Raw genomic sequence first — 144,179 nt, 5'->3', positions numbered from 1 at the left:
TGTTTCTTCCTTCTGGTCATCAGTTTGGCCACTAGATTCTCAGAGGAAGAGAGAAATGCCATGAAGTGGATTCTGGAGAACTTTGGAGAATATACTTCAATCTACTCCATCGTTCTGTTCACCCATGCTGATCAACTGAAGGGTAAAAGAGTGGAGGATTACATTGCAGAAAGTATAGAGCTTCGTAGAGTTATAAACAGCTGTGGTGGGAGATTTCATGTATTAAATAATGAGGACAGGGAAAATAGCTCTCAGGTCACAGAGCTACTGGAGAAGATTGATCTGCTGGTAGAGAGGAACGGGGAACATTTCTACAGCAAAGATCTCTATCAGCAGGCCCAGAAGGATCTCAGAGAGATGGAGGAGAGAAGGAGGAAAGAAGAAGAGGAAAAGTCTGGTATCACTGGGTGGATTAAAAGACTGATGGAGAATCCAATGCAGTTTCTTGAAGATAGAGTATGTTCAGGTCTTGCTGGAGTCGGTTTAGGAACTGTAGCAGCAGGGTTAGGAGGTTTACTGTTAACAGGAACAGCAGGGTACATCATTTTTTTAGGGGCATTAGTAACATACGCTGTAAAATCTTATCAACGTATGAGAAGACAGTGAAACTGGTAATGCTAATGTTATGCATCAGCATATTTCACACAAGATGTGATGTATAATTTATTCTAATGACATTTGAGTGACATGCGGTATTTCTTATATAACACATTTACAAAATTCCAAAAAGTCTTTTGAACTCACATGGGGATATAGAGCTCCCATCATCATCATCTTGGGAGTATTAGCTGTACACACTTAGAAAAAAGGTACTAAACTGTCCCTGTGGTGGAATCCCTCTTGACACTGGGGTGGTGCACTCAATGGTAAATCGGGAACATAATTGCACCGTAATCTATTGCAATTACATTGTTTAAGTTGAACTTACTCCATACATCCTGTGCATCACTAGCCTTTTTATTTTAAATGATTACATTTTATAACATCATAATCTAAACACATCAGTGAATGAAAAAGTACAAATATGAATGTTTTCCTAGAAAAAAAAAAAACACAGTTAAAGCCATAAAACCATCATTGTGCCTTTAAGGTGCATACATTGTTTGTACCTTGATGAATAGGTACATATAGTATCTTTTTTATCCCACAGTTTGTTAAAGTAATCCGACCTTGAGGAAGCTGTACTTCAGGCTGGCTAGCTCTGACTGTAAGCTGTTTAACTGGTAAAATATGGGGCTTAAACACACAATTCAGTAGTCAAAAAACACTCATTATGAAAAAAGTTACTTTTATGGTACAAAAACAGTCTTCAGTTCAAATCTCAAGAAATATCTGTGTAATTGCTGTGAAAAGTACAGATGGAGTTGCTATATATTTATTTTAACTAAATGAAATATCCACTTTACATTTTATCTTCTATGTTAGGTTGTGCCCTGCCCTTCTCTATGTTTTATAGGAGAAAGAGTCTGAATTAAGGGTGTTCACTCTTAGTCCTGGAACTCTTCGAGTACTACTGGGCAGAAATAAGTCTAATTAGGCCTTTATTAAGTCATCTTATGTCTTTGTAAAGATACTGATCATGTATATGGTTTAAATGTAAAATTGCATTGCATTTAATTTGAAAAATGTAAGTAAAAATACAGCAATGGACAGTTCATCCTGTAAAACAAGAATGATAAAATTTACATGTAAAAACAATTATTAGTTGTTTATTATTTGTTGTTTATTTACAATATTCTAGTGTAATGTTGTTTGCTTTTCTATGTTACTTATGAAATATAAGACAAAAGCTAAGACATTCATATATAGCCCAACAAAGTAGATTTATTTCCCCAATACAGCACAGTGGTAAAACATAAATTACCTATTTAATTCTAAGATTATTTCAGATGACAGCTAATCCATGAAACACAATTATGTTTATGGCAAAGGTATTTGGAAAAGTGGTGCGATATTTCTTTTCTGACCTCCCCCTGACTGTGATTGGTCTAGTCACTGCATTATTTCTTCTGGGCTATTACTGGTCCAAATTACCACATTATTGTTTGGAGACAGGTAACTTAAACCTGGAGTCTATTTCAACATAGAGCATATAATAAGTGACAGCTCCGATTTGTCATAACTGCTTCTTATAATGTTTTAGTCCTCTTTATCTATAGGAAAACAAGGTGAATGCTTCATTGTAGGACACCCAGACGTCCATCACTCCAGCTGCATTTCTTGAACAGATTGCGTCTGGTTGACTGGGCCTCTGAAAAAAAACAGCATCTTTACATTGCCTTGGTTTTCCTTAAACACACCAAACAGCAGCAGCAGTATCTAATGGCGATCGTAAAGATGAATTAAATAATGCTGGGCTTCACACTATACATTGCATGTGGGACTACTATCTTTCCCTGCTTAAACCACGGGGTCCTAAAGACTAACGAGAAATAGCTATTTGCACCTGGCGGGTAAACTTTGTCCTGGGTTTGGCCACTGCCTGCGTAAATGCCGACAGTTCTGCCCAGTGTTCTTCAGTTTGTCACCCACATAGTTCCCTAATTTCCCTAAGTGGTGGAGATACCACTTTGTACTGTGGAACATGTCAAAATTTCCCTTTGACATAATACTGCTTCATCAGGAGCAGCTGTGTGATTTTTCATGACTCATTGTCCTGACATGACTGCATGATTGTGATGTGCATGTGAGGTGGTGTGTCATTAGATTGTGTGATGTAGTGTGACACTGCTGAGTCATTAGTGACAAAATCAAATCTGGATTTTCTATAGGACCAGTGCGACTACTTCACATAACCATAATTACCAGAAATCACTCCTATAATGTAAATAATTCACCACCATCACAGAATTAGTGAACCAAAGAGAAGATGCCTTTGCATCCTGGTTTAAACAGTTTCTCTCTATGTGCACCCTTCAGTGGTGATCACTGACAGGTTTGGGTGCCATATTAAATTATTATTCTTAAATATCTGACCCTTGCAGGACTATGCCCGTATCTACATAAAAGAATCTTATATGTACTTCTTGATGCTTAATTATATTTCAATTTCTGCTTTTCTAAAATTAATATTTTCTCCTTATAGAGATTCCCAAAACTCTTGAGATGACATTCAATTATGCAAAAAATTTTATTAATAAAAGTATTATTACATGACAACTTCAAACTCAACCAGTTTAGAAACAGAAGCTGTGTGAGATGTTGTTAATGTGCACCTAATTATTTACTTCATTACAAAACAAATTTCCCCCCTTCTATTGTTAGACATTATTTTTCTCTTCTGTTCTCATACCAGACCACCAGTAGTCCTTAACAATTTTAATTTGTTTTATAGATCTAAACCAGACTAGCTATTGTTGTCAGATCTAAATTAAGCTAATGTTAACATTCCATTACCATGGGGCAAAGCAGACGTTCTCACTCATTAACATAAACTTGGCAGTTTGTAATGAGCTCACCCCAAACCTTCACTGTGAAGTCAGTTAGCATTTTGCTCATGCTAACCTTAAGCTATGCTCAAAAAAACCACACAACTGTATTTTATAACAAACTTGAGTTATGTCTGCACATAATAATAATATTAATAAGGAAACAGCTGATTCAACTGACCAATTTGTGACATTTAACTGACTTACATTATTGAACAACCCCATCTTGAGAATCAGACATCACATTCATCATTAGCAATAATGACTAAAGATCCAAACTCTTTTGAAGGCAAACTATAAACTTTAGAAACTGTGAGAGCAAAGCCAATAGCATGACCACCATGGTCCTGCAGAGGACATGCAGTCATAAAATGATAAAACCATTAAAGGCCTCCCCAGATTACACAGAACCCAGTGCAGCAGCCTTTAAACAGTGAAAGGCTAGACTTCTTAACCATGGCTAAAGTTATTTAAGTAACTTGTTTATGACGACTCACTGTAGTTTTTACATACAACCTATTATCCTGCTCATGTGTAATTGGCTACAAATATGCTCCCATAGTTAATTTAATTGATCCACCTCTGTGAAAATGACAAAAAACTGAGTTACTTTCCGAATAAGCTTTAAAAGTTACCTGCAACCTTGTCTCCAAGGTAGTCCCATCCACTGACTTGGACTTAGAAGTTTTTTCTAAATTCAGTTCACTCTACGCCTCAAACTGCTTGCATTTGCAAGGACCCATTTCACTGCAGAGGCTCATGCTTAGTGATTATTGTAAGTTCTCCATCTGTCTTTGATCTTTCTCCTTTGACTACTACTGGAGCTGTTTCTATATTGGTAGGATCAAGACCAGCTCGATCAGAACAGCCTTCACTCTCACTGGAAGGAGACTGCTCCTGCTCAAGGGAGGGATTCACTTGCTTTTTGTTTGTATTAATGTGATTCAGCAACTCCTTTCTACTTTAGCTTGTGGAACACTGATACAGTGTTGCATCTCTGTTCATATAAGCATGCCACTAGCCACATTTACATGCAGCCTAATAATCCATTAATAATTCGACTAATAGCTCACTCAGAATAGAATACGTCCATGTGAACACCTCAATCGGAATAGACTAGTCTGATTGAGGCCATTCGGAGTACAATTTCTATCCGATTGATCGAGGTGGGTAATCCTGTAAATAATCCGTTAAATAGAAGAATAATATCTGTGTAAATGCCTGTATCTGATTACATTCCCTATCAGAAAGTTTAAGTCCATTCTGATCATGTTCGTCGCGTCATAGTGAAAGTTTATACCGTTCAACATGGTGGAGCAGAAACTGGTCTGCAGAGGAGACGAAGTTTATGCTCTGATCTTTAAAAGACGGCGGTGGGACGGACGTCCAGCTTATGTGTCTCAGAACACGACGTCTTCCTCTCGGCCTTCTTTAATAAGGACATGTGAAGGACGTTTTCCTGAGTCTGACATCATTTTAAAGTCATTAAAAACACAAGCACTGCTCACTGCTGCTCATCTCACTCTGACTGGACTCACGTGATGTTCGCTGTCATGGTAACGTTTACTGTAAGTGGTACTCCATGCTTGTGCGCCATTTTGGATTGGATTACTTGTAGTGAGCATGTAAACGAAGATTTTCATCAGATTGTTGAGTAGAGTGAGAATAAACACCTCAGTCTTAATCTATAATTAGAATGTTTTCAGTCGGATTAGCAAAAACCTTTGCATGTAAACACAGCCACTGTCTGAACACCTGAACACATTCCTCAAGGACCTTTTTCTTTAGAAAACACAGTCCGCCCACATCCTAAACTAATAGTCTGGGGAAAACCCAAGACAAACAAGAGACAAACAAAAACAAAAAACTGACCCTCTTCAGTTTGGGAGTGAAGTTCCTTTTTCTCAGGTCTCACTCCCCATCTTGCTGTAGTGAAAGAAGGAGATTGACTTGGTCCCATCCCAAAATCAGTGTTCTCAGCGAATCAGATCTGGTTGTAAAGAATAAACTCACTGTTCTTGGGGATTTGAATCCTGTTGTAAATATGTTACTGTTGAAAAAAGAACGTTCTGTTCTGGAAAGAGCAGCATAAAAGGCATTTTGCTGTTATTGGTCAAACCACTGAGAGCATAGTTGGCTTATCAAAAGAAGCTTTCAGCATTAACATTGTATAACACTGGGGCCCATGCTTTTGTGATTTGAGATCTCCTTTTTCCAGTGGACAGGTCATTGTGATCTACCTTAAAAAAAAGGCTGGCCTCATCCTTTTTTAAAAGCTGTGAAACTTTGTTAATGCACTTCAGTGGCCTTTTTTTGATATGCAATGTTACAGGGAAAACGACTGCAAAATCACACCAACCTTGTTGTCAGCCAGGTTTGTGTAGTCTGGACCACTTTTTTCTTCCTGAGTTCACTTTTAGCTGGAAATCCATCATTGTATTTTCTGTGTATAGTTTGAAAATGCCTCCTGATGTTCCCCTTCTTTGGAAGTGTGATGGCTACTTGGCAAATCAAGTTTGACGCTGTAAAAAAAAGTCTCCTCTGAAAAGTTACAAAAGGAAAACGCAAAAATGGTGCTACACAAACTGGCTACCAATAAATGAAAACTTTCTAGATGGTTGCTGCAACCTATATATATATATATTGCTGCTGTCAGAAGAATACCCTATATCTCCATTTTCGCCATTTTTCAGTTTTTGACATAATTTGAAAATGACTGGTGGAAAAAGTATGGTACTTTCACTAAAAAAAAAGTAGGTTTTTTCCATCTCCTGTAAAGTTACCATTTTGGAGATACGAGTTTTTCTTTTGACAACAGCGATATATACACATTCATTCAAAACCTATTTCACCTATGTGAAAAAGTAATCAATCAAATCAATCAAATGTTTCCAACACCTTGCATCTTCTTGGTGCTGGACATTCTCCTTCTGGATTTTCTGATAGAGAGCAGAATTCATGGGTACATCAGTTACAAAAATTCACCCAGGTCCTGCAGATGCAAAGCAGCAACAGACCATCACACTACCACAACCATGTATCATTGTTGATAGGATGTTCCATTGGTGGAGTACAGTGTTAGTTTTATGCTAGATGTAAGGGGACCCGTGTCTTCAACAAAGTTCCATCTTTGATTCATCAGTCCACAGAATGTTACCACAAAAGACTTGAGGGTCATCTAGATGATTTTTGGCAATGGTGAGATGAGCCTTTGTGTTCTTTTTGGCCAGCAGGATTTTGCACCTTACAACTCTCCCATGAATGTCATTTTTGCCCAGTGTCTTACTTATTGTGGAATTGTAAACATTGAATTAACTAAGGCTTTCTTTTGTGGAGGAGGTTTCTTTTGTGACTACCTGGATGAGTTGTTGATGTGGCTTTGGTGAAATTCTGGGTGGGATGCCCACTCCTGGGAAGGTCCACTACCATTCCAGGTTTTCTCCATTTGTGGATAATGGCTCCGACTATGGTTTGTTGAAGTCCCAGAGCTCCCTATTGTGACCCATTCCAGGTGGATTTCAATGACTTAGTGTCACATCTGTATTTGAATCTCCTTAGAATATGGTTGTGTTTTGAGACCTGCTAGATTGCTTTACATTCTCCCAGACAGGTTTCATATATATATATATATATATATATATATATATATATTATATATATATATATATATATATATATATATATATAACTTGATAAACAAAAGCATGACTTGTCTGGTTATTTTAAATAGCTAGGAACAAGAGATCATCTATGATAATAAAATGGTACAAAGTTATATTAGCTGCATATAAAACATCGCTAAATAACCACATTGTGAGAAAATATTTTGATTGATTCTTTGTCTAGAAAATTATCTTTAGACTTTCAATTGCTTAAGCCGTGGATCGAGGAAAACAAGCAAGAGACATGTACTTCAACACTCACAGCGGAACATGAGATGAAGGAATGTTGCATGCAAAAACTTGCCTTCATGATCAAATTCCAGATTCAGTGATAAAGCTACATGAGTTAGTCTTGTTTGGATGAGACAGCACTGCCATGCTTGATAAGAGTAGAAGTTGGTTTTAACTGTGCATTTTTGTCTACAGTCATGATACATCAACACAAATGTATCAAAATCTACTTTGTGTTGGACTTTACATTTATTAGATCTGCAAATACTTTGTAGTAAAAACAAAACAAAAACAAAATATATATATATATATATATATATATATATATATATATAGAAACCTGAATCAAACAGATGTTCAAGACAGCTACAAGGGGTAGATGTTAAAATCAGTCTTGGGCAGACAGTAACACCTCAGTGCTAGAGCACATTGTCCCAATCGAAATGGTTTCATGAGAGGTGAGTACTAAAAGGCAAGCATGAGCACTGAGTCCACAAATTGTTAATTATCTTTAAGTGTGGAAAGGAAGGGTGGAAATTCTTCTGAGTTGCTTCTAAGCACTTTTTTTTTTGCTTAAAGCTTAAGAGTCCAGGCAACTGAAATCATAACTGGAGACACGATTTCACGTTCAATAATTCAGCTCAAGTCAAATAAAAGGTCTAAATGAACTAGTGAGAATGCTTGAAAACTCATGGATTTTTTTTTTTTTTCATGCTCCTACTTTAGCCAGCACGGCATCACATAATAAATCAGCATTTCAGCACTTTTCTCACACTTATCTTACATGAAAAATTGCATTATAACATTTTACATGTGTCAATGCATGTAAATTATGTTAAAAACATTTTGCACATAGTGAAACACTTATTTCAACATTTCATCATAATTCATTTATAATACAGAATAGATATCTACTCACCATATCTACCAATTCTCTTGGCCATTTTCTTGCAGATTAAGATTTCGTGCAAAATTTTAATCACTGCAGCTGGTTTTGGGGCTTATCTGGAGTTGGGACATGGGGATTTATATAACTTGTTCTGAGAGCAGAAAAAAAAAGATACATGCAGCCAGTGAAATCAGAGAGGAGGGGGTTCACACTCACCTTTGGGAAGAAAGGAGGCTGGCTCCTATTTATGTGGTAAGGTAAGTAAAACAACGAAAAGTTATGTTAGCTCAGTAAAATGAGCTGAATATATAATAATTATATCTGTGTGCTAATATAAATTGCTTTGTGTGATTTCATTAATGGAGAACCAAACAAATGCTTTTCAAACAAGTTTAAAGAAATAGCATAACTCTATATTTCAGGAACCCCCACGACCCAGAAGGCTAAGTGGTTTAGAAAATGTGTGTGTGTGTGTGTGTGTGTGTGTGTGTGTGTGTGTAGCTCAGGAACAGTACCTTAATGGGATCTACTGCTTACTTTTGGGGTCCCTCAAGCAGGGTGAAAGAGGAATCAGGCACTTCCATTCACTGCTTAAAAGTGTCTTCCTATTGAGATCAAGCATCTTCTTTACTTTCTATAAAGTCAAGGTTTAAACACATTTATTCTGTGGCATTTAAACTGTTGAAGGTTTTATGTGTTAAGTTTACTCTCTACATAAGTCTCTTAGCCTTTTATGATTGTCTGTACATTAATTTTGTTTATTGTGAGCTGTTTAAGTAAACTGCATGAATATATATTTAAGTTACTATACAATACAGTACAATCTACAATGGTATTCACCACCTTGAGATCCTGCAATATTTGAAATGTGTTTGTGTGTGTATATAAATACATATTTATAAATATACCAATAGAAGTGGTCCAAAATGACCTAAAACATCAACAAAAAAACTTGTTCCACGACACTGGCTTGAGAGCGGTCTGTCATAGAAGGTGTCACGTGAAGATGCAATCATTAATTAAGAATTTCTGACACACATTCTTGCCAAATTAAGACAGGAGTGGTTGAACAACAAAAATATTTTACAATTGCCCAGTCAAAGTCCAGATCTCAATCTAAAACAGAACCTGGCCAAAATCACTCCCAGTGTGCAAAGCTGGTAGAAAGTTACTCCATCTAACTAAAAGCTGTAATTGCAGCAAAAGGTCATTCTACCAGGCACTAGACTGAAGAGGCTGAATATTTATTATAAGCAGCATTTTTTAAAGATCTGCTGACAAATAATGAATACTTTAAGAACATACTGGTTTGTAAATAAAAATACTGGCTGTAACAACATGTGTGTCATTTGTGATGAAAACAAATCTGATTGATTTTAAGGGGATTAAATATCTCTGCACGGCACTGTACATTCCTAATGTTTAAGCTTATGTGCATATATATATATATATATATATATATATATATATATTATATAATATATATATACTATAAACTTCATCAGATTGTCACACAACTCCTAATAGTAGATAAGGAGAACTGAAACAAATGAGATAAAAATAAAAGAAATAGACTTGGTCATTTATTTATTGAGGAAAATGATCCAATTTTACAGATCTGTGAGTGGCAAAAGTATGTGAACCTTCAGGAGTAGCAGAACATTTGAAGGTGAAATTAGAATCAGGTGTTTTCAATCAATGAGGTGGCAATCAGGTGTGAGTGACCACCCTGTTTTATTTAAAGAACAGGGATCTATTACAGTCTGATCTTCACAGTCTGAGATTTCTGAAGACCTCAGAAGAAGAGCTGTTGATGCTCATCAGACTGGAAAAGGTTACAAAACCATCTCTAAAGAGTTTAGACTCCACCAAGTCACAGTCATACAGACTGTGTACAAAATCAAGACCACTGTTAGGCTCCCCAGGAGTGGTCGAACAACAAAGATCCCACCAATAGCAAGGGGTGTAATAGTAAGCGAAGTCACAAAGGAACCCAGGGTAACTTCTAAGCAACCATTAGGAGAACATTGAACAATAGTCTGCATGGCAGGGTCACAAGAAGAAAGCTGCTGCTCTCCAAAATGAATATTGCTGCCAATCTGCTGTTTGTTAAAGATCACATAGACAAGCCAGAAGGCTATTGGAGCAATGTTTTGTGGACGGATGAGACCAAAATAGATCTTTTTGGTTTAAATGAGAAGCGTTATGTTTGGAAAACACTGCATTCCAGCATAAAACCTTATCCCATCTGTGAAACGTGGTGGTGGTAGTATCATGGTCATGTTAGTCTTTTAAAATATATATATATAAAAGAGTTATTTGTAATCCAGATGAATCTGGTGACTTTGGAGGGTGTTGAATGCTTGTGTAAGGCACTTATGCAAAGGGCTTGCCCAAGGTGTTTAGTAAGAAACATTGCTAAATTGTTCAATCGCTAGTAATTGAATGCAAGAATGTCCATCAGATTTGAACAAATTCACACACACATATGCCCATGACCCAGGAGGATAAGTGGCTTAGATAGTGTGTGTGTGTTTGTGTGTGTGTGTCATTTTTCAGCTTTTGACATTTGAAAATGCCTGTTGAATGGAGCAAAAGAAGTGTCCCAAAATAACTTCCATTTATTTATATTAGAAGTAAAGTAGATTTGGATTCCTCTTTCGCCCTGCTTGAGGGACCCCAAAAGTTAGCAGTATTAGATCCCATTAAGGTACTGTTCCTGTTTCCATTTGTTTGGTTCCCCATTAATGGAATCACACAAATTATATTAGCACACAGATATAACTGTTATATATTCAGCTCATGATATTGAAACGTTAAAACGCAATTGCTAATGTAAGATAAGTGTGAGAAAAGTCCCGAAATGTTGATTTATTATGTGATGCCATGCTGGCTAAAGTAGGAGCATGACAGCACAACTCCTTTTTCTTTTAAGGCAGTGCTGTCTCACCCAAACAAGACTAGCCTATACAATTTTATCACTGAATCTGGAATTTGATCATGAAGGCAAGTTTTTGCATGCGGAATTCCTTCATCTCATGTTCCGCTGTGAGTGTTGAAGTACATGTGTGCTGCTTATTGTCCACGATCCACGGCTTAAGCAATCGAAAGTCTAGAGATCACAATGTGGTTATTTAGCAATGTTTTATATGCAGCCACTTTTTACAGTTTTGTCATCGATGATCTCTTGTTCCTAGCTATTTAAAATAACTGAACAAAGCCATGCACTATTATATAGAAATGGTCAAACTTATGGTTGTGTTTGACTGTAGCAAATAGGAGTTTTAGTTTATGAAAACTAGAGAGTATAAGACACTCCTACCTTATCAGTCCACCTTGTAGACGTAAAGTCAGAGACGACAGCTCATCTGCTGCTGCACAGTTTGTGTTGGTCATCCTCTAGTCCTTCATCAGTGGTCACAGGACGCTGCCCGCAGGACGCTATTGGCTGGATGTTTTTGGGTGGACTACAAACCTTATCGCTGGTTTGCTTTTACACACAAGAATTACATTGAACTGTGTATCTATTGTGGAATTCCATATATCATCCATATGAATGGTAGAGAACTTCATCCATTTGCTGCTTGTTTTTCATTTAGATATAAACAGTCAAGCACCTGCAAACAAGGATCCGTTCTTGTATGAGAAAGGACGCAATGAGTCAAAGCAGTCATATAACAAAATGAACCAATCACGCAGCCCCACTCGCGAATTCATTGGTAGCGAACCCCAGACCACTGATTTCAGGAGTATCAGAGATCTGCTTTGTTGTCATGGCCACTTCAGTTAAGACTGAAGTTAAGACAGAAGACATTACAGAACAACAGTCCTTAAGTCTATAGTCTTATCTTATTTCCAGAAAAGAAAATGGTTTTACAGAAACATCCCAAGTGCCAAAATATCCTAAATATTTTCTTAACTTTAAGATAAACCCCAGAGCATCTTAACTTGTTTTAATTGTCTGTTTCTATTGTTTTATGCAGTGACAGGCAGCATAGTTCACTATAACCAGCATAATAACGCTACATTTGTCTGCACTTAAAATGGTGCTTTGATTTGTGATTTTATTTTTCTAACAGCATTTTAAAACCCCAGACACTGCAGACTCGATCTCCACCACCCCCTCTTATTACCTTTGTGTTAATGTTGATGATAAAATATTACAATGATGGTGGTGAATAATGAGGAGACAGAGCTGAACGTGTGTCTGTTTATTAGGAGGAATAATGTTAGTGCGCTTGACTAAAGCGTTTGGGAAATGAAACTGAAAGTGGAGAGCGGCGGTGCTCTGATTCTTTATACCAGTAATGGCAGCTAACAATAGCTGTCTGACTAACTAACTTGATTACATGTTTACATTTCAGCTGTGCACACATGGTTGGTTGTTAGGTAACAGATACGACAGTTGATTGTCGACTTCAATTGAGTAGGTTAAGATTTCTAAACTTGAGATAAGAAAAGATGCTGTAAGATAAGATTCTTAAATTAAGGTAAGATTTGCTTCTGTAATATGAATTTGTGAAAAAATATTATCTTGATCTTAAGTAATATGATCTTAAGTTAAGACAAAAAGATAGGAAGTTTTTGTAATATGGCCCCTGGTCTCTGGACTGTTTCTGGGCTCAAAAAGAGCGTTCACACTTGACCAAACATACTAAACTCATAGAGCAAGCGGTCCTGGGTCTGGGAAAAAAGCTCTAGTGTGAAAACACCTTTAAATTGTTCCAACTGCACCGCTAATTCATTAGTAGCACTTTACAGATTGGTAATAAGCAGGTAATAATATGGTAATATCATGGTAACAAGTTGTACTAACCTCAAAATTACAAGCTAATTTTCTAGTTGCTACTAAAACAACCCGATAATAAAATGGTAAAATAATATTAACAAACTTTACCTGTTAATAAAATTTTGGTTTTCCATTTGATTCAAAAACTATGAGTAATACTAAAGAATTAGTCAGTCATTTCTTATGTTTGTATATTTTATAATGTATTATTTAGTGTTATAAAATTAGCTTAATCAACATATCACTCCAATTCTTCTAAATCCTTATGGGATTTTGTAATATAAGGGTTTTTACCCTCAAAAACAATCCAGTAGTTATGCTGAAACTATGTGGTTCTAGAGCTGTTAAATGCCAGTTCATAGTTACTTATCTGTTATGTCTTTATATTTTCAGGCACAGCATGATGTACAGGCATAGATAAGCCTGTAATTACAATCAAACTAAAAGAGACTGGAACTTCTTACTATTTTGTCTTAAAGTTACTGCAGCTTGCATCAAATAACAAAAATGAAACTAAAACTGTAAATATAATAAGATTACACAGAATCAGGGCTGGAAAATACATCACATGTTGCTTTTGTGTTACCTGTTCACAAAACACTGTTACTGTTACTACTACTAAAAGGCTTTGAAATTAGCTGAAATATCAAATCATACCACATTTATCTTTATACAACATGGGTATCTTTTTCATCCTAACTTTAAAAATAACATAATTTTAAGGTTAGTACAACTTGTTACCTGTGTTTTACCATTTCATTACTGACCTGTAACTGCTACAATCAATAACCTTAAAGTTAGTAAAAACTAGAAAATCAGCAAGTCATTTTCAGGTAAATATAACTTATTGCCATAATATTACCATATCATTACCTACTTATTACTGATCTGTAAAGTACTGAAAAGGGCATCATGAGTGTACAGGGGTGTGTCTTACCCATGGCCTAGTAAAACAAGTAATACAGGCTTTTAACAAAGAACTCATTTGTATTTGCCCTTTTTCACCATAGTAAAGAAACAAACAGATATAGGGCGTATTTATGGGTTTTGAGAAAATATGTGAAAGTACACCTGAAGAAACATCTCAGCAGTGAAACACACAGCAGAGGATCAGTGGGAGTGCTGGCTAACGCTGCAGTGATTGAACTGCTGGCCTTCATAACATCTGCAGTGTTGACACAACAATCAGAGATGGTAGTCAGGGAAACAGGCAAAGCAGGGCCAGGCTTGTACAAGGTAGCTGCTGTGGCATGCCATCTGGTGGGCAAGCTAAAGGGGTACCCTCAGGGCCATCATAGACTACCTAATGATTTCTGGGAACTAATAATCCCTGTTTGTAATATTTAGTTCATTTTTATTAAATAGAATCATGCTTGTATTTACTGTTATACTTCCCAGTATTACATTACTATTCCTGTTTCATCGTAAAGTTCTAGATGGTAGCAAAAGGGTTAAGTTCTTTAAATTAAGTTCTTTAAATGCCCAGCAGAAAATTGGCCAATCAGAAATTGTGTTTGTGGTATCTTGGTAGATAAAGCCAAGCAAGCTCTCTTAATGGCTAGGACTTCAGGAGCTGCAGAGAAATCCTAACATGTTAAATTTACTATCAGCGTAATTATGCAGTGACAGAGGAATCAATCAATCACATTTTGATTGATTTGATTTCCAATGTGTGGAACCAATTTCAGGAAAAAAAAAATGTCACTCTTGGCTTTCTGGAAGTTCTTGATATGTGCCTGACTGTTAGAAGTGGAAAGGCTATTTACTGAAAGAGTCACTGTGAACCTGCTGTAAGGTAAAACATAGGCTAATATGTCTGTTACAAACTTAAGTCAAACATGGAATGTCTTTTAGAAGCTTGAAATGTCTGCGGTTAATCTAGAACAACCAAAAAAAATATAAAAATAAAAAATTAAAGAAAACTGGCATTAGCTTAGCACTAAAAAACTACAAGAATCTCATTTTGTAGAGATGAGTTTTTCCTCCTGTGTTGACCATGTTTTGACCCTTATGGCTTGAGTTAAGGGCCTAACTCTAATAGTCAAGGTTTCCTACTGCTAAAGTCATAATGTGATAACAAACAACATGGGAGTTACAAAATACATTAAATAAAAAAAGGCTTGCACTCTAAGTGATACACAAAACAGGATATTTAGATTGAGCATTTGTGCTTCAGCACATTGACCAGCCTTGAACAGTTTCAACTATTCCCCACCCCAAAAACTCATACAAGTCATGAGGTATTAGATGATCAGTTGTTGATGTGGATCAGTTGTGTTGGAACAGGAAATAGTTGAAACTGTGCAGTATAGTGTGTTCACACTGGTTAGACTAAGCAACAGTATTATAAACTATGAGTCACACTTAGAACACAGCATGCTGGCGACCTCTGCTGGTCAAATGAGTGTGCAACATCAAAAACCCAAAACAAAAATGTATAAAATTCAATGATTTAGTAGCTTTCATATATTGTAATTTGGCTGTAACATCCTGAAATAACCAAACCTGAATTTGTCTAACATATCTAGGCCTTCATATATAATTGACTTTTATATAGTTATGTTTCAACCCATTTTTCAAATTGATCAAACCATATAGATAAATATTTTGTTATTTGTTGTTATCACTATAATTTTATCATGTTAAAATCAGTGTTTTGGTCTTATGGGACTATTTTTTTTAGCAAAACAGTAGAAATTTGATTGTAAATAAATGTATAAATATTAGTTCTGAGGTTCTTCATACTAAATCAATTGGAATATGAGAGGGTTGAGCATGTTCAGATTATATACTCCATATGGGACCAAATCAACCGATCAGCAACTATTATGAACACAGTGTTCTTGTCATAGGAAGTACTCCTATAATGCATTCATGGATGGTTTTCAAGGCACTAATTAGTGGGAGGAGATTATGACATAGAGGCACCTACTCCCATTTACCAAGACTGATGGTAAACACTGACGATGTGCTGTTTAACACCAGAGAAAAGATCAGCTTACATTTGACACTAACTTGACAGCAGTTCTATTATAGTACAGTATGACACCCAACATGCCACATTATTATTTATTATAATTTATTATTTTATAATACTATTCTATTCTATTCTGTTCTATTGTATTATATTATACAACCCTGTTACCAAGAAAATTGTGACACTGTGCAAAATGTAAATAAAAATACAGTGCAATGATGTGCAAATCATGTAAACCCTATATTTAATTGAAAATATTACGAACATAAAACGTAAAATGTTGAAACTGAGAAACTGTATTGTTTTTGAATTTGATGCCAGCAACATGTTTCAAAAAAGTTGGGACGGGGGCCTGTTTACCACTGTGTTTCATCACCTCTTCTTTTAACAACACTCTGTAAGTGTTTGGGAACTGAGGAGACACTGCTGTAGTTTTAAAATGGAAATGTTTTCTCGTTCTTATTTAATATGGGATTTCAGCTGCTCAACAGTCTTTTTTTGTCATATTTTTTATTTCATAATGCACCAAATGTTTTCAATGAGTGGCAGTTTAGCACCTGGACTCTATACGTGCAAAATGTGGTTTGACATTGTCTTGCTGAAACAAGCAAGACCTTCCCTGAAAAAGACGTTGTCTGGATGGCAGCATAAGTTGCCAAAGCCTGTAAATATCATTCAGCAGTAATGGTGCCTTCACAGATGTGCAAGTTACCCATACCATGTGCACTAATGCAGGATGGATGCTGGCTTTGAACTGTGTACTGATAACTAGCCAGATGGTCTTTAGCCCAGAGGATGCAGTGTCCATGATTTCCAACAAGACTGTTCAAAACAGTGTTTTTCAGAAGTGTTTCTGAGCCCATGCATTGATTTCCACTACAGAATCATATCTGTTTTTAATGCAGTGCTGCCTGATAGCCTGAAGATCACAGCAAGCTAATATTGGTTTTCAGCCTTGTCCCTTGCATACAGAGATTTCTCTGGATTCTCTAAATCTTTTAATGATATTACGTACTGTAGATGATGAAATCCCAAGTTATTTACTATTTTATGTTTAAAAACATTATTCTTGAATCTCTCTTTACTTCTGAAAGACTTTTTATACACAATCATGTTACTGACCTGTTGCCAATTGAACACCATATGTTTTTTTTTCAGCATTACACAACTTTAGTTGCCCCTGTCTCAACTTTTTAGAAAAATGTTGTTGGGATAAAGTTCAGAACAGGCATTTGTTTTTCAAAAAACAACAGTGTTTCTCAAGTTTAACATTTCATATGTTGTCTTTGTACTATTTGGGGTTTAATTGATTTGAACATCAATTGCATTCTGTTTTTTATTTACATTTTTGCACAGCATCCCAACTCTTGTAGAAAACGGGGTTGTATTATATTTTATTACATTATACTAATTTGATCAAGCAAACAAAAAACCTAAAACCAAATAGTTGTAGAAATTATTTCCATACTATTTTTAAAAAATCATGTACTTTCTTGATGAGTAATAATGAGTTGTAGACATTCACTAGTAGGATAAATGAATTTGGCTGGTTTTCCACAGATGTTATGTCTAGTCTCAGACTGTATGACTCATTGTCATAGAGTCTTGTAAGGTCTACAAACTTCTAGACAAACTTGAATGAATTGTACTACATTAAAATGCCCCCACTGTTCATTCTACGTCCTGTATATTGTGCTAGAGGAACATTATATTTGGCTAATATTTGGATATCTGTGACACATCAGATTACACTAATCATACCCCATTTACATTGAACCACAGACTCTTATTATAGACTCATCAGCATATTCTCTATTCCGTGGAGGAGCCATTGATGCTGGACTGATGTGAGGTCATTCTTTCTCTCACTGGACAGAGAAACCTATTTAGAGAACAATAGCAGACAGAGGAGACTGGGCTTCGATGGAAAACGTGATTAGGTTTTCTCAATAAAATAGTGATAATGGCATTATGGGAAACCTGGAGGCACGTGAGTTTTCATCAGGTGTTTACTCACCGCTGAATCACCCAAACCCATTTCACAGAAGATAAGATGATACAGCGTGGCCTTGGATGTGACCGAGGATCATATAGAGAGTAAGTAAACAGACTGTTTTCCAGAACAGAACAACTCCTATTGTAGGAGTTTTCAGCAGAAAGCACAAAGCAGTGTAGGAGTGCTGATATAGGGTTGAGTTTTGTGACCAAGATGACCATTACAGAGGAAACTGACCCTCCATTCGCACTCTTGCCTAATGAGGGACAGAACACAGAACAATCATCAGGTCATTATTTACAAATCAGTCACTGGCTCCCTCTAGTGGTTTCTCTCTATACCCCTCTTTGTCTCTATTCTCTGTGCACTCTCTGATCCCTATTCCCTCTCTCTCTCGTCTGATTAGCTGAATAGCTCTCTGATTGCAGTTGTCCTCACCTCTCTGTCTGCCTGAGCCTTGCGTGAGAAGCCTCTCTCCATCCTTTCACTCCACCTCTTCTGATAAACAAAACTTACCCAGAATGACCATTTAGCAGAAATGGGTCCAGCATGTGTCCTGATCTAATTCATTAACACATACTGTTTTTTCTTCCAATGCTACATAATAATATCTTAATAATTTGCAGTCCTGCATTTAAAGGTTTAAACTCTAAGGGTCTGTATGTAGTTGCACACTTCAGTTCCTCACTCTCATAAGTACAGAGCTTATACAGCAGTTTCATAACATATAACGAATAATTCAGAGCAGTTTGTGATTAATTAATAGTAGGATGAATGTTTTATAGTAATTACTGAATAGTTTGTAGTAGGTACTGAGTAAAATACTGTAATTACTGAAAGAAAAATATAATTGCTGAATGATTATAGAAAGTTTTACTATTGTTTATTTTATTTTTTTTTATTATTATGAATTAATTATTTAATTATTCATAGTTATTTAATCATTTATAGCAGTTATTACAGGACCCATAAAAGTTTCTGAATGAATTATAACAGTTATTGAATAATTTATAGCAGTTACTGAATAATTCATGGTAGTTATTGAATAAGTTATATTAATTATTAAATAATCCATAAAAAGTTTCTGAATTTTTTATAATAGTTACTGAATAATTTATAGTAGATATGAAATATTTTTAGTAGTTACTGAATAATTTATAGTAGTTACTGAATAATCTATAGTAGATACTTAATAATATATAGTAGATACTGAATCATTTATATTAGTTACTGAATAATTTATAGTAGATACTAAATATTTTATAGTAGTTACTGAATATTTTTTAGTAGTTACTGAATAATCTGTAGTAGTTACTGAATATTTTATACTGAATAATGTATACTTAAAAAGGTATAGTAGTTATTAAATAATCCATGGTAGTTACTGAATAATTTGTAATAGCTAGTATATAGTATAGTAATGTTTATAGTAATAGTAATAGTTATAGTATAACTATTAGCTACTGAATAATTTATGGTAGGTCCTGAATAATTTCTATATACTCAAACCTTCATAGACGATATTATTCATTAATGGTAGTTACTAATTCATTTATTTACCTAATAATTTATTAAAGGTACTGCGTAATTCATAATATTCATAATAGTTACTGTAGATTATATAGGAGTTACTGAACAATTCATAATGCTTACTAAAGAATTCATAGTAGTTATTGAATAATGTATAGAACTGCTTATAGTTACTGTTATTAGTTAGTTTAATAATTCAAAGTAGATACAGCCTAATCTATAGTCAATAATAATTAACAGTGGTTACTGAATAATTCATAGTAATTACTGAGTAATTCATATTAGTTTTTGAAAAAAGTTGTAAAATGAAGAACTGAAAAATGATCTTATAGTTGAAGAGCGTAAACACTATGCAGGGCTCTTGGGGCGGGGTAATGACGCTGAGCCAGGATGAGTGTAAAACAGCAGCTATAGCTGAGAATGAGCTGCAGTTTTTGAATGTGAGGTATCAAGATCTCAACACACACACACACACACACACACACACACACACACACACACATTCATACACTCATTCACTCACTCACAGCGGTGTGAGGAGGCAGGCAGGTGGTAGATAACCTTTACAAATGCCACCAGGCTGATAACACACAGAGATAAGACTGCAGACCACTTTACACACACAACATGCGCATTAAGGCGAGAATTAAAGAGCACCTGTTAAAGGTCATTCATGTAAGGTTCAGTAAGAAATGATATTCACTCCACAGAGTCTGGCATCACTCTCTGGAACACAGTCTTAACCTCTAACAATGAATATCCGAACCTGCATGATCAGCGCTTTTCATTTGACCAGCAAATTCACAACATCTGGACAATAAGACCAAAAACTGATCATATCATCATGTACTAAAATAAATAGTGCTGGCTTAATTCATTTTGAACATGACTGACTTTTAATTAGCATTTTTTACCCTTTTTTGACTAAATTTTTGGTGCTGTACTGATCAGCAAAGACTTATCTTTATATATATACTTTATGTTTTCAAAAAGTTCATCTACAGCACATTCTGCATCAAACTGAAGAACCCTTTCATGATACAAAGAACCCTATAATCACGCAGTCCTATAGGATCATGGTTTTTATAGAACTAAAGAACACTTGAAGAACCATCCTTTTTAAGAGCAACATAAGATCTTTGAAACTAGCGGTAGCCACGTTTACACGCAGCCCGATAATCCATTAATGATCTGACTAGACTATTCCAACTGAGGTGTATACATGGACTTATTCTATTCCGATTGAGGCCATTCAGAATACAGTTTCTATCCGATTGATCCGATTGGGTAATCTTGTAAACAATCCGTTAAACAGAAGAATAATATCCATGTAAACGCCTGTATCTGATTACATTCCCTATCGGACAGTTTAAGTCCGTTCTGATCATGTTCGTCACGTCATAGTGAAAGTTTATACCGTTCAACATGGCGAAGCAGAAACTGGTCTGCAGAGGAGACAAAGTTTATGCTCTGATCTTTAAAAGACGGCGGTGGGACGGACGTCCAGCTTGTGTCTCACAACACGACGTCTTCCTCTCGACCTTCTTTAATAAGGACACGTGAAGAACGTTTTCCAGAGTCTGACATCATTTTAAAGTGAGTAAAAACACAAGCACTGCTCACTGCTGCTCATCTCACTCTGACTGGACTCACGTGATGCTTGTTGTCATGGTAACGCCTACACTAAGTGGTTCTCTACACATGCGTGCAGTTTTGGATCAGATTACTTGTAGTGCGCATGTAAACGGAGACTTTCCGTCAGATTGTTGAGTAGAGTGAGCTTATAAACACCTCAGTCTTAATCTATAATCCTTGCTCTGTGAGTGTAAGTGATTTATTGCTTTTACAGTAATGGCACTTACGTACAGCTGACCAGGGCAGATCAAGCAAAGCAGAAGTTGCAGAAACAGCGGTATCCTGTGACAGTGCCACGTTTAAAGTCACTGAGCTCTTCAGAGTGACTCATTCGGCTGCCAGTGTGTGTCTATGGAGGCTGCATGGCTATGTGATTGATTTTATACACCTGAACTCAACAATTATGTGGGGTGTGTGTGTGTTTTGGTTTCATACTTTGCATGCACGTGTGTGTGTGTGTGTGTATTGTTGCATGTGGTGTGAAGGCCGGCGCGTGCCGCAGAGGCACATTGCACAGGTTCCGTTTCTATGGCAATGATGCATCACTGTAGTAACATGAGGACACGTGGGGATGAGACCTTGTAGTGTCCACACACGCTACACACAATACCACACACACACATACGCTAATGCAGTCTCTCAGTCTGCTAAGCCATTGTTAGCGGGACGCTGTACACTCTGAGACTTTGGGTGGCAGCCGTGGAAAAACACACAGAGAAGTCATAAATATATACATTAAAGTATTGTAGAGATTAATTAAAGGGGAATTCCAACATATTTTTTATATATTTATCTATCATAAATCAGGGTCTCAGACATCAGGCATTCATAACTATTTATATAATAACATTCATATGTGAGGGAGCTTTCAGAGATATTAAACTCTTCAGATGTCTGATCTCATGATCAGTGATATTCCTAGGCTTTCAACTCAGTTTTTAATGATTGATAAATTAACTAGCTTGTTGGCTACCAGACTTCAGCTAATTTAGCTAGCTGTTATGTTAACAGTGGATACTGGTAGCTAAGCACAACCAAAAAAGTTGGGACACTGTGCAAATTGTAAATAAAAACAAAATGCAATGATGTGCAAATAAGTTAAACGCTATATTTCATTGAAAATATGACAACCTATCAAATGTTGAAACTGAGAAATGTTATTGTTTTTTGAAAATATGTGACCATTTTGAATTTGATGCCAGGAACAAAAGTGTGTAATTCTAAAAAAAAACATCTGGTTGTTAATTGGCAACAGATCAGTAACAGGACTGGGTATAAAAATCATCTCAGAGAGTCTTTCAGAAGTTAAGATGAGGAGGTTCACCACTTGTGAAAGACTGTGAGGGCAAATAGTGGAACAATTCAAGAATAAAAAAAGGACGTTTAGGTAAAAGAAAAAACATTTTGTGAACGCTGCATGCTGGAGACAAGTTCCAGCGACAAGTCAGGAACACTGCCTCTGATTGGTCGACAAGTCCAGAACACAGCCTTTGATTAGTCAACAAGTCATGAACACAGCATCTGATTGGTCAACAAGTCAGGAACACAGCCTCTGATTGGTCCACAAGTCAGGAAGGCAGCCTCTGTTTGGTCAACAAGTCATGAACACAGCATCTGACTGGTCTATGAGTCAGAAACACAGCATCTGATTGGTCAACGAGTCCGGAACACAGCCTCTGATTAGTCAACAAATCAGGAACACAGCATCTGACTGGTCAACAAGTCAGGAGCACAGCATCTGATTGGTCGACGAATCAGGAGCGCAACCTCTGATTGGTCGACGAGTCAGGAACACAGGATCTGACTGGTCAACAAGTCAGGAACACAGCATCTCATTGGTCGACGAATCAGGAACACAGCGTCTGATTGGTCAACAAGTCAGCACCCCAGCCTCTGATTGGTTGACTAGTGAGGAACACAGCATCTGATTGGTCGATGAGTCAGGAACACATCCTCTGTTTGGTCGACGAGACAGGAACACAGCCTCTGTTTGGTTGACGAGACAGGAACACAGCCTCTGATTGGTCAACAGACTTGACCCAAGGCGTCAGTGGATGGCTAACAGCTGTGCTAACAACAATAATAACTCTTTTCAACCTGGAAAAATGGGTAAATGATCACAGAAGACATTCAGTGTTGGATTTGTCATTACGAAATTATTTCTCCAAAAAGACAGTGCAGTTCAAGGCTGGATTGCAAAGCTTCTGAAAGGGACATAATCACAACAGAGTCTTGATTGAAACAGCAAAATGTTGGCCTACCAGGAAAAAAATGGAAGTAAGTCTGTAGCATGCAGCATCGACCAATCAGATGCTGTGTTTATTCTTCTATGTATGACATCCTTTGATGATGCTTACGGCATTGTCAACCTGAGAGGGTTAAACTCTTTTTATCAGCTGTTATATATATCTCCGGCTCAGTGTGCGTTCCAGTGTTAAATCTCACTGCATAACCGTGGACGAGACTGGTTATCATGCCACATATCGACAATCTGATTGATCACAACTCAGTTCATTGGCATAAAGTTTGTCCACAATGAGAGAGCAGAGTGAGGCTGTATGTACATCACTCTATCTCACCTTATAGCATATTATTATGACGTTTTTTAAATTACACATTCAATGAAAAAAGGCAAATCATTCAGAAACACAACAGCTGCTTTACCTCACCAGACAGTATTGTACTTTTTTTTGAGAGTTCTAAAAAAAAACCCTTCACGTGCAGCTCTGTGTGTGTGTGTGTGGAGTTAAATCTTCGGTGGAGTGACTCACAGCGTGGCGTAGAAGTGCTCTCAGACACTGCAATCAAACATTACATTAACACTCACTCACACAGAGAAACTCCATCCATTACCACATGCACACGCTGCACATGCACACAGACAGACACGTACAGGGACAGAAAGAAGAGGCACTGCTCAGCTGGAGCCCAACAAACTTCACAATCCACCTTAAACTACAGAAGCTGAGCTTTCCCATAATATGCCATGTGCAGTGGTGTAGTGAGTCATCCTCGGCTTCATTCATACCGAACCACTTTTAATTCAAAACCTTAACAGTCCCAGGACCTGGACCTGGCATAGCACTTCTCCTTATAGAGTCAATGCCATATATAATGACAGAAAACATTAAATAACATATTGTAGCCATCCACTACTTGCTGGCGCTGGCCTTGTGAGGTGTGGCCACCAGGAGGATCATGAAAGGCATTTGTGCTAGCTGGAACTGTGCAGCACGAGCCAGTGGATCACTGGAGACGGACGACCTTTAAAGGGGGGACTATGTGGTGACATGTTACTGGCTGGCGCTGGCCTTTGAGGTGTGGCTGTGCTGATGGCCTCGTCAGAAGGAGGCACACACACTCTGGAGAAGGAACTGTTGTTGTTAATGTCTTGGTTCATTAGTTTACAGTATGTGTATGTGTTTATTGTGTTATTCTGGGTCAGGGGATGTGGGTTGTTGTGTGTTTTGTGTGTGAGAGGGGTCACTGGCAGCATGAAGCCTGTGATTAGTGGTGACCTCCCCTGCATGTTCAGTTCTTTATGTGTGCTTTTCTGGTGATGTTTAATAAAAAGCACTTCTTGTGGTTGTAGCTGTTCCTACAATATAAACAACGTGCATTAATTCATGTGTTTCTATTATACAGTATGCAAAAGTTTGGGTGCTACAGTCCTGTTGATTTTCTAAGTGACCTGTCCTCTACAGTGAACATGCTTCTGCATTCTGCAGTGATCAGCTATTCTTCCACTATTTGTCTGGTATTACTTTGTAGGCAATCAGTTAAATACACCGTCCAGCAGATGTAATCAAAGCCGAGGGTTGGACTCAGAGCTCTCTGGGAAGCACTTTTGTGGCAGCCAGCTGGCTTACCTTGAATGAAACAGAGGCCTAAAACTACACAGACTCTGGCCCACTCTGTGGCTAGTGGAGCTGTCCTACTGTGTTTTGGAATAAAGCTGTGGGCGAATAATCGCTGTCTTTACTCTACTGTCTGCAAACTGCTCTTACCGTCAGAGTCTGAATGCATGATTATGAAGCTGAACTACAGTGGATCATCTTTTCCTCATTTCATCTTATTGAACAACTGAATTCAGACAGATAAATATGTTATTTGCAGTCACTCACACAATGCCTTTTTTCTGATGTAACAAATATATACACTAAAATAAATCAGGATGATGAATCAGCTACTGTTCTTATTTAACACAGAAATATTCTCACATACACACATATTCAGATAGGTACACACACAGACAGACAGATAGAATGAATAATAAAGATGTAAGTAAGTAATAAGAGGATCATTGAGTCCGTATACATGTACTTAATCATCTGATAACTGCAGAAAATCAGATTTTGTCAGTAATCCGATCAATGTGTGTACATGCACTTGGGTAATCAGATAATGGGGAAACTTTGGGTCTACATGAATCAGACAGAAATCAAATCTCTGCTTTGCAACCAGCCAATAAACTCTCAGAAGAATACGTGATGTAAACGTAACGTAAAACTCAAACTTCATGCCGCAGCTTCTTTTAACACACTTGCGCCACTTAACCTGAAAATATGAACATACATCATTTAGAAGATGAAGAATATTTAAACCCTTCATTTCGTTAAGCATGTGGTCAGTTTCAACGTCGCTGAAGTGTTTTGTTGCGTCTCCTGCCAACGCTGCTCGCTTATTTCCGGTACCGCTGTCTGTTTTCGCACATGCGCAGACTGAGAAATCCGAAAGAAATCAGAGTAAGAGTTCACATGCACTGAGAAATCTGATTACTGAACTAAAATCCAGCCTCTTTATCAGATTTCTTAATTGGATTTATAGAACTTACTCTGATCTAAGAAATTAGTGTTTACATGACCATTTGAATAATCAGATAAATGCAGAAATCCGATTATGATCGAATTACTGAGTACATGTAAACGCACTCTGTGCTCAGTATGGATCGCCCCCTTAGTGATGCACTAGTCCGTAATATGTTCTCTTTGTGGAGTAAGGTGAGTGGTTAGAGCTCTTCTCTAAGCTCTTCAGTGAGCTCACTCAGATGCTCAGTAAACGCTGTATCACTCGGTGATAGACCTCACACTCCTCGGCGGAAGCGTGGGCGGCTGTCACCCAAAGGAGGGAGATTTCCAAGAATCAGCAGCAGAGACTGCTAAATTTAGTGGTTGGTAAAAAAAGCAAGTCTACTGTGTAACAAAGAGGAGTTGTGACGAATTCTCCAAGCACAAGGTGTCTTCAACTAGATAAATGTCTAATGCGTAACAGTAACCCACTGATCTGGAGGAAGTTCCTCATGTATAGAAACTACATTTAGCCTTTCCCCGTCCACAAATGTGTTCTTTCATAGACAAACAACTGCTGCAACAAGTTTTACACAACATTGGTAAAAATCCTATTCAATCTAATGAGAAACTGTAGAACCGTCTCAGTTTATATCACAATACCTACATTTAGAGTCGGTTATTCATTCAGCCTAATGAGAAACTGTAGAACAGACTCAGTTTATATCACAATACCTACATTTAGAGTCAGTTATTCATTCAGCCTAATGAGAAACTGTAGAACGGACTCGGTTTATATCACAATACCTACATTTAGAGTCAGTTATTCATTCGACCTAACGAGAAACTGTAGAACGGACTCGGTTTATATCACAATACCTACATTTAGAGTCAGTTATTCATTCGACCTAACGAGAAACTGTAGAACGGACTCGGTTTATATCACAATACCTACATTTAGAGTCAGTTATTCATTCAGCCTAATGAGAAACTGTAGAACAGACTCGGTTTATATCACAATACCTACATTTAGAGTCGGTTATTCATTCAACCTAACGAGAAACTGTGGAACAGACTCAGTTTATATCACAATACCTACATTTAGAGTCGGTTATTCATTCAGCCTAACGAGAAACTGTAGAACAGACTCAGTTTATATCACAATACCTACATTTAGAGTCAGTTATTCGTTCAACCTAATGAGAAACTGTAGAACAGACTCAGTTTATATCACAATACCTACATTTAGAGTCAGTTATTCATTCAGCCTAGTCAGAAACTGTAGAAAAGACTTTATTAAATATTAAATATTAAAGTGTACTGTACATTATAGAACCAGGATTGGGAAACACTGGGCTACTACATTACCTGAAGTTGCCATTGTGGGGTGCTATTACGTGGGTACAGTTCATGTCCATTTGATATATTTTTGATTCCCTTTCTTCAGTGCATATTTTTCATTTGTACTGTCTTGGAATGTTGTCATACTTTACCCAATAACAGAGTTACATATGAAAAATAAACATCAGTTTTTAGTTGTCCAATTTTCCGATGTCATTTTTCCAATATTTTTGTATCAAAGATAAATCACAAATATTAAGTGAACCTTCAATTGTAGAATGACCCTCTTGTCCAACAAAGCCAATGACCAGTACCGCCCAGGCCTTAATGTTGGTTCTGCTGAACTTAGAGCCTAATAAGGCCTAATAAGTCTCAACAAAAACACAGGAACTCTCTGACCCCACCAGGACTCTGCAGCTGGTGTGAAATCCTCTGAGTCTTGGGTCTTGCATCATCTCTGGGCATTGTGATACTTCACCTGACTGCAGACGTAACCATCTTTTCATAACACCCAACGGTTTTTGTGTGTCGATATGTAGTGAATTAGAACATATATTTTTCTTCAATATGGGTATGCATTAATAAAACATTACCATTGTTATTGTGTACCTTGTGTACCTGTTTATCACAATCACACACTCACATTATCTAAACCACGTTAAAGCCTATCCAGGTGCTCATTGGGTGGAAGGTAGGAAACACCCTGGACAGGACGCCAGTCCATCATAGGGGAGACAGACAGACATATACATTCAAACCGAGGGGCAATTTAGTATCTCCAGATATGAGAAAAAGAACCCTGGTCGCCTGGCCGGGGAATGGAACCCAGGCCCTTCTTGCTGTGAGGTGACAGCACTGTCTACTCTTATCTATACATCTTAAATCCCCCAAATCTGAACAACGTAAGCCTTGATTCAGGTGCTATAGCTTATTAGCAACACTGATCTTGGTATTTTACATCCTTCCTTACCTCATTTTTTCTGTCATTTATTGCAATTTGATTAATTGCGAAATGATTTCTGTTTAGGCATAGAGTGCTAGTGCTAGAGTTTGTGTTCTGGCCCTTTCCGCATAATAGCGACCCCTAGTGTACAGCAAAGTAAGTGCAGTACAAGAAATTCAGTTTAATACAGGAAACAGGAAGTAAATTCAGTGTTAGCCTACATATGGTCCATGGAACTGGCAGTGTGAATAGTTAATCCTTTACCAATCGTGTGAAGCTTTTAAAGAAGGAGATATCTGTGAGTAATCGTGTTACAGACAACAATATCTTTGTTCATTTTTTTATTTTTTTATTATTATTTTTTATTTTTTTTTTATTTTATTTTTATTTTTATTCATTGTTTTGCCGTTATTTAGACTTGGTAAACGTACCTCTTGATTGATGTTCGTTTGTAATATTTACGGATCACAAATTGTACTGCACAGCTGCCATTTGCAGCCATTAACATATTGCTTTGTCCGTACTGTTTTGGGGTTGAATTTGGTGCAGTTGTATGAAGCACATTGTAACTGTATATTTAACAGTTTCACAAGAAACATCCGACTAAAGTCCCAAGCAAAACGGCACATTGGATTTATTTGGATGACCTGTGTAGCTGACTGGATAACTGAGTATGGCTACATTCAGTAAGGCCAGGACAGTTTGTGTGAACTACATTATATCCCACTAGCAGAACTTATTATGTTACACCATTTTCCTCATACTTTATTTGTGATATGTCCTACTGTGAAGCAGGGAATATAGGGATGGCCTGCCCCTTTGGTTTTTGCCTTTGTTTATCATAGCATGGCTGTTGTTGTTTTTAAATTTCTTTTCTTTTATAGGTTAGTTCATTCTGTTTTTTACGGTCTTTGTTTGTTATTTTGAGTCTTGGGCCTCCCTGAAGCCAAATCCCCTGCTAGCCTAACGTGTCAATCCATTCATCATTGAACTTTATGCGTTAGATAAATGACTAAGTGGAGAGTAAAAGCAGTGTGAAAACGTTGTTTACATCACAGAGACTAACAGTCATTTCTATATTAATACAGTACAAAGACAGTCATGACTGAACTCTGATGTTTTTTATCCCTCTCTCTCTCTCTGTCCTTTATTTTCATTGGTGATGTGGTTGTCTTTGTTTAAGGTTAATTTTTTTATTATTTATTTATTTATTTATTTATTTTTTGGTCTGGTGGCTGAGTGGGTGGTCTCCCCTTTTGTAGCCACATTTGGTACCTCTAAAATTCTCCAGCCTCACTTCAGATTTCAGTATAGTGGGTGAATGTAATGAGCGAATACCATAAAGAGTCAACTGACAGAACACCTAATGTTACATTTGTCTGGCATTTCAAGTGTAGATAAAAGTGTCTGTTGAACATGTAAAGGTGTAATAAAGATCTCAGCCCACCTTAGTCAGGTCATTAATGTTCTAAAGCCCTTAATTACCAGATTCAGGTGCGTCGGAATCTGTGGGTCCCTGAGGGTCACATTGTTTATGTAGCATAAACCCACCTACACAATGTGTTTCTCTCTGCGTTTACTCTCCTCTGTTCTCCTCAGCAGAGTGCGACGAAGGTGTGAGATGTACAGAGCAGCGTGTTCTACAAAACCACACACATTAAGCACGTCTACTGTGTGCTTTATTCAGAGTGTGTGTGTGTGTGTGAGTGTGTGTGTGTGTGTGTGTGTGTGTGTGTGTGTGTGTGTGTGTGTGTGTGTGTGTGTGCACGCTCGTACAGAATCGTTCCTCACAGGGGACGTTTATTACATCACTCACTGAGGCTGACAGTCACTTCTACATTCATACAGTCACGACTGACCCCTCTATTTTATCTCTATTCTCTCTCTCTCTCTCTCTGTCTGTCTATGTCTCTCTCTCCCTCTCTGTTCTTTACCTCTTTCACTTTCTCTGTCTGTTTGTTTTTATCTCTCTCATTTTCTCTCTCTTTGTTCTTTATCTCTTTTTCTGTTTTTTATGTCTCTCACTTTCATTTTTTTTTCTTTTTCACTTTCTCTCCCTCTCTTTGTTCTTTATCTCTCACTTTCTCCATCTCCCTTTTATCTCTCCCTTCATTTCTGTCTCGTTCTATCTTTCTTTCTGTCTTGCTCTTCCCTCAGTTCTTTTTCTCTCTTCATTTCTGTGTCGTTCTCTCTCCTTCTGTCTCTTTCTTTCTGTCTTACCCTCCCCTCTCTCTGCTCTTCATCTCGTCAGGTCTCTCTCCTTTCTCCTCCTGTCTCGTTTTCCTTTCTCTTTCTCCCTCTGTTCATTTCTCTCTCTCTCTTCCTTTGTCTCATTTTCTTAAACCTCCTAACAATCCAAGTTTATTACATACTGAGGCTTATTATTCAGTAACTAAAGGGACTTCACTGCAAACGAATGGAGCTATTCTTAGGTTATAGAAGTGTGTAATAATGGCTTGTCAAGGGGTTCGTTTCCCTCTTTCTCACTCGTTCTTTCCATCTGTTTATCTCTCTCCTGCTCTCTCTAGTTCTCTCTTCCCTCCATTCTCCCTCCTCTCCATATTTCTCTTTCCATTTGTTTTTCTTTCCTTTTTCCCATCTTTCCCTTTCGCTCTTCTATCTCTCCCACTTTCTATTCCTTTTCTCTCTCTCTCTCTTGTTCTCCGTCTCCTCTTCTCTAATTCCTCCTCTCTCTCTGTTTCTCTCTAAAACGTTATACAACTGAACACAGTCACACAGACAGAGTCAATGACCTGCAGAGTCAGTTCTATACGCCCACTCTCTCTCTCTCTCTCTCTCTCTCTGTCTCTATTTCAGTTCACGCTCCTTGAAAGAATTTCCATTTATGGATCTCTCGTTCTCCCAGCGCAGTGAAGAGACTCAGCTCATCGCTGATCAGTCATCGAGTTCATTTATATCAAAAGCTTTTATTCCAAACTGTTTGATCGTACAGTGTTCATGTAAGGCCTTTCAGTAAAGAACACAGTGAGTGTGTTTACGTGCACTTAATAATCCGATCATGATCCGATTTCTGTCATGCAAACACCATAATCTGATCTAGAAATCCGATTAAGAAATCTGATAAAGAGAGCTGGAGTTTAGCTCAATAATTGGTTCTCAGCAGCAAAACACTGTTGGAGCGGCGCTGACACCAAACATGAAATCAAGAATTTAAACATGTTCACAGTTTCTGGTAAAGTGGTGCGATGCTTCAAAAGCCGCGTCTTCTTCTGTGAGTTTACTGGCTGGTTGTAAAGCAGAAATCCGATTACTGTGATTCATGTAGACCCGGGGTTTCCCCACTATCTGATTACTCAAGTTCAAGTAAACGCGTTGATTGGATCACTGACAAAGTCTGATTTTTTGCAGTTATCGGATTATTAAGCGCCTGTAAACACACTCTTTGATTTATCCATCGCTGGCTGGCTGCTACAGTTCAAACTCAACGGCTGCAGTGATAATAAATATATAAATAAATTAATTAATTAATTAATACATCGATAAGTAAATAAATAAAGCTGTACAGTACGAGCTGAGGTGATCAATTCACAACATTTACATTCATATTCATATTTACACTCAAACTAATGGAAGGTCATTGATGTCAGTACAGTACTCTGTGTAATAAGCCAATGTCTCTCTCTCTCTCTCTCTCTCTCTCTCTCTCTCTCTCTCTCACAGTCACTTCTTGGCTGTTTTGCTCGTCCTTTTTTTCCCGTGGGTCGCGAGCACGAGCCTGAGGTCCGCGTTCACGCTGGGTCTGCGCGCGAGCGGATGGAGCGCGCCGCAGGGGCTCGCGTGCGCCTCGGCCTTCCTCCCTCCGCCTCCCAGTCTGCGGTAGGAGCGCAGGGACACTCTGCGGTGGTGCGAGGGTCCGGTCTCCACGGGCAGCCCCGCGCGCGCCGCCAAGGCCTCGAACGCGCGCTCCAGGCTCTCGCCGCCCTCCTTGGCCGACGTCTCGAAGAGCGTGCACGCAGCGTCCTTGCCGCCGAAGGCGCGCAGCAGCTCGGCGCGCGACACCGCGCGCTCCTCCGCCGGCAGATCCGCTTTGTTCGCGCACACGACCACGGGCACGCGCGCGCCCTCAGCGGGGCAGCGCAGGAGCGCGCTTTTAGCCTGAGAGATCTCAGAGCGCAGGGAGCGCGCTTCATCAAAGGAGCCGCGGTCATCCAGACTGAGGACCAGCAGGAAGATATCACCTACAGAGAGAGAGAGAGAGAGAGAGAGAGAGAGAGAGAGAGAGAGAGAGAGAGAGAGAGAGAGAGAGAGAGATGTTTAATACATTATATGCAAATTCAACAACACAAATCATGAAATCAGTCCTAATTCATTTCTAATAATCAATCAATTAATCAATCAATCAACCTTTATTTAAACTCGGAATACATTGAGGGAGACCCTCATTAACAATGTAGCCGAGTAATGCAGGAATCAGGGATTGAGAAGTTGTACAGTAAAAAATAAATAAATAAATCAAACGTTATAATTAAATTAAAAAAAAGAAAAGGAAAAGACAGAAAGAAAGAGAAATAAAACGGAGGACAAAGGGAAGACAGTAAGGAAACAGAAAGAAAGGCAGAAAAAAGAAGGAACGAAAAAGAACGGATGAATGAACTACAGACAAAAAGTAAAACGAGCAACAAAAAGAAACAGATATAAATGAAAGTTAGCAAAAACAAAGTGAAAGAAGAAAGAAAAAACAAACAAAAGTAAACCATGAAAATGAAATCAGAAAGAAAGAAAGAAGGAAAGAAAGAATGAAAAAAATAAAGTTAGCAAGAAACAAAGTGAGAGAAAAAAAAACAATCAGTAACAAAGAAAATAAGCAAATAAGAATGAAATGAACGTCAAAAAGAAAGAAAGAAAAAAGACAGAGAAAGAAAGACAGAAAGAAACAACGACAGAAAGACAGAAAGAAAGAAACAAAGACAGACAGAAAGAAAGAGAGAAAGAAACAAAGACAGACAGACAGACAGAAAGAAAGAGAGAAAGAAACAAAGACAGACAGACAGAAAGAAAGAGAGAAAGAAAGACAGAAAAAAGAGAACTAGGGAAACATGCAAAAAGAAAAAAAAACTAATTAAGCAAGCAATAAAAGGAAAACAAAAAGAACGAAAAATGCAAGAAAGAAAGAACAAAGAAAGAAAACAAAAAGAAAGTAAGAAAGAAAAAGGAAAACAAAATAAACGAAGCAGGGAAAGTGAGAGAGCAGCTGAAGGCTCTGCAGTGTCGGCCCTGCAGAGCCGGACCTGCTGTTCGACTATGGCCGTGCGGTCGCTGTTCAGAGTGGGTCACTGTAGCAGAGACAGTCGCCCTCAGGTCTGTGTATAAACACTGACAGAGGATCTCTGAGCGTTAAAGAGGCCAGCAGAACTGACTGAAACTCCACCAGACAGTCTGATTATGATCCGATCTACACTGAGAGTCTAGAGCCTGTATTACACTGTTTATTACACTGATGTCCGTCAGCCGGTTCTGGACGCTCACCTGTGAGGATGGTCAGCCTGCGCTTGGCCGGAAACTCTCTCTCCCCGGCCGGATCCAGGATGTCTATCTGATAGGCTTCCCCGCGGATGTGGTAGAGTTTCCTGTGGAAGTCCTCGCGCGTGGGCTCGTAGCGCTCCTCGAAGTCCTCGCGCAGGAAGCGCCGCAGGATGCTCGTCTTCCCCACGCGCGGTGCGCCGAGCACCACCACGCGCCGGCAGTTCCGCGGCTTGGGCGCGGGCGCGAGCGTCAGCGCGGAAGACTCGAGAGCGAGCCGCCGCCGTCGCCGCTGCAGCACAAGCGCGGCGAGCTGCGCGAGCGGGGACGAGCGCTGCTTGTCCTTGGCGGCCGCTGCGACGCTCGCGCTGCGTTGTAGCTGGAGCGCGCGCATGCCCGCTTTGGAGAGCAGGTGCTGCGCCGCGCTCTTGTAGGCGAGCAGGAGCCGGGAGGAGCGCGCGGGAGCGGGAGACTCCATCAGTGTGAGCTGCGAGAGCGAGCGAGTGAGGAGCACGAGAGCGGCGCGAGATTTATAGCGGGAAAACCGAGGCTCCGCCCCCTGGGAGGATCAAAGAGACTGACCGACAGAGGGAGCGAAACGGTTCACGCGCACAGAGGCACATAATACATACACCGTTAACTCGATACGTAACGTGCACATTCAGTCCTGTTCTGTCTCCTGGATTCTGTCTGTAGACCGGTTTATGGAGTCTCGCGCTCTCGTGCACAAACCGCTCAGGGGGGCTGCAGGGAAATCACTAAAGAGCTGAGCTGGTAAAGTGACATAGAACAAAGCTGCAGTGAGAATAACTCGAACACAGGGAAGTTTACAAACCTAATCTTCAATAATAATAATAATAATAATAATAATGATAATAATAATAATAATAGCCTGGTAAATATCAGTGAAGGGTGAGGATGATCTCTGAGATAAACACCATTAGAGATCAGAGACCAGCAGATTCACCGAGAGGGCTGAGAAAAACACTCCTCAGTCTGTAGGACTCAGATTACATTCACTGTACTAGACGATCTGTCCTAAATGACAAGGATAGACAGGTAGACAGACAGACAGGTAGACAGACAGACAGACAGACAGATAGATAGACAGGTATACAGACAGACAGACAGGTATACAGACAGACAGACAGACAGACAGGTAGACAGACAGATAGACAGACAGACAGGTAGACAGACAGACAGACAGGTATATAGACAGACAGACAGATAGACAGACAGACAGGCAGGTAGACAGACAGACAGATAGATAGACAAACAGACAGACAGGTAGACAGACAGACAGACAGATAGACAGACAGGTATACAGATAGACAGACAAACAGACAGATAGACAGATAGACACATATATAGATAGATAGATAGATAGATAGACAGATAGATAGACGGATGGACAGACGGATAGACAGACAGACAGATAGATTGATAGATAGACAGATAGACAGACAGACAAATAGATAGACAGACAGATAGATACATAGATAGATAGGCATAAAGACAGATAGACAGATAGATAGACAGTCAGATAGACAGACACACAGAGATAGATAGACATAAAGACAGATAGACAGATAGACAGATAGATAGGCAGTCAGATAGACAGATAGACAGTCAGATAGACAGACAGACAGACAGATAGATAGATAGATAGATAGACAGACAGACAGACAGACAGATAGATAGATAGATAGATAGATAGACAGACAGATAGACAGACAGACAGATAAATAGATAGATAGATAGATAGATAGATAGATAGATAGATAGATAGATAGATAGATAAGTAGATAAGTAGGTAGATAAGTAGGTCTGTCTGTCTTTTTATCTATCTATCTATCTATCTATCTATCTATCTATCTATCTATCTATCTATCTATCTATCTATCTACCTATGCATTAACAAAACCATGAATACAAACAAATGATGATCTTTCACGTGTGATAACTGCGGCCTTCAGAGCGCTGTGTATGAACGTTAATAGGTCAATGTGTCCCAGGTCAGACAGTGTCCAGTGTAACCTGTGGGACAGTGTCCAGTGTAACCTGTGGGACAGTGTCCAGTGTTCCTCAGAGTGGAGTTATTACAGCTCCATTCTGGTTTCAGTTTAATGGCCTTCATTAGCACCACAGGCAGTCCTGCCACCACAACGCTGTCATTACCAACAGTTTCACTTATTAAAAACCTGAATAAACGGAAAGATAGACAAACCAGAATGAAAGAGAAGAGACAGCTGAACCCCAGCGTTCTGCTGTTAAAACAGTTTGAGTAATGATTTTGTTGTTACCTGACCGGAGTAAAGAGAAGGAGAAAGTCCAGCTTTGACCGTTCTCTCACTTTGTTGCCATGGCACCGTCAGCGGCGTCCGTTGCCATGGCAGCGTGAACGCGAGGACGCGCTGTTGGAGCTGCAGCTCAGAGAGCGGAGGGTAAACAGCTCCGCTCTTTACTCTTCTTTATCCTTTAAAAAAGCTCGCTTTATGTGTATATTTGTCACGGTAGTGAAGCGACCTGACTCCGTATGTCGCAACACAGCGACGACAAGTGATTTTAACCCTTTACTCCGTGTTTTGCGGCGTGAATACAGCAGTTTGAGGTGTTTGTTAGTTGGCTAAGCTAACTGTGAGTGTAGAGAAGTTAATAGCTAACAGGTCTCCTAAACATGGCGAGTCCTGGAAAGTCACCTGGCAAGGCTGCTAAAAAAGAAGCCAGACCCCGCTCTCCACCCGGTATGGCTGCTCACCACCCTTACCAGCACCTACACACTTCTTCAGGGGTTCTTCAGTCACAGCAGTTGATCTATTTAGAGCCATGGGTTCTTCTGTATAGAGCCATTTGAATGCTTATATGTTTCTATGCATGGTGAAATGGAGATTGTGTTGTATATGGTTCTATTTAGAACCCTTTTTGAAAATTATTCTATATAGCAATAATACGGTTCTTCTATTGTTATGATATGAGTTCTATAAAGTACCATTTTATTCTTAAATGGTCCTTTGCTGGGTGAAATAGTTCTTCAGATTGATGGAGAACATGTTGTTGGGTTGTACATGATTCTGTATAGCACCGAAATGAGTTCTGCTATGGTTACGATGTCAAGCTTGTAACAATAGAAGAACCTTTTTTTGGTGCTATATAGAACCCTTTTCAAAAAGGTGCTATACAGAACCATCTACAGCACATTGTCCATCAATCTGAAGAACCCTTTCATGATGCAAAGAACCTTTTAATCATGCAAAGCGTTGTTTGAGTTTTCATGGTTCTACATAGAACCATTTTCTTTACTTAAGAACCTTTGAAGAACCATCTTTTTGTTACGAATGTACATTCTCCATCAATCTGAAGAACCGTTTCACTGTAGAGGTCTCTTTAAGCATTACATCGTTCTACATAGTTATAAATAGCACCATTGCCTTTACTAAAGAACTCTTAAAGAACCATTTTTGTTGTGTATTACTGACACTTTCACTTTCAAAATAACCACTTGGGAATGGAGCCCCTGAGCTGACATGGTGATTATTTATTTGGCTGCAAATTAGTTTATCAAGGCCAAGAGTTAAGATACTGAGGCCACAAGAAACTTAACTCATGGCCTCAATACAATAATTTGTTGCCTCAGTATATTAATTTGTGGCCACATCTCATTAAAAATAATCACCATTTCACCTTAGGGGGTCCGTACTTAGGTGCATTTAGCCGCTCTATGTGACCTTAAATGTGCGCTATGTGTTAAAACTACAACTGTGACTTATAAATTAGTTTTTATTTAAAATGTCGTCCCTTTAATGGAGCCCCTGCCCTTTTAGCCATGGTCTCATCAGAGACTACTGTATTGCAGGTAGAGCACTTGGTTTGTATACTTTTTAAAAATCTGAAATCAGAATGATCCAAATTAAATCCAATCAATTTACATAAATAATGCCAACAGTGTATCTCCTTTCTATCAGTTCTGGTCCTGAATGTTGGAGTCCAGTAGAGTTTCAATTACCCATACTAAATCTAGCAAAATTAACAATATCAGGTATCAGATCAGGAAAATCACCCAACTGTGCTGGACCCAGGCCCTCCAGAACCAGACCCGATAAACCCCTGGTGTTTAGGTGTGTTCTAGTGTAGAATAATGGTCACCTGAAGATCTGCTGCATCTTCCTGCCAACTTGAGCTCCAACTCTAGTTGTGCTCCCTATTTCACCTTCTTATTGCCTTTAGAAGTTCCTGAGTAGCTGAACGAGGTTTGTTAGATTTAGGTTGGAGGAGAAACATGTATTTTGGCTGGCAAAGGATCCACCTGTTTGTTGCCAGGGAAAAGAGGGACACATTTCTCGGCCGCATATGAAGGAGCCTTTGAAATGGGACAGCCTAGTCGCGCTGCTGTAACGCAATCTGCCTTCAAATGCAGCCTCCGAAGGACGCAGCCCCTGAATTGGGACACAAATTTGTATTTACACACAAAATTGTATGACAACAAACACAGCGAGAGACTGGCGTAGTAAACGTGGGCGGTGCCCTTCCTCCAGTCGTGAAATCCAACCACTATAGAGAAATTCAAGACACATGGAAAAACCAGGTGTGAGCGGCCACACGTCTCCATGTCCACCTATGATCATATCACGTCCAAATGGATGATAATACCAAATGTGAACAGCGCAAGTGGTAGCAATGGGTCATTTCATTCCTGACAGCGAATATCCCATAATAATAATGAGTAGGAACAGCGTGAAACTTGTCTCCTTTCATATTCCTGTTGACACACAGCATTGAAGCTGTACTGGAACACAAAACGGATTTAAAAGGTTTTACTAAATAACCTACATACGTGATCGGTAGTGACCCAATCTCTCGGGAAACAAAGTTACGTCAGGTAGCTTACATGACAGTAGTTGGAAGTTGGCTAACTCGGCCTGCACCTGTTACAGAGTCTGGAGGAAGTGCAGAGACCTAGTTTGACCCATTTTCCTCTGCAGGAAATCAACCAGGTGCTTGACAGTTTATGGGCAGTTTAATGATTTAGTGTGTCAGCAGCATTGATTGAATAACTTTTGGCATTTGACTGGCGCAACACTTGCCCTAGTTGTCAACAGAGCAGTTCAGATAACAGCATGTGTAACAGGCATGCTAAATAGGCTAAAGCTTCTCTGTGTGTGTGTGTGTTTATGTGGCTATGTATTTATCACTTTGTGGGGACCAAAATGGTAAAGTTGCTGGAAATCTGGCTGCTCTTCATGAGGAAAAAGTTTCCCAAAACTGCAGATTCTATTAGAAAAGTAAAAGAGTCCAGAGCTGATCTTTTGGTTGCTGTGGTTAAGGTTAGGGTTGGTTTAGGCGGAGCACAGTAGCCTTTAGCTGTAGTCATACTAGAAGGCAATGGAAAGACTCTACAAAGACAGGAATACTGTGTATAGAACAGTCTAGTGCTGAATGGATGTGGAACAGAGGTTCGCCAATGTTATCCCCAAATCCAGACCTTTCCTTGCAAATCTGTTGGCTATAAATGTAGCAGTAAGACAGTGTTTTTATGTACTATAGTTTAATTACGGAAGCAAATAATGTGCTTATTTTACTGCCAATACTTTTGTCTTTTTTCCTAATTTGGCCCTTTTGTTCATGCTCTTAAAGCGATACCTTCAGCACATTCAACAGATTACACTGAATTATTAAAAGTAATTCTGATTAAGCTCTTTTGTCCATTCATAGCTGCAATTGTTTTAAATGGATAAATAATTCTTAGGGCCCAAATTCAAGCAAATGTGATTGTTCTGATTAACTACATGAATGATTAAATGATGAATTATTTAAATATTTTAAATGAATGTTGGACAAACGTTTTATTTGCCGTGGTGGCTTGGAAAACACCAAAGCACATGTGGGCAAAATAACAAATAACAGTAACGATAAAGATGTACACAAAAACAAGCCAAATTAAATATGGAAAATGGTTTATTAAAGGGAAAACTGATTCAGGTATAAGCCTACTAGAAATGCTCTTGATTAGGCTCACATAAGCAGAAATTAAAAGGCCTATTCAAAGACGTGATTAGTGTTTCTTGTACCTGGGCAGGGAGTTAGGAAAGGTACACAGTTGTCCTCATAAAAAATGAGGTGACTGAATGAATTACGGAAAATCTGACCTATTTATTCCACTGACCTGGTACACTTTCTGTATGTAAAATGGGTATGTTGGATACAGTGGGGTAGAGAGGAGGAAGTGAATGGACAACAGTGTAAGTGTGACGTCTTGACCCAGTCAATCCAGACCGCCACACTCATTCATTGAAACCACAGCAGCACTTGTGTGTTAATGTGCGATGTGGTTTTCTCAGAAACTTTTAGGGGTAAACGGTAATCAGCCATTAAGCCATACTTCATGTGAGAGGCAGGGGCCATGAGGAGAGAGCGAGGTGAGAGGTGTAATGAGAGCCTGCTGTGCCTGACATCTTCATTTGCAGAGTCATTCTGGGGAGCAGTTGACCCCCTGGGGCCTCACATGAGTTCCCTGCATCACTTCATCCCTCTTTCTCATTATTTTACCCTCACTCTTTCTCATATTCAGTTCAGCAGGGTAAGATATTGTGGTGGGTGCTGCAGTACTGCCACAGGAATGCAGATCTCCGCTCTATGATGACTACTCAGGTAACCTTTTATGGTGCTAGTATTTGAAATATTGAAGTAGTTAAGTGGTAGGATGACTAGCTCCAAGCAGAAGCTGCCCAGAACTCCAGCCCAAGTTCTCAAGGTTCTCTCCTTGGTCTTAATGAGGAGTTCTGAGGCTTTTTCTTTGGTGGGACACCAGAGCTTAGCTGCTTTCCCATTGGCTGTTGGCACTGACAGATTTTCACCGATCCAATTGAATAAATTCTGATTGTAGATTAAAGTGTTTATGCTCACGCTACTCAACTATCTGTTGAAAAGCTCTGTTTACACGCTCAGTACAACTAATCCAATCCAAAATTACATACACTTAGTGTAGACGTTACCATGACAACGAGCATCATGTGAGTCCAGTCAGAGTGAGATGAGCAGCAGTGAGCAGTGCTTGTGTTTTTAATTGCTTTAAAATGATGTCAGACTCGAACTTCACATGTCCTTATTAAAGAAGGCCGAGAGGAAGACGTCGTGTTCTGAGACACATAAGTTGGACGTCCGTCCCACCGCCGTCTTTTAAAGATCAGAGCATAAACTTCGTCTCCTCTGCAGACCAGTTTCTGCTCCGCCATGTTGAACGGTATAAACTTTCACTATGACACGACGAACATGATCAGAACGGACTTAAACTTTCCGATAGGGAATGTAATCAGATACAGGCGTTTACATGGATATTATTCTTCTATTTAACAGATTATTTACAGCATTACCCAACTGGATCAATCTGATAGAAACTGTATTCTGATTGAGGTGTTTACATGGACGTATTCTATTCCGATTAAACTATTAGTCAGTTAATTAATTGATTATCGGACTGCATGCGAATGTGGCTGTTGAGAAAGTATGGCGTTTGAGTCAGTGAGTGGTTTAACATTTGGTCTTTAGTGTTTCTTGAGGTTTCTCCTTCATGCCTGACCACTGTTATCATTATATTTTTGGATAGATTATCACGTTTTTATCGATTGGTTAACCCTTGTGTGGTGGTGATGTGTTTGTTACTCAGTGGTCTGGTGGACCCACCACATTATTGGTTATTTAAAGCAATACAGCCATAACACTTTATGTAAAAATACCAGATGTTTAAAATATCACAATTGGCCAGTGTAGGGTTCTCCTTTAGCAGCTGTAGCCAGTCAGCAGCCTGTCCATGTTGTCCACCCTCACACACACACACACACACTAAAGCAGGCCATGTAGGAGGAGTACAGAGTGAAGGACACTGCACCTCCACACTTTTATTCCCACGGGTTCAGCCCAACACCATGTGTAATATAAATGTGCGGGTGGGGAAAAGTGTGAAGGCACTGAAAATGGGTTATTTTATATGTTCTTCACAGAAAATGAGCAAACGCCAAGGAATCTCAGGTTGAAATAATAATAAATCGCATCATCTTTTCTTTTGGTAAACAATGAAAACGGGTCTCACAGACCTGAACACCACACAAGGGTTAATTTATGCTGTTGTTTCCTCTAAAGTTGTTTATTGTCCATCTTGTCTATTCTTTGCCTCACTTATGAACCTCATGGAAACTAAATAATGCAATACATATTATGTATCATAAAAAGGCTTAAGAGTACCGAGAGGTTAGGTTTATTGCCATCACCCACTTTAATTTACCCCTTTGTGTTTGTTAGTTTGGAGGGCTCTTCTGCGAGTTAGAGGGTTTGGCTGTTCTGGGTGGATCTCTCAGACTCTAAGTGAGGAACATGCTGTTGTTTTTCCTCTCAGTATTTTATCACTCTGTTTATTTATTTGCATATATATTTTTTTTTACAGAATTTAAAAAAAACACCCTACTCTTCTTTACACTGTGTGCACATTTCATCATTAATCGACCAATAGAAATGATCCAAAATGCCTTGTTAGATGAACATATCTGAAAATGAATAATGTTTTTCATTCTCCTGTGAGGCTAGTGCAGTCGTTTGCAGCGTGTTGGCTCTGTCCTTGACTTTCTCTCTGAATGCTGCTACTTCTTTGTCTGCTTGTGTCTGTCCTTCTGCGGCTCTTTCACATGTTCTCTTTTGGCATTTAGTTCTGTCTGTTCTACTGCAGTTTTCTCTCTCAGACATGTTCCTTCAGCTCATGCAGTTCTTTTATGTAGCTGCCTCTGTTATTAACGTTTCTCAGACTGATGATCAGCGACTATTTCCTGGACTTGGTGTAACTCACTCTCGAGCTTCGTGAAGTGTACTTTCAGGCTGGAGGTGATGTGTCCTGCCCGGTGATAGGAGGGTCACTCTCCTCATGCCTAGGAGACTTGTGTGCTTGAGTTCTTGTGACCTTCCTTTAGTAGCAGTGTTTTTGAGTGGAAATCTTAGGAGCTCTTGTATCACGACAGTATCATTCTCATAACTGTTATCTGTTGCCATTAAACTGAAACACTAACATGTTTACGAGAAGGTACTTATCGTCATACTTACGAGATGGTCAGATGTTCTTGAGTTTAAAGCCCTGTCTACTCATTTTCATCATTTTTTCTGTTATCTATAGTTATGATATTTTTACTATGAACTGGCAGGCCTTTTGTGAAGTTTTGTCTTGCCCTGTCCTTACCTTCTTCTGTTTCAGACTTTGCTTTCTTGTTCCATGTGCTTTTGTTGTTGTTCTGGTCTTTGTCTCCTCTCTGGGCCTGCCTTCTTGTCATCTGTCTCACCTGTCTGTTGTCTGTAGCCCTGTCCTCTTCCGTACGCATTTATACCCCTGGTTGTGTGCTTTCTGTTTTTCAGATGTTGTCAGGCCCCATTCCCATTTCCTCTTAATTTTTTTCTAGTCCTCTTCATGTTTTTTAGCCTTGTCTCCTTTCTGTTGTAGTATTTTGTTAGTGAGTATTCTTCTATTTCGTCATGGCTTTCACTAAAAATGGACGCTTGCATCCTGCCTCTTCATCTCCCTCCTCAACGTTACACCTTTTCTGTTGAGAGATTTTTTTCTGTCCTTTTCTTCAGTTCAACTCGAGTTGGATGGGACTAAATTTGGCACAGGTGATGTCAGATCTGCCAAAGTACCAATCAGAGTTAGCAATATGTTTACGTCAACTACTTGCGTCCCTCTTCCTCATATAAAGTGACTGCTCTTGCTCTTATTCACCATTTAGCAACTGGCCGAGAAAAGCAAAGTGGTCTTTTTCCAGCAAGGGAGGCTGTCATTCCACTGCTACTGGTGCCAGGTTGTTTATGTTGGCAGGGAGATACCAGTGTCAATCATTTTGCATTCTGACACACCCACACAGTTCTGAGCAGGCAGCAGCTCAGCATTTTTGAAGCATTTATCTGCTGTTAAATTATTATTATTATAAATAGTAAATTATTAATTTATGTATATTGCTTGAATTGCTTGTAAACTTAATCCACTGCACATTTTTAGTGTTAAAAACAAACTTTTAAACACTTGAAACCACGTTGACAGCAGCTTTAATGTATATTCATTTAACATGTTGTGTTAGTGACTAAATACATATCTAAATAAATAACTAAATAAATGAGTAACTGAAAATATTCAAAGGTTTTAATGGGACAGTGGCAATTTGATTGTCTAATCTTCACTGATTCTCATATTCCTCCAACTAAAGACTCCCTCTTTCATCACAGAAGGGTGAAACAGCTTTGTGCTGGCATTAGGGTCGGGCTGACTAAAAAATTAGATTGATAACTTCTCTATTTTTACATATGTGTATGAATAATATGTGGGACTTTTCTTTCGGAAGCTTCTGTTTCAGCTGTTTTGCTGGAGTCAGTTGTGGACAATGTGAAAAGCTCAGCAGGTCTTATTTAGCAGCTAATTTGCTTGGTTACATGTTTGGCTGTTGGGAGGAGCACTACTGCCTACACTCTTAAAGATGGTTCTTCAAGTGTTCCTTAGTAAGAGGAATGGTTATATTTAAAACCATGGGTTCCAAATAGAGCCACTTCATGCTTAAATGGTTGTTTGCATGGTGAAATAGTTCTTCAGATTGAAGAAGACTGTGTTATATATAGTTCTATGTAGAATTCTTGGTTCTTCAAGAGTTTTTGAGTAAAGAAAATGGTTCTATGTAGAACCACGAACACTCAAAGAACCCCTTGCATGATTACAGGGTTCTTTGCATCATGAAAGTGTTCTTCACATTGATGGAGACTGTGTTGTATATTGATCTATATAAAACCTTTTTTTTAAATGGTTGTATACACTCTTAAAAACAATGGCTCTTTAGTAAAGAAAATGGTTCTATATAGAACCATGAACACTCATAGAACACTTTGCATGATTAAAGGGTCCTTTGCATTGTGAAAGAGTTCTTCAGATTGATGGAGAATGTGCTGTAGACGGTTCTATATAGAACCTTTTTGGAATGGGTTCTATATTGCACCCAAACGGCTCTGCTATCGTAACATCAAGTTTGTAACAATAGCAAAACCCTTTTTGGTGCCATATAGAACCATATTCAACACACTCTCTGTCAGTCTGAAGAACCATTTCACCATGTAATCATGCAGGTGGTTCTTTGAGTGTTCATGGTTCTATATTGAACCCTTGTGTTTACCAAAGAACCCTTAAAGAAGCATCTTTATTTGAGTGTAGACTGCAATAAATGGGAAGAGAAAAGGGAAAAAAAATGTTTCCATGGTAACAGCAGTCAGCCTGCGGAGTAATGAGTATGACTGGTGTTAGATATAGAGGTGAATGTCCCAGTGACTTCACTCTACGTGTGCGTGACTGTGTCACAGTAGTGTCTGGTTGCATGAAACACCTTAAGATGTTTCTTGAAGTATGAACTGTAAGGGTAGGATCTCCCTCACCAAAGGGAATTCATGAAATTCGTGTTACTTGATATCGAAAACACTGAGGGGTGACTGAGGTTTACTACAGTAAAATCCAACCGTATCCATGACAGCATTCGCTCATTAATGGAACTTAGGATTAGCAGCCAATCTAGAATAGCTAACTACTGAAACTAACTCTCCTAAATCCGCTTTGATAAGCTGACGAAAAATGAACTGCCTAGTTTAACCATCGGTGATGAGCGTCTTCCTCTCGGTGGACTCTAACAAGTGAAGATCTCCCACTATTGGCTTAAAGCTCCACTGGAAACAATTCATGAACATGTTTAATACAGTCAGCGCAAACGTTTTGACTGGCATTGCATTTGCCGACCTCTTGTGTAAAATCACTCAGTGGTTGGCCATTTTGCAGGTCAGTCAATCACTTTACTGACAAAGGAGGCAGCCTTTAACCAAGTTCAGCAATGACGTTCCTCAGTCTCTTTGTGAGCAGAGCAGAGTAAAGCTTCTCACAGCTTCAAATAAAATCTCTCTTTCTAACAAAGACATATGTTGAGTTGTTGCATGGCTGCTAATAACCTCATTTTTTCTAAAAAGAAATAAAAAAAAGCCTTGACTTCATTGGCTGACGCATTGGCTGCGAGCTAGGCAGGCTAACACAGTTCACAACACACAGTCAATCTTAAGGGAACCGGGCACAGTTCTGTTTTTCTCAGAACATAAGGTCAGATAGGTGGTCAGTAATGATTCATTAACATTTGCGGTTACCTCAGTAGGTAGAACCCTGAAACTCTGTATTCTCTATTTATTCGCATTTAAATACAGTGACACCCAGTTCTCATAAGGATTTGTAATGTTCTGGCTTTATTTCTTTATTTCTTTATTTAGAAGCCACAATTATGACAAAAAGAAAAGCTATAATTTTATTTGAGCTACTTCTGACCTGTAGCTCTTTGAGACACGTGGAAAAATTCTCAGGCTTCACAGTTGGTATGAGGTTCTTGTGCTCAAATGGTGTGTCTGGTTTGTGCTAAACGTCTTCTGTTACTGTCAAATGAATCAACATTGGATTCATTCAAAAGCACGTCGTTCTAGAAGTCCTTGTCTTTGTCTAGCTGTTCTCCAGCAAACATATAAAGCGATATATATATGCATCATGTTCTTTATGACTTCATGACATCTTTTGTGGCAGTTGGATTTGAAAACTTTTCTCGGTAACACTTTACTGTAGGGTACGGTTCATAAGGCTACATGACATCTAAATAAGCTTGTCATGACAACTGACATAGACCTACATAAATGTTTATAAATGCCTATTCCAACAGACGTCATTTGCTATAAAGGTTGTATTTGCCAATTTTGATCAAAGTTAGCTAAAGTAGCCTTTGTGACAGATGATGCCTATAGGAATAAGCATTTATAAACATTTATGTAGGGTTATGTCAGTTGTCATGGCAAGCTTATGTGCATGTCATGTAGCCTTATGAACCGTAAAGTGTTACCCTTTTCTCTAAGATCCTGTAAAATTTTGTGGTTCCACAGTCAGTCCAGCTTAATGACTTCATAACGTCAAAAAGTCCAAAGTAACATCAGTAACTCTCGACTTCTAAGAGTTAATCAGCCGCTCGGCTAAACTGACAATGTGAGGATTCACTCCCATCTCTCCTTGCTCTCCTTGCTCTTTGTGCTCTGGCACCTTTTTTCAAACTTTGAATGAGGCTTCCTCTGTTTTGCCGTCCTTCATCAGCATCTCGAGAGCCCGTCCTCGACTGCCAGGCTTTTGTCGTTCAGTCCTCTTTTCTGCACCGCTGAAATGCAAACAGGAAGAAAAACATGCAGTACGGATGTCAGTTGGAATCCAGCCTTTTGGCTTCTTCTCTGTTCACCTACACATTGGAGTGCAAGGCTGTGGAGAAACCTCATGCTTCATGTGTTAGTCATTGCTCTACCTACTGCCAGCAGCAGCGCTCAGGGCCTCTGCTGGAAATCTGACAGTATATAGCAGAGCTGCATGATATGGGTAGAGCACTATACTGCATTCTTTTGCTGTGTATGATAAGCGTGACATGGTAACAATAGCAGAACCTTTTTGGTGCTGTTTTCAAAAAGGTTCTATACAGGACCATATACAGCACATTCCCCATCAATCTGAAGAACCATTTCACCATCCAAATACGACCATTTCCTTTATTAAAGAATCCTTGAAGAACCATCTTTTAAGTGTGAGTTAAAGACTGGCCTGCATTATTTTGACGAAATATATTTACATTTTATGGTTCACATCAATAATATGATATGACAAAACTTGTCTGGAACATCTGTGTGATTGCTTGAAATGCTTACAGCACATCGTATGGTTAGTTTTCATGCTCTGCCTGTGGAGCTTTCCGGAATTTTGGCTAAAATTCAGTTCAACCCCGGAATTGTAGCACATTTTGTTTAGAGTCACTATACATGCACCCAATAATCTGATCAAAGTTGGAACATTCTGGATGTCTGCAGTTATCTGATTATTCAAATAGCCATGTAAACAGCACACTCTGATATCTTAGATCAGTGTAAGGTCTAGAAATCTGATTAAGAAATCTGATAAAGAGAGCTGGATTTTAGCTCAGTAATCAGATTTCTCAGTGCATGTAAACACTTACTCTGATTTCTTTTCGGATTTCTCAGTCTGCGCAGGTGCGAAACAAATGGCGGTGCTGGAAATAAGCGAGCAGTGTTGCCGCAAGACGCAGCAAAACACTTTTGGAGTAACGCTGATGCTTGATGACATGAAGGATTCAAATATTCTTCATGTTCTAAATGATGTATGTTTATATTTTCAGGTAAAGTGGCGCAATTTTTACCAAAAAAGGCGCAGCATGAAGTTTGGGTTTTACTTTAGGTTTACATCACGTCTTCTTCTGTGAGTTTATTGGCTTGCCGACAAAATCTGATTTTCTGCAGTTACTGGATTATTAAGTGCATGTAAATGCACTCATTGAGTTTCCAGTAAAGCTTGTTTCTGCTTGGATATTTCTAATTAATATAATCAAATGAAATATTTTTCTCTCTAACTTTGTCATCAAATTAACTGGAACTCTATTGTCACTATGTGTTGAGCTGCTAGTGAGCAATGATGGGTGAAAGGGGAGGAGTGAGAACAACCTGCTGTGAAAATGAGTCCCGCCTCTGCACAAAGACAGCTGTGCTGAGATAAAATGCACAACTGTTGTTTTCTTCACATCAAAAAAACCGCCATTTAAACACTATAAAAACACTTTTAGAAATGTTGACGAAAACCCAGTTCACCTCTGTTGTTTTAAAACACAGACATTTTCATAAAATTAAATTCCATTATTGTTATTGAACAAAAATTAGGCATAGTTCAAGTGAAAGACACCCAAGAGATGTAGAAATTGCTTTTTATGGCTTCTTTGCAATTGAAATTATTAACACAATCTAAATCCAGTTATTTTGACAACTTTCACAATAATTTCTAATTAGGCTGAATGGAATTCTTGCCCACATTCTGTAGGAGGCTGTCCAACCTCATAACAGTTGTTTAATGGGTCATTTGCATATTGCAGCCATCAGTAATATCAGTATTGCACCGGCCAATATTAAAATAACATTTAATAAATGATAAATGGTGCAGTGCTACAATGTAGTACATCATGATTACATTAAACTGTGCAAATCAGTGGTACATTTCCTGTGTGTTAGATGTAAATTGTTTTTATGATAGATGTTTTGTTGCTCTGTGTGGCACAAACTCATCGGCAGCTGGTAGAGGCCACTTCCTGTTGTCCACAGCAACATGACGCATTTTCCTTACTGTTGATGGATGGGCTTTGTTTTGCTCTTTGTCAACAAGGTAGACAGCGCTTAATGAATCCAGTATGGGAATCGATTGAGTGGCTGGAAGGGTTTGCGTGCCCGTGTGCGTGTATGTGCACGTTTTTGACAAATTTTCTCAGTAAATTGGGAGAAAAAAGGGGGCTTTGGAAATGAAACGTGGTGCAAATGCCAGTAACATGAACTGCTTGTAATCACAAACACTAAAGAACCACATGATGCAAAGGTTCTACAAAGACTTTTCCTAAAACTATGTGTCCGAACCAAGAACCATTTAGGAAACTTTATTCTGAAGAATAAATCCTTGCATAATTTCTACTTTTCTCCTCTCTTCTGTCTTTGTGTGTCAGACAAGAAGCGAGGGAAACCATTGGAGGAGTCCTCATCCACTGTATGTGGAGAACAGAGCAGTAGTTCCACTCTGAAAGGCGAGGACATCCAGGCCCTGTCCGTCAGACCTGAGCACCTGGAGAAGGTAAAGCTAGCTCACAGCACTCAAGTTACATCAGTCCTGCTCCTGGAGATCTGCCGAAGATCAGACATATGGATTTGGATATGTGAGGTGGCACTAGATTTTATGGCTGATCTGTACTATGCTGTTGGTTTAGGCCAGGGATCGGCAATGTGCGGCTCTGTTACTGCCCTGTTGCAGCTCCACAGCAGAATTAGATTTGCAGGTAAAAGTAAAATAATCCTCCTTTGCAGTAAAACAAAGCTCGGCTGATCGTTCAACATAGTTTTAACAAAACGCTGGAGTTAATGTAGCCTATAACTGCTAATTCATCCTTTAACCCCGAAGGTTGGCACACAGACTGCTGGTCACGCAGCAATGCAGACAACAATCTCACCTAGGCAAGAAGAAAGATTTAAGATGAACATGGATAACTTGGAGACGAATGGACTTATTTGTGTTTATAAGCACTCTAGCTGGTTTCCTGATATGTGTAATCTGTGACAAGAAACTGTCAAACACTAAAAAGTTGCGAGGCTGAAGTCAGCTTCTTGTTGGAATTTTCCTGTTCCACCTGAAATGGTGCCTCCTGCACCATCTGAGGTGGAATGGGAAAATTCAAAGGAGAAGCTGGCAAATGAGACGCTGACTTCAGGCTTGTAAAAAATCAAACGTTGAGACATTTTACAAGAAACTATTCAACTTTTGGAAAAGTGTCTTGCCAGAGATGTGAGAAAAGCACATTTTTCTAGCTGAGCTAAAGCTTAAAGCAGAACAAAGTAAGCCTGCGTTTTTGTTTATATTATATTTTTTAGCCTGTACTAACACATTAAAACATACTGAGACATGTTTACAGCTAATATGGTAGAATGAACATAAAATGTTGTGGCTCCCAAGGTGGTTTGATTTTTGCTGAAAGGACAAAATGGATCTTCTTAACTTTTGGGTTGGTTTGATTTTGTTGGTTTGGACATGGGGGCTAGTCTCACGAAGCAAAATTTGAAGCTGTCTGTCCTCAGAGTCTGGTACATTTTGGCCACAAACTACCTACTTTGACAGGAAACTGACCTGCAAATCAACCAACCACAGAACACTTCTTCAGGGCTGACGTAGAGGAAGGAGATTCTTCAAAACAGGGTCGTAACAAGAACAAATCTGTAGTAAACAAATACATGAGAAACCCGTGAGAATATTTCACTTAAAAGCTGCAAAGATGTGATGTCATTAATTTCACTTTTTTTTAATCTGTCACACCTTGCTTGCAGGTGAGGGTAGATATGCTCTGAGAAGGTTTGTGAGTTGTAAGAAAAAGCAATGGCAAACCACAATAGCACATTCAGTGCAAGGGGTGTTTATTTAGTGAAAGGTGTCGAGAAAATAACAAAATGCTGAGAAAAAGAAAAAATAAATAAACCAATAAACAAAAAACTATTTACAGAATACATTATAAACTTTGAGGATGTAACAGTCTCCCTCAAAATACATTGTCAATCAACCAACTATCTCCTCTCTCTACAGAAGAACATTGAGCTCCTTAAATAGACATCCCATCTACCCAACCCAGCACATACCAGTCCTTCACCTCTGCAGGGGGAAACAATAATAACCATCAATAATAACTTATGAAATAAATACCAAATCCAAGAAAAGCTTGTTCACAATGGATTCTTGAATCATAAGCTAAAAAACACACAGAATGAACAAATGAAATAAAAAAAAACACATTTCAAACTATATGAACCCCAGGAACCGCCCCCCCCTCCAAATGGATCACTCCAACAGGGCTCTACTGAGCATGTCTGAATTTTGCCCAGGTGTTATTTAAGGACAGCTCAAACCAAGCTTGGGCCTTTTCCCAGACCATGAAATACTGCAGCTCATGTAAGTAATGTATGTTCTAAACCTGCTAGCATCATGATGTAAAAGCCAGTAGCATACTTTAACTGTAAGAGGTGATATTATGTACCAAGCTAGCAAACACTGAGATTGCAGTGAGAAGTAAACAGCAGCATTAGCTGATAAAATGGTGAGAGAAAGTGTATGAACTACTGTAAGACTAGAGCAGAATGGGACTGAAATAAGGGGGAATATGAAAATGGAAATAGATTTAACCAGGGAAACTAGTTTGTTCGTTCTGTCACACTGACGCCTATACCTCGCTTTGAAAGGCTCAGTCAGAGCACACATTGCTTGCGTTCATGTGTTTTCCACTGCACTGATTAAATCTGGCGCACTAAAATGTGTACACAGCTATGAAAAAGCAAATCAGAATGCAACTCAGACTAGTACTAAACCAGCTCATGTGAGGTAGGCATAGATCAGATCTTGATTTATCAGACTCTCTGGAAGGAGGAGATGCTCCTTGACACCTATCCATTTTGAATCTTTACATGCTGTTCTTTCTGTCTGTGTACATACAGCTGCGGGCCCCTCAGCCACCAAAAGATTCCCAGAAGCCCCGTGCAACAACCCTGTGTGCTAGTCCGCAAGACACGCCCCCTTGAGGAGGTCAGAACAGGTGTGAAGGTTGCCGTGGCAAGACCCCTGCCGCAGGATGCAGCACCACTGCCACTGGACTACACAGGTAGTAAGGGCTTTAGTGGCTACACTGGTCACTCTGTGGCATTACATGTTGGCATTCAAAGCCTACTAAGCTTGCTACTAGTTGCTGACACTGTTACCTGGCTCAAGTTAAGAGTGGCTTCAAAATGTTCACTGTATTTAGAGATTGCTTTAATCATTTATAAGGTCCAGGAGGCCCACGCTTTGATGCCCAGGGCATGGTCCTGCCCCACAGCATTCTGGGAAGTCTGGAGGACTTTAGAAGAGAGATGGAGGCCAGAGGAGAGATGGAGGTGAGCTTGTCTTGCTCGGTATTGATTTTCCATTTGCCAGATTAAACCTAGACAAATTTGGACTTGGGTGAACTCATGGGTGAACTACCACTCATACTGCAGTTTAATCCAAAACTAGGTTTAATCCATGTTATTGAAAACGTCCCTCAGGCTTTTAGGTTTTATTCAGAACAGTGGTGCAGATTATCTAAAACGCTACTCAAGTCATATTTATACATATAACATCTGCATTAGCATTTAATTGTGTTCAGCCGTTGATATCATTCTCTCGCAGCTAGTTAAGCGAATTCCTGATCTGAAAGACAAAGCACCCTCTGGAGACTGGAGAGCAGAAGAACAACGAGAAGGTCAAATCCCTTCCGAAGAGTGAGTGGGATCTTCAAGGCCACGCTCTCCAGAACTGGAATTATCACATGACAGAGAGACGCAGACAGCAGAACTTCATCTCACGTGAGTTTGAAACTAGCGCTTCATATCAGTGAAGGCATCTGAAATGCAGTCAGAAACAGGACCAAGTATACATAGCAAATAGAGTTAGGACTTACTACATTAGTACAGCGTGACATTGATGCAAACCTGCAGCCTTGCATTAACCACCAAAAATGGAGATGTTTTCCAGCCCACAGCTGAAGAAGGTGAACCTTCATCTCTGAACCTTCATATCCATCCCAGAGAATATCCAGAACCTTAACCTTTTTCTCGACCTCACACATCAGCTTCTTCTGAACCTGAATCTCCATAATCTTGATCTTCATCTCCACCCCACAGTATCAGCTTCTTCTGAACCTGATTCTCCAGAACCTTGATCTTCATCTCCACCCCACCGCATCAGCTTCTTCTGAACTTGAATCTCCAGAACCTTAATCTTTCATATCCATCCCACAGCATCAGCTTCTTCTGAACTTGAATCTCCAGAACCTTAATCTTCATCTCCACACCACAGCATCAGCTTCTTCTGAACCTGAATCTCCAGAATCTTAATCTTCATCTCCATCTCCACCCCACAGCATCAGCTTCTTCTGAGCCTGAATCTCCAGAACCTTGATCTTCATCTCCACCCCACAGTATCAGCTTCTTCTGAACTTGAATCTCCAGAACCTTAATCTTCATGTCCATCCCGCAGCATCTGCTTATTCTTCTCATGAATCTCCAGAACCTTAATCTTCATATCCATCCCACAGCATCAGCTTCTTCTGAACTTGAATCTCCAGAACCTTAATCTTCATATCCATCCCACAGCATCAGCTTCTTCTGAACCTGAATCTCCATAATCTTAATCTTCATCTCCATCTCCACCCCACAGCATCAGCTGCTTCTGAGCCTGAATCTCCAGAACCTTGATCTTTATCTCCACCCCACAGTATCAGCTTCTTCTGAACTTGAATCTCCAGAACCTTAATCTTCATGTCCATCCCGCAGCATCTGCTTATTCTTCTCATGAATCTCCAGAATCTTAATCTTCATATTCATCCTACAGCATCAGCTTCTTCTGAACCTGAATCTTTGGATTTTTAACCTTCATATCCATCCCACAGCATTTGCTTCTTCTGGTCATGAATCTCCAGAACCTTAATCTTCATATTCATCCTACATTATAAGATTCTTCTGAACCTGGATCTCCAGAACCTTAATCTTCGTATACATCACACAGCATCTGCTTCTTCTGCTCATGAATCTTCATAGTCTTAATCTTCATATTCATCCTACAGTATAAGCTTCTTCTGAACATGGATCTCCAGAACCTTAACCTTCATATCTATCCCACAGCATTCAATTCTTCTAAACATGAATCTTCATAGTCTTAATCTTTAACTCCATTCCACAGCATCTGCCTCTTCTGAATCTGAATCTTCAGAACCTCCATCTTCATCCCACAGCATCTGCTTCTTCTGCTCTCCAACAGCACCATGGGTGCCTTTGTACTGTCCAATCACTTCCACTGTACAGGAGTGTCCAACTCTTCAAGGCCAGAGTTGGGTACAAATTGAGGTTCTGCAAGCAAACCCTTTAGGCTGTGGGCTAGAAAACGTCTTTAGTCTCTCATATATACTACTCCTTTTTTTGCTAATTGTAAACATTTGCTGGAGTAAGTAACTTGTTCTGCGCGGATGATGCCTGCCACCTTATTACAGATTTGCTGAAAGTAATCAGTGGCATAATTGTCCACTTATTCTTGTCCAGAGCAGCTTACAGAAGTGCATTGTTGTCTACTTAGAAAATGCACCCATAAGCCTGTGCAAATAGACAGAAGTCCAAAGATGCCCCTGAACTAAGGCACTTCCAGAAACAAGAGTCAGTGCTGATGCCTAGATACGATGATACACAATGCAGGAATATTACTAATTGCAACAGTTGTGATTAGTTTGAAATGGTGAGGAATAACATACTTTAATCATTAGCTTACAATAGACAAGTTACTTGGTTGAGTAAATCACTTTGACTTGAAGATTTTCATGTTTTAAGATTAAGTGACCCATATAAGTCCCACAACGGGGAAATTTCACCTCTGCATTTTACCCATCCGTGCAGTGAAACACTACATACCAACTAGTGACACACTAGGGGGCAGTGAGCACACTTGCCCAGAGTGGTGGGCAGCCCTGTCTGCAGCATCCAGGGAGCAGTTGGGGTTTAGGTGTCTTGCTCAAGGGCACTTCAGTCACGTAATGTCGGCTCAGGGGATCAAACCAGTGACCTTCCGGTCACAGGGCTGGTTCCCTAACCTCCAGCCCACGATTGCCCATTTGTTGTACTGGGGCCCATGAGATCCTAGTTATGCCACTGTTTGTGTTCAATCTTCAGTAAAAGTAAACACTAGATGTTAAAGCCTCTGCAGTCAGGCTCATTGCTTTGCAGAGTCGTGATATCAAGCCTAGTCTTCGCACAGTGGTTAGAAGCACCTCATGAAGATTCAGGTGGTGAGAGTGAACCCATAAGCCTACGTACTCTGATAAAATAGCCTCATCTCACTGCTGTTGCATAAAGCTGCTTGAAGCCCCGGGGGCTGTAGGATCTACGTTGCATAACTTACTGATCTTTCTGGTTGTGCTATAGGCCAGGCTACCGTATTTGGAGATATAGATACAAAGTAATGACTCAGTATGAATCTGATTACTGAAGCCGAAGGTAATCCCTCTAGCGTGTGTGTGCGTCTCCTACTCAGTGCTTCGCCTCTTCACGCTAGTGTGTGAAGCTCCACATAACACGTCCACTATCTGGCACAGAGCAGGGTGAATCATTCTGCGCTGGGCTGGCTTGCTTTCCCCCATGACAGGCTCGCAGGCTTACTGACAATAATGAGGGAATGCGTAACCACTGCATGGTTACAGAGGATTCTGAAGCGTTTATCGAGTATGTTAAAAGACCGAAAGTCCTGGGGAAAATCTAATTTGCACAAATTTCTCCATTCCCAAAAAGGATTATGCTCATGAAATCCGACAAGTAGTGAGACCCAACCTGAAAGTATTTAAATGACTAAACCGTAATGTTTTCTTGGTCACATTTAAATGCATTTAAATTGATTTAAAGTGACCAAAGGGTACCACTTTTAAGATAGGACTAACCTTTTAAAGGATATATAGATGGTTTAAAAATGGTTTGTTAGTGGTTTAGTTTTGTCAAACACTTCATTATTCATTAATAAGCAGTTATAACACATGAACAAAGGGGCAAAAGTAAGGTGTATCTGATGAATATGAATATTTAATGCTGACTGATGAAGAAGCAAAAGTAACTTCAGTAAACATCAGAATCTGAGGTTTAACTGTATAAATTAATGTGGATTTACTATTAGGCAGACAAAAGGTCACTGTTGTCCTTTTTATGTATGTGTTGTAAATGCTTATTAATGATTTTACGGTCGTTAAGACCTAATTAATAACAATTAATAAACTCATTTTAAACCATTCATGAACGTTTTATATCTGTAGTCTTTTTTTGCACTGTTTGGGTTGGAAGAAGTGGCATTTCAGGTTTTTTATGTACATAAGGACAAAGAAATGACAAAGATCTTAATATTTATATTAATTACAGCATTTAAATAAGTTTTTTTTTTTTGTGTATGTAATAGATGGTGATGAATCAAAAATATTTTGGTTGTACTATTTGCCTTAAGTACCTGCCCAGGGTGTTTCTTGCCTTCCACCAAATGACCGCTGGGACAGGCTCCAGCACCCCTGAGACCCAGAAGGATAAGTGGTTTAGAAAATGTGTATATATTTGCCTTAAGTACCTCTCCACCATAAATGAATGTTAAATATGTTTTAGGCCAAAATGTTTTCAAAACTAATCATAATACAATAATCTCTTAGACCTCAGGCAGTGCATTCATAACTATTTCATGTAATAACTTTTCATGAAGGATCTTTTAGATTTAGGTTTACACAATTTTCCCCTTACCCCAAATATTTCATCAACCAAGACATTAAGCATTTTTCAATTCTTTTGAAACACATTATGAGCATCCAGCTTCATCAAATATCCAACTGGCACATTTTTCCCTTAACCCAAATAGTCAATCAGCCAACACACGTCAAGCATTTTTCTCCCCATTAAAACACACTATACATTAACAGCTTCATGAAAAATCCCATTTATTCAGTTTTCCCCATTCACCCAAATATGCGTAGCTGTACAGCGCAAATATGCTAAGACATGTTGTGTTTTCTTCCCTCCACTGACAACACATTATTATAAAAATCAAATTTCCACAATTTTCACCTTACCCCAAATATTCAATCAGCCAAGACACCTTAAGTGTTTTTCTCTCCACTGAAACATGCTAAAAGGAAACAGCTTAATGTGGATTAATGTCGCAAAACCTAATAAACCCAATAAACCTACTTTCTGCTGCCAGTAGAACACAACTGTAATCCAAAGACAGAACATTAATTTTTGGGTTAAGCATTTTTCTCTTCATTGAACTGCATTTTAAGGAGAACTGTTAGAGTTAAGCATTTTAGAATGTGCAAAAGAACAGCTCTGCATAAAACTTCATGCTTTTTCTTGAGATTATGAGGTCATTCTGTTGGCAGTTGAGTGTTTACGGTCAATGAAATGTGACCGATGTTTGGTGTTACTAGGTCATTTTTTTTTGCTACATTAATTACAAGAAATATACAAATGAGCAAAAATTTATTTGAATTTGGCAAAATTTCAATGAAAACGGAAAAAAAATTGAAATATGATAAAAGCTTAAAAGTAGTTAATCTGAGAGCTATCTGGGTGTGGCCTAATATTCTGATGAGCGCCTGTGATTGACGTCCTCAGTCCGACACTCCCAGTCTGCTACATTACTGAAGCAGGACTGACAAACATTATATAGCTTTTATATGGCACAGGGGCGTAGCCAAGTGGTGTCCAGAGGTGGCTGGCCACCCCTCTGGCCACACCAGTAAAACACCTGAGTCAGCAGTTCGCCATCATCAATGACGCAGTCACCACAGAAAAGCTCTGCTACTTTGTGTGAAGAGTTTTATGATGTAAATCTGCCATCAGGGCCGTTACCAATGAGCCATGATCTGATGCTGCACTCAGTAATCAACGTATTTCACAGACGAGTGAACTCAAAACAGTAGGTTTTAGTATATAATGATTCTTTATGTAATGTGAAGCAGGAAAACAGACGGCATGTCCCATAATTCCCTGCATGTCCTGTGTATGGTGTTATAGAGCTGCTGCAGAAGCCAGTGGAGGATCTGCTGATGAGCCAGTCAAACAGATTCAGAGAGATTCAGGAACAAAGAGAAGTCATCAGCAGAGGCCTACCTGCCCTAGAGTCTGGACATGTAATTAACATCTGTCTCTCGCTGTCTCTCACTATCTCTCTCTCTCTCTCTCTTCCTCTGTACATACACTATATAGCCAAATATATGTGGACAAACCTCCTAATCATTGAGTTCAGGTGTTTCAGCCATATCCATTGTTAACAGGTGTATAAAATCAAGCACAGAGCCATGCAGTCTCCATAGACAAACACTGCCAGGAGAATGGGTCATACAGAAGAGCTTAGTGACGTTAAACATGGCAGTGTCATAGGATGCCACCTGTTCAGAGTTTAAAGGTGCCTCTAGAAGCCACATCAGCACAAGAGCTTCAAAAAATGAAAAAAAAGTGAAGAATCGCACTTCACTTTCTGGCAGACTGATGGACAAATCCGCCAAACTCAGATTCGTCCATCAGACTGCCAGACAGTGAAGCGTGATTCATCATTCTGGAGAGCACGTTTTCAGTCCAGTGGTGGAATGTTTTACACGACTCCCGCCAATGCTTGGCATTGCGCGTTGTGATATTGGGCTCATGATAGGTCATTTTTACACACTACACGCTTCAGCACTCGGTAACCCCACTCTGAGTTTCGTGACTGAGCTGTTGTTTCTCCTAGACACTTCTCTTTCACAATAATTGCTCTAATAGTGCCAGATCATGGAGGACAGAAATTTCACAAACTGCGGCCAAGCTGGCATCCTATAACAGTGCTATATTTAAAGTCACTGAGCTCTTCAGTACGACCCATTCTACTGCCAGTGTTTGTCTATGGAGACTGCGTGGCTACGTACTTAATTTTATACTCGTTTAGTGGTCGACCGGTTAATCAGTCGGCCGATTAATCAGGCCGATTAATGCCATTTTGAGATAATCAGCGTCAGTCGATGACTGCGCTAAAATGTCTGCAGACACATCTGCGGGCAGCCAAACACTGTTACGCTCCCCTGTGTGTTAATTTTGCCATTCTACTGGCAGACGGCAGTAGGTACTGTAAAGTAGTGGGAAACATGTTGGATGAAATGTTTCCTGAGAGAAAACAGTAAGACTTAAATTTGTATCTTTCAAAGCTCAGTGTGTTTAATTGGCCGTTCTTAATAACATAGGTAGTGTTTAATATCTGTATCATTAGATTCATTCTGGTCTTTAGTGACAAAATGTGAACAATGTCAGTTGGGAGTTGTAAAGGTAGCAAGACTTTAACCATTAAATTAGCTTACAGGATAATATGTGATTGTGTGTGTGTGTGTGTGTGTGTGTGTGTGTGTGTGTGTGTATATATATATATATATATATATATATATATATATATATATATATATATATATATATATATATATATACACACACACTTATGAAGTCCATAACTGTAATGTGAACGCAAAAACATATACTGTAATGCTACTTCATTACAGAGAAATGTAAACACAACTTTAACATGTTTCTTTGTACTGTGTAACCCCAGCACTGGCCATATTTATCTCTAGTAAGATGCTTGCTGTTTCAGGCAGAATGTCCTGAAACCTGGCCTAAACAGCTCAGTACATCTGGCCCTCAGCGTCTCTTCATTGTACTCATGCATGATTCATTATCAGCAGATGTTCACTGTCATTAGTGTATTTAGATATTCCATGTTTGATGCTTAAAGTGGGTGACTTTTTAGTTTTAGGCAATGGATAAACTGAATAATGGTATAATTAGTGTTTTATTGTACACTCACTAACTCTTGTTTCTCTCTGTGTGTGTGTGTGTGTGTGTGTGTGTGTCAGGGCTGCCGTGTGGGCAGTGAGTTCTGGAGTGTTCCGCAGCATTTTGGTGATGAATTGAGTGGAATCACGGCCACATTAACCCAGACAGAAAGAGGCAACCCTCAACCCATCACACACATCGCACAGCCACACAGCACACGCCTGGAGTCAGGTACACTCAGATATGCTCAGATGAACAGTTGTATAATTGATGTATCCAAGCTCTGGCCATGCTCTCTTTCATAGCTATTTGGTTTATTAGGACAAGCTTCACAATACAATAGTAAAAATATAATGGTAACACTTTCTATGAATGTCATCTTTGTAAGCATCTATAAACACATTCATAAAATGTTATAATGCATTCATAAGGCATTATAAACATGGCTATAAATATTTATAAAAATGCATTACACGTTATAGCCATGCTTATTATGCATTATGAATTGTTAACATAATACATTATAAGTACTGATCATAACAAATTATAAGAGCCCATAAGTTGTATATGTCCGCTCTAAGTGAAGCATACTGTACTAAAGCCTCCTCCAGTGTTAAGAGTGAGGCTTCAAGTTGAAGTATTTACTGAAGGATTTACTGAAACACTAAAATATACACAATAAAGCACATTACAGGCTTCAAATGTCAGAGTTTAAACTAGTGCTGCCATTAGTGTTTTACCCAATGTGGGAAAGTCAATGTACACCACCGTTAGCTTGGTATTTGTCTTTACTTTACGCTCTCCAAGCTGGGACTGACTTCTTTGGCACTGACAGTATAACATGTTATCAACACTACTTATAATGCATTATATTAACAATTCATAATGCTTAATAAACATGGCTATAAAGTGTAATCCAGTGTAATTCATTTTTATGAATGTTTATAATCATGTTTATAATGCTGTATGAATGCATTATAACATGTTATAAATGTGTTTATAGATGCTTACAAACGTGACATTCATAGAAAGTGTAAATATAATTGACCCTAATGAGAAATTGAGATTTTTAGATATTTTTAAATTTAATTTATTTGGTATATATATATATATATGAAAAGCCACAGTGTAATTTTTTTTTTGTCATGAAATCAAGATGCGTGTAGCTTATGCAATATGATAAAAACGAACACATTGGAGTGGAAATAGGTGGGAAAATTAGCTGTGCATGTGAGCAGGCTGAATTATATGGTTTGATGGTTGTATGTACTGTCTTTATGTGTGAGTGTGTATGGCTGGTTGTGTGTGCTCACATGTTTGTACTATGCGTGTATGTAGGTTCTGTGCTGTCTGATGGCTCAGTGAGTAGAGCCTGGAATCACAGTCAGTACCTGCAACGTCGCCAACATGAACTCAGAGACATACTGAGAGAGATGGACTTTAACCAGCCGGTAAAACACAAACACACACACACTGTTTTAAAACAGAACAATAGAATAAAATGTCCGGAATCAAGATAAGTTGTATAGAGTCAATGCAATGTACTTCTTTAGTCCGGTCTCGGTCACCACTCCGGTCTTGAGAGCATAACAGTCTCTCGGTCTTGGTCTTATCTCTGTCTCAATGTCATTTGGACTCGGTTTTGTCTCAGTTTACACACAGTCTTGTCTTGGTTGTCTCACTCTCCACATTATTAGGACTCTGGTCTTGACATCATTTGTACTTGGTCTTGTCTCCGTCTGCAAATAACTTGGATATGGTCTTGTCTCGGTCTTAACATCATTTGGATTCGGTCTTGTTTTGGTCTTCATCATTTGGACTCAGTTTTGTCTCTGTTTACACATCATTTGGACTTGGTCTCGTCTCTGTCATGGGGTAAGGTGGACTCAGAAGTTGTTCTTCTGACAGCCGAATGCAACACCTCCATCTGATGTAACTGGAAACTGAACTATTTTTATGTCATTACTGAACATCAACAAAACCTTCAAACAGAATGAAACAGACCTTTCTCTACAAGTTCATGTCTTGTTATATTCAGAAAAAAATCTTAATCTTGACTACAACACTAGCACCTTCACCAATCACAAGGCTGATGTGACTTTTCCTGCCTACACAGCTTTAACTATGATCTCTCTGTGTTCAGTCAGAAAAGCTTACCCAGAGAAAGCTAATGACCAAGCGAAAGCTAGCCTAGCAAGTATAACTGAGCTACCAAGCTACCTGTCATCTGTCTGTCTGCCCACCTGTATATGTAGATCCCATTTCACTCATTTCGTCCTGCTTCACTTGTGCGGTTTAGTTCTGCTTCAGTGGTGTTGCAGGTTGTGAATGTTGTACTGAAGGTTGCCAATCACAGGTGCTCATTGGCATATTAGGACCATGTCCAGAGAGTTCTAAATAACTAAAATAAACTAGATAAACAATTTGAGTTATATTTATAAATGTCTGTTGTTTTTAGTCCCTTTTTTGTATTTTTCACCATGTTGCCTGGGACTCTAGACAGAAATTGTGACCATCATGTCCATAATTTTCATTACTCGGTGTGTTTAGAGCTCTAATATTGTTAGTATGCGTGTGTAAGTGTGGCGTTCATGCTCATAATGTCCTCTGGTTGATTAGCTCTGTACTCCTCCAACCACCTGGCTCATCTGGATCTGTTCCTGTGCCTAAATATTACACAAACACAGTCTGATTCAGGGAATTGCATTTATAACACACATGTGGATGATCTATGTACAGTGACATTACGCGACCCACAAACACGTACTGCGTTGCCGACAACGTGTTTAGAGGATGTTGATCACACACTGTGTCCACAGTACAGCGTCTGTCTTGCATTGTCTGTGATAATTACCAGCACTTAGCGCTTTAAGCAGCAGCAGCGTCTGTGCCAAAGTCATACAACACACTCAGACACAGGCTCCATGATGTAAGACATCACCTCGTGTGGCCTTTTGTCCTGCGTTCCTGCTGCTTTCTCACACACACACAGACACACTTGTTGTTCAGGGCCCAAAGGACCATTACAGGCTGTCCTGTTGTAATGTGACATACAGACAGAGTGAATGTGACCGAGGAAGAGAATACATTAGAGTCTGAGAGTGAGACTGAGAGAGAAAGTGAATAAGATTGGTGTGCCGACAGAGGAAGAGGATGAACAGGGCTCAGATATACGGAACATCAGACGGCACATTTAAGAAAAGAGAAAACTAAACAGGTTGGAAGAGATGGAAAAAAGTGACTGGTCCACATGTCAGAGTAAAGCTGGACATGCACTACATCACACACTTAACATCAGTCTTTTATTCTTGTCTTTTTGTTGTGAGGGCACGCTAGGCAGTGAGACAACACGAAGACATCAGACACATAATGAACAAGCACTCAAAATGCCAGAATCCCTTCTTTATCACATGATACAAGCAAAGCTGTATTGGACCCGTTTGTACTTTTCTACACAAACAAGAAGCTCAGGAAAAACTGGAGATGAATACATAAGCAAAAAATGTGAAAACTGCACTGTACAACAAAACAATAAAAGCAGCAAGGGTGCCAGACAAAACCGTTAATTAACAGTAAATGTACGTTTTCTCAGTTATGGTAAAAATCTGTAAAATTACAGTCATTTATTTTCTTAGAAATGCTGCCTTCTAGTGTAATTCAACAGTTTCACCAGTGCTACTAATTGTTTTGACATGCTGTATTTTAATAATATTAATAATAATAATAATAACAGGAACAACCAGTAAAACAGATGTAAATGTCTGAAATAAAGGTGGCTTGAAATAGTAAAGATAGCGGCTTGACGTCTGCGTCCATACATTATAAACATTATAAAATTGGCTGTTACCCAAATCACTCGGTCCGTTACATCACTGACCATCTCACACTAAAGGACGAGTGAACATTGAGTAATAAAAATCAAATGTTTTGATAAATGATACAGTAAAGGGAGAGCAGCACAGTGGCCATTCATTGTAGAAGACCACTCTTTGCTGAGCGGACTGACCTGGACAGGACGGTGAATCAGCGTTTCTCAGTTCCATTTTTTGACACTTCACTGTAGACCTTTTAATCTTTTAACGTAGCAATGGCAAAATGCTGTGTGGCGCACAGAGGAACTGAACAGTGTGTCCCTCCCATGAAAGCCAAGGTTTAAAATGTGGCCTGTGCAGTGTGTGGTGGCCTGTAGTCAGACTAATATCCAGCCATTGATGTGCATATAAATGTAGTTACTGTGTTATTACAGGTGTGGAGGAGTTAGTGTTAAAGCTCGTTAGAGTATTGATCTGGAGTGTGAGTCATGTGGCAGTTACAATCAATCACACCTGTGTGTGTGTGTGTGTGTGTGTGTGTGTGTGTTGCCTTCTTCCTCAAATGAGCTTCCATAAATTTGGTTGTGCCCACGTTTCTGTGCATGTGTGTGTGCCATTGTGTGCACTTGACATGTCCTTGTCTGTATGTGTGTGGTTGTACGCTCTGTTCTCTGGTGAACTGCTTGTCCTTTCTCAGTCCTATGCTTTCCATTCTGAACTAAAACTGAACTGCTCTCAATGAGCTATTTCACGCTGCCCCAGCCACCCAGCCTTGTTCAGCAGGGTTCCTTGACCAGACACCACCTAATGCCTGACCCAACCTCAACACCCCAACTTTAATTAATTATTCAAAGCTGCTCTGAATGACTTAATTGATTTGAAATCGATATTTAATAACAACTGCAGTGAGGTTTTCTGACTGTAATGCCAAATTAGGGGCTGAGGAAAATATGCTTGTTGATGCCCAAGCAAAAATGACTTTAATAATAAGTATAAAAACATTTCTGAATAACACTTTTTAAATTATTTTCTAATTGTAATAACATTTTCTGATGTTCTGAATTATTTGTTCTGTTTACCGATGTAGATCAGATAAAATTTTAACTAATCATGTGTTACAATATGTGTTGTAAGGGTGTAAGCAGTGTTATATTTATGTTGTTACATTGTAATACAATGTAATATTTTATACATTTATAAAATATAAAATATACATATCATTAGAACCATTAGACAACCATTAGCCAACATTCAGAAAACTATTAGACAACCTTCAAAAAACCATTAGACAACCATTAGACAATCTTAAAAAACCACTAGACAACCATTAGAATACCTTCAGAAAACCATTAGACAACCATTAGGAAACCATGAGTCAACCTTAAAAAACACACTAGATAACCATTAGACAACCAATGGACATCCATTGGAGAACTTTCAGAAAACCATAAGAGAGTCTCCAGAAAAACCATTAAACCACATTAAGAAAACTATTAAAAACCTTTAGACATCCATTAGAAAACCATTATACAACCTTAAGAAAACCATTGAACACCACTGGAGGACCATTTGAAAACCATTATAAACCATTAGACAACTTTCAGAAAACCATTCAACAACCAATTTGATAACTATTACAAACCCATTAGAAAACCTTCTGAAAACCATTAGAGAGCCATTAGATAACCATTGCACAACCTTCAGAAAACCATTAGACAACAATTAGAAAACCTATTGAAAACCGTTAGAGAACCATTAGGCAACCATTAAACAACCTTAAAAAAACATTAGCAAAACATTTGACAACCACTGGAAAACCATTAGACAACCAATAGACAACCATTAGAAAACCATTTCAGAAAACCATTAGACAGTCTTCAGAAAAAACATTAAAAACTATTAAACTATAGAAACTATTAAACTAGAAAACTATTAAAAACCATTAGACTGCCATTAGACAACCATTAGACAACCATTTAACAACCTTCAGACAACCTTCAGAAAACAATTAGACAACCTATTGAAAACCATTAGAGAACCATTAGGCAACATTCAGAAAACGTTTAGACAACCATTTGAAAACCATTATACAACAATTAGAAAACCTTCAAAAAATAATACACTACCAATAGACGACCATTAGACAACCTTCAGAAAACCATTACAGTCTCCAGAAAAAACACTAAAAACCATTAAACAACGTTAAGAAAACCATTAAAAACCATTAGATAACCATTAGGAAACCATGAGACAACCTTCAAAAAAACCATTAGAGAACCATTAGAAAACCATTAGACAACGAATAGACAACGATTAGACAACGTTCAGAAAACCATTAGTCTCCTGAAAAACCATTAAGAACCATTAAACAACCTTAAGAAAACCATTAAAACCATTAGACAACCATTAAAAACCATTAGGAAATCTTAAAAAAAACCCACTAGACAACCATTAGAATTCTTTCAGAAAACCATTAGGAAACCATGAGACAACCTTCAATTAACCATTAGACAACCATTACAAAACCATTCGACAACCTTCAGAAAACCATTAGACAACCATTTGAAGACCTTCAAAAAACCATTACACAACCAATAGAAAACAATTAGAAAACCATTCGTAATCCATTAGACAACCTTCAGAAAACCATTAAAAACCATTAGACAACCATTAGAAAACCGTTAGAAAACTTTCAGAAAACCATTAGAGAACATCAGAACCATTCGACGACCATCAGAAAAACATTAGACAACCATTGGACAACTTTCAGAAAACCGTAAGACAACCATTAAAAAAACAATTAGATAATTCAAAAACCATTAGACAACCCTGAGAAAACCTTCAGGAAACCATTACACAACTTTCAGACAACCTTCAGAAAACCATTACACAACCATTAGACAGCCTTCAGATAACAAACATTAGACATCCTTCTTTGAGAAAACCATTAGCTAACAATTACAAAACCATTCAGAAAACCATTAGACACGCATTAGATAACTATTAGACAACCTTCAGAAAACCAATCGACAACCATTAGATAACTATTACAAAACCATTTAGACAACCATTAGAAAATCTTCTGAAAACCATTAGACAACCTTCAAAAATCCATTACACAACAAGCAGAAAACGATTAAATAACTATTTGAAAACCATTAGACAAGCATTAGACAACCTTCAGAAAACCATCAGACAGCCATTAGAAAACCATTAGACAACCATTTAACAAACTTCAGAAAACCATTAGACAACCTTTAAAAAGCCATTAAAAACCATTATAAAACCTTAAGGAATCCATTAAAATCCATTGGACAACAATTATAAAACCATTAAAAACCATTAGACAACCTACGGAAAACCATTAGACAACCTTCAAAAAACCATGAGACAACCATTTGGCAACCTTCAGAAAACCATTGGACAACCTTCAGAAAACCATCAGACAACCATTAGAAAACAATTTGACAACCATTTGACAACCTTCAGAAAACCATTAGACAACCATTAGACATCCTTTTAAAAACCATTAGACAACCATTACAAAACCTCTAGAAAAACGATAGACAATCTTAAGGAAACAACTAAAAACCATTAGACAACTATTAGATAATCTTCAGAAAACCCCTTCTACAAACATCAGACAACCTTTGGAAAACCTTAGAAAACCATTAGACAACCTTCAAAAAACCATGACAACCATTAGACAACGATTAGACAATTGGACAAGCATTAGAAAACCTTCAGAAAACTATTAGACAACCTTCAGAAAACCATCAGACAGCCATTAGAAAACCATTAGACAACCATCAGACATCCTTTAAAAAACCATTAGACAACCATTATGAAAACTTCAAAAAAACATTAGACAATCATCTGAAAACCATTACAAAACCTCTAGAAAACCATTAAGGAACATTCAGAAAACGATTAGACAACATTAGACAACCTTCAGAAAACCTTTAGACAACCATTAGACAACCATTTGACAACCTTCAGAAAACTATTAGACAACCATTAGACAACCTCAAAAAAAAACATTAGACAACCTTCATAAATCCCGTTCTACAAACATCAGACAACCTTTGGAAAACCATAGAAAACCATTAGACAACATTCAAAAAACCATTGCACAACTATTACAAACCCATTAGACAACCTTTAGAGACCATTCAACAACCGTTAGACAGCCATTAGGAAACGATTACCATTATCCAACCTTCACAGGACAAAATTAGAAAACCATTAGGGAACCATTACACGTTTTAGAAAACCATTAGATAACATTCAGAACGCAATTAAAAAACATTAAACAACTTTAAGAAAACGATTAGACAACCTTCAGAAAACCATTAGACAACCATTAGACAACCTCCAGAAAACCATTAAACCTTCTTTCAAGAACCTTTTCAATTGGCTGTCTGTAGCACAAAACAGGGCTCCATATTTTTACACACAATATAACCTATTTGTACTATATTCAGCTCTTTTTGCTAAGATTGTGCACTGTTATATGAGCTTGACAGAAAATATGATACTTTGAGTATAAAGGAATTATGGAATTAGGATAAAAGTGCCGAACTATGCAAAATACAGTCATTTTATAATGTGTACTCATGAATTAGTTTGAATACTGTGTAGGTATATTATTGTGATAAACCTACCTTCCACTGTAAAACCTGATGAGAGAGGTGGGTCGCAGGGTTTGGCCATATTGATTTTTCAAAATCGCTGATGAGTCTTTTTTAAATATACAGTGGACAATATTATTGTTCATATTGCAAAAAAAGGAAAATATAAAATATTGTGGTCTGCAGGCCTAATTTGGCTCCCTTAGAAATCTGAATTTTATAATTTGGCCACAACGGAGTGTTAAACAGTTTTGATCAAATGTGTTGAGCTTAAATATTTCTGTCTTCATTATGTGAATACAAACCACTTCTATGGTTATGAATCTCATGAATATGTTCATATGTTCCTTCAGTAGAAAACTCTGTTCATTCTTGGTGCAGAAATAGGGGTCAGCAACCCAAGTGTTAAAGAGCCATTTGGTCTTCTCAACAAAAATCAAACCACCTTGGGAGCCACAACGTTTTATGTCCATTTAATTGAAGTAACGTTTTACCATCTTGGCTATAAATATGTATCAGAATGTGCTAGTATAGGCTAAAAATAAAATAAATAAATAAATAAATGAAAACAGACTTACTTTGCTCTGCTGAAGTTTTAGCTCAGTTATAGCTGCGTTCTCACATCTCCAGCAGGAAACTTTTCTGCAAAAGTTGAATAGTTTCTTGTAAAATGCCTCTCAATGTTCAACTTTTTATGATGCTTCTTCTCACTTTCCTGTTCCACCTTAAATGGTGCCTGAGGCACCAGAATGTACCTGTTGTGTGATTTAAGGTGTAACAGGAAAATATAAAACAAATGGCACATGGACTTCAGCTTCTCGACTTTTTAGGGTTTGACAGTCCATTCATCTCCAAATTATTGATGTTCGTCTTAAATCTTTCTCTTTGCCTTTTCAGCAGCTACTAGCAAGGCGAGATTGTAGTCTGCATTGCTATTGTGACCAGCAGTCTGCATTGTTATGGTGACCAGCAGTCTGCACACCAATCCTCAGGGTTAAAGGGCGAATTAGCAGTTTTACATTAACTCCAGTGTTTAAGACCATTTATTTTTAAAACGATCAGCAGCTTTATTTTACTGCAAAGCATGATTTTTTTCTTTTTACCTAAAAATCTGCTGTGGAGCTGCAACAGTGTAGTAAAAGAGCCGCTTGTGGCTCTGGAGCTGCATATCGCTGACCCCTGTGCTAGAGTAACAGCTGGTTGAATCCAAGTCCAACTTATGGAGGCTTTCTTTCACACTGTTAAACACAATTAAGCTGCACCATCTCAGTGTAAAACAGTTTTGTTGGTCAGGACTGTTGACACTGCAAGGCTGACATTGTCAATAGACCTGTCAGAATTATTATATAATCGTGATTTTTTTTAGATGATCGTAATCATTTCAATTAATTACAATCCTCTAAGATGATCAGTGTTTTTAAGAGGATGGCAGTTTTTAGGACTATTTTAATTTTCCACAGTCATTACATTTCTGCCACAAGCAGAATGTGAATTGGGTGTGTTGGGTTGAGGCAAGTAAATCTAAATAAAAGAAAGCAGTAAATGCGTTTATTATAACATTATGGGGCTCATGAAAACAAAGGTTATAGCTTCTCCAACTTTCAGAGGGCACTACTAAGTAATGTTGGTGTATTTGTTAGCTATGTAGCTAATTCTAATATTTTTATGTATAATTCAAACATTTAACATTTTTATTTTGATGTGTGCCGGCAGATTTATTTTTTATTATGTTTTATTATTTTCACTCTTGTAGCTTTTCTTGGCGTTACACATGATTCTGTAGACATTTGTGACAGTATTTTGAAGTGGACATAACATTGTAGTGTGTCATTTCGAAAGTACGACCGATATTAGCTACTAATCAAACGTGGTGAGGAAGCAAGATGGCTAATCAGCCCATTTGGCCACTTTAGACTAGTACTTTAATAGCTGCATCACACAGTTGCTTATAAGACAATTAATCATCAGCTAAAATTGTGTCAAATTGTCTACTAGTCTATTGCCATCATGATGAATGTCTTCCTTTTCTCTCTCAGGTCATGGACGCTTTAGAGGTTGTAGGCTCCAATCAGCCTTTTACTTCTCTAACAGTGGAGTGCTCTCCTCTGTTGGAGGAAGAAGAGCAGGAGGAAGAGGATGAAAGGATGGAGGGAGAGCACAAAGAGAATGAGTAGGTTTCATATTTATTCCTATATTCTTTGTTTACTATTGTAGCTCTCCCTCTAGGGAATCCTAGCATCTTGGCTATTTTTTGCATAAAGAGCCCAAAATGCTAGATCTTTTAATTTGACATTAATGAATGTGTCTTTAAGGGACCCCCTGGCATTTTATGATGATGTCATGCTGGATGTGGAGCTGGTTCCTGCTTTGAGGTTTTGTGGTGAACTAGCACGCTGGACTGGCAGTGCCATCTCTCACCAGGTACTGTGTCAGTAGGTAATGCCAGGTTTAATAACTCCCTAAGCCAATCATAATGTCTAGTCTAAATCCCACCAAATAGCCCACCTTGCAAAGCCCTTAATTGACTGAATGATTGAATGGGGAACATCTTGAACAAGGAACAAATTGCTGCCTCTCCAGAGACAAATTGATTTTTGTCTGAAAAAGTTCTTGCCACTGTTTCCTGCGGCTTGCTTATTAGGTTCTAGGCTCAATCTCTGCTTTTCACCCTTTGTGGCAGGTACTATTGTGACCTTTATTGACCAAAGATGTTATACAAGCCCACTTCCCAAAAAGTTGGGACAGTATATAAAAGACTAATAGGAACAGAAAGCAGTGATTTAGAAAATTGTTTTACCTGTTTTAAGATTAAAAAAAAACAGTACACAAACACAATATTTTGTTTGAGCTTATGAACATAGTTCATTATGAATATATTCATTCTAAATTGTATGTCTGCAACATCAAAAAAAAGTTGGGAGAGGATCATGTTTATCACTGTGTTACATCACCTTTTAACAACATTGTCTGAGGACTGAAGAGACCAATGTATCCAGTTTTGAAAGCATTTTTTCATTCATATGTTATGCAAGTCTTCAGCTGTGCAAACATACTGGACCTTTTCTGTCATATTTTGAGCTTATTAAGACATTAATTAAGTCATTTTGAATGGGAGACAGTTCTAGGCTGCAGACAGGCCAGTCTTGCACCCACACTCTCTGATTACACAGCCATGCTATTGTAGCACATGCAGAATTTTTCTTTGTTCATGTTGAAATAAGCATGGATTTCACAGAAAATGATGACATCTAAAAAGGCAAAAGTGTGTTCAGCATTAATGGTGCCTTCACAGGTGTGCAAGTTTCCCACTAATACCCCATAACATAGCAGACCCTGACTTTTGAACTTTATACTGGTAACAATCTGGACAGTTCTTTTCTTCTTTAGCCTGGAGGTAAGGTAAGAAAGAACCCATCAATTTGCTAGCATTTGCTCATTCAGTGCTAATGTTGCAAATGAGACGATTGTAGCTGCTCTGGAGAATGGATCATAACATGGTTTGAAGAAATGGAATTCTGAGATTTCAAGCCTTCTAACAGCCCATTGCATTACTGTATTGCGGGACGATTTGATGCATAAAAATGACGTTTAAAAAAAAAAAAAACTGAAGTGAATGCTTTGGCAGAAATGTGCCGGTACCGGTACAGTGATCTACAAAAGGTTAAGATCTTAAATTGCCTCTATCACAACTTTTTTGGAACATGTTGCAGGCAGTGATTTCAGAATGAGTGTATAATTACCAAAAAACAGAGACGTTGGTAAGATAAACATTAAGTATCTTGCCTTTGTACTGTTTTCACTCAAATACAGGTGAAAGTAGATTTATAAGTCACAGCTTTCTGTTTTAATTATATTACCTTGTGTTCTAATTTTTTAGAATTGGTTTTGTGTTTTAAGGCCAGGACGCACTAATCCAAACAGTTTAAAGGGACCGAAGCGTATGAATGGGGAAGAACATTCTGGAATAGTGTGAATGAGAGGAGTCTTTCTTGGGGCAGTGTGATCAGATGGAGAACATTCTGCAATAGTTTGAATGGGGGAAATAATAATAAGACAGTGTTGCAGGGGGATAATCAGTAGGAGGACATTCGTGAACAGGGTGAATGGGGCAGAACATATCTAGAACAGTGTGAATGGGGGAAAACATTCCATGTCAGTATGACCGGAGGGGGCACATTCTAGAACAGTGTGAATGAGGGAGTACTCTAGAACATGAACAGGGGTATTGTAGAGAAGTAGAACAGTGTGACTATGGGACCCCAATCTAGAACAGTGTGAATGGGACAAAACATTCTAGAGCAATGTGGTCGGAGGAGAAGATTCTAGAACAGCATGAATGAGAGAACATTCTAGAGCTTCCCAAGAATTGCAGACAGGTACGGCTCACCAACCAAACATTTGGGTTTATCTGTGTTTGTTGGGTCTGTCACTCTGACTTTGGTCCAATAGAACACTGAAGGTAATGTGTTATGGTGATTTGGTCACAGTAGATCCTCACAGCCATGAGTTTATGATGTAAACAATAAACAAATGAACATTGTTGTTAATAAGCAACTTTTGGTCATATGGGTATGTGAAGAAACATTTTGTAATTTGATATAACAACTCAGATAGAATTTATCAGTTATTTAGGCACAGCTGTTGTATGAAAATAAAATGAATTTGAATTGAATTACTGCTTTGGGTGTTTTCACAGGGAGAGGTGGGTGTGTCTGCGCGATTGACGTTCGAGACTGTGGTTGGGGAGAGAACATGTTCTCACCTAGAACTGAGGAACGAGGGCAGCACAGCCATTTATTACAGCTGGCACAGACTGGCACGGCCACACAGCTTCACTGAGGCGAGATCACAGAGATATACTCAACACTTCTACTTCAACACAGCTACAGGTACACGCAACATTTCTAGTTAAACACTGCAACAGGTACACGCAACACTTCTACTTCAACACTGCAACTGGTACACGCAACACTTCTACTTCAACACAGCTACAGGTACACGCAACATTTCTAGTTAAACACTGCAACAGGTACACGCAACACTTCTACTTCAACACTGCAACAGGTACACGCAACACTTCTACTTCAACACTGCAACAGGTACACGCAACACTTCTACTTCAACACTGCAACTGGTACACGCAACACTTCTACTTCAACACTGCAACAGGTACATGCAACACTTCTACTTCAACACAGCTTCAGGCACACGCAACATTTCTACTTCAACACTGCAACAGGTACACGCAACACTTCTACTTCAACACTGCAACAGGTACACGCAACACTTCTACTTCAACACAGCTTCAGGCACACACAACATTTCTAGTTAAACACTGCAAAAGGCACACGCAACACTTCTACTTCAACACTGCAACTGGTACACGCAACACTTCTACTTCAACACAGCTTGAGGTACACGCAACATTTCTAGTTAAACACTGCAACAGGTACACGCAACATTTCTACTTCAACACAGCTTCAGGCACACGCAACATTTCCAGTTAAACACTGCAACAGGTACATGCAACACTTCTACTTCAACACTGCAACAGGTACACGCAACACTTCTACTTCGACACAGCTACAGGTACATGCAACACTTCTACTTCGACACTGGAACAGGTACACGCAACACTTCTACTTCGACACTGGAACAGGTACACGCAACACTTCTACTTCAACACAGCTACAGGTACACGCAACACTTCTACTTCGACACTGGAACAGGTACACGCAACACTTCTACTTTGACACAGCTACAGGTACACGCAACACTTCTACCTCGACACAGCTACACGTACACACATTTCTACTTAAACACAGCTACAGGTACACGTAACACCTCAACACTGCCACAGGTACACGTAACACCTCAACACTGCCACAGGTACACACAACACTTCAACACAGCTACAGGTACACACAACACTTCAACACAGCTACAGGTACATGCAACACTTCAATGCCACTACAGGTATACACAACACTTCTACTTCAACACAGGCACTTGCTTCTATTCACAACATTGGTTATTTTCATAATAAAAGTATAACTTGGTGAGAATCACATTTTGCTGAACCTGTTATTCTGACTGTTACACACACACTTATGACACCCCTTATTGGTAACTCTAACTGATATTTCATAATACCCATAATCTCTCGGTCTCATTTTCACTTTCTCACTCACTCTATCTCTCTAAGCGGTGATACTGCCAGGCGATACAGAGCGCATCCTGTTCACCTTCAAGAGTGTGTGTCCTGGGATCATGAGTGAAGTTTGGCAGCTTCATACACACCCTGTGCTACTGGGTGGAGCCTCACTGCAGGTCACACTGAGGGGTGTGGCTCTGTACCAGGACAAAACTGCTGATCAGAGAGCAGCCTTGGAGGTGGGTGTGTGTGTGTGCGCGAGTCCGAAAGAAAGTATGTGAGTGTGTGCAGATATGTTTTTGTTGTCTTGTTATCCTGTTTTTCCCACTGTTTGGGCAGTTTGGTATTACTTGTAGCAACATAATTTCCCAAACCAAAACCTGGTATGGTTAATCAATGCTTAGTTAAATAAAATCAGATGTGCTGGTGATGGAATGAAACAAGCCTGTGCAATGACTGGGGGTGTCAAGGAAAGATCTTGAACCAAACCAGTGTTCTTTTTAAGTATCCCAAAAGACATCAACTACTTTTTGGAAAAAAAAGACATTAATGCCACTTTTTACTGTGTTTGTATTTATTTGAATTTATTCAAATGGTATATGGTGATTTTACAAGCAAAAACACATTTATTCATTTATTGTTCTGATAAATGGTTTTAAAATGGTTATTTGCTAAAGTGCTAAGACGTTTGCATGGTACTGTAAGTATATGTTTATGTACGTGTATTACAGCTGGAACTGGAGCAGCGAAAGACAATATCAGTGTGCAGGTCTATGGTGTATGAGTTACTGCGTAATGTTCACACTCCAGAGAGGCCCAGCTCTCCAGCTCAATTCTACACCACTGAGGAGGAGCACTTCCACGCCAGCAACCCCAACGTAGGTCCCCAGCTTGTGGCCCAGACAGCCAACCTCACAAATTTACGCAGGCCACAAGAGGATGTAATGGAACCAATTGTTAAAACTGTTAGAAATAAAACACAATGAAAAGTGGTAAAAAATAAAACAGTTATGTTTGTGCCTAAACCTGAAATATATAAAATAAAAAACATAACATTCTAATTCAGATGACTATAAAGCACATTACATCCTAATGTAGGTCCCCATAAAGTGCATAACATCCTAATGCAGATCCCCATTAAGCACATTACATCCTAATGTAGGTCCCCATAAAGAGCATAACACCCTAATGCAGATCCCCATTAGGCACATCACATCCTAATGTAGGTCCCCATAAAGAGCATAACACCCTAATGCAGATCCCCATTAAGCACATTACATCCTAATGTAGGTCCCCATAAAGAGCATAACACCCTAATGCAGATCCCCATTAGGCACATTACATCCTAATGTAGGTCCCCATAAAGAGCATAACACCCTAATGCAGATCCCCATTAAGCACATTACATCCTACTGTAAGTCCTCATAAAGAGCATAACATCCTAATGCAGATCCCCATTAGGCACATTACATCCTAATGTAGGTCCCCATAAAGAGCATACCACCCTAATGCAGATCCCCATTAGGCACATCACATCCTAATGTAAGTCCTCATAAAGAGCATAACATCCCAATGCAGATCCCCATTAGGCACATTACATTGTGATGTAGGTCCCTGTAAAGAGCATAGCATCCTAATGTATGTTTCCATTAATAAAATTACATCCTAATGTAGGTCCCCAGCTTGTGGCTCAGACCGCGAACCTCACAAATTTACGCAGGCCACAAGAGGATGTAATGGAACCAATTGTTAAAACTGTTAGAAATAAAACACAATAAAAAGTGGTAAAAATTACAACACAGTTGTGTTTGTGCCTAAACCTGAAATATATAAAATAAAAAACATAACATTCTAATTCAGATGACCATAAAGCACATTACATCCTAATGTAGGTCCCCATAAAGTGCATAACATCCTAATGCAGATCCCCATTAAGCACATTACATCCTAATGTAGGTCCCCATAAAGAGCATAACACCCTAATGCAGATCCCCATTAGGCACATCACATCCTAATGTAGGTCCCCATAAAGAGCATAACACCCTAATGCAGATCCCCATTAGGCACATTACATCCTAATGTAGGTCCCCATAAAGAGCATAACACCCTAATGCAGATCCCCATTAAGCACATTACATCCTACTGTAAGTCCTCATAAAGAGCATAACATCCTAATGCAGATCCCCATTAGGCACATTACATCCTAATGTAGGTCCCCATAAAGAGCATAGCACCCTAATGCAGATCCCCATTAAGCACATTACATCCTAATGTAAGTCCTCATAAAAAGCATAACATCCTAATGCAGATCCCCATTAGGCACATTACATCCTGATGTAGGTCCCCATAAAGAGCATAGCATCCTAATGTATGTTTCCATTAATAAAATTACATCCTAATGTAGGTCCCCATAAAGCATATCACACCCTAATATAGATCCCTAAAAATCAGCATGTTAAAAGTCTACTGTGGCTCATTACAAAACTAACAAAATATTTCCTAACAGTCAAATATTGAGGCCCTAACAGACGTCCCCACAAACCACATTACAATTCTAAAATAGGCCCCCACACCGCACATTGCAATACTAGTGGTTTCTATAGATCAGCATATTAACACCCTAACACTCTCATGCTGTGAGAAGCTACCTTTTTCTTTCTCTTTTACACACACACACACACACACACACACACACACACACACACACACACACTGTTGCAGTGTTGCCTAAAGGATATGCTCTGTGTGTTCCATTAGCAAACTAATTGGATCGAGAATGTAATTTAGGCCAGAACATTTCAGAAGTCCTTTGGGAAGCTCCTCCACCTTGCATTCACAAAAGAACACATTTCTGTTCAGTCTGTACTCTAATCAGATGTCCGCCCACATGCATAATGCACACAGATGAAACACACACACACACACACACACACACTCAACCTGCTTTGTGAAAATAAAAATAAGCTAACCTTGTCTTTTTCATGTTCTGAAAAGGATGTACTCCTGAATTATCTGTGTATATGTATGCGTGTGTACTCTGCTCCAGTTGCACTACCACCATGAACCATTGGAGGCTCTGAAGAGGCTATGGGAGCAGGCCCATAGGTCAACAGTCATAGGGTCTGGAGAGGCGGAGGATGAACACACACCTGTAGAAATTCCAGTCTGGGATCTGTCTGTGAACCATCTCCGACAGGTATCACACTCTCCTACACTCACACTGCTGCTGCATGAGCTAGTTCTAGATCAGTCATTTGCATGAGGACTCAGTGTTCTGTACGTTTTGCACTAACCCACTGTTTTCCATCTAGTCCTTCCTGCTTTAACACAATAAATTCAGATCTTAATGTTGCATTTCACACTTGAGTTGCATATTTAATTAAGCTTCAATCCCTTCATTACCTTAATCAGGTGTATTCGTGCAGGGATGACATCATTGAAATCAAATCAAATTAAATGTCATTTCATATTAAATTAAATGACAGTACAAGGATAGAAATACAACTATATAAACATTTGTAATTTGTAGTTCTACAGTTACAGACTGTAATGTTTCTCTGTTTCTCTGCATACTTTGTTACCCTTTTACCCTGTTCTTCAGTGGTCAGGACCCCCACAGGACCACCACAGAGCAGGTATTATTGGGTGCTGGATCATTTTCAGCACTGCAGCGAAAATGACGTGGTGGTGGCATATTAGTGTGTGTTGTGCTGGTGAGAGTGGATCAGACACAGCAGTGCTGCTGAAGGTTTTAAATACCTCAGTGTCGCAGCGTCCTGTGGGCAGCATCCTGTGACCACTGATGAAGGACTAGAGGATGACCAACAAACTGTGCAGCAGCAGGAGTAGGAGTGTCTAATAGAGTGGACAGTGAGTGGACACAGTGTTTATAAACTCCAGCAGCACTGCTGTGTCTGATCCACTCAGACAAGCACAACACACACTAACACACACCCACCATGTCAGTGTTACTGCAGTGCTGAGAATGATCCATCACCCAAATAATACCTGCTCTGTGAACCTGATCGTAAACTGATCAGATTGAATCATTGAAACTATATCCTAACTGTATGATAACACTTTATTTTGAGTGGTGCTTTGTAGATGATTAATAAACTCTTAACAGAGTATCGGTAACACATCAACAACATATCAGTGAAGTAGCAGTAGTGAAGTATCTGAATACACTGAAGTAAATATCTTGTAGATGTTCTGTTGATACATTACTTATTTAGATGTATTGTTAATGTTACTTCCATTACACACAACCTAACCTTATCAACCTTACCCAAAACCTATCCTTATCAACTTTACCCAAAACTTAACCTTATCAACCTTACCCAAAACCTAACCCTCACCCTGGCCCTAATCCTAACCCTAACCTTAATCTCAACCCAAAACTAATCCTAACCCTCACTCTGGCCCTAATCCAAACCATAACCTTAACCTCAACACAAAACCTAATCCTAACCCTCATATCGTTGTCGGAAGAAAACCTTGTATCTTCATTTTTGACATTTTTCAGTTTTTGACATAATTTGAAAATACCTGTTTCTCTTTACACTTGTGTGTAAATTTCACGATGAAACGACTAAAAGAAATTACCTAAAATGACTTGGAGAAAATTCTGGTTCCATTGACTTACATTAAAAGTATATGTTTTTTCCTTCTCCTGTAAAGTCACCATTTTGGAGATGCAGGGTTTTCTCTTGACAACAGTGATATGTTTTCACATGTTACTGAGAGTCTGAGAGTTTCATCTGAAAAGTAAATAAAGTGTCACCAACTGTATATGTACTTGCATGCATTCACATTCACATATGTTTAAAGTCATAAGAAATAGTTTGCTACTTGTAAGCAACACTGACATATCATTGAAAAACACTGAGCAGTAACTCAGAACCTAAAAGTAACACATTGTCACTGTCATGTAAAAAACCTTGTAACTCAATATTCTATTTTTTTTTATTTTACTCTATTTGAAAAAAACAAACTGTCTTATATATTGTGTGAACATTTCATAAAAATGGACCAATAAATAGTCCATAGTCCAATTACAATAAATTGTAATTAAAACTTACTTAACTTACTTAACTTACATTAAAGTTGACAACATTTATTTTCTTCATCATTTTGAAGATACAAGATTTGTGTTATGACAGCAACAATATGTGTGATTAAGTCCTCAGGTGGTTGTTGTGCAAAAAAAAATGAAGTCATTCTGAAAGAGGGTGCTGATACATCCAGGCTGTATGTGTGTGCTGCTTCCTTCCACTAGGTGGTGCTTGGCTTGCCACAAGAAGATACAGACTCAGAGGGGGTACTGTTTAGGGAAGAGGCTCTGAGGCAATACAACTCACTGATCCTGCAGCTTCACCAACCACAGCCCCCAACCAAGCCTCTCACACTGCACTGCATTGGGTCAGTCTATAACACAGCACCACACTGTCTGGGGAGAGCGGGGCACAATCTAACACAGATTAATTTGTGTAATTAAGCAGGTTTAAATTGAAACATTCTTTTGGTCATCTTTTATTCCCATGGTATAGATTTGCACCACACCATGAATGTAGCTCTTCATCAGAATTGTTTTAGATCACTGAGTTCTGTGTTTGTACAAGTTCGTGTAATATTCACTCCTATATTATTTCAAAATCTCTCTTAGTAACTGTAATATAGCCATATTTTGAAGTCTGTAGACAACTCAGTGAGAGCTAGCCAGGCTAAAGTATAGCCTCCACATGGTGGGGATAGTTTAACAGTCACTACTGAGCCACTCAAAGTAAACAATAAGAGCAATCTATATATCTGACTGTGAATATTTGAAAGAAACTGTTTCCTTAATCCTTCAGCTCTAATGTTGATAATGAACTTAAGATGTATGGCATGCTGAACATATTCAGAAAATGTGTTTCTTGCTCATTGTTCTTGTGTATATGAAAGCACAAAGTATCTTATTGTGCAAAAGTCTAGTGTAAGTACAATTAAGTACAAGTTATTTGTTTTTCAGAAGATATATCTAAAGAGATTAGATTTCAGACAGTCTGCTTGTAAAAGGAAGGTGGAAGTCAAATGAAAATAAGTGACACAGAAGTTTATAAGAGAAATAGAAAATAGACAAATAGGTGACCCAGAAAACAGGAGTTTACAAATCCAGAGTAAAAAAAAACTGAAAGATACAGTTAAAATAGGATTCCTAACAACCACCAGCAAGATCTGGTAGCCCACCAAACTTGCCTCTATCAGATAAACAGCATTTAAGCTTTAATCTTTGAGAGAGAGGAGAAAATCAAGCTGCTTCAGATCTGAAAACATCCACAGGTGTTTCTGTCCATCCTTCCACTGTGAGAAGATGACTCAGCGCTGTGGGTCCGAAAGAATGTGTAGCTGTCAAGAAGAACCTCACTGAGAAAAGGAGACACATCAAACAAAGAAGCTGAACAATGGACTGACCACCCCAGAGTCCAGACCTCAACATCACTGAATGGGTTTGGAATTACTTAGATCGTGAGAAGCAGAAAATGCTAAACCAGCTTCTAAGACTGAACTCTAAAAATGTGCAAAAATATCCATATCTTTAAAAAACCTAAAAGTCAGTCTCCTGAAAAGAAGCTGTAATAAATGAAAAGAGTGGGCACATTAAATAATGTGATAAATGTGATACATTTGCATCTGTGAGAAGAAGATGTGGGAAACATTGCGCTTTAAAGGTGAATACTCTTTTATTGAACATGTAGCAAAGGATAACTGCCTCTCAGAAGGCTGAGACAGCAGGCAGGTCTCTGATTTTTGTACAGTGCTGTATATAAATGACTGTGTATTTTTGTGTGTATGTAGGCTGCAGTTGTGGAGGGAGCTGTGTGATGGGTTAGTCAGTGAGGCTCTGTGGATCAGACATATGCTGGGATTGCCTGAGAACAATAACTGGGGAGACACACAGCATGACCAGGACAGCTGTGAGTACAAACACACACACACATTACAACACGCTCTCCCTCACACCATAACTCCTGTGTGTAATCCATCTGTAAGGTAATTTTCATTCAAATAAAACCCAGCTGTAAACTAAAGTTTGAAATATTTGACCGACCCAATGGGGCTCAATCGCTCACGGTCAGGGAACCCAGTCAAATTAATTGTTGATTTCAAAATAAGTTAGCACATCCTCAACACATTTCCCTTCGTCTGTCCCTGCAGGCATTCCCACACAAACCAGTACACACATTACAGAAATTACAGAAGAATAAATAAATAGTAAGCCTAACTTTAATGGGGTGACTGGGCCTACAATCTGTGGTAATAAACCATATACTATGGTGGGCCGGCAACACAATGGTGGGCTTGTTTCATTATAGAGGGCCTGCAACACTATATTGGGCTGGCAGCACTAAGGTAGGCCTCCAGCACTATGGTGGGCATCCAGCATTATACTGGGCTGGCAACTCAAGGGTGGGCCTTGAACACTATGGTGGGCCTGCAACATAATAGTGGCTCTGCAACACTATGGTTGGTTTGTAACACTTTGGCTGGCCTGCAATACTTTGATGGGCCTGAAACATTCAGATGGGGCAACAGCACTCTGGTGGGCCTGCAACACTGTAGTGGACTGGCTTCCATCATTATTGCGTGCCTCCAGCAATATGGTAGGCCTGGAACACTGTGCCTTATGGCCTACAGCAATATAGTGGGCTGGGAACACTAGGGTGGAATAATGTAGTGGACCTTCAACACTATAGTCAACCTGCAACACAATGGTTGGTCTGCAGCAATATGTTTTGCCTGCAGTACTTTAGTGGAGCAGGAACAACATTCTGGTTGGCTCGCAACACTATGGTTGGCTCGCAACACTATGGTTGGTCAACACTATGGTGAACTTGTAAAACTGTAGTTGGCCTGCAACACTTTAGTGGACTAGGAACAACAATCTGATGTGCCTGTAATACCATCATGGGGCTATAGCACTATGGTGTGTCTGAAACATGGTGTGCTTCCAGCATTATAGGTGGGTAAAGGGCCTCAATAGTATGGTGGGTCTGCAATTCTATGGTTGGCCAGTAACCCTGTGGTTGACCTGCAACACTATGGTTGACCTGCAACACTATGGTTGGCCTTCAACACTATGGTGGACCTGTAACACTGTGGTTGGCTTGCAACACTATGGTTGGCCTTGCAACACTATGGTTGGCTCGCAACACTATGGTGGACTTGTAAAACTGTGGTTGGCCTGCAACACTTTAGTGGACTAGGAACAACAATCTGATGTGCCTGTAATACTATCATGGGGCTATAGCACTATGGTGTGTCTGAAACATGGTGTGCTTCCAGCATTATAGGTGGGTAAAGGGCCTCAATAGTATGGTGGGTCTGCAATTCTATGGTTGGCCAGTAACCCTGTGGTTGGCCTGCAACACTATGGTTGACCTGCAACACTATGGTTGGCCTGCAACACTATGGTTGGCCTTCAACACTTTGGTGGACCTGTAACACTATGGTTGGCCTTGCAACACTATGGTTGGCCTTGCAACACTATGGTTGGCTCGCAACACTATGGTGGACTTGTAAAACTGTGGTTGGCCTGCAACACTTTAGTGGACTAGGAACAACAATCTGATGTGCCTGTAATACTATCATGGGGCTATAGCACTATGGTGTGTCTGAAACATGGTGTGCTTCCAGCATTATAGTGAACCTGCAACACTGTAGTTGGTTAGCAGCTATTTGATGATTTTCTAGCACTTTAGTAGGTCTGAAACATTTTGGTTGGGACTGTAACACTCTGGTTGGTAGAGGGCCTCAACAGTATGGTGGGTCTGCAACACTATGGCAAACCTGCAACACTATGGTTGGCCTTCAACACTATGGTTGGCCTTCAACACTATGGTTAGTATGCAACACTCTGGTTGGCTTGCAATACTATGGTTGGCCTTCAACACTATGGTGGACCTGCAACACTATGGTTGGCTTGCAACACTATGGTTGGCCTTCAACACTATGGTTGGCTTGCAATACTATGGTTGGCTTGCAATACTATGGTTGGCCTTCAACACTATGGTGGACCTGCAACACTATGGTTGGCTTGCAATACTATGGTTGGCCTTCAACACTATGGTGGACCTGCAACACTATGGTTGGCTTGCAACACTATGGTTGGCCTCCAACACTATGGTGGACTTGCAACACTATGTAGTGGGCCTGCAACAGTTTAGTGGACCAGAAACAACATTCTGATGTGCCTGTAATACTACCATGGGGCTATAGCACTATGGTGTGTCTGAAACATGGTGAGTCTCCAGCACTATAGTGAACCTGCAACACTGTAGTTGGTTAGCAGCTCTTTGATGATTCTCCTGCACTATGGTGGGCCTACAGCACTGTGGTGGGTCTGAAACATTTTGGCGAGTCTGTGCCACTCTGGTGGGTCTGAAAAACAGTAGGGGGCCTCAACAGTATGGTGGGTCTTCAATTCTGTGGTTGGTTTGCAACACTATGGTGAATCTGAAACACTATGGTGAATCTGAAACACGATGGTGGGCCTTGCAACACTATGGTTGGCCTTCAACACTATGGTGGACTTGTAAAACTGTGGTGTGCCTGCAACACTTTAGTGGACCAGGAACAACATTCTGACGTACTTGTAATACCGCTGTGGGGCTATAACACTATGGCGTGTCTGAAACATGGTGTGCTTCCAGCATGATTGTGAACCTGCAACACTGTAGTTGGTTAGCAGCTCTTTGATGATTCTCCTCCACTATGGTGGGCCTACAGCACTGTGGTGGGTCTGAAACATTTTGGCGAGTCTGTGCCACTCTGGTGGGTCTGAAAAACAGTAGGGGGCCTCAACAGTATGGTGGGTCTTCAATTCTGTAGTTGGTTTGCAACACTATGGTGAATCTGAAACACTATGGTGAATCTGAAACACTATGGTGAATCTGAAACACGATGGTTGGCCTTGCAACACTATGGTTGGCCTTGCAACACTATGGTTGGCCTTGCAACACTATGGTGGACTTGTAAAACTGTGGTGTGCCTGCAACATTTTAGTGGACCAGAAACAACAATCTGATGTGCCTGTAATACTACCATGGGGCTATAGCACTATGGTGTGTCTGAAACATGGTGTGCTTCCAGCATTATAGTGAACCTGCAACACTGTAGTTGGTTAGCAGCTATTTGATGATTTTCTAGCACTTTAGTAGGTCTGAAACATTTTGGTGGGACTGTAACACTCTGGTTGGTAGAGGGCCTCAACAGTATGGTGGTTCTGCAATTCTGTGGTTGGTCTGCAACACTATGGCAAACCTGCAACACTATGGTTGGCTTGCAACACTATTGTTGGCCTTCAACACTATGGTGGACCTGTAACACTGTGGTTGGCCTGAAATACTTTAGTGGACCAGGAACAACATTTTGACGTACTTGTAATACCACTGTGGGGCTATAGCACTATGGCGTGTCTGAAACATGGTGTGCTTCCAGCATGATGGTGAACCTGCAACACTGTAGTTGGTTAGCAGCTCTTTGATGATTCTCCTCCACTATGGTGGGCCTACAGCACTGTGGTGGGTCTGAAACATTTTGGCGAGTCTGTGCCACTCTGCTGGGTCTGAAAAACAGTAGGGGGCCTCAACAGTATGGTGGGTCTTCAATTCTGTAGTTGGTTTGCAACACTATGGTGAATCTGAAACACTATGATGAATCTGAAACACGATGGTTGGCCTTGCAACACGATGATTGGCCTTGCAACACTATGGTTGGTCTTCAACACTATGGTGGACTTGTAAAACTGTGGTGTGCCTGCAACATTTTAGTGGACCAGGAACAACAATCTGATGTGCCTGTAATACTACCATGGGGCTATAGCACTATGGTGTGTCTGAAACATGGTGTGCTTCCAGCATTATAGTGAACCTGCAACACTGTAGTTGGTTAGCAGCTATTTGATGATTTTCTAGCACTTTAGTAGGTCTGAAACATTTTGGTGGGACTGTAACACTGCAATTCTGTGGTTGGTCTGCAACACTATGGCAAACCTGCAACACTATGGTTGGCCTGTAACCCTGTGGTTGGCCTGCAACTCTATGGTGGCCTTGCAACACTGTGGTTGGCCTTGCAACACTATGGTTGGTCTTGCAACACTATGGTTGGCTCGCAACACTATGGTGGACTTGTAAAACTGTGGTTGGCCTGCAACACTTTAGTGGACCAGGAACAACATTCTGACGTACCTGTAATACCCCTGTGGGGCTATAGCACTATGGCGTGTCAAACATGTTGTATAGTGGGTCTGCAATTCTGTGGTTGGGCTGCAACACCATGGTGAACCTGCAACACCATGGTGAACCTGTCAACACTGTGGTTGGCTTGCAACACTATGGTGGACTTGCAACACTATGTAGTGGGCCTGCAACAGTTTAGTGGACCAGAAACAACATTCTGATGTGCCTGTAATACTACTATGGTGTGTCTGAAACATGGTGAGTCTCCAGCACTATAGTGAACCTGCAACACTGTAGTTTGGTTAGCAGCTCTTTGATGATTCTCCTGCACTATGGTGGGCCTACAGCACTGTGGTGGGTCTGAAACATTTTGGCGAGCCTGTGCCACTCTGGTGGGTCTGAAAAACAGTAGGGGGCCTCAACAGTATGGTGGGTCTTCAATTCTGTGGTTGGTTTGCAACACTATGGTGAATCTGAAACACTATGATGAATCTGAAACACGATGGTTGGCCTTGCAACACGATGGTTGGCCTTGCAACACTATGGTTGGTCTTCAACACTATGGTGGACTTGTAAAACTGTGGTGTGCCTGCAACATTTTAGTGGACCAGGAACAACAATCTGATGTGCCTGTGATACTATCATGGGGCTATAGCACTATGGTGTGTCTGAAACATGGTGTGCTTCCAGCATTATAGTGAACCTGCAACACTGTAGCTGGTTAGCAGCTCTTTGATGATTTTCTAGCACTATAGTAGGTCTGAAACATTTTGGTGGGACTAACACTTTGATGGGTAGAGGGCCACAACATTCTGATGTGTCTGTAATACTGTGGTGGAGTTTTAACACTGGTGTGTTTAAAGCACCATAGTGTCCCTCCAGCACTATGGTGGGCCTGTGGCACTATGGTGAGTCTGCAAAACTGTGATGAACCTGCAAGACTATGGTTGGCCTGCAATAATACTGAAGTGGACATGCAATACTATGGTGGGTCTGCAAAACTATTGTGTACCTGCAGCACCATGGTAGGTGTACAGCCCTGTGGTGCAAAGCTATGCTTGTCTTCTAACACTATAAGGGGCTTGCAACAGTATGGTGTACCTGCAATGCTACGGTTTCTCTGCAACACTGCAGTGGACCCACAACACCATGGTTGGCCAGCAGCACTGTGGTGGACCTGCATTAGTATAGTGGGCGTACAACACATTGGTGGGTCTGCAGCACTATGACGGGCCTCAAGTACTATAGCTGGCCTGCAACACTATGGTTGGTCTGTAGCATGACCGTGGACCACCAACACTGTGGTGGGCCTGCAGTGAAGCCTACAGCTGTCTTGTGAACATCACCAAATCAGACTGTGCTGAGTTTAAATGAGCTCCTTGGAGTTCTTCTGACAATGATTAAACATTGACATACCCTTGCTTTGCATGGCTTTATTTACATGGAACTCACATTTTATTGCACTTGTTATTGCAGGCCGAGATCACAGTAATTCCAATCTATTGGTGCCCTATTTGTAGAACTTAAGCTGTTAGTTTGGGTACTAAAATCTAATTAGTGTTCAAAGCTATTGTAAAAAAAATCTACATATGTTCATATGACACACATCAATGTTTAATTGCAGGTAGTTATTAAAAACCATATTGCTTATCAGAAGAATTGTGTTATTAATTATAAACCATTTATTGCACTTTTTAGTTACAACATTTTTAATGGCTCTGCAGGGGAAAAGAAAAAGAAGGAAGAGAAGACAGAGAGAAAAGGAGCACCCCTGAATAAAGAAGAGAAAAAAGGAGGCAATGCCAAAGAGAAAGAAGAGAAGAAAGGTGCACTCAAGCCTGCAGCCAAAGACAAATCAGCAGAGGTGGGTGAAGAAATGTAACGAATGTTAGTGACCAGCAGGGGGCAGCAAAGTGTATTTGAGCAGGGAAATCAACAAATGGTACATAACACATGCAATGTAATATTTCACACAGTTATTTACATTGTAAAAAAGTGTAATGCAACATGTGGGATGTGTGTATATATATATTATATAGATATATAACACCTCAAATGTTTTATATATATATGTGTGTGTGTGTGTGTGTGTGTGTGTGTGTGTATATATATATATATATACATATATATATATATATATATATATATATATATATATATATATATACACACCTTCAGCTGTTGTTCTTCAATTAGTTTAAAAAAATACATTTTATTAATTTAATTATCCCTTACTTTTTTTATTCTATTAAACACAGAACATTGAAACAGTTCAAATGGCTCATTCTTTATTCCCCCTACTACTACTCTCTCTCTCTCTCTCTCTCTCTCTCTCTCTCTCTCTCTCTCTCTCTCTCTCTCTCTCTCTCTCTCTCTCACACGCTCTTTCTCTCTACCTCTGTCTCTCTGACTCAGAGGTGAGTCGGGGACTGTTTAGTGGGTGTCATGGGAGCAGTGTGAAAACGTGCACCTGTTCTCCTCTTGCATTCAGCATTCAGAGTGCATACAGTGGAATACCTTCTGTACCCTTACTCACTCACACACACACACTCCTACACACATACTCTCACATAGTCACGACTGACACACACACAAACACACACACACACGTGCATTAAACACACGAACACACAGAGCTGATGAAGTGATGTGAACTGATGATCAAACTGTGCAGCAACAGAGTTGCCATCTCTAAAATCACTACAAAGTAAACCAACAAGATACGTGCATCTAGTAGAGTGAAGTGTAAGTAGACACAGTGTTGAAAAACTACAGAAACACTTTTGGGTCTGATTCACTCATACACATGCTGCATGGGTCAGTGTCACTGCAGTGCTGAGTATGATCCACCACTCAAATGATAACTAATAAGCAGTGGTGATGTGGTGGTCCCTTTCTGTTGATGTAATGGGTAAAGGATGACTAACATTAGGCAGAGAAACAGATGGACTACAGTCTGGAATTGTAGAAATACAAAGTGCACCTATATAATCAGATAAAATGGACAATGAATGTAGATGCAATTTAGGTGTACCTAATAAACTGGCCAGCAAGCGTATGTTATACTATATAAAAAATAATTAAATATATAATTCTTATGACTTCATATCTGGGCACTGTTTAAAAACAAATATGTGTGCTTATGTGTGTGTCTGTGTAGGATCATGGAACCAGTAAGAAAAGGGTTAAAGAAGAGAAGAACGTGGGGAAAGAGAGTAAGGACAGAGAGTCATCCTCCACTGCAGTCAGCCCAGAGGGTGATAACAGCCAACAGGACTCCATCCATTCACAGCTACAGCGCAAATATGTACACACACTACACCAACAGGCAAGAACATTACACCATCCATCTACAACTACAGCATAAACACACACACTACACCAACAGGCAAGAACATTACACCATCCATCTACAATTACAGTGCAAATACACACACTACACCAACAGACAAGAACATTACACCATCCATCTACAACTATAGCATAAACACACACACTACACCAACAGACAAGAACATTACACCATCCATCTACAACTACAGCATAAATACACACACTACACCAACAGACAAGAACATTACACCATCCATCTACAACTACAGTGCTAATACATGCACACAGACATTAACTAACACTGAACTATGTGAGCTATTACAATATTTATTGGACACAAACACAAAACATTACAAGAATATAAAGCATAACAGAAATAAATGGCAGTCTAATATTTTTTAAAAATGATTAAAAATAGATATAATTTGAAAATGGATAGCCAATTTTTATATCACAATACTACATATTAACTTTATTGTAATTAGTGATCAAATACTTTTAAGAAATTTTAAACACATTTCATATGCTATTAAATCATCTGCAGCAGTCGCAGTCTATGTTGTTGTAAAGCTGATAGAATTTCATATCAGTAGTCAATTTTAATGACCTATATAAGTCAGGATAAGAAGTTTTTGAGCCTCTTATTGGTTGACCTGATTAATTCAGAAGATGCTGTTTTTGAAGGCAGTGTGAAGCTGCGGCATTCCCCTGACCAGAACACAGGCCTCTGCTACACTATGAATGGTCCAGTTACAGCTCTAGATTACGTTTTTAACCAGTTTTCGTTTTTTTTCATAATCCATATTGTATTTTACAGACAGTCACCCTGATAGACTTCAAAAACAAGAACAGTGTGATGATGAAGTTGACGGTGTTCGTGAAGATGATAAAATGCCTGTGTGTGTTTCAGGTGTATGTTCTGATGGAGGGGATGATTGATTCTCTGTGTGAACTACTGGATGAGGCTGAGCGAAAATGAAGATGACCTACACAAATCCTACTGAAACAAATCCTCACTAAACAAATCCTGCTAAAACAAATCCTGCTTAAATCCTTCCTAAACAAATCCTACCGAAACAAATCCGACTAAAACAAATCATACTTGAACAAATCCTGCTGAAACAAATCCTACTTAAACAAATTCTTACTAAACAAATCCTTACTAAACAAATCCAACAAACAAATCCTATGTAAACAAATTCTTACTAAACAAATCCGACTAAACGAACCCTACTAAAACAAATACTACTGAAACAAATCCTTAGTAAACAAATCCTTACTAAACGAACCCTACTAAAACAAATCCTACTTAAACAAATCTTTAATGAACAAATCCTACTGGAATAAATCCTTACTAAACCAATCTTATGAAATAAATCTGAACAAATCCTATGAACCAAATCCTAACTAAACAAATCATACAAAACAAAATCCTACTTAAACAACTTCTTCCTAAATAAATCCTGCTTAAACAAATCCTTACTAAACAAATCTGACTGAAATGAAACCTACAGTAATACAATAAATCATACTAAATCGTTACTAAACACATTCTACTAAAACAAATCCTATTGAGATAAAAGCTCCTGAAACAAATCCTGCTTAACTGAATCCCACTGAAACAAGTCCTACTGAGATACACTCAAACTAAATTAATTCCCCTAAAACTAAGCTAATATTATTGCAGTGAATCCAACTAAAATATTTTCTCTTTGTCTTCCAATGTCTCTCCACCTCCCTGTCTCCCTGTCTGTTGATGCCTTATTTTGGGCTCATTTTAGTACTGACTAGACAGAACAAATAAACACCACCTTGCCATATGTGCATTCTGCATGTGTTACTGTATGTAGTGTTGTGTTTTTTTGTTTTTTTTTGTTGTTTTTTTGTTTTTTTTTACACCCACCTGCGAATGTGTCATTTATATCTTACAGCCATCCTTCTTTAGTGCTTTGTTCTTTAGGGTCAAACTAATGGTAACTTTAGAGAAACTGTTACTGTCTGCTCAGCTTTAACACATTAAATATCTGTTTGGAATTGAAGACCACAGAATAAACACTTGATTAGACTTGTACACACTTTTGTCTGCTTTTTTAATACAGCAGTCCAGAGATTCAGGATTTCTGCTGGAAAGACTACAACAGAGCAGCTAGACACTTTTCATTTTTGTTCTTCCACACCAAACTTACCCAGCCATGCCTTTATGGACCTTGCTTTGTGCACTGGGGCTCAGTCATGCTGGAACAGAAAAGGTTCTTCCCCAAACTGTTTCCACAAAATTGGAAGCATAGAATTATCCAAAAAGTCTTGGTGCTGAAGCATTAAGATTTCCCTTCACTGGAACTAAGTGTTCTAAACCAACCCCTGAAAAAACAATCCCATATCATTATATCTCCTCCACCAAACTTTACAGTTGGCACAATGCAGTCAGGCAGGTAATGTCCTCCTGGGATTCGTCACTCCACAGAATGCGTTTCCACTGCTCCAGAGTCCAGTGGTGGCATGTTTACACCACTCAATCCGCCTCATGGCATCGTGCTTAGTGATGCAGCTTGCATGCAGCTGCTCGTCCACAGAAACCCATAACATGAAGCTCCTGGCACACAGTTTCTGTGCTGATGTTGATGCCAGAGAACGTTTGGAACTCTGCAGGTATTGATCAGCAGAGTGTTGGTGATTTTTATGCTCTGCTCCTCAGCACTCGGTGACCTGCTCTGTAACTTTTACGTGGTCTGACACTTTCGTGGCTGAGTTCCTGTGGTTCCTAAATGCCTCCACTTTTCAATAATACCACTCACAGTTGATCGTGGAAAATGTAGGAGGGAGGAAATTTCGTGAACTGACTTGTAGCAACAGTTACAGAACCATGCTCAAATTCAGTGAGCTCTTTAGAGTGACCCATTCTTTCACTAATGTTTGTAAAGGCAGGCTGCATGGCTAGGTGCTTGATTTTGTACACCTGTGGCAAAGGGACTGAATGAAACACCTGAATTCAATGCTTTAAGTGGTGTGTCTCAGTACTTTTTTACATAAATATAGTGTATGCATATAATTATTTATATTAATGTGTATGGATAGTGGCATAAAAAGATTATAAACAAACCAATCAAATGAATAAACAAATTGTAGATTTAAGAAGTCATTTTTTTGTGATTTTTTTTTTTCTGTTAACCAAGCAGCTGTTTATCACAATACTACAGAATTGAAGGAAATCAGAAATATTTTCCTCCCTTTTCCTCCCTATCTCACTGGTCCATCCATCCCCTTTTTCTGTACTTACAATTATAACAATTTACTGAAAAAAACATAATGAAAAAATGATTTAATAAAAAAAAGAAAAGAAAGAAGGATGTTAGCTGTCCATCATAACATTCGATCCAATCTTTTCATCACATCACAACAAATACAGTGATAATGTTATTAGTGGCCCTACAGACCGTTCCTGAAATGATGTAGAGCTGAGAGCTGAGCATTTGGCTGCTAGTGTTGCTGTCTCAGCTTTTTTTCCAAGCAAAACATTAAGTTTATCAGAGTCTGACAGAGAAAGGAACACATTATTTATTTATTTTTTTTTTTTCAAACTGCTCAAAGAACACTTCTCTGATTGATTGGTGTTTTGGGCGGTGGAGGAGGAAATGTGTTTTGTCCTCTGTTTGCATTAGCATCCACCTTATTCTAGATTTTGTTAGGATTTTCTTTCCTGCACTTGTTTGATGTCTCATTGTATTTGAGAGCGAGAGTTTTGCCAATTAGTTAGATGCTGTTTGTAGAGGAGGAGGAGGAGGAGGAGGAGGAAGAGGGGTTTAGATGCTGAGGCTCTGAGCTGTTGGCTGAGCAGGCAGAGTGGGTGAGGTTGTGAGGACTCTTGTTTTGCTCAGGTGAGCAATTGGAGCCCAGTTCCCCACAGACTCTGCTGAGAGTAATGTTCTGTAGTGGGCAGTAGGATAAGGTCATCAGAAGAGAGCAAGCAGCTGAACTCTCTCTCTCTCTCTCTCTCTCTCTCTCTCTCTCTCTCTCTCTCTCTCTCTCTCTCTCTCTCTCTCTTATCCCCCCTTCCTTTCTCTCTCTCTCTCTCCCTTCTCTCTCTCCCTCCTCTCTCTCCCTCCCTGCCTTTCTCTTCCTCACTCCCCTTTCTCTCTCTCTCTCTCTCTTATCTCTCTCTATCTCTCCTTTCCTCTCTTTCTCTCCTCCCTGCCTTTCTCTCCCTCTCTCATTCTCTCCCACTTTCTGTCTCTAACTCACTCCCTCCCTCTCTCTCCCTCCCTGCCTTTCTCTCCCTCACCCCCTCTCTCTCTCTCATTCTCTTTTTTCTCCCATTCTCTCTTATCCCTCTGTCTCTCCTTTCCTCTTTCTCTCCTCCCTGCCTTTCTCTCCCACTCTCTCATTCTCTCCCACTCTGTCTCTATCTCTCCCTCCATTTCCCTCCTTCTCCCTCCCTCTCCCTCCTTCTCTCTCTCTCTCTCTCTCTCTCTCTCTCTCTCTCTCTCTCTCTCTCTCTCTCTCTCTCTCCTCCTACACACCGTGAGTGAGTGTGTACCTCTTTCTCTCTCCGTGTGTGTGTTTGGCTCGGCCGCTGCTTCATTAGCCCACCGCCTCGCTCTCCTGCAGCATCGGCGTGAGAGGCAGAGAGAGACGGAGAGATGGAGGTAAGGAAATGCTGCATTTACCTGCACTGCTAATGCTAACCCTGCTAAAGCTAATGTATTCGTGTATGTGTAGCCTGAGTGCTCCATGTGATCTCGCTCCAGCGACACAGCTCTGCCTCGTTTGCTGCAGGGACCTTGTTCTGTCCTCATGGCTCAGATTTATAGCGTAAACCAGGCACATTCAGTGCGTCAGTGAGACAGTGAAAGCTTCGCTGCCAGAGCTACGGGAACATTGCGCTAGTGTTGCTACAGGAAGGTTTCAGCCTGTTTTTTATTGATTACGGGAAGCCTTTATGTATGTGATGACATCACACCATCACCGACCCACCACTACTGTAGAGAGGGACTTCACTCAGGCAGAAAAACCTCTCACTAACCACAGACCTCCATCGTGCTTATAGTTCAGTGAAACCGACAGTTCAGTGAGAAATCACATGTACCCAGTTTCCTCCCTTTCCATAAATGTAGTCAATCAGCCAAGACATGCTTGGTGTCTCAAGTTTGCTTCTTTAGTTTTCTGCAGCTACCACACTAATGTAACTATCAAGTAATGGGGGCGTAGACTTATATAATTACCTAGAGGAAAAAAAAAAGTCTTTCTTAAGATTGTCTCAAAGAAACAAATCAGATCTCAATATTGTATTAAGAAAGGATCACTGATTTCTGAATTCTTTCTTCTGAACGCTTTATAAGAGTAAGGAGGTGATTAACGTTAGCGTTTCATTGTAAGAGGTTCTGGAGCTGAATGGGAAAAGTGTGAGTTCTCTGTCTACACTGACAGACTGCTGAAAAAGTTCTGTGATTATACAGTGGTACAAGTTTGTGAACCCTTTAGAATTTCCTATATTTCTGACCTAAAACCTTATCAGATTTTCACACAAGTCCTAATTGGAGATAAAGAGAACCAAATTAAACAAATGAAACCAAAATATTAGACTTGGTCATTTATTTTTTGAAGAAAATGATCCAATATTTCATATCTGTGATGGCAAAAGTATGTGAACCTTTGCTTTCAGTGTCTGGTTTGACCCCCTTGTGTAGCAATAACTGCAGTTAAATGTTTCCGGTAATTGTTGATCAGTGCTGCACATCAGCTTGGTGGAGTTTTAGCCCTCCATACAAAACAGCTTCAGCTCTTATTTTGGTGAACTTCCTCCCATGTACTGCTGCTTCAGGTCCTTCCACAACATTTCTATAGGATTAAGGTCAGGACTTTGACTTGGCCATTCCAAAACATTAACTTTACTCTTCTTTAAACATTCTTTGGTAGAACGACTTGTGTGTTTAGGGTCGTTGTCTCGCTGCATGACCCACGTTCTCCTGAGTTCCAGCTCACAGACAGATGTCCTGCCATTTTCCTTTAGAATTTGCTGATATAATTCAGAGTTCATTGCTTTATCAATGATGGTAACCCGTCCTGGCCCAGATGCGGCAAAACAGGCCCAAACCATGATACTACCACCATCATGTTTCACAGATGGGATAAGGTTTTTATGCTGGAATGCAGTGTTTTAATTTCTCCAAACATAACATTTCTCATTTAAACCAAAAAGATCTATTTTGGTCATCTGTCCACAAAACATTGTTCCAGTAGTCTTCTGGCTCGCCCATGTGATCTTCAGCAAACTGTAGACGGGCAGCAATGTTCTTTTTGAAGAGCACCGTGTTTCTCCTTGCAACCCTGCCATGCACACCATTGTTGTTCAGTGTTCTCCTGATGGTGGATTCATGAACATTAACATTAGCCACTATGAGGGAGGCCTTTATTTGCTTGGAAGTTACCCAGGGTTCCTTTGTGACCTCGCAAACTATTACACACCTTGATTTTGGTGTGATCTTTGTTGGTCAACCACTCCTGGGGAGCATAACAGTGGTCTTGGATTTGTACATAGTCTCTCTGACTGTGGATTGGTGGAGTCTAAACTCTTTAGAGATGGTTTTGTAACCTTGTCCAGCCTGATGAGCATCAACAACTCTTCTGCGGAGCTCCTCAGAAATCTCCTTTATTCATGCCATGATACACTTCCACAAACATGTGTTGTGAAGATCAGACTGTGATAGATCCCTGTTCTTTAAATAAAACAGGGTGGTCACTCACACCTGATTGCCATCCTATTGATTGAAAACATCTGACTTTAATATCACCTTCAAATTATCTGCTAATCCTAAAGGTTCACATACTTTTGCCACTCACAGATATATAATATTGTATCATTTTCCTAAATAAGTAAATCTAAGTCTAATATTTTTGTATCATTTGGTTCTCTTTGTCTACTCTTAGGACTTGTGTGAAAATCTAATGAGGTTTTAGATCAAATTCGGCAGAAATATATAAAATTCTAAAGGGTTCACGAACTTTCAGGCACCACTGTAGAATTGAGCTGTATAGGGAAACGATAAGATCTTACACTTTTCTTACGGAAATATCATTCAGCTAAGACTGGGGTGAATGGCGAGATGAGACCAACACAAGAGTTAAGTCACGTGTGACATTTTTGATCAAAGTGAGATAATCTGAGTGTTATTTCTCAGGAGGAAACAGGAGAAAATGGCTTAGGTCTCACTCTGATTTCAAACAGGACGTATAGCATAGCTGTACAGTTTGAACAATGCTATTGGACAAAGCTATACGTCCTGTTTGAAATCAGAGTGAGACCTAAGCCATTTTCTCCTGTTGCTGAAATTTGGCTCATCACACGTGGCCTAAAACTGCACAAGTTGTCAAATAATCTCTAAAAGACAAGTAATGGAAGCTTATCACTGTTGTCAGAACAAAACCTGATCTCCAAAATGGTAACTTTACAGGAGAAGAAAAAAACCTACTTTACTTTTAATGTAAGTCAAAGGAATCCGACTGTTTGACAAGTCATTTTTGGCCATTTTGGAAATTTACACACAATGTAAAGGACAACAGTCATTTTCAAATTATGTCAAGAACTGAAAAAATGGAGATTTTTCCTGAGGTTTTGTCCCAACAGCAGCAATATGCACACCAGTTAGCATGGCATACCATAATCTATAAACATATACAAACAAACATTTTTAGCTATGCTAATGTGATTTAATCCATGTTTACAGATAACAGTATGTCATGCAGTATCACAGTTAAGTCTATTAGAGATTACTTCACAACTTGGTTTGGGGCAAGTGTGTGATGATTTAGATATGCAGTTAGCATCATGCTAACTCATAAGCTTGCCTTACATGCTAGCTACATTAGCTCCGTAGCTCCAACCAAACTTCAGATGCCTAACATGTCTTGGATGATTGACTACATTTGGGGTAATTTTACTCAGTTTAGAATTTACTACTACATTAAGTGCTTTTTCATATTCAATATAGCATCAGAAAGGGTTTTGCTGTTGTTAAGCTGTCAATCTTGTAACAGTAGAACCCTTTTTGGTGCTGTATAGAACCCTATACAACACATTCTCCATCAATCTGAAGAACCATTTCACCATGCAAAGACCCATTCAAGCATGAAAATGGTGTTACTTCATGTGCAAGCATGTATCACAAGTCACTTCATGCGAGTCCGAGTTGAGTTTCTGGGATGTGACTCTGAGTCCAGTCTTGAGTCCTTATTCAAGAACTTTGAGTGAAGTGTCATTATTAGCTGCACCGTGATGTAGTAAAGTAAAGCCAACTAAACACCTTTTATTAAAGAAAACCTTCAGTCTGATAGACAAAACTGAAGTGCTACACTCAGTAAATGCAGTGTTTTAAAGGAAAAACTGTCTTTGCTGAGTGTAGCACTTGAGTTCTTGCCTTCTCTCAGAAGGCTGGTGGTCCTAATTTAATGAGTTTTGTCCAGATTTTTCTCAGGCTGAAATTTCAATTTTAAGTTGCAAATCTGAGTCGAGTTCCATGGTTAAAATCTGTGTATTCATGTGCAACAAAGCCAAACAGATCATTAGAAAGAAGACTTTATGAATGGATATCTGGTAAACCACAGAGAAAATAAAAAAAAACAAAAGCATTGTGCATGACTGTAGCAAAAATGCCAGAAGGTCCAACAGATTTACTTGTAGGTGGTCCTGTAGGTGCGTGGTTAGTTTACAGTTGGTGGTCCTAATTTATTGAGTCTTGCTCAGTTTTTCCTTTTCTCAGGCCCATATTTCAGAAGTTTTAAGTTGTAACGAGACAGACCTAGTCAGAACCCTGTGATTAAAATAAACAAATGAGGCTTCAGTGGTCAAAAAACAGATGAAGGTCAGATCCAAAAGAAACCAAATACAGACAAACAAAGTCCAGGCAAGCAATATCCAAATCGGGAGCAGACAAAAAAGGCAAAGTCAAAAAATCCAGAAGTCAGATACACAGGAAGTCAACCAAACGTGGGAAAGAACACTCAGTAGCTCTATGAAAGAAGCAATACCTCACACTGAACTAAGCTAAAGCCCAGACTTATATAGTAACTAAACAAATCACAAGATGAAAGCAATAGGTGAGGCAAGTCAGTAGTCAGGTAAGGCAGATCTCTGATTGGTGGAATGTTGGTGACATCATAGTCACATGTTCTCTCAGAAGGTTCTGGGAATTGGAGTCCACCTCCTGGACAGTCAAAGCTGGAGGGATGTGTGACATAAGTCAACATGTGACTCAAGTATGACTCAAATCTGAGTCACTGATTCAAGTCCCCTTTTCTGCCTCATGTTGTGTTTTTATAGCATTTAAATAGAAATTGGGCTGTAAATCTAGAAGCTAGAAATGGGCCTTAAATCTAAAAGCTAAACTGGTTACCTTTGTCCATTTTACCGATACCATGAAAAAGAAACCACAAGCAAGCAAGTCTATTTGAGATTACTTAACAACTCAACATAGTTTGAGGCAATTGTGTGTTGATTTAGACACACTAATTGGTGGGGTATTAGCTAACTACATTAGTCCCAGCGGAAAACCAAAGTAGCAAACCACAGGCATTCAACTGTGCCTTGGCTAATAAACTACATTTGGGGTAAGGAAGGAAATTGTAAAGCCATGTTAGTATATTTGTTTGAAGTGACGGCTTGCATGTGTTTTTGAATACTGCTCTGTTCTTTTGTTAGCTATGGCTGTTGCAGTGCAGGGGTGGACAGCTGCAGTTGGCTAGATATGAGTTAGCACAGGGCTGCACAGTTTAGAGATTTCGCCGGCTTAAACCTCCCAGTTTCAGCCCAGCAGCTCGGCTTAGTAGTAGCATTTGTGGGGACTCCACTCCTCTGCAGTACGTGACCCCCTAAGAGGTAAAGAAGCTCCCTCCTGCTCCAGAGTGATAAAGCGTTTAAAAAACAGTGACATTTTCTGAAAGGTGAGCAGTGTTGATGAGCAGAGTGAGTGGTCACTCATTACTCAGATCCACCCTGACACTCAGCACCATGACTCAACCCACGCGGCTATTTCTGGACGCGAAGAGCGCTCTCACACACTAGCACGCCCACACGCTCTTACACACACACACACACAGCTTTCACGAGCGTGCTCTAGTTTGCTCATTTTTCTTCGGAAAGCAGACTGGGAGCATTTGGTGCGACTTTACTGTTTGTTTTCTCCCTGTGTGGGTGCTAGAGTTTGAAACAGTCATCCGAACCCCATGGAACCGAAACTGTTTGCATCAGATTGACAAATAATTGTCAGACGCGGGTTGGGTTCATATTTCGGAGTTTAGTTTTTCTTCTTTCTTTCTCTGGTTTTGTTCTTTCTCACTACACATTCAGAAAAAGGTACTAAACTGGGTCTGGGGGTACCTTTCTTGACACTGGGGGGGTACCCTCAAGGGTACGTCTCCAGTATCTTTAGTCATGGAACGTAATTGTACCACATCCCATTGCTATTATATTTTTGAAAGTCTCTTGGGAAAATCTTATTTAAGGTACACAGCTGAACCTTAAGACCACTGTTGTACCTTTGAGTGTACCTTTACACTGTTTGTACCTTAATGAACAAAAACCTAGCTGTACAGTACTTCATTTCTGACAATGTACCTCTATTACCTTAAACAATTTGTATGATACACTGTTAGAAATAAAGGTTCTGTGCTGGTACATTTTTCGTTTATCAAGGTACAAACAATGTAACTGTTCCCTCAAAGGTACAACAGTGGTTTTAAGGTCCGATTGTGAACCTCAAAGTAAGTTTTTCCAGGTGAAAAGTACGTATTTGTACCTTTTTATAACTGAATGTTTTAAAACAGAACACACACACACACACACACACATTTTCTAAGCCACTTATCCTTCTGGGGGTCATGGGGGGAGCTGGAGCCTATCCAAGTGGTCATCGGGCGGAAGGCAGGATACATCCTGGACAGGTCGGCAGTCTATCACAGAGCAGACAGACAGACACACACATTCACACTCACAATCACACACTCACACCTAGGGGGACCTTTAGCATGTCCAGTTGGCCTGACTCCATGTTTTTGGACTGTGGGAGGAAACCGGAGTACCCGGAGGAAACCCACGCAGACACAGGGAGAACATGCAAACTCCACACAGAAAGGACTAAAACAGAACAATAAAATAAAAAGCCTGGAGTCGAGACAGGGTGTCTGAAGTCAATACCTTTTTTTCTGAGAGTGTAGAACCACTTGTGTCTCGATAGAAAGGTCCAGTGAGGTTCATGAGGCTGGAATGAGAACGTGATCATGTAGCCTGAAGTTTATCCAGACTAAAAACTTTTTGAATGTTGTTTGAAGGCAATGATTGCCGAATAAATTTATGGACTTGAATAGATAGATAATTAGGCAGTTCCTTTAAAACATTTGTTTATTGATGATCGGATGACCACAGTCCATGTAGCTAGGTCACTTGACATTGTCGCTTAGGTAACATTGCAGATATTATCATTAGGAATGAGAGGTTTTATTCCATCTCCAGTTGATGGTTGACAGATACAGTTTGGGTTGGAGTTGAGTCAAGCTTGGACTCAAAGCTCAGCACTGTGTGCTGGATCAGGTTCAGGGCAGAACTTTGCCTGACCATATTTGAGTTCAGACTAAAGCTTCAGATTCAATTAAAGCTCTTGTGGGTGGACTATGTTATCTCTCTCAATTAGTCGGCTAATGCCGAGTATATCGTAGACAGACAACGGCAAACCAGATATTTCATATTTTTCAAAGCAGCAGTGACATCACCTCCAGCAGCAATGGCAGCAGACCACAGCAATCAGTGTCAAGCCATGAGCCGCAGTGGTGGAATAAACCAGATGTTAGTTTTCAGAAAATGAAAGCTCGTAGTTAAAATCCATGTGCACCCATTCACGTACAACAGAGTCAAACAGATTATTAGAAATTAGGGATGTGCATTCTGACTAATTTTGATATTCAGGTATTCATAAGAGTTCATAAACAGATATCCAGTTGACTGAGAAGAAAAAAAACTACGCCAAAAAAGGGGATTTTTTTTTTTTTTAAGCTGAGACTAGCGTAGGGGTGTGGGCTTAATTTTTTAGGAGAAATACATTTAAAATTTGTTGTATTATTCAAAAATAACTGAGGGAGAGTGGAGGACTTTTCAGAACGTATTTACTCACACATGATCAGAACTTTTACATTTTACGGTTCTGTCAGAGCATTTAAATGAGCTTTCGTGTGAATTTTTTCTCCATCTTCTCGTGATGAAAGGTAACAAATACCCAAACTGTAAATCCAGTATTTGAATGTTGGCACCCCGAACAGTTAACCAACTATGCGTACCTGCACCTGTACCTGTGGGATTTGAACCCGCAACGTAACGGTTGATAGCACATCTCGCCTGCCACTAGGCTACCAGCCACCCTGTTCTGCATTAAAGGGTTGACAGATGTTTTTTTGTCCAACACCAACATATGACTACAGCATACGACTGATTGCAGTGATAGACAGAGATCACAACTGAACCAAAGTGGCCTCACAGTTGTTGCACAATGGTTAGACACCATTGTAGCCAGTTCTTGTTCCTCCTCTTTCAGAGTATACTCTTTGGTCACTTTATTTAAACTAGAATAAATTGTGTAAATCTTTCTAGCACACTAGTGAGCCAGTAGAGTAAAGATAGTTTAGCTGTGTAATGAACAGTTATGGACATACATTGTTTTCACACTGTATGACACACTGGACGTCAGCAGCTTCTTTGATCTGCTTTCTTTTGCTTTCAGTTTTTCAAAGAAATCTGTAAGGATATTTTCCCCCTCCTCCAAAACCATTGTGTTAATCCCTGTTTGTAATCTTTATTTTGATTAAAATGGTTTGTGAAGTCTTAGATTTTGACGTCACTTTGACACTTTCTTATAGTTCTATTTATTTTTTGTTTTGTTTCTTTCAGTCAGAAATTTTTGTTTTCTCGTTGGGTCCAAAACTGAAGCTGCCATTTTTGACTGAAGTTATTCGGTGGCTGAATTTTTGGTTTATTCATACTGGTGAGATATTCTGGCTCAGTTAGATGTTTGTGTCAGAGCTGATGATTACAGACAGAACTCTGATCACACCATGACTCACACACACATGCTGAACTCACTCGTGCACATATCTCTCTCTCTCTCTCATCTCCTCTTTTGTCTTTAGAGACCGAGCGTTTTCTGGAGTCAGCATCTCCACATTGATACACTCTGTCTGAACTCTGTATGTGTGTCAATCTTTCTGCACACTACACAATAAATAATGATGCATCAATGTCATTTTTCAGCCTGAGTATGAGTGCATATGTTTTAGCACTTGCTGATACAGAGTCTGATACCATACCAAATAACCTAATTAGAATTAAGCAGTTGTTTTGTAAATGAGTGCAATGTGTCTTAACAGTAAATCATTCAAATTTAGCTAATTTAAACGTGCATTAGCTAGCTATGCTACGTTAGTTACCTTACATCAAGTAGCACTGCAGTGGTGAAGAGTGGGTTTTGTTCCACATCAGAAAAGCACTTCCATACAGCTGTAAAGTATGTTTCATAGTTTTGATCTCTGCTCCTCCTCTGTATCTTTCAACAACAGTCTCTGTAGCACAGTGACAGCAGGAATCACATCCGAGGCTAAGGCATCTGAAGAGCTCACTTGTGGAGTTTTAAGTTTTGTTAAAGTCTTTTGATTGGCTGGTTGAGCTGTAGTTGAATGTCCTCTAAAGTCAGACATAAACTTTGTAATTTTAGAAATCTTCTTCTTTGGTGATTCGCACTTTCTCTAAATTTTGCAAATGGTCAGTTGACCACCTTGGCACCAGGCATCACTTCAATGAACTGTGAAGATTTGGTTCTGTAGCTGAACTGACCTTTATTTCCTTGGAGGCATTGTGCTTCTGTTCTGCTTGCAACACCCATGTTTGTTTGCTTCTCTGGCTTACCAAAGCCCTACAGAACATGAGTTATTATTGTACTGCTGCTGTGACAGCAGTTATTACACATTTGCTGCAAAAACAATAGTTCATCTCAGTGTGAAGAAGATATTACCACTGACTCATCATCTGAAGTGTGTAATCTGTGGGAAAATGTGTTTTTTTTTTCTCATCATATAACTGACTAACAATCAGGATGAATATGAAAATATGACATTTTAGGTGAAACTGTTGTACACTGCCATGATTAAGCTTATGTGCTTGTGGTTGTTTCACACAGAAGGACAGAGATAGAAGATGACTTTACACAGATTAACTTTTGCCTCACAAAAAAAGAAAAAAACCTAGCAAACACAGCCCGATGTGTTGCGTGGGGTCCGTCCCATAACTGTTTAAACTCAAAAACCACAACTATGACTACTGCTACTACTAGTAGTAATCCTGGTAGATGCACTTATCCAGAGTGACCCAGTTAGCCATGTTCCAGGGGTAGGTGAATGTAGGGTTGGGAGTCTTGTCCAAGGACTCTTAAGGCTATTGCATGGTGTATTTGATCAAATGAGGAATTAAACCCTAGGTTTTCACATGAAGGACAGCAATACAACTGACAGTTATATAACAGTAGTAGTAGTACTAGTAGTAGTAGAACTGGTAGAAGTAGAGGTATTAGAAGTAGTAGTAAGCAATAGTAATAGTACTAGTAGTCATAGTAAGGTTAGTAATAGTAGTAGTAGTAGTAGAACTCGTAGAAGTAGAGGTATTAGAAAGAGTAGTAAAGGTAGGAATAGTAGTAGTGGAGGTAGTTGTAGGAGTAATAGCATAAAGAGTAAGAGTAGTAGAAGTTTAAGTAGCAGCAGCAACAGTAATAGCAGTAGAGGTATTAGTAGCAGTAGTACTAGTAGTAAATGTAGTGGTAAAGGTAATATTAATAGTACTGGTAGCAGCAAGTAGTAGTACTAGTAAATATAGTATTAACAGTAGATTAATAGAAAAGCAGTTGTAGCAGTGATAGCAGAAAGAGTAGTAGTAGTAGAGCTTTAAGTAGCAGCAGTAAAAGAAGTAGATGCAAAGGTGGTAGTAGTAGTAGTAGAGGTAGTAGTAGCAATAGTACTACTGCTAAATCACTTCACTTTGGTAGCACTACTAAATGTAGTGGTAGTGATTGAGGTATTAGTAGTAGTAATGGGAGTAGCATGAATAGTAGTAGTTGTAATAGAACTACTAGTAGTAGAGGAATTAGAAGTAGTAGTAGTAAATATAGTAGTAATAGTAGAAGCAGTTGCAGCAGTGATAGCAGAAAGAGTAATAGTAGTAGAGGTTTAAATAGCAGCGGTAAAAGAAGTAGATGCATTAATACTAGTAATGACGGCAGAGGTAGTAGTAGAGGTAGTAGTAGAGGTAGTAGTCGCAGTAGTACTACTAGTAAATCACTTAACTATGGTAGCACTAGTAAATGTAGTGATAGTGATCGAGGTATTAGTTGTAGTAATGGTAGCAGCATGAATAGCAGTAATTGTAATAGAACTATTAGTAGTAGAGGAATTAGAAGTAGTAGTAGTATAGTAGTAGTATAGTAGTTGTAGTAGTAGTAGTAGTAGTAGTAGTAGTAGTAGTAAACATAGTATGTGTATTAAAGGTAGTTGTAGCAGTGATAGCAGAAACAGCAAAAGTAGTAGTAGATGTATTAAAAGTAGTAACAGCAAAAGTAGCAGCAGCAGTAGTAGAAGTAGTAAATGTAGTGGTAGAGGTAGTAGTAGCAGTAGTAATAGTAGTAGAAGTAGTAGTCATAGTAGTAGTAGTAGCAGCATGAATAGCAGTAGTACTAGTAGTAAAGGTGGTGGTAGTGGATTATTATTATTACTATTCTTAGTAATAGTAGTAGTAGTAGCAGCATGAATAGCAGTAGTAGCTAGTAGAGGTATTAGTAGTAGTAGAAATATTTCCAACAGTAGTTCTATTAGTAGATGTAGTAGCTCTGATAGAGGTATTAGTAGTAGTAAAACTATTTTAGCATGAATAGCAGTAGAGATAGTAGAGATATTAATAGCAGTAGTACTTGTAGTAGAAGTTGCAGTAGTAGTAGTAGTAGTAGTAATAGTAATAGTAGTAGTAGCAGCAGTACTAGTTGTAGTGGTGATAGTAGCAGTAGTAGTAGTAGAGGTATAAGTAGAATAGAATGAAGTTCAGAACCATTAGCCAACTGTGCTTGCAAACAGAGGAATTAGACCTCCGCATTTAACCCATCCCTGCAGTGAAACACCCACATACATGCACACTAGTGAACACATGCACTAGGGGGGGCAGTAAGCACACCTGCCCGGTGCGGTGCGCAGCCCTATCCATGGCGCCCGGGGATCAGTTGGGGGTTAGGTACCTTGCTCAAGGGCACTTCAGTCATGTCCTGTTGGCCTAGGGGACCAAACTGGTGACCTTCCGGTCACAAGGCTGATTCCCTTACCTCCAGCCCTCAACTGCCCAAACCATGCATGGCCTGTAGAAATAGCAGAAGTGGTAGTAGCAGTAGTTGTAGTTCTAACAGTAGAGAAAATAGTAGTAGTGATAGTAGCAATAGTAGTAGAGGTATAAGTAGTAATAGCAGAACTTGTAGTAGCAGTAGGAGTAGTAGTAGTAGTGTTCAGTACATTACATACACTGCAGTACACTACTAATACAGGATCTGTTTGATAATTCTGTTCATCTCTTAATTCTGTTCATCTCTTAATTCTGACACACTGTGTGTCATGGATAAATCCACAATGCATTGGTCCAAATGAGTATAATAGTTAGTTAGACCTGCTCAGTGTGCAGCATCTGGGCTGTTTGAATGACTCTTCTTGTATGCAGTGCTCTGTTGTGTTTTATTATCAATCTAAGCTGATTTTATAGAGCTCATGTTGGGTAACAAGACACAGGGTCTGATGCGTGAAGTGAATCCTCCCGTCAGATTTCAACATTTAGCTGCAGAAAAACGGAAGCAGTCTCGCGGGCCACATTCAGGCTGGTACTTTTGAGACCCCTGGTGTAAAGGAAAGTGGTGCTTCTGTGCGCATGCTGATTTTCTAATTGATGTCCTTGAAACGCTCTCCCCGTCACTCACTGATATTATTCAGTCATTTGTGTGTGGTTGTGTCCTTCCTCCCAGAATAGCCGCAGACGGTCCGTACTGGATTTTAATCTAATGCTGCAGCGGAGAGTGAGTGCTTTTCTTCGGAGATGCTCTCTGATGCCCCGCTGCATTCTGAGCGTGTCAGACTGAATCTGGACTTCACTGTTTCTTTAGCTCAACCTACACAGAAAGTTACTACATGAAAGGGTTATAAATACACGGCCTTTCTGAGAGTTGCTGGATGCTATGAAGCAAAATAGTCTCCAGAGGAAGTTATGGATAGTAAATAATCTGGCTATATTTGTGTTGCAGTCATGGCGACCCCTGGTTCCCATCACCACCACTGTAAAATCTGAGCCAGTAAGTTTTACTACAGTTTTACATCAAACCATTCTGAATGACTTAGTTTACTTCTCACTGATTGATGTTGATTGATGAAATTTTGGGAAGAAAATGGAATAGTTGTCACTTGTTTTTGCAAAATAAATAAATTAATTAATTAATTAATTTAAAAAATAAAATTCTGGGAGATGTGTACTTAAGCACACTGACACAAAATGAAGTACCCATGCAAAAAAGGTAAAACAGCCAGACAGTATCAGAAATATCAGTTTAAAAACAGTAACAATTGCCTATAATATCAATCCATAAAAGTGGAGACAAATTGAGTCCACATAATTTCAGAGACATTTGTGTGTGTTGTAGTTTTGGGATGAATTCCTTAAACAGATTCAGAATGGCTTGCACCTGGATCACTCTACTGACCACACGCTATACATTTTAATCATTGTTAAACCTAAAATAAAAAATATCCTTAAATATTATTGAATTAAGGATCATTTGATTCAATCCATATGGCATCAGGTGCTACTTACAACCTTCTAAGAGTGTCGTGCAACAGTGCGCAACTCTGGTCCTGGAGGGCCAGTGTCCAGCACTGTTTGGAGGTTTCCCTTTTCAAACACGCCCACTAAGTGACAGGTAAGTGTAATCAGGTGTTACTGAGTAGGTAAAACACTGAAATGTGCTGGACACTGATCCTCCAGGACCAAAAATGCACCCCTGGTGTAGAGTGTAAACCACTGCGTGACCACAAGCCTTGATGGAGTGCATCAAGGTTCCAGTCTCAGCCCTATAATGTTATAATGAGTTAATATTACAATTAGAACAGCATGTATATATATATATATATATATATATATATATATATATAATTTAAGTACCTTTGCTCCTGTGTAAATGTTATATGACAGTAAACTTGATTTTATTTTAATTTGATTCATAATTATCTTGATAATTCATATCAAGGTCACATGGTGTGGTTGCTTGAATTAGTATGAATCAGTCAGAGTGAGGATTCTGACAGCAAACCTGAGAAACTGTGAACTGAACTGAACTGAAATGAGAGATAGAAAATTAGCAAACACCATAGCAGGAATAGTAACACGAGTGCAGCTGTGTGGGAGGCAGAGAGAAAATTTGGCAGCCCTCAGCAGAAAGGTGATACAGGCTACATGTCCACTGAGTCCAGTGTCTCCTCGTCACCTTCACATGCAAGGCTTTGTGCCTCTGTTTGTTTAATCTCTCTCATTACAGTTCTCATGATTCTGATTTTTGTGATACATTTTAAAGACTTTCTCCTTTTAAGTCTTGCTTTCTCTCAGTGGTTGTTTCCTTAGTGAAGTCTTTCTTTTGAGTCTTAGTTCCTTTCAGTGTCTCTTCCTCATACTCTCAGAAGGTTTCTCCTTTTGAGTCTTGGTTCTTCTCTGTTGTTCTTCCTCATACTCTTGAGTCTTGCTTCCTCTCAGTGATTGTTTTTCATGTTCTGGGTTCTTTAGTATTACCTTGTTCCTCCTCATGCTCTCAGAAAGGTTCTCCTTTTGAGTCTTGTTTCTTCTCTGTTGTTCCTCCTCACATCTTGGAAAGTTTCTCTTTTCAGTCTCGGTTCTTCTCTGTTGTTCCTCCTCACATCTTGGAAAGTTTCTCTTTTCAGTCTCGGTTCTTCTCTGTTGTTCCTCCTCACGTCTCGGAAAGTTTCTCATTTCAGTCTTGGTTCTTCTTTGTTGTTCCTCCTCACATCTTGGAAAGTTTCTCATTCCAGTCTTAGTTCTTCTCTGTTGTTCCTCCTCACATCTTGGAAAGCTCTTCTCTCTTCCTCCCAGTCTCGAGTTTCTCATCTCTGTTGTTCCTCCTCACGCGTCTTTTCTCGGAAAGTTTCTCATTTCAGTCTTGGTTCTTCTCTGTTGTTCCTCCTCACGTCTTGGAAAGTTTCTCATTTCAGTCTTGGTTCTTCTCTGTTGTTCCTCCTCAGTTTCAAAGTTGTCTTTTCTGTTGTTCCTCTCCATGCTTTTAGATGGCTTTTACTGACACTGTGTAACTCAGTGATACTCATTAGGGATCCACACCTACATTTATGGAAAGCTGCTTTGGGTCTGTTGTAAAAAGCACTGCTAATAAAACTGAATGTGAAGTTTGGACACTTAACTAAACACATACAAATGTATGTGTTTATTGCCTGGAATTAGGTAAAGGCAGTGCAGTTGTATTTACAGAGCGGTTGTTTTTACCTTAAACAAGGTAATAAATGTGTATATTGTTCTCACATGAATATATCACATCAACACAATTACTGCCAATAGTACATAAACTGAAAAATAAAGCTATGTTAATGGAATCAAGTAAATACAGTGCACTACATGAGTAAAACATTTTACAGGAGTACTTGTTTTGGCTTTCATGACGTAATGGAATTAACTGATTATGCTATTACATTCTAATTATTTGTTGTTATAACATGAGTTAGTGAGTAACCCAACTGCTTTAAAATTCTGAATGAACTGAACTTCTAGTAAGTAAACAGAACAGTATTTTTTTTTACATCCATAAAGTCTAAATTTAGAAGTAGCCAAATGTCTTGCGTTAAAACTTTTATAGAGTAGAGAGCTGATCCCCAAAGCTGATCCCCACTGACCCTAAACCTGTCATTGTTCAGGCTTTGTTAGAGCCAGATGAAATATGAGGCCAGGCTGTAATCGCTTGCGTTAAAGTGCCTCATTCTTCAGCTCAGAATGCTGCTGCACTCCTACTCTCATTTATCTAATTTATGGTGCTCTTTGAAAAGGACAGAAATCTGATATGGGAAATCACATTATGTGACCATAACACCCCGTTCTGCTGTGTGTGTATGTGTGTAAAGTCGCTGATGTTTGCAGCAGCAGTCCTAGAGGACAGATCGGAAAGCTGTGTTTACTGCTCACCTCTGCCCTCTATTATACAACTGTGCATTCAATTATATTAATAGGACAACACTGGCTTACTACTGGCCCTACTATGTAACAGTTCAGAAAAGATATATATAAATACCTGTGGGGTGTGTGACAGGATTCATAGATTGAGAAGAGGTGGTACAGTGCAGTGAATGTCTCATTCGATGTGTGGAAAACAGGCCACAAAGCAGATGCTCATAAATGGGAAAAAGGAGTGATTGCATTTGGGCTTGTCAAAGGCCACAGTGTGAAAGAAGTAGCTGAATTTGCATGTGTATAAAAGCGTATGGTCATACAGGTCTACCAGCAATGGCAAAAATCCCAGTGTACAGGAAATTCTCATCAGAATTCTTGCCGAAGACGACACTGATGGACAGGGACTTCTGACGTGTTTCACGGCTTGTTAATAAAAATTGCAATCGCATCTAGAACTCAACACAGGTCCTTCACGTCCAATTTCTGAAAGAACACTCTGCAGGGAACTGCATACCATGAACATATGGAGCAGGGTGGCACCCAGAGGCCTTTGCTCACTTCTGCTCACAGAGCTGCCCAGTTACAGTGGATGAAGAGACACAAAAATTGGACTGTTCATCACTGGAAATCTGCCTCTATGTGAATGATGCTTGCCGTCGTGTTCATCGTAGATCTCAGGAAGCCTTCAATGAGGACTGTGTGCAGGTGTGGTTCAAGCTGGGGGCTCTGTGATGTTCTGGGGGTGTTTTAATTATACAGAAATAGGTCCTTTGGTTGAGGTGAACCACATTTGAACCACAGTGCCCACACTGAGCTGCTGGACAAGCAGGTTTTGCCTATTGCTCATCGTATTACAGAGGAACATAATGTTCCAGTCCCTGTATTCCAAGATGACAATTCTTGCATTCACAGGCCTGCAAATGTGATTGATCGGCATGATGAACATTTGGGAGCGTTCACACATCTGGACTGGCCCACAAAATCCCCAGATCTGAATCCTCTTGAAAATCTGTAGAACTATCTGAAACCTAGAACAATGAGTAAGATGCCATGGAAGGCATCCACAAAATCTGGCCAAGCTGCGCAATTATTTGATGCAAGAGTGGCTGAACATTGATGTTGCCTACATCTAGAAACTTGTCCAGTCCATGACAAATCAAACCACAGCTGGGCAGTTTCTTATTGGCACTACAAATCCAAAAAAGAGCACTAAAATTCTGGATGCATCTGACAGCAGGTTCTCCTGATATACTCCCTTTTAAAGCACTCCAAGCCCAGAAGCTGAACCCTGAGAAGAGTCCACTGGGCCAGATGGTCTTAGAGTTCACACATCAGCTACCACCGAACAGCTTTAGAGCTCAGAGCACGTCTGCTAAACAAATTCACATTCAACAACCAATTAAGCACAAATTTCTTATCTGGAACATTCAGACAAGATAACAGAACAACAAAACTATCCTTAAAGCTATTGAATCTTGAGAGAGAACTACACATTGGCTCTGTTTTAGAGATACTCAGCAGAGGCATATCCTGACCAAATACAGGGTGAGCGACCACAGCCTGGCCACAGAAGGGGCAGACAGATAAAACCTGGCTTCCCAGAGAAGAGGGGCTGTGTGGTCACTGTGAATTAGAGGAAGGTAGAGACGGAGATGCACTTTCTCCTTCACTGTCAAAAATATAAACACATCAGAGGTAAATGCACTCTTAGCAAAAAGGGGTTAGGATTAGGCCTGTAACAATAGTGGATCCCTGTTTGGTACTATATAGAACCCCTTTTAACAACTACTTACATAACGCTGTTGTTGAAAGAAAACCTCATATCTTCATTTTTGTCGTTTTTGACATAATATAAAAATGCTTGTTACCTTTTACATTGTGTGTAAATTTTATGATGAATGAACTAAAAAAAATGGCCCAAAATGACTTGGAAAAAATTCTGGTTCCATTGACTTACATTAAAAGTAAAGTAGGTTTTTTTCCTTCTCCTGTGAAGTTACCATTTTGGAGCGCTATGTAATACGTACAGGACATGAATACGTACAGGACATGAATGCATATAGACATTTACATAAATACATATGGGTTATGTTGTTGTTATTACTATATATAGATACATATGGAACAAAATGCACTAGAATATATATATATATATATATATATATATATATAATATATATATACGATGAGAGACCAATTATGTCTGTGGGTGTAAGTTTATCTCTGTATTTCATAAATATTTGCACCCTTTATGCTGTGTGTGTGTGTGTGTGTGTGTGTGTGTGTGTGTGTGTGTGTGTGAGAAATATGGGGCAGTTGCATCGCCTCGTTTTCCCCTGCTCCCTTGTGGATCTCTGTCGCCATAGCGACAGCTTGCAAAGAGTGTGGGTATCTGCCCTGTATGTGTGTGTTTGTGTTATTAGAGGTAAATTCAGTGGATTTCTACAGTCCCAAAGATAAAACTGGACCGAGCTCAGTGCTGCGCCAATGTACCCAACTACAGCCAACTTTCTAGCGTTGTCTCCTGTGTAATCACAAAAGCTTATCTCCAAATTTTTATAGACAGTTTTAACTTTAATGCAGCAGGATTTTATTCTGAGCATGTAGACATTTACAATTGGAGGTTTTCTATTTGGCCATTCTTTATTAAATGTCCAAACATTGCAAGGGAAACAGTGATGTTTTCAAATGTTTGCAGCAGCAGCCCAACAAATATGAAAGCTCCACCCCCTGCTCACCTCCGACCTCTACTGGACTCAACTGTGCATACACATATATTTTCAGAAAAAGAAAAAAAAAATATATATATATATATATATATATATATATATATATATATATATAGTATGGGTAAAATCCATTCATCCATTCAGCAGGAACAGGTCCTCACTTTGTAGTGGAACCAGAGAAAAACTTCATATGCGAAAGTTTGAGCACCCCCTGGTCAAATGACATGTTGTTGTTAATTTTTAAAGTGAAAATAAGTTAGACATAAATAATTACCATTTATTTGGCAAAATTGGCAAAAATTATAGCACAGTTTATATTTTATATTTTATAACTAAACTAAGCAAAAAAAAAATGTGTTTGCCACATTTTGGTGTGTTCTCTATTTTGATGTGCACATTACAGGCTTTAAATGTCAGATTTTAAACTAGTGCTGCAATCAGTGAAAAGTCCATGTACACCACCGTTAGCTTGGCACTAACTTAATTAAGCAGTAGAACATGAGAGGGAGTGTGTTATCATGAAATAACATCACAGCTGTGATTTGGTCACCGTAAATTCTCAAAGCTGTGATGTTATTCGTGATAACACACAACCTCGAGTGATCTATTGCTTTTATACAACAGTTAAATAAATAAAGTAAGAAATTAATAAACTGGGCCGTGAAGGCGGCGTTTAATATGTTTTAATGTCAGCAGTTCCTTCAGCCAAATTATAGTTCCTTAACAACCAGCTTGTTGCTACGTCAGAGTAATGCACTCCGCTTGTCTGCTGTAAGCCTCGCCTTTTGAAGTATGGACTGAGCCATAAAACTGCCACAATATCAAGTTTAGCTCAGTTTTGTCAGTTTTTGCCAGATCGGTATTAATGTTGTTTTGTTCCAGCCAGTCTGTAAAGCATCTTACAGCCCATTTAGTTTGGCGAATGGTGTTGGGTTCATTTCTGGCTGATTCCAGGTTGTTTAGCTGTTCTAGCTGCTCAGTGGTGATGACAGTTTGGGAATTTAGTGTCGTCTCATCTTCAGAGTCTGACCAAATCGGCTGTCGGTCAAATGTGATCTTAAAAGTGTCCATTTTCTGTTTGTGGCAAAGTAAGAAGTAAAAACGTTCATATGGCTTCAGCGTCTCCTACAGCTGCCAAAGTCATTGCTTAGCAACGGCATCTCAGCGGAGTGATACAGTGTTAGTGGAAAAAGAACGCTTCTCAACCAATCAGCTTGCATGGCCGGAACTAACTGTTGTATAACACTGCATATTCAATAGAATGCTGTCAGAAATTAGCATTACTGTAATGTAGTGATGTCACAATGTGAAGGTTTCTAGTGGCTGTTAGAACCAGTGAGGGTTCACTCTCCATGTCTTCACTCCACAGTGACTTCACACTCAGTGTGATGTCAGAGGGGGTTTGGGGGAGGGGCCTGATGAGTATTTGGATTGCTGTGATATACTGTAATGGAAACTGAGCTGAAAAACAGCCCATCTCTAATTCACTGTTTTTATGCTGATACCTATACATTTTCATTATTCAAGTAACAGAAAACAGACAGATTAATTTGATGCTGTAAAATTCTAAAAAAAAATCCTGAATTAATTCTGCACTATAAAACAGTAGAAAGTGTAAAAATTGGAGTTATTTAACTTATAATAATAAGTTGATGGGGCAAAACACAGATTCTTATTCTAAGTATCTGAAGTTCAATTAGCTAAAAACTTCAAGGCAGTTTGGAAACTAACCATTTTAATTTAAAACTCATTTTTTTTCACTGTGAAAAAAATGAAGGGAGGTCAGAAAAAAGTAATGTAAAAATGAATTATAACAGTTTTTTGGTCCATAAAAAGACAAAAATGTGACCTTCAGAAAAAAATAAATAAATACAAGAAAAATGTAGGATATGGGTCCTAAGTAATTATGTGATGACAGTATCAGTTATATCTAATAATTTAGAATCTGCACCTCCCAAAATATTTCTCCACTAATGTAACAATTTCTCAAAAGTTTTGAGTCAGAATTAATTTGTATATAAATTACAGCATGCTTGCGTTATCGCTGGTGATAAGTGCAGCTTCTGACAGTTTGTTTATTTTGGTGGGTCAGTGAACAAAACAGTGTGTTAAACTGGAGCAGCCTTGGCCTCAGAGTGAGTCAGAACTCCACCAGCCAGAACCTTCTGACCTACTTCCTGCCTCAGTGCTCTGTGGGGACGTAGCAGCTGTAGAGCAGAGTTTAATTATAGGGGGGAGTGAGACATCCAAACATATTTATTATTGATTTTCATTTCTTACTACATTTAAATACAAACAATATGTCACAATTCACCCCATAGGCAGAGTTAATGGGAACACACTGAGGTAACCTTTACTAGAAAAGTCTGTTAAACTGAAGTAATAATTCCAATATAATATTATTTTGTTTCCAGTCTAATGCATAAACAAATCTGCATCAAAATACAGTTATTGAAAAGAGGTTGTATCAAACACTGACAATTTTATTTTGACCACAAAGTAAACAGCAAATATCACCACAATAAGACTGTAATATCACTGCTGTTGGAACAGAACCTTGTATCCCAAAATGGTAACTTTACAGGAGAAGGAAAAAACACACTCTACTTTTAATGTAAGTCAATGGAACCAGAGTTTTTTCCAAGTTATTTTGGGTCAATTCTTTTGGACCATTCATTATGAAATTTGCACACAATGTAAAGACCAACAGGCACTTTCCAATTACCAAAAACTGAAAAACGACAAAAGTGGAGATATGAGGTTTTGTTCTGACAACAGCAGAATATTGAATTTTATTTGTATACCAAAAAGGAGAACACCTTTTGGCTTCCTGAAGAACATTTGAACATTTCCTGAAGGAACCATTGCTGTAAATGGGATGTACTAGTGTGAAGAACCTGGTGTAGACTCCTTCTGCAGCCATCCTAGTGGTCATTTCACCAGCAGACCAGGGGCATCATGCCCATTCAAGTTGAGGGGGGAGGTGCCTGACCAGATTTTTGATATATATAAAGTTTATATATTTTTATTTGACTTTATTCTATTACTTTTATTTTTATAATATGTACTTATAGTAATTTTATATTATTATATAACATATTTTTTTAATTATGTCATAGGGCATACCTCAAAAAGTCACACCCCTTTCCCGGTGCTCTTGGTTTCTTTCAAAAGTTGCAGGATGAAATCAGTTCCCAGCAGCCGGTACAGACACACACAGCACTCTGTGCACAGCAGTGCTGAACCAGTGATGAACAGTGTGCTGCTGAAGTGGTCAGTAGAGCATCAATCCCTTTTTCAAACATGTGAAAATGAAATGCAATTAGTTCTACACACTTAAGTGCATTTGAGAAATACATAGCTTGCTTTGCAATATAGCCAGCTATGGCTAGAACCAGCTAAAGTTAGTAGGGTAACACTTTACTGTAGGGTACAGTTCACAAGGCTTGTGATAGCATAGCATCCTGTTTAATATTGGTAAAGGAGAGCTGTGTGTGTCTTATGGCAGTGAGCATCATCTGTACTCAGGCTGCTTCCTCTGCACTGTATTTGAAAATGCAACGGTTACCATATTTCACGTTCCTTTGATCCGAGGCTTTATTATCTATGTCCTCTAAATTCATTTGGATTGTGGATTTACTCTTTATGTGACTTTATGTCCCTTTTTGGGTGAAGCAGACCAGATTTAGCTCTTTTTCAAGAACACTGGCAGCAGTGTGAGCTAATGTAGAAGTGAATGACAATGAAAATGTTTAAATAAATTTACAGTATTTACCATAATGTGAAGTGAGAGACTACTGAGGTACAAAAACTGATTTAGTGAAGTTTTAAATAAAAACTTAAAGTCAAAATGCAGAAAATTACATCATTATTTTTATTTTCATTTTTTCTGGTGAAGGACCCCCATGCCCCCCCCCACTCTAACTATGCACCCCAAGAATTTTGTCTTGCATGATGCCCCTGAAATCGACTCAGATATTTGTAATTAATATGATCAAATAAAATATTTTCCCCATAACTTCATTATCAGATAATCTAGGACACTGTGGGCTCTCTGTATATATGTGTTGTTGAGCTGCTAGAGAGCAGTGATGAGTGAGAGGGGAGGGTCTTGTACATCTGACACAACAAATACAGCATTGAGATACAACAAACACAGTAAACACACTTACTGACTTACGAAGATGAAAATCCTGTTCACTTCTATTTTTGTGAATCATACATGTTTTCACTGACATATATGTATGTAAATATACCTTTTAGGAACTGTTCAGTATATTTTTGATGAATTGACGGTTTTGAATGTATATGGGGCGATGTGGAGATCTCTCATTGTTTACTTACACTGTGTTAAACTAACCCCGCCGTGTGGAGGCTGTACTTCTGTACTTTAGCCTGGCTGGTTCTCACTGTGAGTTATTCGCACCCTAAAGCGACTAAACTAACATAGGAGTGAGCTGTATGACTAACACACGATTCTCAGATGAAGCTGATGAAGGAACTTGAGGAGATTGTCCTTGAACCTGTTTAGCTTCTAAAATATTCATGTTACATTTTAGTTTGTGCTCCCCTTTACAGGGGTTCAGAAAGAGTGATCACCCTACTCTTACTGCAGAGAGAGAGAGAGAGAGAGAGAGAGAGAGAGAGAGAGAGAGAGAGGGAGAGCATGTAATATTAACCAGTCATTGTTACACTTATATGAACAAAAAGAATCAATTTGTGAAACATTTTTTTTATCTCTTTATCTCTTTCCCTCCTGTTTCTTTCTCTCTGTCTGTTTTACATCACTCTCTTTTTCCTCTCTCTTTCTTTGTCTTTCTCTCTATCTCTATCTCTCCCTCCTTCTCTTTCTCACTCTTTATCTATCTCTCTCCATTTCTTTTATCTATCTCTTTTCTCTTGCTCTCTCTTTCTCGCTCCATTTGTACCATTCTTTCTTTCTCATTCTCTGGTTTTTCTTTTCTTTCTTTCTTTCTTTCTTTCTCAATGTTTTTCTCTTTCCTTATTCTTTATCTGTCTCTGTCCATTTCTTTTTATCTCTCTCTTTTCTCTCTCTTTCTCTCTCTATTTGTGCCTTTTTTCTTTCTGATTCTCTCTATTTTTCTTTCTTTTTATTTCTTTCTTATTTTCTTTCTCACTGTTTTTCTCTTCCTTACTCTTTATCTATCTCTCTCCATTTCTTTTGAACTCTCTTTTCTCTCTCTCTCTCTCTATGTGTACCTTTCTTTCTTTCTTTCTTTCTTTCTTTCTCATCTCTCTCACTGTGTTTCTTTTCCTAACTCTTTATCTGTCTCTCTCTCTTTCTCTCTGTTTACAGACACGGTTCTGATTCACTCCTCCTACCTCCTCCCACTCCACGGGCCAAAGAACCACCTACACACACACACACACTCACGCCGTAGCCATGACGACCTCAGCCCTGCGGCGTCAGGTGAAGAACATTGTCCATAACTACTCAGAGGCGGAGATCAAAGTGCGCGAGGCGACCTCCAATGACCCCTGGGGTCCGTCCAGTTCACTGATGTCAGAGATCGCTGACCTGACCTTCAGCGTGGTGGCCTTTAGCGAGGTCATGGCCATGGTGTGGAAACGCCTCAATGACCACGGCAAAAACTGGAGACACGTCTACAAGGTAAGACCAAAAACAGTGTAATGACATATTTGTATGCTGCTTATTACACTATTTACTAAGTTACACAATTATAAATTGTTTGATACACTGTCTACATAGTAACACAAAATGAATAACACATGTAGAAACCTGTTATTACACTGTCTACAGGGTGCCATCATGGAGCATACAATTACACATTTATAAACTGCCTATTTCACTGCCTACAAAATAACACCAAAACTTGTAAGCAGTTTTAGGCTGCTTATTACACTGTCCACAAGCCTACACCTCATTTATAAACTCCTTATTAGACTCTCTACAATGTTACAAAAAGAAACATGTAATAATAGTACATTTGAAGCCCCTTATTACTTCATCTACATGGTTACACCATGGATTATATAATGACATTTTTATAAATGTCTTATTATTTTGCCAGTACTATATCAACACTATAATAACACATTTATATGCTAATTTTGGAACACTTTTTGGAAGGTAATACCACAGAGTGCAATAAAACATAATATAGAGTGCTTATTACACTACAAGGGATATAAATAGGTTGCTAAAAAAGTAGGAACAGTCTTGAACCCTGAATTTTGTCTGTACTATAGTCCATGTTTATAGATAACAGTGTGTCATACAGTGTCAAAAAGCACGCTATTAGAGATTGCTGAACAACTTCACATGATCTGATACAAGCTTATATCGATTTAATCCGTTAGCATCTAGCATGCTTTTTGGTTAAATACAAATTTCCATTACTTGTTAGCTATTTTGGGCTTTTAGCTCCAGTACAAAACCAAAAAAGCAACCTACAGATACCAAACATGTCTTTGCTGATCATCCACATTTGAAGTGAGGGAGGAAATTGTGAACATTTATGTAGAACTACCACTTTAACCACTTAAAATCTCAGCATTATTACAAGCTAAGGCTTATTATTTAATAACTACGGGGACTTCAGTGCAAACTGATTGAGCTTTTCTTCGATTATAGAATTGTGTGCAGGCCCTGGATATTAAAGGGCTTAAATAATGAAGGAACAATTCATTGCCACAAATTAGCTCCGTCAGTAATTCCCATAAGCCCGGAGTGGGTGTTGACTGAGTTAATTGTATGACTTTGTGGGCATCATTACTCTTAATGTTTTCTGAGCTCCTGAGCTGGTGTTAAGCTGGTGATGTGTGGCAGTAAATGAGGGGTGGATTTGTACAGGATTCTAATCTCCATTGGAGGAATCATACTTGCACTGACTTAATTACCATAAACTTCACCATGTGCTCTTCGATGCTGCTTTAAATGCATTAGCAACCCAGCAAACTGTGCTATAAAACACATAAGCACATTTAGCATCATAAACACACTGCCATTCACATGTTGCAAGAAGATTGATGTGACAAACATGCATACAAAACACATTCAACACTAAAACCTCATTGGCATTAGCTGTTTTAGTATTGCTAACTAGCTATGTTGTCACTGTGGCCAAGACTACTAGGTACTGTAGCATGGCTAAAGGAGCTCTAAGAGATTTGTTTACAGTTCTCTCACTGTATTTGCCACATATTCCTAAATAATGGGAAAATTCTGTTAAAATATGTTGCCTCAAGCTGTATCAATAAGGTCAAGATAATGTGTCAAGGTCAAAAACAATGTCCATTGTGACCCTCCTATTGGTTAGGACTTCAGGAGCTGAACTGAAGGCCTTACATATTAACCACTAACATAGTTAGTTAACATAATTAGAAGTTCTAGATACGTCACTAGATGTAAATATGATTTACCAGCCTTACCAGGTTTCAGTCAGCTGTTAGGAATGGAAAACAATGGCGGCAGCTCTTTGCCACGACTCTTTACTGAAAGAGTCACTGTAAAAGCGATACATGCAAACTCAAATATATGTTAATGTATGTTAAAAGCTTCACATATAACACATGGAATGTCTTTTACAAGCATCAAACGTCTGTATTTAATCTAAACCAGCCAAAAAAACGTTAATGTGCACCACCGTTAGCTTAGCACCAACATGCTTATAGAAAACTATGTGTGCTAGCAGAAATTAGCATTATCGATTTTTTTTTTCTATTTATGGTTCAAACTAAAAGCCTTGCTCTAACAGTCATGTTTCACCACTGTTGTCCAGGCGCTGACCCTGCTGGACTATCTGGCCAAGACAGGCTCTGAGCGGGTGGCCCAGCAGTGCCGGGAGAACGCCTTCACCATCCAGACGCTGCGGGACTTCCAGTATGTTGACCGAGATGGGAGGGACCAGGGCGTGAATGTCAGGGAAAAGGCCAAGCAGCTAGTGGCTCTGCTGAGGGACGAGGAGCGGCTCAGGCAGGAGCGAGCCCAAGCCCTGAAGACCAAAGAAAGGATGGCAGGAGGAGGAGGAGGAGGAGGAGGAGGAGGAGGGGGAGGGGGGGGTGGAGGACGAGGAGGAGGAGATGGTGGAGGAGGAGGTGGAGGAGGAGGAGGAGCATATCCTAACAGGAGGAGTAGCCAGCCCAGCATGGCCGCACTGTACGGAGAAGAATTTAGCCGCTCCAGAGAATCTCCATCATCCTTTAACTGTAAGTAGAGGAACATAACGTAACGTATACTGTACACTGAGTGGACAGTTTTAGAAATGCTTGCATTGTAGCTCCACTGATGTACAGTTAGAGACTGTAGCCCATCTGTTGATGCACAGTTGTGTTAGCCATCCTCCAGCTCTTCATTGCTGGTCAGTTTCTGATCACAGAGCTACACTTTTGAAAATTATTCTGAGAAAAAGAATCAAAATCTTGAGAAATTAAGTCAGTAAGTCATTGCAAATAAAAAGCTGAACCTGCACCATGTCACTACCATGTCAGTGTCACTGCTGTGGCCACTCCCCAAATCATTTCTGGCCTACAATCCTGTGGTCAGGAATTCATGATGAATGGGGTAACGGGTCTGATATACTGCACAGCAACAGACAAACTAAAGTCTGTAATTGTACCTGTACATAGTGGAAGTGTAAGGTAGATGTTTCTAATAAAGTGGTCTATAAGTGTTTATACAACAGTTAGTTCCGGCCACGTAAGCTGATTGGTTGAGAAGCGTTCTAACCGTGCTAATACTTCACCATAACATCACGTTTTTTTCACAAACACTGTATCACTCCACTGAGAAGCCGTTGCTAAGCAACGACTTTGACAGCTGTAGGAGACGCTCAAGCCATTTAAACGTTTTTACTTCTTACTTTGCCACAAACAGAAAATTGGTTAGTTTTAAGATCACATTTGACCGACAGCCGATTTGGTCAGACTCTGAAGATGAGACGACACTAAATTCCCAAACTGTCATCACCACTGAGCAGCTTTTCAGTCGGCAGCTGTGACAGAAGAACAGCTGAACAACCTGGAATTACTGAATACCATTTGCCAAACAAAATGGGCTGTAAGATGCTTTACAGACTGGATGGAACAAAACAACATTAATACTGATCTGGCAAAAATTGACAAAACTGAGCTAAACTTGATATTGCGGCAGTTTTATGGCTCAGTCCGATTTGGTCAGACTCTGAAGATCAGACTACACATTGCCGAATGGTATTGGGTTCATTTCTGGCTGATTCCAGGTTGTTTAGGTGTTCTTCTGTTACAGCTGCTGACTGAAAAGTTGCTCAGTGGTATTGACAGTTTGGGAATTTAGTGTAAGGAGCTGGAGAACGAACTGCTGTGCAGCAAGTGAGCAGAGTTTGTTACTCTGACGTAGCAACAAGCTGGTTGTTAAGGAACTATAATTTGGCGGAAGGAACTGCAAACATTAAAACATATTAAATACTACGTTCATAGCCCAGATTATTTCATGATTATTATTACGAACAACATCACAGCAGTGATGATCTATGGCAATTAAATCACAGCCGTGATGTTATTTCACGATAACACACTCGCTCTTGTGTTCTTTTGCTTAAATATATGAATAAACCCAATTTAAAAAAAGTTGTGACAGCTTTGACCTGTATTTGAATGAAAACATTCCATTTACAAGGTTATGTAATGTTTGTTTTACCAACTTCATATTCATTTTTGTAAGTATATCCTCATTCTGAAAAAGTTGGGACGGGACAATTTCAGATTAGCAACATTGTGAAATGTTCAAAAACATCTTAAACAGGTGATGCAATCATGCTTGCCTATGAAAGGAGCATCCAGGAAAGGTCAAGTCCTTTATGAGCGAGGACAGGTCAAGGCTTGCCACTTTGCCAAAAATGCAACAATACTATAATACTATCAAAAGATTTAGGGGATCTGAACAAGTCTGTACATAAAGGGCAAGGCTGAAAACCACAACTGATTGCCCATGACCTTCGACCTCTCAGACGGCACTGCATATCACCACATGGGCTCAGGAATACTTCAAAAAACTGTGGTCAGTAAACACTGTTCATTGCTGCGTCTACAAATGCAACTTAACACTATGCACCATGTCCAGAAACACTGCCGACTTCTCTGGGCTCAAGCTTGTTTGAAATGGACTGATGCACAGTGGAAACCTGTATTGGGATCTAAATTATTTGGGCCAAAGAAGAGAAGGAGCATCCAAATTGTTACCAGCATAAAGTTCAAAAGCCAGGGTCTGTCATGGTATGGGGGGTAGTAGTAGGTAACTTGCACATCTGCCTACAATCCAGATATGTCTCCCATTAAAAATGTATGCCAAATAGAACAATGAAGAATATGTATAAACATATAATGAATACTGTTAAAAGGAACAATGATTCAGTGGTAAACATACTCCTGTCCACAACTTTTTTGCAGTTGTTTTGTATATGCATGATAACAGCAACACATATATTGTACCCCTCCCCCCCTCTATCGCTCTCTCTCTATTTCTCTCTCTCTCTCTCTCTCTCTCTCTCTCAGCCTCTGCCTCTTCTCCCAGAGCGTCTGAGCTGGAGCAGTCTCGGCCTCAGACCAGTGGAGAGGAAGAACTGCAGCTACAGCTGGCGCTCGCTATGAGCAGAGAGGTACACTCTCACCTGCACATCAGAATGTCAGTTTTGAACAACTTACCGTCTTAAAGCCTAATCGGGTTTGTTTAGAGGAAAACAGTATCACTATCTCAACTGCATCGAACACCTTTGGGATGAACTAGAACAGAGATTGCGAGCCAGGCCCTCTCGTCCAACATCAGTGTCTGACCTCACAAAGGCTCCTCTGGATAACTGGGCAAAAATTCCCACAGACACACTCCAAAATCTTGTAGAAAGCCTCCCAGAAGAGTGGAAGCTGTTGTAGCTGCAAAGGGTGACCAACTCCATATTAATGCCTATGGATTTAGAATGGGATTCATACTAGCTCCTGTAGGTGTGATGTGTAGGTGTCCCAATACTTGTGTCTATATAGTGCATGTGCTGTTATTTCAGGGCAGTGGTGGTGCAGCAGTAGACTGAAAGAGGCTAGAGAAGAGAGAAGAGAGGAGAGGAGAGAGATATAAATTACCACACAGACATCAGAGAGAGACAGAGAGAACAATCTCTGGGCGATCAGTTGCAGCGTTTGCAGCAGATGTGAACAGATCCTGTTGAGCTGTCTGTGTATGGATGTTCTGAGAATCTTCTCTGTGACATCCAATTAAAACTAAAAGGGAAAAGAGTTTGTGAATGAACTTTTAGTTGGCTTCACAAAGCTGTGGACCAGAACCCTAGGTGATTGCTAAGGTGCTGCTTGGCTGTGGACATGTTATTCCAGGTGGTTGCTAAGGTGTTGTTAGGCCATTGCTATGGTGTCAGAGGTGGTTGCTAAGGTGCTGCTTGGCTGTGGATATGTTATTCCAGGTGGTTGCTAAGGTGTTGTTAGGCCATTGCTATGGTATTAGAGGTGGTTGCTAAGGTGTTGTTAGACCTTTCCTTTGGTATCAGAGGTGGTTGCTAAGGTGCTGCTTGGCTTTGGATATGTTATTCCAGGTGGTTGCTAAGGTGTTGTTAGGCCATTGCTATGGTATCAGAGGTGGTTGCTAAGGTATTGTTAGGGCGTTCCTATGGTATCAGAGGTGGTTGCTAAGGTGTTGTTAGACCATTCGTATGGTGTCAGAGGCGGTTGCTAAGGTGTTGTTAGGCCTTTCCTATGGTATCAGAGGTGGTTGCTAAGGTGTTGTTAGACCATTCCTATGGTATCAGAGGTGGTTGCTAAGGTGTTGTTAGGCCATTGCTATGGTATCCCATGTGGTTGCTAAGCTGTTGTTAGGCCATTGCTATGGTATCAGAGGTGGTTGCTAAGGTATTGTTAGGGCGTTCCTATGGTATCAGAGGTGGTTGCTAAGGCGTTGTTAGACCATTCGTATGGTGTCAGAGGCGGTTGCTAAGGTGTTGTTAGGCCTTTCCTATGGTATCAGAGGTGGTTGCTAAGGTGTTGTTAGACCATTCCTATGGTATCAGAGGTGGTTGCTAAGGTGTTGTTAGGCCATTGCTATGGTATCCCATGTGGTTGCTAAGCTGTTGTTAGACCATTCCTATGGTATCAGAGGCGGTTGCTAAGGTGTTGTTAGGCAATTGCTATGGTATCAGAGATGGTTGCTAAGGTGTTGTTAGGCCATTGCTATGGTATCAAAGGTTGTTGCTAAGCTGTTGTTAGGCCATTGCTATGGTATCAGATGTGGTTGCTAAGGTGTTGTTAGGCCATTGCTATGGTATCCCAGGTGGTTGCTAAGCTGTTGTTAGACCATTCCTATGGTATCAGAGGTTGTTGCTAAGGTGTTGTTAGGCCTTTACTATGGTATCAGAGGTGGTTGCTACTTTGTTGTTAGGCCATTGCTATGGTATCACATGTGGTCGTTAAAGTGTTACTAGGCCATTATTATGGTATTCCAGGCTAAGGTGTTGCTCTGCTTTTGCTAAAGTGTCCCAGGAGGATGCTAAGGTGTTGTTAGGGCATTGTTATGTAATCCCAGGTGGTTGCTAGGTTGGTAAGGTGTTGCTTGGCCATTGCTATGATATGCCAAGTGGTTGCTAATATGTACTTTTAATATCATCCTTTGTGGGAGTTTCTCTCAACATGCTGTCATTCCTTTTTCATGGGAACAAAAAAAAGAAAAAAGAAAAAAAAATGTAAACAGTGCAAAAAAAGTTTAGATTCATAAAAAACTGAAAAATGAACAAACAGTAATTTGGCTTTGTGAAGGAAACTTATTTAAGTTAAATACACTCAATTTTTCTTCATTTTGAACTGTTGTATAAAAGCAATCAAGCACTCAAGGTCATGTGTTGTCATGAATAACATGACAACGTGTGATGTTATCTGTTATAAAACACTAATATATTTGCTTAAATATAGCCAAAATGTTGATTTGGCTAAAATTGGACAGATTTAGGAGGACAGACCAAAACTGATGAGCACTCAACAGTTATTCTGTAAGCATGCTAAAAATGTCAGAAACAGCAGTTTTGTACAAGTTTATCTTATCAAACACAGTAAATAAATACATTTGAAGGATGCGTGAGGTACGTGAGCCAGTAATGAGTCACGCACACATCCTTTATGCTGAAACTGCTTCAGCAATCAGCTGGATCTCTGATCACGATTTGGAATGTAAAGTGTGTTTCCTAATTAGATCCACTCTGGTCACCATAGAGATGAAGAGTCCAGTCTGACCACTTCTGGCTCACAGCCAACCCTCACCTTTAAAGAAGAAAGCTATCTGGTGGAGAATGTGTTCTAATGCCACTGTCTTTAAGACATAGTTCGCCCCCATGTGGCGAAGAGAACAACTGCATGTTGAACTGTAGTGTGAGTTTTCTTACTGATAGAAAAAAAAACAAAAAAAAACATATATATATATATATATATATATATATATATATATATATGTTATAAATAATTTTGTGTTGTTATATTATTATTATTATTATTATTATTATTTACACTATGTAAAAATGCACAGAAATATTAAAAATAAAACGTAAGTCTAAATATAGGAAAAATATATTTTTATTATTATTTTTTTCTTTACTGATGCAAAATGGATCATATGTGTTTTAACATTTATTTTACATATTTTTCTTCTTCTTCTTCTTCTTCTTCTTCTTCTTATTATTATTATTATTATTATTATTATTATTATTTTAGTATATATATTATTATTTACATCATTTTAAAATTTTCCATATTCTATTGAAAAATAAAATAAATTAAGTGTGCCTTAAACACACTAAAACACCTGTTTTTGGAAACTCTGTTGCCATGGAGATGACTAAAAAGGCTCAGCTGATTGTGAGTTTGGGTTTTTTCAGTTTGAAAAGAGCAGCGTGTGTGTGTGTGTGTGTCTGTGTGTGTGTGTGTGTATGTGTGTGTGTGTCTGTGTGTGTGTGTGTGTGTGTGTGTGTGTGTGTCTGTGTGTCTGTGTGTGTGTGTGTATGTGTGTGTCTGTCTGTGTGTGTGTGTGTGTGTGTGTCTGTGTGTGTGTGTGTATGTGTGTGTCTGTCTGTGTGTGTGTGTGTGTGTGTGTCTGTGTGTGTGTGTGTGTGTGTGTGTGTCTTTCTTCAGTCTGTTGAGACCTGAATCTGAATCTGACAGTTTGTTCCCACAATGCTATTATTAAATCACTAATCACTATAACTGCTGTTTTGTTGGCCTCACTTCATTTGTTTTTAGCCCTGCAGAACACAATTGTCCACTGTCGACAGTGTAATAAGAGCTTTTTTATCATGTGTTATCACAGTCTGCAGTGTGTCCTTTAGAGAATGTAATAAGGCAGTTATAAATGTATTATTATAGTAGTAACAGGCGTCATGGAGAATTTTGTGTGTATCTTTGTCCATTTCTTTCAAACTTTGAACTCCAAACATGAGTCTACATTTTGAGTGATGAGGAAAACTGTGTAAGTTTCCCCCGAACTGTCATTTTAATACCTAATAAAACTGCATTGTCTTCACCAGATTAGTTTAGGTAAATAAGTAGATGCCTCTGAAAGTACCAAACATAGCCTCTGCATACTTAGAAGCAGGGAACACCACTGAGTAAGGGGCAAATATTAGTCTACCTGCCTTCAGTGCAGCAGCAGCTGATTCTGAACAGAACATTCAGACTACAAAGGAGCTTCTGACTAAGACAGATCTGTAGCTCTTTGTTATGAAGAGCATTGAAACTGAAGTGTTGTGAAGACATAAAACAATGGAAGAAACAGTCTTTCCTTTTTCTAAGAGGGAGCATTTGCAGTTTGATGGGGTCCATCCATTTCACAGGCCATTTTAATACCTCTAATCTTTTATATTTTCCATTTTTTGTAAATCTACATGTGGAGACAACAGTAATGACACTACCAGCCAAAAGTCTGGCCACACACTGGATTCTATTCTTCTATTCTTCTATTCTTTTAAGATTTATACATTTTTCTTTTAGCTTAAATACTGAAGTTTCTTTTAGGTTTAAGGTTCAAAGATGTTTCAAAGACAAATGTAAATACTCAAATTTCGTACTTTTTAGAACATTTTATTTATTTATTGATTCATGCAATTTAGGACTATTATATTTGGAAACTGTGGAGCGACAATCATTATATCATCATAATTATTTTGTATTTAAGGTAAACATAAAGTGCCTGATCTCATTAATACATTTCCACCAATCAGTGTTGTTGTGACTGGTGAGGGTGGGGCCTAAATTGCCTTATTTGGTAGAAAGTCAGTATTTGTTTGTGACGGTGGCAGACGGAACCAGACGCTCTCAGACGAGGCTTGAGTTAAGAACTTTAATACCAAGGGGTTGATCCCAAATCAACAGTCGATAAACAGAAGCAGAAAGTCAAAAACCAGAAATCCAGTGATGATAGGTGGATCAGTTAGAGTCCTGAGTCACGTGACGAAGCGAGGGTTTCTGGGAACTGTAGTCTGAGGCGGCCGCATTGACTGCAGTTTCAGCCGGGCCAGAGGGAGGCGTGGCATTGTGACTGGGGTTTATTCCAAATAAAACCATTCGTTTTTTTGTGTTCAGTACTGTTCTAAAATGTGGAAAACAGTAAAAGAAAAAAAAAGAAAGAAAGAAAGAAAGAAAGAAAGAAAATCTGCTCTATCTTAGATGTGTTCCATCTTTTGAAGTCTAGTGTATTAAAAATAAGCTAAACAATTTAGCTAAACTTTTAATCTCACTGAAACTGTTCATGTAAATGGTTAATAATATACCTGCATTAACTTTTTGGACTTTTTTGACCAGTTGAATAATCTGACCTATCTACTCCCTCTGTTTTTAATCTGTTTCTGTCCATTCCTGACTAATTTCTATCTGCAGCTTCATGAACTTCATTACCTTCATTAATCTTCTCATTAACCTTCTATCAGTCCTTTTGTAGTCACTGGAACATTAGGCTGCTGTCAGTTCCCCAAAGGAAGAAACATCTGACTTCAGCAGCAAGAATATGTTTTGTGTGTGTGGGTGTGTGTGTGTGTGTGTGTGGCGAGGGGGGTGTGTGTGTGAATGTGTGTGGGTGTGTGTGTTTAGTTCTAAAGTGTGTGTTCTCTTTCTGAAGGAGCAGCGGAGCCGTCAAGGGGACGATTCCCAACTTCAGAAAGTTCTGGAAGAAAGCAGGAGAGAGAGTGAATCTGGACGAGGGGAGGTAAGAGAAAAACAAAGCAGTTGAACAAACTGGACTTTTTTTTTAATTTTACAAAACTAAATTGATTACATATGAATATAAATTGCCTAGTTATACTTAGTAGGTTTCACATAAGTTGTTTAAATCTGCAAGAAATTAGGAAATGTTAGATGTGTCCAGAATGATAATTAGAGCTGTAGGTGTTTCTGTTATAACTGAGAGCATTGAGAATTCAGTTATAATAAAATTAATGCGATTATAATGAAATTAATGTCCAGAATAACATGATAAAGTGTCTGTAGCAGTCATTGACCACCCGGGAGCCTTTATAGCAGCCCTCAACCAATCAACAGTGGTTAAGTGAGTCCTCAGCCAATCAGAAGCTTCTCTAGCAGAGCAGTGTTGAACCAATCATGAGCCCCTGTAGCAACCATGACCCAATAAAAAACCTCTGTAGAAGTCCTGAACCAATTAACAGCCTCAATAGCAGCCCCCACCAATCAGGAGCCTTGGCACGAGTCCTCAACCAATCAACAGTGGTTAAGGCAGTCCTCAATCAATCAGAAGCTTCTCTTGCAGTCCTGAACCAATCATGAGCCCTGTGAAAATCATGAAACAACAAAAAGACCCAATAGAAGTCCTGATCCATTTATGAGCCCCTGTAGCAGTCATGACCCAATAAAAAGACCAATCATGAGCCCCTGTAGCAGTCATGACCCAATAAAAAGACCAATCATGAGCCCCTGTAGCAATCATGAGCCAATAAAACGACTCCGTAGCAGGCCTCAACCAATCAGAAGCCTCTGTAGCAGTCCTTAACCAATCAAAACTCTTAGTATCAGTCTTAATTGAATGTCATTGGCTGCCTAAAGATCTCTTTTCTCTTCTAGTCAGCGATGATTGATCTGGTGGATATATTCGGTCCCTCGTCTGAAGCACCACCTAGTGATGACCCCTGGGATGCCCAGCCCACCTGCCCAGTGAACTCTGACCCCTGGGATTCTGTAGGTCAGTAACCTCTGTGTAATTAAAATTTGCACAGTTTCCTCCAGGAACTACAAAATGTAATTAATCAACCAAGACATGTTCTGAAGTTTATTTCATTAACTTTATCACTGCAGCTATGAGGCTAATGTAGCTAACAAGTAGTGGAAGCTTATGTACACCAATTAGCATCATGGAAATTACATGCCTAAAATTCCAGCATCTGCTACTGTTTTTAGCCATGTGATGTGCTTTAGTCCATGTTTAAAGATAACAGTGTGTCCTACAGGGTCAGAAAACACATGATCAAGTCTATTAGAGAGCTTTAAAAAGACTCAGTAACCATGCTTACTCACATGCAGCAGTGCCGTAGTAGTTGCTAGAGCAAGATTTTCCCATTTAACCTCTTAAAATCCAAGGCTTATTACATACCAAGGCTTATTATTCAGTAACTACAGAGACTGCAATGCAAACTTACTAAACTATTCTTACAGAAGTGTGTAATAAAACTTTAGGCCCACCATTGGTTGCTGGCTATTTGAGGAAAGACAGTTCCCTTCTGGTGATGTATTTTGAAGGTGAAAGGAACCTTTGAAAAACTACAAGTGCTTTGGGTGGATTTTTGGGGCTGTTTTGAAATTTGATTATAATTTTATAAATATTATTATTAGTTTAGGAACGTAGAAAGAAGGCCGATAGCTAATGTTACCGCTAAAAAGCTGAAAATCTTATCGCAGCCGTAAAAGTGTATAAACCTCTGCAAATTATCATTATAATGGAGACAACAGATGACTCAAATGGCAGAAATGAAGAGGACAACAAGCTAAACGCTAAAGTGAGCAAGGTTCTTATTTTAAATGTGTTCATATTTCATTTATATGACCTGGTATGATATCTTACCTCAGTTTGGCTTCCTTTTCCTGGCTGAAGGGTAAAAACTTGTCTTTGGTGTCTATTTGGTGGGGAATAAAGATATAACTGCTGTTTTCTTAGTGCATCGTTAATAGGCTTGGCCAACAGTCAGGATTGCTTGACACCACAGGGATTCCCGATGGTTGTATGATGAATTGGCCTAATGCATGCTGGGTATTGTAGTGAGAAAACATTGATGAATTAAAACATGAAAGCAATATAAAACTGGGAACTGTTGAGGCTGAAGGATATAATTGACATTGACGTCTTTAAATAATAGTACTTAATTTATTTCACTCTCTTTCTCTCAGCTGTGGTTAAGTCCAGCACTCCTGTAGTTGGCAGTCCTTGGATGGCCCGCCCCTCCTCCAGTAGCCCTACCCATCCATGGGGAACCAGCCAATCACCTCCGGACCCTTGGGGTGCTCCGCCCACCGACCCCAGCCCCAAACCTGCAGAACAAGCATGGAGGAGTCCAGCACGGCCAGGTACCACACACACACACTACCAGACAGTACTTGACAATGTATGAGTTTATTTTGAAAAAAAAAATGGATGCATGTGTTGTAACGTGTGTAGCCTCAGTTGGAGTCGACCCATTCTCCATTCGGGAGGAAGAGGAGGAGGAGGAGGAGGAGCTGAGAGAGGAAGAGAGAAAGGAGGAGAGTAAGGAGAGAAGAGAGGAGGGGCCTAACAGGGTGTTCAGCCCACGCTGTGACAGTCCAGCAGGTACATCTCAGTTCATGTCCCAGTCTTACACTAAACACCAATTATAACAGATAATAAACAACATCCTGTGACTCTTTACTACAGGGCAGTGTTCATAGTGCTATATAAGCTTATTATTACATCTTATACAAGACTACATAAACATCTATAAACAGGCACAAAGGCTGCTTTGTCAACTTTGATGTCACCTATGTCAGTTGACAACAATTTTTCTGACATTTATTGTCCTGACGTTATTTTGGGTGAAATGATAATGTTATAACAACTGACTTTGTAGCTTAGTGTACATCACAGAGAAATAATGCTGATGATGTACCTATGGAAGTCCGGAGAGGCCATGAGGTAGTTATAATTTTCTGGATTGTTACCTTCAGATAATATGTTAACTATCTTGTGATTCCAAGATGACAAACTTGTTATCTTGATATAACGAGTTAACACAAAGTTGTTATCTTGAGATCACAAAACAAGTAACTGTTATCTCAAGATAACAACCGAGGAAATTCTAGCAACAGCTCATGGCCTCTTTGGACTCCCGTCAGCTTAAATCTTATGATTATAAAACGAAACCTACTTTGCTCTCTAGACAAAGCATCCGTCCTCTGCAGGAACTTTTCCATTTCAAAGAAGTGTGATAGAAATAACAACAAACTTAAAACCAAAACAAACTAATATGTCTATGTTTAAATTTTGGTCACACTTTATTTTGATAGTCTCCTCCAGATGACCTACTTATCGCTGCTGTCAGAAGAAAACCACATATCTCCATTTTTGATGTTTTTCAGTTTTTGACATAATTTACAAATTCCGGTTGCCCTTTACATTGTATATAAATTTCATGAAGAACGGACCAAAAGTAACGGTCCAAAATGACTTGGGGGAAAAAAAGTTTTCATTTTGGAGATACAAGGTTTTCTTCCGACAGCAGGGATATACTTAAATTATTCTAGTTCTAAATTTCAGGTCCTGATTCAGTTGCTGAACTGATTCTTTTTCTGATCTGATTATTCTGTATCTACACTCTTAAAACAAAGATGGTTCTTCAAGGGTTCTTTAGTAAAGAAAACGGTCTTTTTGCATGATTAAATAGTTCTTTGCATCATGAAAGCGTTCTTCAGATTGATGGAGAATGTGCTGTAGATGGTTCTATATAGAACCTTTTTGAAAAGGTTTCTATATAGCACCAAAAGGGGTTCTTCTATTGTTATGGTGTTAAGCTTGTAACAGAGGAAGAACCCCTTTGGTGCTATATAGAACACTTTTCTCCATCAATCTGAAGAATCTTTTCATGATGCAAAGAACCCTCTAATCATGCAAAGGGTTCTTCTTTGAGTGTATATGATTCTATATAGGACCATTTTCTTTGCCAAAGAACCCTTGAAGAACCATCTTTTTTAAGAGTGTATTCATCTTTAACGATCTTAAACTCATTCTGATTATGAACTGATTCTGGTTCTGACATGAATCTTAAATGATTCTGATTCTTATTATGAATTGATTCTATATCTGATTTTCAGATGTTGACCCTTTTGCTGAGCTGGTGGTGGGGGGACAGGTGAACGGTAGAGTTGAGGACAGTCCGGTGACCTTTGACCTTTCTCGTTTGGGTCCGCCGCTGGAGTCGGTGACACCCAGAATGTGCCGGACACCTGAAGCTTTTCTGGGTCCCACCGCCGCCTCGCTTGTCAACCTGGACACGCTGATCCCTACAAACCCACCTGCCAAGAGCAAAAACCCCTTCCTCTCAGGTTGTTCACACACTCGTCCTCTTCAACTCTGTTTCTTTGAGTATTTTTCTGTTGCCTTGTACTGATTTAAACCTGTCTTGTTCTCTCTTTCTCTCTTTTCCTGTCTCTTTCCCACAGGTTTGAGTACTCCTTCTCCCACTAACCCATTCCATTGTGAGCAGCCCAGACTGACTCTCAATCAGATGCGTCCGAGCTCCACCTCCCCTCAGCCTCCTCATACTCTTCCTCACACTCTCTCCTACAGTGCCTCCCTGCCCCTCCCCCTACAGCAGCAGCAGCGTCCATCACTGCCCTCGTCCTTTACTCAGCCCCACCATGGCTTGCTAGAGCTGCCCAGTAACCTGCCCCAGCCCCTTCTGCCCCTGTCACCAACACCAGCCCCTCAGCTGCAGAGCCACAGTCATAACCCTTTCCTCTGAAAACGATGTAGATCAGGATCACGGCGGTTCACACGCTTACTGATTCTGATTCTGACTGAACTGAAATCCAGTCTCTACAGGGCCCTTCCTCTGAGAAGAAAATAATCTGGATAAGAATCATGTCCGTTCACACTTATGCTGGTTCTGAACTGAACTACAGACTCTGATGAAGGCAGTCTGGATCAGAATCACGTCAGTTCACACCTATCTTGATTCTGAACAGACTCAGCTTCAGAACCAAACCTTTCCTGTGAGGAGAGAACAAAGGAAACCCTCTGCTGTAAAAAAATTGGATCAGAATCGAACTGTACAGCCTCAGCTCTAGAGCCACAGGAACAAGCACTTATTTTGAAGAGAGGAAGAAAGAAACACCCTGTAAGAAACAATCTGAATCACGTGTTCACACTTACTCTGCATTCAAGCTGAACTTCAGACCCTGTTAACAACAGTCTGGATCAGAATCATGTCTATTCATGCCCATTCTGCTTTCAAACCGAACTACAGTCTCACACACTGGAATATGCACTGAAACCGGATTCTCCATTGGCATTTTTTTCAGGGTGAATAAACTCATTTCACACTCTCGGAATGGGACTAAATGACACTTTAGGGTAATAATCGCTACCAGATTTTTTTCATCCTCGGAGGAGCAATCTGGATCAGAATAACTTCTGTTCACACAGACTCAGGGTGGACAGATAGATAACTTGATACTCTCTGAATGTGACTAATGGAGTTTTTCCACCAGGCAATGTGGAACAGCATGGTGCAATTACTAATCCAAACCCAGAACCGTGAAGGTAATTGGGGTTCTTTGTCATCTGACTCAAGTGATGCTGTGTGATGAATAATTGATGATTGTGTGACCAATGGTCTGCAGTCACCCGTATGTTCTGGTTTTGTACACTTGGTACCCTGGCAAAAAAGATAACCGAGTTCTGCACGGGTACTCATGTACAGTACAGGTCACTTGGCAGTGGCAAAATGTGTGACTGTAACTCTACCATACCTAACAGCACTGCCTGGTGAAAAATGGCATAACTGACACTTTAGGGTTTAGGGTAAAACTCGTTTTGTAGGGCCAGATGCCATCTTTTAACGAGAATACAAGTCTGGTGATGTGGCATGCACCCATTCTTCGGGCACTGATGAAGGCTGCGAGTGCGGGCAGGAAGGCAGGGCCTGAACTCTGAGTGAGGATGAAGCCCCTTGAGGATGACGGGGAGAGAACCATGAGTGAGTGGGGGGCGGCACATGAGTCCCAAGCCCCGTCTCTTGGGTGCCTCCTCAGGTCCCACAGTAAGGCAACTTTAATTTACCTCACGTTTGACCCTGGTGGCCGAGCTGCGGAGGGGGGGCGGTGACAGAGGTGGAACAATGAGCTTTCTTTCCCTCTTGGTTCAGGTGCACAGTTCTCTCCCCGTTGTCCTCAAAGGAATTCGTCCTCGTTTGGAGTTCGGGCCCTGCCTTCCTGCCAGCTCTCATGGCCTTTGTCAGAGCCCGAGGGACAGGCGCATGCCACAGGGGACAACTTGCAACAGTTTTGGTTTTGAATTGTCCACAAACAGGGATGCAACCCTCAATACCTCCAGAGCATGGTGGTATAATTCAAAATAGGAGCAAAACAAACTAGCTGTCAAAAGATTACGGTTGCCCCATTTTTTTCCTTTGCAAGAGGTAATGTTTTTTCCACACATGCTACTCACATCTATATGCTTAATTGGAGTTTTTGGGGGGACTTTTCAGCCATGCTAAATTATATTGCTTCCATGGGCTAATGACACACTTGTTGATAAGCACTCCATCGTCTTTGCTTTGAGCTTTGCCTTTACAAGCCATTGGATTGGTTTCAAAATTTCATACTCAGTCTATTCCCACCTTAATAAGTCTGCTTCCACCTACATTCAGCCCAAAATTTCTCATTGTTGTTCCTAGACGTTCTTGTTACAAGATCACAACTGATCCCACTAGACAAGATAAACGGCTCGATATTTATAGAAATGATCACTTTATGGTAATCTAAAAGTCCCCATTTTGACAGTATGACAGCAGATCAATAAGTATTAATATTTCGGCACCTCAGTACTCTTCTAATGACGAGGAAAATCATGGCATCTACAGTATCTAGCATGCTGCTTATGAAGACTGAGATGGGCTTCAGCTGTCAATCAGCATGACTCCACCCTCATGCAACTAAAAGGACCTGACACCTGAGCTGTCAATCTAAAGGACATACCCCTCTCACACCTGAAGTGGGTGGGGCTGAGCTATTAAAAGGGGAAAACCAACATTTCAGGAATACTGACACAAACTGAATCATCACCGAGAATGAATGCACCGCTCCTTTAAACCCTTGGTCCTCCTCAAAGCTTACTCGCTTTCTGTTGCCTTCTGTCTATCGATTGCTGTGGGTGTGTGAAACTCGCCTAATCAGGGTCCAGCACTGATTGTAACCCCCGTCCCTCCCTCACAGAACCACAGTGCATTCTGGGCTGGCTCTATTTTTTTCTGTTTGGACCTCAGGAGCTCCGCCCTCCAAAATCTGCACAACCAATGAACTGCTCACAAACAACCATCTGTCTTTAGAAGGGTTTTGTAGATCTGGTCCTGGAGTAGCCCTGTCCTGTATATTTTGGTGTTTTCTCTACCCTACCACCTGATCGAACTTATCAGCTCATTACCAAGCACTTCCTGAGTTGGAGTGGGTATGATTACAGCTTTTAATCAACAGATTCTTGACATAAGAAATATCAAGAATTTGAGAAGGTAAAATGGGCTACATTTTATTTAGATAGCCCCCTGTAGATCTGCAGACGTTCATATTTTAATCTCAACAGTGTTAGGTTTTGGACTGAGGTTAGGGTTAGGGAACATTAGGGTGAATTTAATAGATATATAGCTAAAAGAAGTTAAACACACTGTAGGCATGTGCAAAGTATCTACAATGAGCTATCCAAATAAAAAATGACAATAAAATATTATGAACACTGGTAAATAAAAAAAAAAAATTCAATCCATTTTAAATTTAATTTTAACATGTTCTAATTTATTAATCAGTGGTAGTTTGCACTGAAACACTATTAATTTATTATTTATTAGTTAAAATTTAATTTTGAAATCCAAATTGTAAGTCTTACATATACACACTGATTTCCTTCAAGTTACATTTTTTGAATTATTACAAGTACAAAATTCAATTCTTACATGTAAGAATAAAAAGTTTTACATGAGCTGCATTCAGTTCTAAGCATTTTACAATGTACAGTTTTACAGTTGAATTCAAACTGGTGCATATTTCACATGGCAAATCTCACTTTTTAACTAGTGTTAATTAAATTTTTACTTGTTCAAGCTGAATGTCTTTTATCACTGTGGTTTCAAAGTTACATTAGGCCCATCATGATCGTGAAAATTCAGCTGGCAGTTAATTGTCATATAATTAACTAGGCTTGATCATTTAAGCAGTATTTTGTGTTCATCATATGCAAAACTTAAAGTATAGACCTAAATTTGCCGGAGTGTTACTGAAAGCTGTTCCCTTCAGGTGCTATAGCACCAGTCAGAGGTTAGAACTTCTGCGGTTTTTTGTAAGACTGTCTCGATAAATACAGTTTTTGCTTTTACACGTTTATCTCAACCCAAATGCTCCCAATTTACTAGACACTGTCATTATGAGTATATGATATTTTGAAAGCTAACAACTGTGGAAAGTAAATGTGATTAAATTGCGATCTGGTCATCCAAAAATTTAGACAGGCCTATTATGTGCTAGTGTCGGGAAAACACTGTATTCAGGAGCAGCCAGCCAGGACCAGAACTGAGAAGCACTGTTATGCAGGAAAAGATCCAGGTATTGAATGACAGATAAATAATAAAGAAGGGATAAAAGGAATGTTCTGTTTGAATTGAAAGAGATAGGCAGACTGGTCATATATTGTAATGCTGAACTATCCTATGCTGTTGTTCTTCTGTTGAAGACAATATTAATTTATTGATAAAAACCAGCTTTATTGTGCAATGGCCATTGATGAATATGATGAATATGAACGTTTAGTGCGTCCTATAAGGCAAATACATCCAGGTTAATCATTAATGTATTATGATACAAATAATATATGTCAGTATATCGATGAGCACCAATAAATGAATGTCATTTGCATTTCATTCATGTCATTATTCTATCTGTTTATATGCACTGTTATAGAACAGCAAAGGTTCGCAACACTCCTGAGCCAAATAAGCCACTCTTAATTACATGTGGAAGCAGCTGGTGTAGAACAAAAATGTGGACTGGCTTAAGGTCTTCATGGACTGGTCGGAATCTCCTAACATAAGGTGACATTGTAACAGATAGACACAACTGCCTAGGTCAGAAGGATATACAGTGGAAAGATTAATGATATAATCTTCCCTTGAGTGACTGCTTGCATTGTTTGGGCAAAGGTGTACAGTTAGAGAGCGACTGAGGCTGAAACTCAACGGTCATGCTGCCCAGCATGTCTGTACCTGCACACTGTGATGACTGTTCGTGGTTGAGCAGGTTTCAGATGCACCTGCTAATCTGTATGTGCAAGCCTAAAACCACAGAGTGCTTGAGTAGCGTTTGGACAGCCAGTTATAATGGAATCTGTTAAATAAATTTAAGTGCTCCAGGTCCTTAGCAAGAAGTGCTAACTTTTTGAAAAAAAAAGTACTAGAATCAGAAGTTACGGAATACAAAATTTTATTTAAAAAAATAAAAAAGCATAGGGTTATACAAGTTCTTATCATTTGTGATGTTTACACAAGACAAACATTTTCTTTATCAACTAAAAATGTCCTGTTTTCCATCCCTTCCAGGCATGCCATACTTAGATACTATGTTTTAGCACCACCGAAGGAAATCAGGTTCAAGGACACAATAACAGGTCAAAGGACTGATGTGAACCTGCAGTCTGCATCCCTGGTCTTAAATTCCATTATCAGAGAAGTCTTTTTCTCAGAGTGCGGTTACTAGGAGCTGGTTCTCGTTTTCTCTTTGCATTCTGCGTTCCACCTCTTTCGGCCTTTGCCTTAGATTTGGATGGAAAGACTGTAACATCTTCAGTGCAAGTTGTGGGGCAGGTGACATCCACAGCAGATTCAGGATTAGGAAGTTCGGGAATATTTGTTTTGGTAGTATCAGAACTATCTGAAGCAGTTTCAACAGTTTCATGGGTTGAAGTTTTGTTTTGGGAAGTGTCTGTTGCACTACTGTCCGTGTAGTTGTTCAGAGCTGGAGCACAGACAATTTTATCATTGTTAAGTCTTTCATCAGTGCTAGTTTTGGCATATTTGCTAAAGTGTGCATTGGTCTCTGAGCTTTGCATTTGGTCTGGCAGACTAGACTGTGCCAGCTGACACAATGCAAAAGCAGCCGTATGTTTCTGCTCATCTGTGGTGTCGTCTTGATCTTGTGGCGCAATAGTGTCCATGGCATCTTGAGAGACCCCTTCCATGTGTAGATGATCTTGTGACTGGGTTTGTGAGGGAGGCGTGCTGGAAGATGGCTTAAGAGAGAGGTTCAGAGGAATCTCAAGAAAGCTCTCTCTGGTGTTGGGATGGGCTGATGTTGTCAGTCTTGTGTGCTCCTTTTTAGAGAGGTTCAGAGGAGTGGTCTCTTCTTCTGTTGGCCTTGATGTTGAACTGTTGGCAAAGTAAAATAAAGGGATGTTAGACATTTTTGTGCAGTGCTTTTCTCCATGTAATGCTGTGGTCCTGGAGTACCTTTGCTCTGTATATATATTTTTGTTTTTGTTTTCCCTACTCCAACACACCTGTCCCACCTATGTAGGTGTGTTAGAACTGGGATAACACTAAACTGGGACAGTGCTACTCCAGGACCAGGGGTGGGAACAACTGATGCAATAAAGTAAGTGTTGCAAGCCATGGCATATCTTACCTCTCTAGATGCTGTGTGGAGTTATCTTGTACTATTCCATCTTCTGCTGGAAGTGCAGCAGCATTCCTGTCTCCTGTTTGGCTGCATAGGACTGCCATACCACTTCCATGCATTGGGTCATGGGCGTACTTGTCTTTCAGAGTGTGATTTTTTGCATTTGGCCTGTCTTGTGACCCATCTGCGGAACAGCCAACTCTGGGACTCTGAATCTCTTTGCTTTCTTGGTCTACTCCAATGTCTGATTCTAGCATGTGTCCCTGGTGAAGCAAACCCCTTTGAGTCATCATGTATTGATCAAAATAGAGATTTGAGTTGTGGAAACCATCAGGTTTTGTGTTACCCAGGTACCCTCTGTGTACACCTAGGATAGAGTGGCCCATCTGTGGGTAAGGAATAGAAGTAAGATGGGTCTGGTCAGGTGGATGGTACATGCTGTAGCTTAAAGAGGGAGTTGAATGGAAGAATCTGTAATACTCGTCCACAGTAGGGTACGTTGGGAGAGTGTGGACAGGTAACACACTGGGCAAGAGCTGATGGACTCTTTGAGCATCCAAGATGTAAGGAGGTATCTGTGGTGGAGAAGGGAAGTGGTTGTAGAAGTTGCCAGAAAGAAGATAAGGTGAATATGAGGGATGGATAGGGTAAAGATGTGGGGAGAAGGTATAAGGAGAGCACTCCAGACCTTGGTACATAGGTTCTGTCTCTTTTGCCTGCTTTTGAAGCTTGTCGTTGATAATTTCAGGGTCAGCAAGGAATGACTGCAGAGGTTTCCGAATAGGAACTGGGTTGTATACATGGAGAAAGGGATCGGGGAGGGACCTTTCTGGTTTATGAGTGCTTGAGGTGGCCTCCTCCTGAAAGGCAGAAATGGGCGAAAAGGCAGAAGAAAGTGTTGCTGCAGAAGAATGTTGTCCTTCCTTTTCAAAGGATTCAGCAGCTGAAGTGACCTGTTCCCCACCAATACTAGACAATGGTACAGTCTCAGATACATCTGGATAGATCTGTTCTGTTGGAGATACTGACTCTTTTTCAGGGGTGTTGCTTCTCTGAAGATTTTTTGGTATGGTCACATAGACATCTTTCTGTTGAACCTTGGAAATGTCTTTCATGTCATCAGTAGCTTGCACAGAAACACCCATAGGTGTTTCTGTAGTCGCTGTTCCAGTGCTAACTTCCATGGCAATCTGGGGGATAGGACTCTTGGCTTTCTTGGACAGCAGTGAAAGAGAATTCCTGCACAGGTTGTACTTCATGTGGTTGAACAAGTGAGATTTCTCATTGCATGTGAAAGGGCACTGGAAGCAGTGATACTTAAAAGGCTTTCCAGGGGGGCGAGGGATGTAGTGGGGTTTCTTGGGCTTACGTTCCTTAGTGGGAGAACTCATCTCTATGGACTTTACCTCAACAGGAAGATGTGTAGATCTGGTCCTGTAATGGCCTATTCAACTGGAAAATGACTTAATCTTCTCAGATGGGTCAAGTCTACTTTTTGAGAAAAGACATACCACATCCCAAAGTGTCTCTGAAAAAGATAGGTAGAAGAAAATTAAAGACTTGTCCAGTCATTTGAATTTACAACTCACAGTATCCCAAGCATGGGAGCATGTTCACAAGCTGTTGAAATAGAAAGGCAGTTTCTGTTCACTTTAGTACTGTGAGAATGTGCTGCACTGTTGAAGTGTATCGTTTGAATAATAGCTGCCTCTGTCCTTGATATGCAGCTTGGAACTATCCAACATTTGTATGAAACCTGTTAACACACCCGAAACTTTAGCCAGAGGGACTGACAGCTCACCCTGGTAACTGTTGCCTGGAGCAACACTATGACAGCTATAGAAGTGAGTTTCAGCAATTATGAAAATGAGAGGCATGTGTTGTTTTGCACTTTGAATTGGGCAAAAGGGGGTGATTTGCATAAGTGAAACCCACCTGGGGCCCTGGTAGAAGAACAGTAGTTTCTGTGTTAATGTCCATCCTTCTCTCTGGTACATTTTGTTTATTTGGTTCATTTAAGGTTAAGAGGGTTAAATAGCTCCACTATTAAAGTATTTGAGTATCTTCATCATTTGCAATTACACTCTAAATAATTTCTATGAATCAGATTATCCTGAACTAAATATCAGTGAGAGCTGGGACCATTATAGTAAACTCTTTACACTTCACAGTTAGGGCTAAGGTTGGCTATGTAGTACTGAATAAAATAGTATCAAGGTCTAATTTTCAGTTCCTCAATTTTAATATCTTTTCTGTGTCCTCATTCCTCTCAATTCTTTCAAATGATTGTAAGTGCCAGTTGTGTCAAGTCCTCCCTCGTTTCTTGCGTGCTCCACCCCAGTCACCCTCTTTCGTAATAAGTTGTCAGTCAAGTTGCATCAGTCACCATTGATGATGTAGTTGTAGCAATGCCTCTGTCTGTGAAGGGGTGCCTCTCGGGCGGAGTGGCTAAGAAAGGAGGGTTTTTTTGCTTTGAGTGTGACCGTCCAACACTACAGATCTACAAATCTTTTTCTATATTTAATACTGTTGAGATTCTCCAAAAGCAGGCCACAAATTAAAGAAGTTCCACTCCTGAATTCAGAAACACACCTATCACCAGCCCTAAGAACCTAGGCATGCTTCACCCAATCATGCAATCACACACAGATAGAAGTCAAATTGACATTAATTTTTCTTTTTCTATCATTATTTTAATCTTTCCAAGGTACGCCATCACTCTGTGGTAGTTGCACTGTTGTGAACTTACTGACCACCCGGTATAAGTGAAATTAATCAATGGACAACCAGAATACATATGATTCCCATAATGCAAAGTTGTAAGATTAGTGTTTAGAGATAGGATACTGGGAATGTGTTCACAAAAGTCTCAAGGAAAATAAAAATTCTAAAATGTGCTTTTTTTATACTCACCTCATATGTCAAGATTAACTGTTATTCTTTAAAAATCATTTAAGAATTATCTTAATTTCAAAAATAAATTTTATAACATTGTTATACTCTTTACCAAGCCATGGGTCCCAAAGTTTTATTGCACGCTTCTATAACCTAAGAAAAGCTCCATTAGTTCCTGTAGTTACTGAATAATATGGCGTAGTATGTAATAAGCCTGGAATGTTAAAAGCCTCATGCTTGTCTGAGAGTTGACAAGTCTCTAAAACTGTAACTTCTAATGTGTTTCATAACATATTTATCAAAACAGGCTGATATTTCCTCCACCATCACTTCTAATTCTGTTTTAAACATTTTAAGATGTTTTGTTTAATTTTTTTTTGGTCCATTTTGCTGGACTCAAGTACTGAGTGGATTAAACTGAATAATCATTTAACCCCTTAAATTCTCAGGCTTATTACATACTAAGGTTTATTATTCAGTAAGTACAAAGACTTCAGTGCAAACTGGTTGAGCTATTCTTAGATTATAGCATAAAACGTTGGGCCTACTGGTGGGCCCTGGTCATTTAAGAGAGTTGTAATTAATGTTGAATTTAAATTCAAAATGAAAGCCCAAATCATTTGCTCATGGTAGGATATAAAATGTTACTACATGATAGGCTATAAGATAAATATTCTACATAAGAAAAATAATGACGTTTTACATTTTTGCATTTAAGAACATTTTAATCAACTTTTGTAGTGTTAAGATCCGTCGTATGTTTTCACAATTCCGGTCCTTGATGTTTGACCATAGAGGACTAATCAGATATGAAAGAACTGATCACAGATCAAAATCTGAATCTGATTCTAGATGGAAATTTGTATATATGATTCTCAGGCTTGACCCAACACCATTGTAGCGTATGAAATATGTGTCTGATTTAGGCGTACAAACGCAATAATAATCACTATCACACTTACCTCCCGAGCGGTTGAAGAATCTGTCATTTATCACAGGATCATCTCAGGTTCGTCCTGCATGAAGTTCTGTTTGTCATTAACCTCCAAACTTTCAGAGAGGAAAAAGCTACATCTGTTCACTACCTGTTCACTAATCACTGTGTACGAGTTACCTGTCCTCTTTTAGCCTCTCTCTCTCTCTCTCTCTCTCTTTTTCTCTCTCTCGACTGGTACAACCTGCTCTGCCTACCTAAGAAGTTACAAACGTGTGTGTGGGTGTGGAAGGGGGCGGGGCTTAAGGACAGTTTGGCGAGCCCTTGGGCTACACGGACACACCTGATATAAAACAAGCCTGCAGGTAGAGTGCAAACACACACACACTTGATGCAAATGAAGCCTAAAGGTACAGTTCAGAACACACTGCAAACATATATATGTAGACATTATTAACCCTGTAAACGACCCTTTAAAGCTTATTATTCTTTCTTTTACTGTTCTTCTAGTAAATAATTTGATTTTTCTGAAAATTTCAGTTTTGTTATTGCTTACTATCTAAGTTGGTTCTTTCACTTCATTTTAATGTGTTTTAATTATATATTTTATTGAAGTTTAATACTTGTCTTCTATTCCAGCTGTTATTTTTTATTAGTATTATTATTTTTATATAAATCTTTTTGTCTTGATTTTTTTTTTATTATTATTATTATTTGTTCTAGTTGGTAAAATTCATTTAAACTTTTTCAGTTACCTGTAATTTGCTCGGCTACATTGTAAATGAGGATCACCCTCAATGTACTTCCAAGTCGAAATAAAGGTTTTTCATCTTTAAAAACACCTAAAAATGAGTATTAGACTATTTATTATTAGAATATTTAGAATATTTTCAGTAACTACTACAAATTACTCAGTAACTGCAATAAATGATTCAGTAACTACTACCCATTATTTAATAACTTCTTTAAATTAAAAAGTTTAATTTAAGTTTATAAGTAACTTATTCAGTAAGTGTTATGTTTTTTTCAGTGTCTACTACTAATTATTCAGCAATGTCTATGAATAACTCAGAAACTTCTACACTTTTTCAGCAACATAAATAATTTATTCAGTATCTACTTTGATTTATTCAGTATCTGCTACTATAAATGATGCAGGATTCTCTATGAAAAATTCACTTGTAGCACATTAATAAAGAGTGGAGACGTTCTTGTGTTTGTAAGAGGAGATATTATTATTTGAATTAAAAATTGTTGATATGTGCACAGTCTGCCCTGCGATGGACTAGCGTCCTGTCCAGGGTGTATCCTGCCTTCTGCCCCTTGACCGCTGGGATATGCTCCAGCACCCCCGCCGTGACCCACAGGAATAAGCGGTTTAGTAAATGTGTGTGTGTCTGTATGTATGTGTGTGTATATATATGTGTGTGTGTGTTATGTGCACAGTTGTGTTTTGCAGAAAGAAAAATATATATATATATCCTTTACATTTTTAGTGTTTTTGCTGTTTTTGACACTGAAACAGACAAAATTCAGAAGTGCAGACTAGAACCTGTCGATACAGAATGTAAATTGAAAGTATATATATAATTCATTATGTGTGACGTAAGGA

The 144,179-nt window shown here is 39.4% G+C and overlaps 5 protein-coding genes across 5 annotated transcripts in view; 3 read left to right on the top strand and 2 right to left on the bottom strand.

The window, feature by feature from the left end:
- The window catches only part of LOC118797954 (GTPase IMAP family member 7-like), a 2,234-nt gene extending 1,628 nt beyond the window's left edge, over positions 1–606 (top strand). The window contains exon 2 of the mRNA XM_036557252.1: positions 1–606. This exon is cut by the window's left edge and continues 298 nt beyond it. Coding sequence (XP_036413145.1) covers positions 1–606 — 606 coding nt within the window.
- Positions 607–31,870: 31,264 nt separating this feature from the next.
- si:dkey-27j5.5 (dexamethasone-induced Ras-related protein 1) lies at positions 31,871–34,167 on the bottom strand. The gene is made up of 2 exons (XM_036557094.1): positions 33,696–34,167; positions 31,871–32,407 (listed from the first exon to the last, which is right to left on the bottom strand). Exons 1-2 carry the CDS (start codon positions 34,165–34,167, stop codon positions 31,890–31,892), a joined length of 990 nt encoding a protein of 329 aa, XP_036412987.1. The 3' UTR covers positions 31,871–31,889.
- A 1,761-nt stretch (positions 34,168–35,928) lies between these two features.
- LOC118797793 (mycbp associated protein) lies at positions 35,929–89,889 on the top strand. Its single transcript, XM_036557062.1, is given in 21 exon segments — positions 35,929–36,433; positions 49,298–49,422; positions 51,819–51,872; positions 51,874–51,982; positions 52,147–52,253; positions 52,528–52,557; positions 52,559–52,703; positions 57,924–58,039; positions 59,786–59,966; positions 61,077–61,156; positions 70,185–70,318; positions 70,461–70,569; positions 72,845–73,037; positions 74,354–74,541; positions 75,034–75,180; positions 77,349–77,498; positions 79,581–79,723; positions 81,140–81,258; positions 87,246–87,385; positions 88,682–88,849; positions 89,765–89,889. Coding segments are annotated over 21 exon segments (2,574 nt in total). The 5' UTR covers positions 35,929–36,366; the 3' UTR covers positions 89,834–89,889.
- A 3,521-nt stretch (positions 89,890–93,410) lies between these two features.
- On the top strand, positions 93,411–132,887 carry epn3b (epsin 3b). The gene is made up of 10 exons (XM_036557068.1): positions 93,411–93,497; positions 117,176–117,490; positions 119,622–120,048; positions 122,371–122,474; positions 127,967–128,053; positions 128,923–129,040; positions 130,240–130,416; positions 130,508–130,657; positions 132,175–132,405; positions 132,523–132,887. The coding sequence occupies exons 2-10, from the start codon at positions 117,263–117,265 to the stop codon at positions 132,822–132,824; spliced, it is 1,824 nt and encodes a 607-aa protein (XP_036412961.1). The 5' UTR covers positions 93,411–93,497; positions 117,176–117,262; the 3' UTR covers positions 132,825–132,887.
- A 4,652-nt stretch (positions 132,888–137,539) lies between these two features.
- Positions 137,540–142,794, bottom strand: LOC118797796 (zinc finger protein 750-like). The gene is made up of 3 exons (XM_036557066.1): positions 142,596–142,794; positions 138,745–140,266; positions 137,540–138,488 (listed from the first exon to the last, which is right to left on the bottom strand). The coding sequence occupies exons 2-3, from the start codon at positions 140,127–140,129 to the stop codon at positions 137,786–137,788; spliced, it is 2,088 nt and encodes a 695-aa protein (XP_036412959.1). The 5' UTR covers positions 140,130–140,266; positions 142,596–142,794; the 3' UTR covers positions 137,540–137,785.
- Positions 142,795–144,179: the final 1,385 nt, after the last annotated feature.

This window comes from Colossoma macropomum, unplaced genomic scaffold (assembly GCF_904425465.1).
Source record: "Colossoma macropomum unplaced genomic scaffold, Colossoma_macropomum, whole genome shotgun sequence".
NCBI classification, from domain to species: Eukaryota; Metazoa; Chordata; class Actinopteri; order Characiformes; family Serrasalmidae; genus Colossoma; species Colossoma macropomum.
This window is presented reverse-complemented; position numbering and strand designations above follow the sequence as displayed.

Bases quoted from the DNA above. Each gene is read 5' to 3' on its own strand.
- si:dkey-27j5.5 (XM_036557094.1), bottom strand. From the start codon at position 34,167: ATGGAGTCTCCCGCTCCCGCGCGCTCCTCCCGGCTCCTGCTCGCCTAC. The intron at 32,408-33,695 runs GTGAGCGTCCAG...CTCTCTCTGTAG, and splicing joins CAGGCTGACCATCCTCACAG to GTGATATCTTCCTGCTGGTC.
- epn3b (XM_036557068.1), top strand. From the start codon at position 117,263: ATGACGACCTCAGCCCTGCGGCGTCAGGTGAAGAACATTGTCCATAAC. The intron at 122,475-127,966 runs GTACACTCTCAC...CTCTTTCTGAAG, and splicing joins CGCTCGCTATGAGCAGAGAG to GAGCAGCGGAGCCGTCAAGG. The intron at 129,041-130,239 runs GTCAGTAACCTC...TCTTTCTCTCAG, and splicing joins TGACCCCTGGGATTCTGTAG to CTGTGGTTAAGTCCAGCACT.
- LOC118797796 (XM_036557066.1), bottom strand. From the start codon at position 140,129: ATGAGTTCTCCCACTAAGGAACGTAAGCCCAAGAAACCCCACTACATC. The intron at 138,489-138,744 runs GTAAGATATGCC...CTTTGCCAACAG, and splicing joins TCCACACAGCATCTAGAGAG to TTCAACATCAAGGCCAACAG.